The following is a 113,473-nucleotide window of genomic DNA, read 5'->3' as shown; positions in this document are numbered from 1 at the left end:
AGAATGATAATGGGGTAAAAATAGATAGTAGGTCAATGGAACCAAAAAAAGTTCCTGAAATAGATCCACATTTGTACAGTCAATTGATTTTTTGACGAAGGCAGTGAGGTAACTCAGTATAGAAAGGAAGTTATTATGACTGAGGGTACTTGAACAAGTGGCTATTTATAAGGAGAAAAATGAACTTCAGTATATACCTCAATATATAATCACACCATAGATTATGGGGCGCCTGGGTGGCTTGGTTAAGCATCCGACTTCAGCTCAGGTCATGATCTCAGGGTCCATGAGTTCGAGCCCCGCGTCGGGCTCTGTGCTGACAGCTCAGAGCCTGGAGACTGTTTCAGATTCTCTCTCCCTCTCCCTCTCTCAGATTCTCTCTCCCTCTCTCTCTGACCCTCCCCCGTTCATGCTCTGTCTCTTTCTGTCTCAAAAATAAATAAACGTTAAAAAAAGTCACACCATAGATTAAAATTAATTACAGGTGGATTATATTCCTAAAAGTAAAATTAACAACGCAAAGCTTCAAGAAGAAAATGTGGAAGAATATCTTTGTGAACTTGGTGTGGATCACACCCTTGATAAACTCAAGGAAGATCCCTTGATAAACTCAAGGAAGCACTACTAATAAAAGAAAGACAAAGGAAATGCATTTCATAAAAATTAAATATTCCTAAAAGACAGCATTTCTAAGTTCAATATGAAGCCACAAACTGAAAGAAAATATTTATAATATGTATATATGACAGAAAACTTTCATCTGAAATAAAAGATTTCTATATTTTGTAAAAAATAAGAGATAATCTCCTCTCCCCACCCATAATCCACCACCAAATGGGTAAAAAAATTGAAAAGGCACTTCACAAAAGATTATAAATAAGTGGCCAATAAACAAATAAAAATAAGCTCAACATCATTAGTCATCAGGGGAATAAAAAATAAAACCATAGCAAAATGTAATTAAATGCCCATTAGAATGATTAAAATTTAGAAAACTGATAAACCAAATGTTGGCAAAGATGTAAAACACCTGAATTTCATACATTGCTGCAGGGGATTGATAATGTGTCTGTCAGTTTTTCATTAATAAAATATATTCCTAATCTCATGATCTAACAATTTTTTCTCTTGGTACTTTTCCTGAGAGAAATGAAAGCATATTTATACAAGAATACATGTAGGTAAGTATTCATAGGAGCATTATTAATAATATTAAAAATTAGAGACACCTCAAATGTCCTAAAGTAGATGGATAGCACATTGTGATGCATTAAACGCCATTATAGAATGAACCATTACTAAAATTTATGCCAATATGGCTGAATACTAAAAGCGTATTGCTGGGCAAAAGAAGCCCAACAAAAGAGAGTGCATACTGTATGGTTGCATTTATGTGAGTTCAAAGACAAGAAAAACCAATTTATGTTGAAAGAAGTTAGAACATTGTTTGCCTGGGGGGGCTAGGGTTATCAGACTATTTTTTATCTTCATTGGCATGTGAGTTACGTGGATATGGGCATTTGTCGAAACTCATCAACATATATACTTAAGAACAGTTCATTTTGCTATGTGTAAATTATACCTGATTTAAAACTAAATTTAAAAATTTAAAAAGTAGAGGTAATTGGCAAAAATGATATATAAATCTCCTTGAAATCTCATGGATACAATCAAATAATCTCACAGATTAAAATCTGAGGAGTAAACCATATTTTTTGTTGTTGCTTTGTTTTAGTTTTTGCTTTCTGAGTATATTTTAGTAGTTTTTTTTTTTTTTTTTTAATGGGGGATTTACCTTCTTATATAACAGAAAGTCTAGAAGTAGAAAAGTTCCGGAATTTCTTAATTCAGTAGTTTAATGTTATCATCAAGCACAATTTCTTCTATCTTCCTTCTTTATACCCCTCAGCATTTCTCTTCAAGATCATTTCCCATTAATGGCTATTATGAGTGTTTTGATTCCAGGCATTTGTGCGTACACAGCAATGTCTAGCAAAAGAATGAAGGACCACTAGTTCCTTGTGTCACTTGAATTTTTTCCTATTATAAAATATTTGACATATCAAATGGTATTTCATATATGTAAGGTTTAAAAAAATAATAGTGAAATAAGGACACTTCGGTGGCTCAGTCAGTTAACTGTCCAACTTTGGCTCAGGTCATGATCTCCCGGTTGGTGAGTTTGAGCCCTGCATCAGGCTTTCTGCTGCGAGTGCAGAGCATGCTTCAGATCTTCTGTCCCTGTCTCTCTCTGCCCCTCCCCTACTCTCACTTTCTCTCCCTCTCTCTCAAAAATAAACATAAAAAAATTTTATAAAAATATAATAAGTAAAAAAATAATGATGAAACAAACATGTGTGACTCTACCACGTAGCTTGAAGAAGTAGACACAGATTCTTGTTGTTACTCACATTAATAGCAGTAGCTAGAATGTCAACATTCATGCCCGTTCCTCAGCCCTCAATCACGCAGGGTGACTCAAAGGTCGGGTGACTACTGCATATAGAGTGGGTTACATTTTGGAAGAGGAACTCCAAAGGAATGTATTTATACTGGCAAAGGAAGCCATGTATTTATAATGGCAGTAAGCATGGCTTGTCCCAGAGGGACACCTTATCTTTATTATACTGGAGAGTAATCAAACCTGCCCTTTGTTCCAGAGGGAGATACTATCTCTCTCTTCCAAGACTGTTTGCTTTGTAATTATCGTTGAGAAGATAGTCTGGAATAAAAACAGCCAGTGCTTCTGTTTGCAAGATATGGAGAAGTGTGAAAGATCTGATAGAGTATTGTCTTTCAACAGGGGTGTGCTTCTACCCCACCTACATCCCCCATATTTATGATGCATGACCTATTGTCTCAGCATGTTTTAATGCATAGTTTCTTCTTTCCCCAAATATTTGCGATGCAAACTTTAACATAATTAGGTTTCCATGTATGTATGTGTCTGTTTTTGGCTCTTTATTAATTTATAGGTCTAGTTCTGCATCAATCCCACATACATTTACTAACTACAACTGTGGACCCTCCTAACCTCCACAAACACCCATTTTCCTCTTCTTCAGGAATGTTTTATATGTTCTTGCCCTTTCATTCTTTCTTAAATTTAAAAAATCTACCAAGTTCCCACGTAAAATATTTTTTCTTACAATTCAGACCTTCCTTCTGGGATTGTTTTGCTAGTTCTAAAGTTTGTTTAAAAGTTCTCTGTTAAGCTCCGTGCAGGTGTCTTCAATGTGACTTCCCACCATAGATAGATTCTAAGCTTTGTTTCTTGGACTCTGCATGCTACTATGTAAAAATGAAAGTTCTCATCTTCAGACATCAGCAGATGACCTAGGGACAAGAGGCAACTTCAGCTCTTTCACTTCTCTGCATGAATTCTTTCACATTGTTTTCAGCCTCAGAATTAATTTCTTTTTTTTCTTTTTTCTTTTCTTTTTTCTTTTCTTTTTTCTTTCCTTTCCTTCCCTTTCCTTTCCTTCCCTTTCCTTTTCGTTTCTTTCTTTCTTTCTTTCTTTTCCTTCTGGCACTTCAGTTATGCATTAAAAATATAATTTGTACATTTCATTTAATTTTTTAGGAGTTTTACACCGAGTGGTTTTTAGGATATCAAATCATTCATTTTTCCAGAAACAGAAGTCTTGTGTCAGTCGTGGTTTTAAAATTGTTTAACTCACAGAATTGTGTCTTGCACACAATATATTCAGTAAAGTGAGCTTAACTGAACTGAAAAAGATTTCAGTTGGATTTCTCTGATGCTGCTTCATCATACTCAATAAGACAGTGCTTAATTTGGCATTACCACCATTACATGATTTTATCCTGTCCTTAATACTTTGCAAAATTATAAAATATTTTAAATATATGGAAAATAATGTAATTGAAATCTTTGTACTTAAACCAAGATTAAATTGATGTTAATATAGTGCCCATTTTTTTTCTTGGTTTTGGTTTTATGATTATATAACAAAGTAATGTGTATGATTTTGTATATTTTAAAATTTTATATTAATAATATAATGATCTTCATACCCTTTTGAAACTTGCCTTTTCCCCCCACTCAACATCATGTTTGAAAAATTTATCTACGCTGATACCTTAAGCTTGAATTCAGTTATTTCAAGTCCTATATATAATTCTATTATCAATTAGTGTTTATTTAAAAGTCCCTTTATTCTGCAATAAGCATGCTTATATATATGCTCTTGAGCATATGTTTGAGATTTTTAAAGTTAGTTGCCTAGAACTGAAAGTACTGTATAATAAATTGTTCTAAACTTTAACTTATTAAGTATATCCAATTCTTTTTATCTAATCTTTATGATTGTGATGGTGTTGATCATTATAAAAATAAAACATCTTACCTTACTTTATTATTTAGTGTTTATGATTTATGAAAAGTACCTAGTACTAGTCGGGATAAGGATTATGCTGAATATATGTTATGCATGACACCTTGTGTTTAATTCAAATTATATTAAAGTTTATGCTATTAAATAATGAAAAATTAGGTGATTTAGAAATTCATGCCCCCCCCCCTTTTTCTATAGGTATTTATGAGCCTCCATTTATTGTACTACTGCAGTGAACCAACCTTGGATGTGAAAATTGCCTTTTGTCAGGTGTGTGTTCCTTACAGGTAAAACAAGGTACAGTATATTCCCTTGTATTTCCATTTTGCCATTTCAGCTTGCCTATGTTCTACACCAAGTTAGTATTGATATAGATTTAAAATGACTTGGGAATTAGAGGTGGGTAGTTAGATGTTTTTTCTTTCCCAGTTTTCTTAAGTTAGAATAGAAATGAAGATAATTCTTTTTAATGATTACAAATAATAGTGTTTAATCACTGTGTAATGTGATTTCTTTTTAGATTTTATTTATACTTAATGTCAGTAATATGTCTTTCCTAATCCTTGAATGTGGCTTCAATCATCAAAATAGCTGAAGTCTGTGTTATCATTTCTCATCCTAAGGACTAATGAGCTCTATGTAGCAGTTCTCTGATACCCACATATAGTAACATGCAGGGGGTGCTCCGTTTGTTTTTTGATGCCCAGTGCTAACTGGTAGTTGGTAAAAGGGTAAACAATAATAATAGCAAATAAAGGTATATTTAACCTACAACGAACAATAATAAGAAGGTAGTGTAAACGGACCAGATAAAAGACTGCTTTTCTCTATTCACACACACTATTCTTAGGAAAGAAGCTACCTGGGAGTGCCTGGGTGGCTCAGTAGGTTAAGCATCCAACTTCAGCTCAGGTCATGATCTCATGGTTCGTGAGTTCGAGCACTGTGTCGGGCTCTGTGCTGACAGCTCACAGCCTGGAGCCTGCTTCGGATTCTGTGTCTCCCTCTCTCTCTGCTCCTCCCCTGCTCACGGTCTGTCTCTCTCTCTCAAAAATAAATAAATGTTAAAAAAAATAAATAAAAAAAAAAGAAGCTACCTGGGGTGCTTTTTACTACTATAGGTATGTTTAGGGTAATCCTAAATTCAGCCTATTGTTATGGTATAATTAATAGTGCTCCTTTTTACTCTCAGGACTGTTCTTTTGATAATAAATTATATAGTAACTTTATTCATGCCCCAAGCAAAAAGCAATTCAGTTTTTCTGTAATGATTTTCATTGTATCTTCTCACTGAGCTGTACTATAAACAGGCAGTGACATGCATCTATTGAAACAAGGTTTAAAAAATAACCACACCTTCTATTATTTTAGTACAGTTTTTTCTGATTCTAGAAGTAATATGTGCTTATTACAGAAAATGTAAAAACGTATACAGGGAAACAAATATTCTCTCTGAGTATAAGTAGAATTTCTATTGGAGAATAAAACGTGTTTGTTACATGCTACAAATAGGATTTACTGATCTGCCTCATCTCTCTGACCTCTGAATGTTGTAATGCTGGAGGCCTCAGGCCTTTAGATAACTTCCAGTCTCTAACAAGAACTCTGGATCTAGACAGCCTTGGTTAGAAACTCCAAATCTACCACTTATTAGCCATTTACTTGTGACCTTGGGCAAGTTACTTAATCTCTCGGTGCTGTAGTTTCTAAATTTGCAAAAAGAGGACAATCATAGTACCTACCTTCCAGGGTCATGAGAATTAAGTGAGTTAGTACTTGCTAGAACATGTGTTTGTTAAATGGCTAACTAAACTTCAAATAAATTTTCATTCATTCTTCTGGTGCTCCAATTGAGTCCCAGTGTTTTAAGTATTATCAGTATCTTGACTATGTCCACAATTATGTGGCCAACCCAAACCTCTCTCCAAAATCAGACTCAGGCCCAAGTGCCTGTCCTACATCTTCACTTACAGGCCTATCAAACTCTGCAGACACTGAACCAAATTCCTGAACTTTCCTCCAAAATTGCTCTACTCTAATTCAGTAAATGCTAGATTCACCTTTCTCAGGGCCTTAGAACAAAATCTTTGGAATCATCTTTTGGGTAGCACTTCACATTCAGTTTGTTAGCAAATACTGTTGGCTCTATATTTAAAATATATCTGAAATCTCACCACTTCCCAACATTCTGTCCACAACCATTTTGACCCAACTGTTATTTAAATTCTAGTTAGCTGACAGATAGTGTAATTAGTTTCAGGAGTAGAATTCAGTGATTCAACCTACTATGGCCTCTTGCCTGGATGATCACCAGAGCTTCCTCCTTTGCTCACCCCCACATAGTGAACTCTCAAAACATCAGCAAAAGTCGTATTTGAAAAGTATAAGTGAGACCATGCCTCTCCTTGGCTAAAACCAAAACAAAACAGAAAAACCTTTCAATGTCTTTCCATCTCACTTATGGTAAAAACCAAAATTCTTAAAATAAATACCCAAGCCTTTACCATGTAGTCACCTAGAGACCCCCTCCCAGAAATGCTCTTCCTTTAATGTCCACTTGGCTCACTCCTCCACCACCATCAGGACTTTGCTCAAATGTCATTTTTTAAGGGAACCTTTCCTGGTTCTCCTATTTAAAATTGCCCCTTCTTACCTAGTTTGCCTACCTGACTTCTCAGCCTTCCTCTTCCCCTATAACACTTTTTGGTAGCTGGTATACCATATGTGTGACTAGTACGTTGTGTCTCTCTCTCCACTAAAATGCATTTTTCACAAGGGCAGGAATTTTTTCACTGGTGTGGTGGAGCAAGCTCACACAGGCTCACAAGAGTTGATTGAGCACCTCTCTCCCCAACTCAAAGTTCAATGGTGTGAGGTCAGTAGATTGAAGTTTGTTACTATCGGAGTATGTACATTATGTAAATAAGCAATTACTACAAACAAGAGTCCTCCCTCCCTGTGGTTGTTGAATATTTACCCAGCATGCTGTTGAAATTTTGTCTCATTCGCACACTGATGTGCCAGAGTGCTAAGCACAACATGTGGCGTGGCGTGGGCTGTCACTGAATATTTGCGTAATGAATCAATGAATGATGTATATTTGGTTTAGGTAAGCAGTTGCAACTGTGACTGTGCATTGTTTGAAATGAGCAGGCCTGAACTTCTGGGTAGAATGTCTGAGCCCTACCACTGGCAGGCTATTTGTGTGCTGTTTCCTTAGAGTCCGAGAGCCTATTCATTAACGATGGCCATTAACACTTATAAAGTGAACCGCAAACAAACAAAAAACTAATTCATGTTTTATGTTAAGGTTAAGTCTCAAGGTTAAGTCTGAACTTCAAAGATGATCAATAAAAAAGACCTTAAAACTTAAGCTGTAGTTTTCAATCCAGAGTCTTTTTGTAGGTTAACTCTATTTTTCCAATCAGCTCCCGATCTTTGGGCACAGATGCAGAATGTCTGTTTCTAGTGAGAGTTCTTTTAAAGCAAAGGAATAAAGAGAAGTAAAGCATGAGCTTTATTAATGACTGATTTTTTTTTTCTTTTGGTATTTTGCTTTTTTTTTTTTTTTAGCTTTTGGTATCTAGATACGTGCATATTGTATAGATTTTAAAACATCTAAAAATATTATAGTAAGCAGAATGTTGCTGGTTGTGACTCTGAACATTTTGTTTACTTTCCATGTAGAATTTTTATTTGATAATGTCTGTTTATTTATTTTTCTTTTCTGTAGCCCTGTGCCTGACTTACTACTCTAGCAATTTAGAGAAAAGAGTGTTTTCAGTTTTAGAGACAGTTATGCACAGGGATTTACTTTCAAACTATGTTTTTGGAAGCTTCTTGTTTCCTGAGGCATTTCACAGGTTCCTGGTATGCTGTTGTGTTTAACCTGATCACCAGCAGGGTTAGGTTGTTTCCAACTTCTTGTCAGACAGACAATACACAAAGACCTTAAGTAATTTGTCAACAACTGGTCAAGTGTATTCAGAATCCAGCCAGGTCTCTTGAATCTTAATCTGTGGCTTTTTATACTATGTAATATTTCCAATTTTTTCATTTGTTATCAATAAGCAGTTACAGAAAATATAGAAAGTTAAATTGCTTAAGATTCTCTCTCTCTCTCTCTCTTCCCCTCTCCCCTGCTTGAGCTCTCTTTCTCTCTTTCTCAAAAACAAAGACAAAAACAGAAACAAAAACTTACTGTTGTAGCAACATTGTTGATCACTTCTGATTTATTATTTTTTAGTGCATCATGCTCCTCTTTTAATCTTTAGAAATTTGAGGATGTTAGCAAATATTTTATGAGCTATGTTCACTTCTTAGAACTTTTTATAAACCTGGAAATAAGTAAACCAGGGAACTTAAAAAGATGGGTATTCTAGAATGCCCATGGAATGGTTTAGTTTTAAGTGATATGTTCAGATTACAGTACCTAGGACATTAAAAAAAATATCATTAAACCTGATGCCGGGGTTATAGAGTTCTAAAAAAATAGTTTTTTGCTTTAAAGCATATTGAATTTGAAGTATCTTGATTTGCTCAAGTTTATTTCATTTGATGGGTTATTGTGTTTCTGTTTCAAAGATGATGGAACTATGTGGTTAAAACTTTTACACTTCATTGGATGGCCATCTTAGATGGAAAGAAGTCTTTTATACCAACATAGAGGAGTGGAGCAGCAAAGGAAAAGACATTTTGATAGGGCAAGGCAAAGGAAAACCTGTATAATCTTACAGGGAAACTGAAAACCATTTTTGATGGTCTATGAAATAAATGGCATTGTTTGTATATTTTAGATTTTCGGGGAGATTGTCTGCCACCTTAAAACACCAAATTAGACACTGACTTCCTATAAATATGGTTTAAGGGAATCAGTAGATTGAGCATGGATATATTTGAAGTTCTTTGTATTTTGTAAATGAATGGCTATAATTTTGAGATATAAACTGATAAACCTTTCCTTTATTATTTTAGTTTTTCATGTAACAGGGAAAGAAAAAAATTATCTTAGTTTTTCCTTTCAAGGGATTTCTTGTGCTGTGTATTATTTGAGGAAGCCCAGCTCTGACTTTCTTCTATATCTGCTTTTATACATTGCGTTTAATTTTGCATTCATTGTCTAAAATCCCAATACAATAAAACCTTGGTTTGTGAGAATAATTCGTTCTGGAAACATGCTTATCATCCAAAGCACTTATATATCAAAGTGAATTTCCCCATAAGAAATAAAGGAAACTCAGATGATTCATCCACAACCCAAAAATATTCATATAAAAATGATTACAATACTGTAATATAGCACAAAATAATAAAGAAAATTCAAAACATAAAGAAAAACAAGCAAATCAACCTGCACTTACCTTTGAAAACCTTCATGACTGGTGTGAGGGAGACAAGAAAGAGGAGAAGTGGGTTATTGTGTAGGATGACTTTCACTATCACTAATGGAATCACTGCTAGCTATTGGCTCAATGGAATCTTTTTCTGCATGGGGCTATTGTATACGCTTGGATGTTGACTACATTTACAGTATTAATAAGCTCTTGTCATATACTCTAATGTAACTCACAATAAGACAGCAGAGGAAAGGGTCTATATCTGCAGGCAGTCTGACCTAGAATGAAGCAACGCATTCCTAAGCTTACTCTTGTATGGAAAAACAAAACACTGTCCATTGGTACTTTGAAGGGACAAAAAATACACTAGTGCTGGTTGTGGGCACCTTTCAATGTTCTGAAAAATCACTGATTTCTGCCAAATACCATGGCTAACATCCGAGCATGGGAGATGGTCACCCACAATACTGCAACGAGTGAGAGAGAGATAGAGAAGAGCCATTGGCTCAGTTGTGATCATGTGACATTTGGTGTCACATACTACTCATATTGCAAGACATTGCTTGTTTATCAAGTTAAAATTTATTATAAATGTTTCTCATCTTGCAGAACACTCGCAGAACAAGTTACTCATAATCCAAGGTTTTACTGTATGTATATGCTTTCATGCATGGCTGTCCATGGGTAAATTACTAAAGACATAGCAAACATTCTTGTGAAAACATGGTATATCTTGAATCATGAAATAAATCACTGAGATATATATACTATCAGGATAATAGCTAGCATAGCTATTTTTATGAATGAATGTTTCATCATGTTTGAAAGTACTTTTTTTCCATATGTTCACATGGGACAATGGCTGCAGAAAATTTCAAAAGAGAAAATTTAATGTTATATTTATGTCTTATACCTTGGGAAGGTTTTTTTTTCCTAATGACTTATTAAATAATTATTTGAGTTAATGAATAGATTTAGTTATGCTACAAAGATTAACAAAAAAGTGTAAAGTTCTTAAGATCTGTTTCTATACTGGTGAACTTTCTGTATTGGTTGATTGCGGGTATGTGTTTGGTTTGCTTGAAGCACGAAAAGGTCAAACTTGACTTCTTGTTGAATGATCTTAAACATGAATATAAATATAGCTTTGTACTATAAGTTTAATTATGGTTAAGGTATTAATCAGATTAAATGAAGTTATTGCCTACATCTTTAAAAATAGCTGTGCTATAAAATATCCCAGAATTACCTGTGGTTTTCAGTGTATGGTAAATCATGCTCTGTAAGGAAAGCATCAATATGTGCATTCTATTTTGATCTGCATAGTGTTCTTTAGTAATCAATGCATTCATTATGCACTATTTTAATTCCACGTGAGACTTTGGAAAATACATTAAGTGATAATTTTGCTTTTCTGTACAGGTATTATTTGAAGTTGGGGTGCATGATATACAAAAGCTGAATTTTTCAGTAGGTTAAGAAGAATAATGTTAATTTAGATCATGAGTTCCAAAACCAGTTCCAATCTGGAATGTGTCATTCAACTCTTCTTTTGTTCATCTTCTCTAAAGGTGAATATTTATTTGGTTATATACTCTATACATCTCTAACTGATTCCTAAAAATGTTAAGGCAGTTACAAAAGTGCATATCCAAAAGATGAAAACCCAGACTTCGGAGAACATGGAACTACTAAACTTAAGTACTAATTAGATCTTTTTATAATTGTGCAATGAAAGAATCTTAATAATATAATGATTTGGATTTAAGAATAATGTTCTTTATTGTGTAAATGAAAACAGGGTTCCAGTGTCCATATTTTTAAATGTAGCATTTGATAAACTCTAATTTCCCCTTCTAAAAAACATATGAGACAACTCTGTAAACATTTTGATTCCTAAATGACATTTTACTTTCCTTTTAAGGAAACATAACCTCTTACTCCTACCCTAAGAAAGAGTTTCTTTAAAAATTAACTATTATTTAATAAGGTGGAAAATTTTTCCTGTCTTGACTATATAATACCACTTATTACTGGCTATTTTATACTTCTTTTTTTATTGTAGACAAATTGAGAACGTGTAAATAAAAAAATGTAGAACTCAGTGTGATTGGTTTAGGCTAAATCATTGTGGTAATGAAGCCAGCATTCCAAGTTTGATCCTGTAAGGGAGAATTTATTAAGCTCTTTGAGGGCAGGAACTTTATATTCTCTGTGCCTAGAACATTGCTTGACAATTGTAAGACCAAAGTAAGTATTTGTTGAATGAAAAACATACTGCAGTAATAGATAGACCTCAAGTCTCAGTGACTTATCAGAGCAAAAGTTTATTTCTTCTTATACAAAGTCTAGTACAGGTTAACAAGGGTTCTTCTCTATCTGGTGACTAAAGAATTTAGGTTCTTACTATCTTGTGATGTGCCAGCTGAGACACCATAGTATGGAAAGAGATGGATTGTGGTGGCACATCCCCTAAATGCCCCTGAATTTAGCTAACACCTGCCATGTCTACTTGTAATCCATTGGCCAGAAATCATCACATGGCCCCAACAGTACTGCAGGGGAAGGCTGGGGAATGTAGTAGAGGATGTGAATATTCATGGAACACTGTTTTTGCCACAGATGAAAACACAGAAAAATATTTTATTACCTAACCATTCTGAACCCTGTTGGTTATGTATTGACTATATAGCAATATTATAGTGTCTTGGGATGGTACTACAGTTCAAGCCAACTTTTTGTTAAAAACATTATAAAATTGCTATTTAGCTACGTGCTTTTAAATGTTATCTTCTCAATAATAATAATTGTACTAGTATAATTATTATTATCAATAATAATAATTATACTAGTAGTAGTAAACTTTGTTGATGGCTTTTTAAGTAAGCTTATACCATACTAAGAGCTTTACATAGATGATCTTATTTAACCTTCTCACTAATGAAAAGAGTAGCATATCGCTGTTATTCCATAAATAAGTATACTGAGTATAAGATTGTAAAAAGCTTGACTGAGAACTGACAGTCATGATTCTTAGAGAAAAGCTGGATTTTTACCCTTTGCTAAAGTTCTCAGTCTAGGATTTCTCAACTGCAAAATCAGAATATTAAGTCTTACATGAAATGATTTATTACACACCTAGCACAATGTCTTGTCCTAATACTAGCTTGGTGATTAGCAGGCGTTCAAGCAGTATTACTTTTCTGCCCTCATATATAAATGACAAGGGACAGAAGCCATTCCCACTTTATTATTGATTACTGCAATGTGCTTTTTCACGTCATTGAAAATAATGGTTAAACATAATTTAAGTCTTAAAGTTTTACTGCATTATTGATTTGTTATAAGCCATTGATTCCACAGAGTATCCATCTCTGGGCAACCAATATAAAAGTCATATACCTTTCAGGCTGTAATCCTCCTCAGAGAGTAATACTTTAAGAAACAGAGTGGAGAAAATATGCTCTTGACAAAACAGAATCTAATCCTAAATATCATTAAGCATTGTTGTCTCAAATCTCCCTTTTTAAAACTCATATGTAAATTATTTGATTCAGATTTAAAATGGATTGAACCCATATTATGGTATTCTGCATAATATTCATGGTCATTCTGCATGAAATAACTCATTCTGCATGGAATAACTGCATGAAATAACTGGTCATTATATGAGAATGAATAGCTCAACATCATTTATGCCAAAAGCACAATCACCACTTTTGGCAGATACTTTTCTGTATCCAAATGACAATACTAAAATAATATCTAACAGATTAACCAGTTAATTTTCTGTAGGTTCATTTTGTAGCTAATTTATCTTGGCTATCCATAGCATGGATATGGTATATCCATAGCATCTTCAATAGTGCCTGGCATACAGTAAGTGATCAATATATATTTAACAAGCAAATAGAATCAGACCCTTTAAATTTCTAGGCAGTTCTGAAAATCCACCTTTCCCTCATCAACACTGTCTACTTCAATCTTGAATTATGTAATGTTCATCTAAGTTCAAACTCCAGGCTAAGACAATAGATAAATACAAAAGAAGGGCATGTTATTCATTCATTTCTCTTGATCTTCTAAGCTCTATTCCTATAGCTCACCTTATCATAAGAAAACCATATCCTTGTTCTAAATTATTCTAGCTGAACTAGTGAATGGTTTAGCAAAAAAACCAAAAACCAAAAACCAAAAAACAAACAAACAAAAAAAACACATGTTTTAGAGTTGAATAAACTTCAATTTATATTAATTGACATGACTAATTAATGGTTCTAAGACCATTAATTCAACCAATGTTGAACCAATTAACAGCTCTGTACGCCACTTTCCTCGCCTGTAGTTAGTGTTACAGTATTTAACAGAATACAGAGTTCACCTTTAGCAAGTAAGCAATTAATACTGCTTTACCTTTCTTTCTCCCCTTGAATTATTGAGAGCTGATGTCATGTAAATCATATGAAAAATATTTTTATGCTTTTGATTAAAAATATATCTACTATTTGATGTTTGATTCCGGGTTATTACATAAAGAACTATTGAATATTCTTCCTGAGTTAAGTACTAGAGAGATTTTATCTTTCCTATGAAGTGGTCTGGTATGATATATTCTGTGAGATTAATGAATCAAAACTTGCCACTTAATTGTGTTTTGTTGTTGGTTGTCATTATGTTTTTCTTTTGGCTTAGTGGAAGAATGACACTAAGTTTTGTGCTCAAAGAAATAGATAGTCATAACTTAAGCCTTCTGGTAAAACTGTCATCTCCCAGCCTGCTTTATTTGAGGTCTGTTCCTAAAACTGGATTTAATGATTTTATTGTTCCCATATCCTTTATGGTGTTCTACACAAATCCTTTTTGGAACCACACAGAATATAAATAATAAATGAATGAAAGAATAAAATGACTTGCTCAAGTTTTCACAGGTGTTAAGTGCAGAACTAATCCAGGCTTGGTGTTATTTTCAGCTGTACCATTCAAGAGAAACTAAGGAAGCTCGACCTCTACATATTTTTAAACCTTAATGTCTCCTGCTCAGGAAATGACTAGCAGTAACATAGGACAGTCATACGCAAATGAAAATGAGGAGGGAATACTTGTATGCATACAGGTTATTAAATTTGAGAAGAATGAAGTCAAAGCTTTGGATACCTGCAGGATAAGATCAGTAATGTAGGACATTTTTCTTTGCAAAACTCCATAGCTATAGGCTAGCAACTAACTGATAATGCGGACTCATTCCACAAAGCCCTTTCTTACAGGTCTGCATAAAGTGCAGTCTTTTCACAGAACAGATTATATTCAGATTTCCTCTCTGCCTACCAGACTGCCAGTGGCAATAATATCTTCTTTTAATTTAGCTTTAAAATTTTTTCACAGATGGGGGATAGGGAGGAAATGGGTTTGCTTTGAATTTTTGCAGAAAAAATTTCTCCTATATCCACATAGAAACATTGATTCATTTAAACATGAGGGGCACGGGGTGCCTGGGTGGCTCAGTCAGTTAAGCGGCCAACTTCAGCTCAGGTCATGATCTCGCAGTCCGTGAGTTTGAGCCCCGCGTCAGGCTCTGTGCTGACAGCTCAGAGCCTGGAGCCTGTTTCAGATTCTGTGTCTCCCTCTCTCTGACCCTCCCCTGTTCATGCTGTGTCTCTCCCTGTCTCAAAAATAAATAAAACGTTAAAAAAAAATTAAAAAAAAAATAAACATGAGGGGCACCTGGGTGGCTTAGTTGGTTGAGCGTCCGACTTCGGCTCAGGTCATGATCTGGCAGTCTGTGAGTTCAAGCCCCACGTTGGGCTCTGTGCTGACAGCTCAGAGCCTGGAGCCTGCTTTGGATTCTGTCTCCCTCTCTCTCTGCCCCTCCCCCGCTCATGCTCTGTCTCTCTCTCTCTGTCAAAAATAAATAAACATTAAAAGAAATTTAAACATGATATTAATATTCAGTGGAGGAATGAGTTATTTAAAAAAATAATGTGAATCAATAATAGAATAGACTGTTCTAAACCTATAATTATTTTGAACTGTATTGATTTTCATAAGTTAGCACTGTGGTGATTTATAATTTTTAAATACAATATTACTTATTTATAATTAACTAATTTCTTCTCTGGAAAGACTTTCCATTTTGATGAGCATTTATGAATACCTTTGTGTTTTAGTATAAATTCAATATAAACAGATTTTGGAATGTTTATTTTTATGAGCTAATTGAGAGAGCATCAGTTGGATACTATATTATACCTATGAAACACATCCCTGGGAATATGATGTCTGGGCCTGCTAATGAGGTGATGATTCCAAGGAGAGTCACCATGACATTTTTAATTCCATGTCTTTTGTTTACTTGGTTTGACATGCATTGCTTCCCGTTTTTACTTCTCCAACTAGCCCTCTTTAAATGGTGACCTCTTACGTCTCTTATATTTATTATTCTCTAAAATACTGATTCTTCACACAATCCTAAAATTTGTATGGAACCACAAAAAACCCTGAATAGCCAAAGTAATATTGAAGAAGAAAACCAAAGCATCACAATCCCAGACTTTAGCTTCTACTACAAAGCTGTAATCAAGACAGTATGGTATTGGAACAAAAACAGACACATAGACCAATGGAATAGAATAGAGTACCCAGAATTAGACTGATAAATGTATGGCCAACTAATCTTGGACAAAGCAGGAAAGAACATCCAGTGGAAAAAAAACAGTCTCTTTAGCAAATGGTGCTGGGAGAACTGGACAGCAACATGCAGAAGAATGAAACTAGACCACTTTCTTACACCATTCACAAAAATAAACTCAAAATGGATAAAGGACCTGAATGTGAGACAGGTAACCATCAAAACCCTAGAGGAGAAAGCAGGCAACAACCTCTTTGACCTCAGCCGCAGCAATTTCTTACTCAATGCATCTCTGAAGGCAAGGAAATTAAAAGCAGAAATGAACTATTGAGACCTCATGAAGATAAAACTGCACTGCAAAGGAAATAATCAACAAAACCAAAAGGCAACTGACAGAATGGGAAAAGATATTTGCAAATGACATATTGGATAAAGGGCTAGTATCCAAAATCTATAAAGAACTTACAAAGTCAACACCCAAAAATCAAATAATCCAGTGAAGAAATGGGCAGAAGACATGAATAGACACTTTTCCGAAGAAGACATCCAGATGGCCAACAGACACATGAAATGATGCTCAGTGTCACTCATCATCAGGGAAATACAAATCCAAGCCACACTGAGAGACCACCTCACACCAGAGTGGCTAAAATAAAAAAATCAGGAAACTACAAATGCTGTTGAGGATGTGAAGAAATGGGAACCCTCTTGAACTGTTGGTGGGAATGCAAACTGGTGCAGCCACTCTGGAGCACAGTGGGGAGGTTCCTCAAAAAATTAAAAATAGATCTACCCTATGATCCAGCAATAGCACTACTAGGAATTTCGCTACAGGAATACAGGAGTGTTAATGCATAGGGGCACATGTATCCCAATGTTTATAGCAGTGCTTTTATCAATAGCTAAATTATGGAAACATCCTAAGTATCCATCAACTGATGAATGGATAAAGAATATGTGGTTTATATATACAATGGAATACAACTTGGCAATGAGAAGAATGAAATCCTTCCATTTGCAGCAACATGGATGGAACTGGAAGGTATTATGCTGAGTGAAATAAGTCAGTCAGAAAAGGACAGATATTCTATGTTTTCACTTCATATGTGGATCTTGAGAAACTTAAACAGAAGACCATGGGGGAAGGGAAGAGGAAAAAATAGTTACAAACTGAGAGGGAGGGAGGCAAACCATAAGAGACTCTTAAATACAGAGAATAAGCTGAGGGTGGATGGGGATGGGTGGGGGGAGGGGAACATGGGTGATAGGCATTGAGGAGGGCACTTGTTGGGATGAGCACTGGGTGTTATATGTAAGCCAATTTGACAATAAATTGTATTAAAGAAAATAAAATAAAATAGTGGTTCTTTAAGTGAGGAATTTGTTAAAAATACAGACTGTTAGCCTTGCCCCAGTTCTACTGAATCAGAAACTTTCAGTGAGGCTCAGTAATCCATCTCTTACAAGTGCTTTAAGTAGTTCTGATCCATTTTGAAACTTCAGAATCTTTATTGGTTGGTCATGCCCTCCCAGTGTGAAATTTTGGTTCTTCCCTTCCTGGATTCAGCTCATCAGCTCCCAGTGACCTGAACTGGGAAAATTTTTTTTAGCATTGATAATTTTTTATAGTACACTTAATGGCATACTTTCATAGGAACATTTTAAAGAGAAAGTTTATATTTGAACTTTATAATCATGAAAAAACTGCATGGAAATTGAGGATAAAATATACTGTATTAAATATGTTCTGAGCTTTTTGAGTTTCAATTTGGATTTGTAAACTTGGGGCACAGATGAAATCTGGCAGAAGCTTTTCAACACAACATATTTGCCATCAAAATTTTGGTTACAACATCAATCCAAGAAAATTTCCAGTACCATTATCTCTCTGTCTTACTGTTTAATAATTAAAATAGCCTTTCCCAATTATTTGAGGTACTTTCAAGGATGTGTTTTCTAACTTTTAGATTTTATATGAAGTTTAATTCAAAGTTAGGTATAAAGAGAATACTTGAAAGTAAATTGTGTGTGTGTGTGTGTGTGTGAATTCACAAACTTTGTAATGATAATTTTCGAAGATGGCAGTGTAGGACACTGGGCTCACCTTGTCCTGATGATCGCTTAGATTCCACCCACATCTACCTAAATAACTCAGAAAACCACCAGAAGACTAGCAGAATGGACTCTCTCCAGAGCCAAGTGTAGACCCATAGAAGGCCCATAGAAGAGGCCCATAGAAGAGGCTGACGGTAGACAAGAGGGCGGAGAAGCAGTGTGTACTACATGGACTGGTGGGAGGGAGCCGGGGTGGTGGAGGGGCAGCCTGCTGGGAAAGGCAGGGCCCCTGAAGTCTGGCTTGCAAAAGCAGAGGGGCCAGACTCCGTGAGTTCTGACAGACAGCAGGACTTAACATCTGGAATGTTAAAAGTCAACAGCTCTGCTCTCAGAGAGCAGGGTGGGAGAGAGGACGCCAGGAGGGAGAGTTGTTGAGCCCTGGAAGGACAAAACTCGGTGGGGGAACAAAGGCACTGGCAAGCACCATTTCCCTCTCCCATCCACCAGCCAAAATTCCAAGAGGAACCAGTTCCTGTCACCGAACTTGCTTGTACCTTGCAAACGCCCAATTCTGTGCTTCTGTGGATCCATCCCTCCAACAGACCTGCCTCCCTCCTGGTGCTGCAGGGCCCCTCCCACAGGGGACCACCAATGGTAAATCGAGCTAAGCCTGCCTCTCCCGCCCCTGTGCACCTTGGGGATCCACCCCTTCTAATATGCCCTTGGCCAGATCCCATGGAAGGAGCACCACAATCCTGGAAGTGTCCAAGCTTCCCAGACAGGGGCCACACCACTCCACAGTGAGTCCAGCCCCTGGGAGAGGGGAAGATAAGGTAAACACCAGTCTGACTGTGGCCCCAGCGGTGGGCTGGGGGCAGACATCGAGTCTGACTGCGGCCCTGCCCACCAACACAAGTTTCTCCGGACAGCACAGGGGAAGTTCCCTGCAGTTTAGCTACCACAGGGACTACCCAAAATGATGAAATGGAAGAATTCTCCTCAAAAGAAACTCCAGGAAGTAGAGACAGTTAATTAATTGATCAAAACCGATTTAAGCAATGTAACAGAATAAGAATTTAGAATAATTGTCATAAAATTAATTGCTGGGCCTGAAAAAAGCATAGAGGACAGCAGAGAATCTATTGCTACAGAGATCAAGGGACTAGAAAAATGGTCGTGAGGAACTAAAAAATGCTATAAATGAGGTGTAAAACAAAATGGAGGTGGCCATAGCACAGATTGAAGAGGCAGAGGAGACAATAGGTGAATTAGAAGATAAAATTATGGAACAAGAAGAAGCTGAGAAGAAGAGAGATAAAAAAAATCCAGGAGTATAAGGGGAGAATTAGAGAACTAAGTGATGCAATCAAATGGAACAATATACATATCATAGGAATTCCAGAAGAAGTAGAAGAGAGAGAAAGGGGCTGAAGGCTGAAGGTGTACTTGAACAAATCATAGCTGAGAACTTCCCTGATCTGGGGAAGGAAAAAGGCATTGAAACCCAAGAGGCACAGAGAACTCCCTTCAGACGTAACTTGAATCCATCTTCAGCACATCATATAATAGTGAAACTGGCAAAATACAAGGATAAAGAGAATATTCTGAAAGCAGGTAGGGATAAACACGCTCTAACATATAAAGGGAGACCGATAAGACTATCTACCAAAGACAGATCTATCTACCAAAACTTGGAAGGCCAGAAAGGAATGGCAGGAAATCTTCAATGTGATGAACAGAAAAAATATGCAGCCGAGAATCCTTTATACAGCAAGTCTGTCGTTCAGAATAGAAGGAAAGATAAAGGTTTTCCCAAACAAACAAAAACTGAAATAATTCATCACCACTACACCAGACCTACAAGAGATCCTAATGGGGATTCTGTGAGTGAAATGTTGCAAGGACCACAAGGTACCAGAGACATCCCTACAGGCATGAAACCTACAGACATCACAATGACTCTAAACCCAGATCTTTCAATAATGACACTGAATGTAAATGGACTAAATGCTCCAACCAAAAGACATAGGGTATCAGAATGGATAAAAAAACAAGACCTATCTATTTGCTGTCTACAAGAGACTCATTTTAGACCTGAGGACACCTTCAAATTGAATGTGAGGGGATGGAGAACTATCTATCATGCTACTGGAAGTCAAAAGAAAGCTGGAGTAGCCATAGTTATATCAGACAAACTAGACTTTAAATTAAAGGCTGTAACAAGAGGTGAAGAAGGCCATTATATAATAATTACAGGGTCTATCCATCAGGAAGAGCTAACAATTATAAATGTCTATGAGCCGAATGTAGGAGCCCCCAAATATATAAAACAATTAATCACAAACATAAGCTACCTTATTTATAAGAATGTGGTAATTGCAAGGGACTTTAATACTCCACTTACAAAAATGGATAGATCATCTAGACACAGAATCAATAAAGAAACAAGGGCCCTGAATGATACATTGGATCATATAGACTTGACAGATATATTTAGAACTCTGCATCCCAAAGTCACAGAATATACTTTCTTCTCGAGTGCACATGGAACATTCTCCAAGATAGATTACATACTGGGTCACAAAACAGCCCTTCATAAGTATAAAAGAATTGAGATCATAGCATGCACACTTTCAGACCACAATGCTATGAAACTTGAAATCAACCACAGGAAAAAGTCTGGAAAACCTCCAAAAGCATGGAGGTCAAAGAACACCCTACTAAAGAATGACCAGGCAATTAGAGAAGAAATTAAAAAATTTATGGAAACAAATGAAAATGAAAATACAACAATCCAAACCCTTTGGGATGCAGCGAAGGCAGTCCTGAGAAGAAAATGCATTGCAATTCAGTCCTATCTCAAGAAACAAGAAGAATCCCCAATACAAAATCTAACAGCACACCTAAAGGAAATAGAAGCAGAACAGCAAAGACACCCCAAACCCAGCAGAAGAAGAGAAATAATAAAGGTCAGAGCAGAAATAAACAATATAGAATCTAAAAAAACTGTAGAGCAGATCAATGAAACCAAGAGTTGGTTTTTTGAAAAAAAGAAACAAAATTGATAAACCTCTAGCCAGGCTTCTCAAAAAGAAAAGGGAGATGACCCAAATAGATAAAATCATGAATGAAAATGTAATTATGACAACCAATCCCTCAGAAATACAAGCAATTATCAGGGAATACTATGAAAAATTATATGCCAACAAACTGGACAACCTGGAAGAAATGAACAAATTCCTAAGCACCCACACACTTCCAAAACTCAAACAGGAAGAAATAGAAAACTGGAACAGACCCATAACCAGCGAAGAAATGGAATCAGTTATCAAAAATCTCCCAACAAATAAGAGTCCAGGACCAGATGGCTTCCCAGGGGAATTCTACCAAACATTTAAAGCAGGGATAATACCTATCTTCTCAAGCTGTTCCAAAAAATGTAAAGGCAAGGTAAAACTTCCAGACTCATTCTATAAAGCCTGCATTACTTTGATTCCCAAACCAGACAGAGACCCAGCAAAAAAAGAGAACTAAAAAAAAAGAGGCGAATATCCATGATGAATATGGATGCAAAAATTCTCAATAAGGCTAGCAAATTGAATTCAACAGCATATAAAAAGAATTATTCACCATGATCAAGTGGGATTCATTGCTGGGCTGCAGGGCTGGCTCAATATTCACAAATCAATCAATGTGATACATCACATTAATAAAAGAAAAGATAAGAACCATATAATCCTGTCAATCGATGCAGAAAAAGCACTTGACAAAATTCATCAGCCTTTCTTAATAAAAACCCTCGAGAAAGTAGGGATAGAAGGAACATACTTAAACATCATAAAAGCCATTTATGAAAAGCCCACAGCTGATATCATCCTCAATGGGGAAGAACTGAGAGCTTTCCCCCTGAGATCAGGAACACGACAGGGATGTCCACTCTCACCGCTGTTGTTTAACATAGTGTTGGAAGTTCTAGCATCAGCAATCAGACAACAAAAGGAAATCAAAGGCATCAAAACTGGCAGATGAAGTCAAGTTTTCACTTTTTGCAGATGACATGATATTATACATGGAATACCCAATAGACTCCACCAAAAGTCTGCTAGAACTGATTGATGAATTCAGCAATGTCGCAGGATACAAAATTAATGTACAGAAATCAGTTACATTCTTATACACTAATAATGAAGCAACAGAAAGACAAATAAAGAAACTGATCCCATTCACAATTGCACCAAGAATCATAAAATACCTAGGAATAAACCTAACCAAAGATGTAAAAGATCTGTATGCTGAAAACTATAGAAAGCTTATGAAGGTAATTGAAGAAGATACAAAGAAATGGAAAAACATTCTGTGCTCATGGATTGGAAGAATAAATATTGTTAAAATGTCAATATTACCCAAAGCTATCTACACATTCAATGCAATCCCAATCAAAATTGCACCAGCATTCTTCTCGAAGCTAGAACAAGCAATCCTAAAATTTGTATGGAACCACAAAAGACCCCGAATAGCCAAAGTAATTTTGAAGAAGAAGACCAAAGCAGGAGGCATCACAATCCCAGACTTTAGCCTCTACTACAAAGCTATAATCAACAAGACAGCATGGTATTGGCACACAAACAGACACATAGACCAATGGAATAGAATAGAGTACCCAGAATTAGACTGACAAATGTATGGCCAACTAATCTTGGACAAAGCAGGAAAGAACATCCAATGGATTAAAGACATTCTCTTTAGCAAATGGTGCTGGGAGAACTGGACAGCAACATGCAGAAGAATGAAACTAGACCAGTATCTTACACCATTCACAAAAATAAACTCAAAATGGATAAAGGACCTGAATGTGAGACAGGGAACCATCAAAACCCTAGAGGAGAAAGCAGGAAAAAACCTCTTTGACCTCAGCTGCAGTAATTTCTTACTTGATACATCTCCAAAGGCAAGGGAATTAAAAGCAGAAATGAACTATTGGGACCTCATGAAGATAAAACGCTTCTGCACTGCAAAGGAAACAGTTAACAAAACTAAAAGGCAACTGATGGAATGGGAACAGATATTTGCAAATGACATATCAGACAAAAGGCTAGTATCCAAAATCTATAAAGAACTCACCAAACTCCACACCCAATAAACAAATAATTCAGTGAAGAAATGGGGAGAAAACATGAATAGACACTTCTCTAAAGAAGACATCCAGATGGCCAACAGGCACATGAAATGATGCTCAACGTCATTCCTCATCAGGGAAATACAAATCAAAACCACACTGAGATATCACCTCACGCCAGAGTGGCTAAAATGAACAAATCAGGAGACTATAGATGCTGGAGAGGATGTGGAGAAACAGGAACCCTCTTGCACTGTTGGTGGGAATGCAAATTGGTGCAGCCACTCTGGAAACAGTGTGGAGGTTCCTCAAAAAATTAAAAATAGATCTACCCTATGACCCAGCAATAGCACTGCTAGGAATTTACCCAAGGGTTACAGGAGTGCTGATGCATAGGGCACTTGTACCCCAATGTTTATAGCAGCACTCTCAACAATAGCCAAATTATGGAAAGAGCCTAAATGTCCATCAACTGATGAATGGATAAAGAAATTGTGGTTTATACACACAATAGAATACCACTTGGCAATGAAAAAGAATGAAATATGGCCTTTTGTAGCAATGTGGATGGAACTGGAGAGTGTTATGCTAAGTGAAATAAGTCATACAGAGAAAGACAGATACCATATGTTTTCACTCTTATGTGGATTCTGAGAAACTTAACAGAAGACCATGGGGAGGGTAAGGGAAAAACAATTTAGAGAGGGAGGGAGGCAAACCATAAGAGACTCTTAAAAACTGAGAACAAACTGAGGGTTGATGGGGGAGTGGGATGGAGGGGAAAGTGGGTAATGGGCATTGAGGAGGACACCTGTTGGGATGAGCACTGGGTGTTGTATGGAAACCAATTTGACAATAAATTTCATATTAAAAATTAATTAATTAATTAGTTAAAAATGATGATTTTCAATGTAATTGTGAGAAATTATATGCTTAAAATGGAGAAAAAAGGTCATGAAGTAATTTTTATTTTAGAAAATGTGTCAAGGCACTAGATAGCTTTTATTTGTCACTTTTTGACTGGGAATTCATACTCTTCTTACTGAAATCTTGCTGCTGGTATACACTCTGTGATTGTTTTAACCATTTTTATCAAACTGCCAAGACTATATGTAGCTTCCCCATCCTGTAAAAAGTTCTGTTACAGACATGCACTGGGAAAAATGACAGGGTGCTTCTCAGGACTGTGAATTATTGCTGAGATGAAATGATATAGTCCATTATAGCACTTGGCCAACTGTTGACCTTTCTTAATACTGAGGCTTTGAGTCTGGGTCAGTGAGGTTCTCTCAAATATTTCAACATGAGATGAGGGGTAATCCTTGTCATAATTAGGACTCTGGTTTCCCATTTGTGTGCCAGGAGCAATGTAATTTGGCAATACATAAATACGCAAAATGTGTTCCCTGACGCAGATGCAGAAATCTCATTTTACTTTTCAAATATGTCAGGCAGAGGTATAAGTTCGGATTCAAAGTCTTCGGGTGATCCTTCCACTATAGTGTATGGTTCTCAACATGCGTCAGAATACTTCGAGGGCTTAATGAGACAGATTGTTGGGCCTTGACCACAGAGTTTCTGATTCAATAGGTGTGAGGCAGGAGTGAGCATTTGCATTTCTAACAGGTTTCCAGGTGATGCTGATATTGATGCTCCAGGAAGCATATCTTGAGAATGACTGCTGTAATGCTGTCTTTCTCAAAGTCAGATTCTCAAATCTCAAGTTCCTCAAGTCAGAATCTAATCCTCAGATTATCAGGATTTATGTGGTGGTCTACATCCAAATCTCCAATGTGGTATGACAGTGATTTGCCTTTGGTCAAGCTCCTCAGGTGCCCATTCACATTTGAAAACCAGTTAGAAGGGAGGTCCAGGGAAAACACTGATCATGTTTCCTCTCAAGCATTACCAATTTATACCTGTGGGTTGGCATCTAGCAGTTGTTTTTATTATACATAGTAAATGAATGAATTAATGAAAATGAATGAATGCAAGCAATTAGTTGCTACTCCTTGTTTGCTTCCAGCACCTTTTCTTTATTCTACTATAGAATATATCATCCATATTTTAACTACTTGCTTACTTGACTGCCTCCATCTAGACAGAGACCTTCTCTTTTTGTTGTTTTTCCAGGGCCAACCCCAGCATTTGGCACATAATATGTACATCATCAGTATTTGTTAGATTAAATGATTGTAAATGTTGAGTAGAATATCTCTTAGGATTAGTCTGAAAACTGAGCTAGAAAAGCCATAGGCAAGTCTGAAGGAGTGGGGTGGTACCAAGATACAGCATTAAGTCAAGTGTCTGGAACATAAAATATTACTTAAGATTAGTATATATATGCAGTGTAGTTGGAACAAGTGACATTTCAGAAGTGAAGAGAGTAAGTGGGGGCTATAGAAATGGATAATGTAGGTTTGATGAAGCTAGTTTGTGCTGAGAATTTTGTGGGTGGTCAGAAATGAGAACATTAAAGGATGTAAAAAAGGGCCAGAACACACAAATGGAGTTAAGGCACTTCCTTCATCCCAAATTAACCTTGACAAATGAATTCATTTGTTAGTCTAGCAGCAGTTACTTTTTTTACCTTTCAACGCCAGGTGGGGAGGGGGGAAGATCTTAATAGTGGTTAGTCTGCTGAGATACCCAAAAAGCCTAGAGTAGAAATGGACTGTAGTATGGAGAGAAGTTCCTGATACTGTGGTTAACATCAAGGATTGCTTAAATATTAATGTTCTGGTTTTTGCTGTTGTTCACACTCATTGTTTAAATTCTAAATCCCATTTTTGCCTCCTTGAATAAATTTACAACGCCCTGATTTTTAATAGCCTTGTTTAATTTCCTGTTCCATGCTTCCTGGACTGTCTCCTGAATTTCAGACCTCTCCTTATTGTATTCATAAATTACCTGAATTTTCAATTTTCAGTTTAAACCTGGATTCCTCATCTATAGTCCACTCTGTTCTTTGAGGTCTGTGTGCATTTCTACTGGATTGCTGCCACCATATGTCTTCTAGTCATAGGCGGGTGCCTGTGACTTGCATTCTGCTTTGAGTCTGGGCTTGTAAGATGCTAGCATAAGATTGCTCTAGATTCGTAGGTTTTGCCACTCATGTCCATGCAGTCCACACTGTCGTCTCCTCATTTACATTACTTGTAGTGTCTGGCTCCCTTTCCAAGAACATGCAGGGGCAAATTAGTTTGTACTTATATTTCAATTTTTTTAGATTTAGAAATGAAATTTTTATTTTAAAATCTCTAAGGACAGTGGTATTATGACCAACCAGAGGTTCAGAGACAAAGGAGGTCTAAATCTTCCTTCAAATTATGTGAGAATCAGGTTTTCAGAAGTCAATGTGTGTTAAAACCATACAAAGATCCTTTAGTTTAGATTCTAGGCTCAGAACATTAAAGGCAGGGTTTTGGTTTTGTTTGTTTAGTAATTAAACCTTTGGCATAACTCAAAAGTCTAAGGTATGTAAGAAACTATTCATTGTATAAGAAATTATTCCTGAATGTCCCACTCATTGCAGGACAACTAGCATTATTCAATAAGCCAACCAAGTACAAGGCACATTTTCTGTCATATGGTATATGAAAACATGCCCACAAATCACCCAAATACCACAAGGGTCGATGTCACCTCTAAAGAGAATTATTCAGTTTTCAATTCTGGGTATGGGGAGGAGGCTACAGAATATGAGAGTGCTCAAAACCTGAACAAAATCAAGCAAGAAGGAGAGGGGATGACTATTGGGTAGGCATCCACCAGTGTGTGTCACAAGAAATAGTCTAGACAATATTTTGTAAGGCCCTTTCCAGCTACAGAGTTGAAATTATTTAATGTCACAAAATGCAGTATAAATTTATTTATAGTAAAAAAATATTTATGGGTAAACAATAATCATGGATAATGGATATTTATATTATATTCACAAATTATAATTCAAATTACAAGGAAAGATTCTTCCATTGCTAAACGTAATAAATAGTAGGACTTGTCTTAAAGATAAACAAAACATACAACAATCAACATATTTAAATCTAAGCTTGTAAAGAATAAAAAGATGTCATGTGTCATTTTAGAATACTGTTAATTTGGACTAAAATTGTTCAGTGTTTAATGAAGGATAATAACATTTTGGGCATTATTGAGAACAAATGAAGTCAACACCATTTAATTCAAGTTTACCTAATTAAAAAATTAAAACTACACATTATTCTGTATCTCACTTCTTTTTGAAAAGGGATATAGATACAATCTTCTATCCTTTCTCGTCTCTTATAATGGATGATCAGGAATCACCTCTGAAGTTTCTAGCATAGTATATGGGCCCAATATATGTTTGGTAGATGTTTGCTTCACAGATAATTAAATGTTTTTTTTTAATTTTTTAATGCTTTTTTTATTTTTGATGGAGAGAGAGAAAGAGTGTGAGTGGGGGAGAGGCAGAGAGAGAGAGAGGGAGACACAGAATCTAAAGGAGGTTCTAGGCTCTGAACTGTCAGCACAGTGCCCAATGCGGGACTTGAACTCAGGAACAGTGAGATCATGACCTGAGCGGAAGTTCCAAGCTTAACTGACTGAGCTACCCAGGTGGCCCAATAATTAAATGGTTTTAATGAAACATTTCAAAAAAGATTATGTAGACCTAATCTAAGATTATTTTATTATTATTAGTTTTAATACCAAAAACAAATATTTTTAATGTATTTTTTCTAAGTTCTTTTACTCCAGGTTATTTTACATAGACTAATACATATTTTGCATATGAAATGCAGGTTTATATAATGATGATAGATGACTGAATTAGTAATCATTAAAAGAACAGGCTTTTCTACAGCTCATGATCATTCTGGTTGCTCGCTTGTCTCACATTTTTATTGTTCTTCTTTTCATAGGGATTCGATAAACAAGTGGATGTGTCATATATTGCCAAACATTACAACATGAGCAAAAGCAAAGTTGACAACCAATTCTACAGTGTGGAAGTGGGAGACTCAACCTTCACAGTTCTCAAGCGCTACCAGAATTTAAAGCCTATTGGCTCTGGGGCTCAGGGAATAGTTTGGTAAGTGGAATGGATTTAACATTTATTTATTTATTTGTTTGTTATTGATTGATTGAAGTATAATTGACATACAGTGTTATATTAGTTTCATGTGTGCAACATATTCAACAATTCTATACATTACTCAGTGCTCACCATGAAAAGTGTAGTCACCATCCATCACCAAGCAACATTACTACAATCTTATTGACTGTATTCCCTATGCTATACTTTTCATCTCTGTGACTTCTTTATTTTATAACTGGAGGTTTGTACTTCTTAATCCCCTTTATCTATTTCACTTATCCCCTCATCCATCACCCTTCTGGCAATCACTAGTTTGTTCTCTGTATTTAAGATTCTGTTTTTTGGCACAGAGGAAGGCAAACCATAAGAGACTCTTAAATACAGAGAACAAACTGAGAGTTGCTGGAGGGGAGGTGGGTGGGAGAATGCGCTAAGTGGGTGATGGGCATTAAGGAGGGCTCTTGTTAGGATGAGCACTGGGTATTTTATGTAAGTGATGAATCACTGGGTTCTACTCCTAAAACCAATACTACACAGTAACTAACTTGAATTTAAATAAATAAATTTTAAAAAGAGTATGTTTTTTTGTTTGTTTGTCTCTTTGTTTTGTTTTTTGGATTCCATATATAAGTGGAATCAAGCTATTTATCTTTCTCTGTCTGACTTATTTCACTTGTATTTTTAAAGGGAACAATGCTGTATATGTCAACTAATCATAAACATGCATACAAATAAACATAAATAAATATAGCATGATTTGAGAATGGAAGAATACTTTCTATCAAATACAAGTAAAATTATGAGCATTATTGTAACTCATTGCCCGTGTGCTAAAAACATTTACGATTTTGCTCGTAACTAGTTTTTCTACTCACAAAAAAATGTCCATTATACAACAACCATGGAGAAACCAAGAAAACTGGAGGTTTTCTAGCTGTTGCTAATGCATTTGAAAATTTTCTTTGGATGTTTTAGCAGCAAGAAATATGTGTTAAGATAACCAGCAAATAAAATTCCCTGCATTCTAAATAAGTATAAATTATATGTCAAATGTTCCTGTGACTTTTAAAGTTCTATGTTTAAAATTCAGTTACCTATTAGAAAAAGTGGTATTTTTAAAATGTTTGTTGAATGTTTCCAAAATGGAAAGATTCTGGGCATCCTTAATAACCATTCTTTTATGACATTTTTTAGTGGCAAATTGAAATGGTGACAAATCAAAATCTTATTAACTCTTCGGTAAAATTTTTGCAAAAGTGATGATATCAGATTGATAAGCATTTATTCTATGTAGTTTTGACTTGTAATGTAGCCACCAAATGTATTTAGTATGAACTTATTAGTATAATAATTTTCAATTTGATAACTCATAACTAAAAATTTAGGATATGTACTATAAATATGTATGTATGTATGTATGTACTTATTTATTTATTTATTTATTTATTGAGGATATTTACTTAGATCAATATACTTATTTGTTATATAAATTACTGCTACATTAGTAATGTCCATTTAGAAGCATACTTTTAAAAGATGAGATAAAGATGAAATCAATTTTATTTAAAAACAGATTTTACTTTACAACTTTTCTTCACTCATTTGATATAATGTAATTATGATGACAACAATGTGGTAGTGTTCATTACACCTTCATTTTATATTTCATAAAACAATTTCAAAATCTGATTCACTTCATTTTTTATTTTTAATACTTTTTTAAGAGCAAAACATCTTAGAGAAAAATTGAAAAGAAGGTACAGAGATTTTCCATGTTCCTCCTACCCCCACACATGCATAGCCTCCTCCATTATCGACATCCCCAGCAAAAGTGGTATATTTATTACAGATGATGACCCTACATTGATGCATCATAATCACCAAAACCCATAGCTTACATTAGGATTTATTCTTGGTGTTGTACATTCTGTGGATTTAAACAAATGTAAAATGTTATGTATCCATTATTATGGTATCATGTAGAGTATTTCCACCGCTCTAAAAATCCTATATACTCCACCTGTTCATCTGTCTCTTACTCCCAACTCCTGGCAACCATTGATCTTTTTACTCTTTCCATAGATTTGTCTTTTCCAGAATGTCATATAGTCGGAATCAAACAGAATATAGCCTTTTTAAATTGGCTTCTTTCACTTAGTAATATGCACTTAAAATTCCTTCACGTCTTTTCATAGATTGATAGCTCATTTCTTTTTATCACTGAATAATTCCTTGTCTAGGTATGCCACAGGTTATTCTTTCACCTACTTTAGGACATCTTGGTTGCTTTCAGGTTTTGGCAATTATAAATAAAACTGCTTTAAACATCCATGTACAGGTTTTCTGTGGACATAAGTTTTAAACATTTACTTCATTTTGATAACTGGTTTTAAGTTCATTCTCAATTCTTAGTCAATGTAAATGGCAGCTGTGCATGGTTGGTGCACTCACTAAATCATTTACTAGCATTTAAACCCCATTTATCAAATATATCAAAGCCTTTATTGAAATTTACTTAGTAATTACCTAATGTCAATCAGTAATTGTTTCTGCAATTTGAAAAATGGAACAGTTAAATATTTTTAACGATGGACCAAACCTTTCATTTCAAACGTTTAAACAGCTAAAGGAATTCTTATTTTCAGTTTTTATTATTTATTAATTATGCTGCAGGTATGAGTTGAATCTCTTTGTGGCACAAAGTAATTTCATGGCATGATAGGCACAATAATGGTCCCCCAAAGATGCCCAGACTCTAATCCTCAGAAACAATGAATATGTTATCTGACATGGCAAGAGGGACTCTGCAGATGTGATTAAGGTTAAGTCCTTAAAATGGGGGGATTATCCTGAAATATTCAGAGAGATCAATTTAATCACATGAGTTCTTAAAAAGTGGAAAAGAAAGGCAGAAGAGTGGGTCAGAGAGATGCAATGGGAAAATAGAGATAAGAGATTTAAGACATGTGAGAGGCTTGCTTATTGTTGCTGGCTTTAAAGCTAGAGGAAGAAGGTCATGAGCCAAGAAATTGTCTGGCTTTTAGAAGCTGGGAATTGCTATCAGCTGCCAATCAGTAAGAAAAATAGAGGGCTGCATTAGAGTCATGCAACCACAGGGAATTGGAGTCTCACAACAAACCCAATTGAGCAAGGAAACAAATTCTCCTCTAGCACCTCCAGAAAAGAACCAGTCTGCTAACATCTTGACTAGCCTGGTGAGGCCCATGTAAGGACTTCTGATCTGCAGAACTGTCAGGTAATAAATTTGTGTTGTTTAAACAATTAAGTTTGTGGTGATTTGTTGTGGCAGCAACACTAATACCATTGGTATAGTAAAGATAAATCTCCTAGAGCAGGCACACCGAACTATAATGTTTTCAGAGGAAGGAATTTAGGGTGCCTCTGTCAATCCCCCTCAAACCATGAAATTTCCATTTTCCTTTTAAAATTTTTTTACCCTAGGTAATATGTAACCAGCTGCTAGGGGACAGGGGACAAATTGTGTTTGGGAGAGACCAGTATTAATTTGTTTATTAAATATTAGTAATTTTAATTTCCTTTCTACATTACAATGTATGTTTATATTTTCTGCATTCTACTAGATGTCTTGTATACTACCTGGGGAGTGGGAATCCCATTTGGGATATCACTGCATTTATGAACAACTTTCAAAATGAAATAGGAAATAAGACAAAAAGAAAAAAAATCTTATGAAGGAAGAGAGGAGATGGAGAAAGCAGAGGAATTTCTGGCTACCTTTCTTAAAAGGAAAATTATAGAACATGAGAAAGTTTTCCTACATTTCTCAGTTCAGATGCTGAAATTACTCATTGGGATTGTTTTATTTTCCATTAAATAAAACAGCCACAGAAAGTAAGGGCACTAATGAAAGGAAACTGATAGACCTTAATGATTTAAAAATAGATCCAAAACACCATTTTTCTCAAGAAGTTAGCAGACTGTACCAGAAAGATTTGAAAATACACGAAAAATTTCTTTGGGCATTTTGAGCCTCTATTTCTCCTTGTACAGGACAGAAATCATCTTAGTTCTTAGGTATACTAACTGAAATAGATTTCAATAAATCATGTGTCCTTGAGTAAAAATTTTAATCCAGTTTTACAATAAATTTATCAGCAAATTTGTCAGAAAAGATACCTGAATTCCAAAATGTTAGCCTTGGAGCTTCCTGGGATTATTATTAGTTTTTGGGTTACAGCTGAGGGAAATAAAGCTAGCAAAGACCAAGATGAAGGGACAGAAATAGGATGGCATCCTCTTCTTCCTCATCTTCCAATTCACTACTCTACCATCTGTACAGGACACCACAATTCCGGCACATTCCTTTCTAGACATGAATGTAGTTGTCCCTTCCTTGTCCCTCTTCCTCAACCTAGCTTTGAGATATCTTTATTTATCATAACTCATGTCTATAATGTTTTATTTCTCTTGAGTATCTATTGTTGTATTAATGTGCCCTCTCCACAGCCTTTTAATTTCCTTCTTATTGCCTTTTGTCACTGGTGAGTTTATCCACCTATCCCTTATATCAAACACACATCCATTTTCAGACATGTCTCTAAAATCCACAGACCTTTTCTCTGTCCACGAAAACTCAAATTTGTGTGTTTTGAATGTCCCATACAATTCTGAGTGTAGTGACTGGGAGATATTGGAAACTGGGCATATCTGGGGATCCTGGGATGTGGGGCAGACAATCTGAAACAGATGATTCATTTATTTTGCTTTATTTTATTTATAACCAGGAATAAAACATGGAGGATCAATTTTTGTTTGCATGTGTCACTATAAAATTTTGTGTGTTTGTGTAAGAAGGATTTTACTTTTCAAGTGTAAATGTTGGCATATTGGTACTTATGTTTGAAATGGATTCTCATTTCTACTGTTTCAATTACTTTAAATTATTATTGGGTTCCTATACTTTCTTTCCTCTCTTTGGATTGCTTCATTGCTTATTTACTATCAGGGGAACACAGGCAATAGCAAAATATCTTCAAAAGGAATTAATCACTACTATGCTATCATTCACCATGGATGATGGACCAACAGTGTCATTACTGAGAATCATTAAATAAAATCTAATATGAAATATTTGGGAATAAATGAAAATTTCCTTTCTACCTCTGAGAAAAAAAGATAATCTATTGTAACAGAAAGAAACAATGATTGAGCAGGGTCCAATATGGCAGTGTAGCAATGTCCTGAACTGACCTCCTCCCATAGACTCCCAAGTCTACACCTACATATGGATCATTTCATATGGAAAAGATCTGAAAACTAGATGAACTCTTCTCCACAACAAAGGGTGAAAGGACCACATTGAGAATGGTAGGAGAGGCAGAGAAACAATCTTGTAAAAATCCCACCCCCAGTGCAGCAACATATCTGGTGAGGGATCTCACCAGATAGGCACATATCCCAAAGGAGAAAAGGGCTGGTGTCCCACATTGGGCACCCTAGCCCTTGAGATGTGCACCAGAATGATGAGTCCTCAGAATGTCTGGTTTGGAGCACCAATGGGGCTGATGTCTGGGGATCTCAGAGTGCCATAGGAAACTGATGTTCCCCTCCTGGAAGGCTCATGTGTGGTTTTGCTCTTCCCAAGACCAAGTGAATAAACAGCAGTTTGGAAAATACCTAGATTATATGTGAAGGAGAATCATTTGCTGATTTGAGGTCATTGGCTGGAGGAGTGAAGGACAGTTGAGATCCTCCTTGGAGACAGAAGCATTAACAGATGCCATCATTATACTCTTCACACAGCCTGCTAGCACAAGCAGGTGAGCTTGGAAATGGCATCATGGCATTGCTGGGACAGTTTGGGGTAAGCAGTTATAGCACTTGCTGAAACTGGAGAGCACAGGTAGTTGTAACTCTTCCCTGTTCCCTGGCTGGCGTGGACAAGTACAAGCAGTTATGACATCTTTCCGCTCTCAGCCTAACACTAGTGCCTGCACTGACAGGGTTCTCTCTTGCTGCATCATTGAAGCCTGCAGGCATGCATAAACAAGACATTTTCTTGCTGCCTTTCTGAAGCTAGCAGGCATACCCTGCCTAGTACACTCTTCAGCTGCCTTGTTAAAGCCAGAAGCCATGTGTAATCTACACAGGGGGCATCCCTTGATCACCTGACCCTGGTGCCAAGAGGACTGGCATTCCAGAACTCCATGGAACTGTAACAATCAGAAAGACACCTCTTGACAGGCCACCACCCCCAGGGAGGTACACAGCTGACTGAAACACAAGTCCAATCTTCCTATGAAAAAGACCTATTTACTTAGCCTGGAGCTTCAGCCTGATGGACAGGCTTCCAGTTTCCCACACATCTAGAGGTCTAGGAGGTGCTCCTAGGGAACATAAGCAAGGATACATCATCCTTGTGTACTCCCTTGACTATAGATAGCTCAGTTTGATGATACTTCCCAGAAAGGAGCTTGTAAGTTTTTCTGGAGTCCCAATTGCAACTCACCCAGGGACACCTCCAGATCTCCTGGGCTAAAGGCCAACAGGTATTATAAATGCAGTCCCACAGGACTGTATATATTTGCAGACTTTAAAAGCTGCTGCCTGAGGGTCTGGCTCCCATCAGCCTGAAACCAGGTGCTAAATGAGATTCTTCTCCTTGGATCACTGAAAAGTCTTGGCACACCCTCAACTAGGGGCTATATCAAGAATAAATCAGGCAGTTTAGACAATTACAAAGGTTCAAGAAACCCAAAAGCTAGGGAAAGTTTGAATAAGAAGGATAAAGACTGAAAGAAGTAGCTGTTTTGTCAGATACATAGAAACACAGAGAGCCAAACAAAATAGGTAAACAGAAATATGTTCTAAATGAAACAAAACAAAACTTCAGAAAAAGACCTCAATGATACAGAGATAAGTAATACACCTCATAAAGAATTGAAAGTAATGGTTATTAAAGATGCTCACTGAACTCGGGAGAAGAATGGATGAACATAATAAAAACTTTAACAAAGAGGTAGAAAATATAAGAAAGTACCAAACAGAAGTCACAGAGCTGAAGAATACAATGCCTGAATTGAAAAATATGCTGGGGGCAGTGGAGGGGGGTCAACAGCAGACTGGATAAAGTAGAAGAATGGATCAGCATAGACTCATCCAGAATGAGAGGCAAAAAGAAAAACAATAAATGAAGATAATTTAAGGGACCTCTGGGCAACATCAGGCAGAATCGCATTCCCATTATAGAGGTCCCAGAAGAAGAGAGAGAGAAAGTGGCAGAAAGCTTATTTAAAGAAATATTGTCTGAAAACTTCTTCACCTGGGGAGGGAAACAGACATCCAGGACCAGGAAGCCAAGATAATTATAATTCCAAGTCATATTATAATTAAACTGTCAAAACTTAAAGAGAGAATCTTAAAAGCATCAAGAGAAAAACTCTTTCATACAACGAAATTCTATAAGGCTGTTAGCAGATTTCTCAACAGAAGCTTTTCAGGTCAGAAGGGAGTGGCACAATATATTCAAAGTGCTGAAAGCAAAAAAAAACTTTCAACCAAAAATACGCTACCTGGAAAGATTATTATTCAGATTTGAAGAAGAGATAAGGAGTTTTTTAGAGAAGCAAAAGCTAAAGGAATTAGCTACTACCAAACTAGCCTTAGAAATATTAAAGGGACTTCTTTAAGCTGAAAAACAAGGCAAAAATTAATAACAAGAAAACATATCAAAGTGAAAATTTCACTGGAAAAGGTAAATATATAGAAAAGGTAGTAAGTTAATCACTTATAAATCTACTTAAAGAGGTCAGAAGACAAAAGTAGTAAAATTAACTAAAACTACATACAATAAAAGATGACACATCCAATAAAAGATTTAAAATGTGACATCAAAAATATAAATTGTCAAGGGAGTAAAAGTGTAGAGTTTTGGAATGTGTACAAATTTAAGTTGCTATTGACTTAAAAATAGACTGTTATATCAATAGGCTGTTATATGTGAGCACAAAGCAAAAACTTATAGTAAATATAAAAAAGAAAATAAGAAAGGAATCTAAATAAAACATTAAAGAAAGTCATCCAGCCAGCAGGGAAAAAAGAGAGAACTACAAAAGCAGCCAGAAAACAACAAACAAAACGTCAATAAGCACATACCTATCAGTAATGATTTCAAATGTAAATGGACTAAATTCTCCAATTAAAAGACATAGAGGGGGTGAATGGATTTTTAAAAAAGACACATTTATATACTGCCTATAAGAGACTCCAGATGTAAGGACACACAGACTGACAGTGAAAGGATAGAAAATGATGTTTCATTCAAATGGAAACAAAATGAAAGTTGGGGTAGCTATACTTATATTAGACAAAATAGACTTTAAAACAGACTATAATAAAAGAGGCAGAAGAAGAGCATTACCTAATGATAAAGGGGTCACTCCAATAAGAAGATAAAACAGGTGTAAATACATATGCAACTGACATTGGAGCACCTAAATATGTAAAGCAAATACTACCAGACCTAAAGGCAGAAACTGAAAGCAATACAATATGTACGGTATTTTAACAATCAACTTCTATCAATGGATGGATCATCCAGATAGAAAATCAATAAGGAAACATAGGCCTTAAATGATATATTAGACCAGATGGACTTAACATATTTATAAATCATTCCATCCAAAAGCAACAGGATACATATTCTTCTCAAGTGCATGTGGAACATTCCCCAGAATAGATCACATATTAGGTCACAAAACAAGTCTCAATAAATTCAAGAAGATTGAATCATATCAAGCATCTTTTCTGACCACAATGATATGAAACTAAAAATCAATTATAAGAAGAATACTGTAAAAACGACAGATATAAAGAGATAGAACAACATGATAAAAAGAAACCTAGAGACAAAAGAAAACATACCAAAATCTAGAAGATGCAGCAAAAACAGTTCCGAGAGAAAAGTTCATAGCATTTACCTAAAGACACAAGAGGGAGAGCCTGGGTGGCTCAGTAGATTAAGTGTCTGGCTCTTGATTTCAGCTCGGCTATGAGCTCAAGGTTTGTGAGATGGAGCCTGGCATTGGGGCTATGTGCTGACAGTGAAGAACCTGCTTGGGATTCTCTTCCTTTCTCTCTGCTTCTCACTCACTTGTGCATACTCCCTCTTTCTCTCTCTCTCTCCCTCTCTCTCTCTCTCTCTCTCAAAAATAAATAAACATTAAAAAAAAGACACAAGAGAAATCTCAAATAAACAATTTAACTTTGCACCTAAAGGAACTAGAATAAGGAAAACACATGAAGCCCAAAGTTAGTGGAAGAACAGAAATAATAAAGATCAGAGTGGAAATAAATGAAATAGAGACTAAAATAATAATAGAAAAGATCAATGAAACTAAGAACTGGTTCTTTGAAAAGATGAACAAAATTGACAAACCTTTAGCCAGATTGATCAAGATAAAAAGAGGGATCAAGTAAATAAAATCAGAAATGAAGGAGAAGTTACAACTGATACCACAAAGGGTCAAAAGAGACTATTATGAACAAATTAAATGCCAACAACCTAGAAGTAGTGGATAGATTCCTAGAAATTTATAAACTTTTAAGACTAAGATATCTGAAGAGGCTGATTACTAGTAAAAGCGATTGAATCAGCAAAAACCTCCTAACAAACAGAAGTCCAGCACAAGACAGCTTCACTAGTGAATTCTACTTAACAAAGATTTAATACCTATCCTTGCCATACTCTTCCAAAAAACTGAAGATGAGGGAAATCTTCCAAATTCATTTTATGAAGACAGCATCATTCTGATACCAAAACCACACTAGGACACCACAAAAAAAGAAAATTACAGGCCAGTATTCTTGATGAACATAGATGCAAAAATCCTCAAACCAAATATTAGCAAACTGAGTTCAAAGACAGATACTTCATGATTTTTGCACTTCATGTGGAATCTAATAAACAAAACAAACAAAACAAAACCTGGATTCACTGATACAGAGAACAGATTGGTGGTTGCTAGAAGAAAGGAGGGTTGAGGGATGGGCAAAATGTGAGAGGGGGATTAAGAAGCACAGACTTCCAGTTATAAAGTAAGTAAGTCATGGGGATGTAATGTACAGCATGGGGAATATAGTCAATAACATTGTATTAGCTTTGTAACGTGACAGATGGTTAACTGGGCTTATAGTGTGACTATTTTTCAACATACACAAATGTAGAATCACTATGTTGTATACCTTAAAACTCATAATATTGTATGTCAACTATACCTCAATGAATTTTATTAAAAAAATTTTAATGTTTATTTATTTTTGAGAGGGAGAGAAAAAGAGAGAGAAAGAGAGAGAGAGAGAGAGAGAGAGAGAGAGAGAGAGAGAGAGAAAGATGGAGCATGAGTGGGGGAGGGGCAGAGAGAGGGAGACAGAATCTGAAGCAGGCTCCAGGCTCTGAGCTGTCAGCACAGAGCCTGGGGCTCGAACTCACGAACCCAACCATGAGATCATGACCTCAGCCAAAGTCGGATGCTTAACTGACTGAGCCATCCAGGTGCCCCACCTCAATAAATTTAAAATAAAAAGAAGAAAGAAACAATGATTCTGCTGCTCGATGTGAACAAATAAGTCCTCTGTAGCTTTCTAGGTGGGGAATTGTAATCTATAAGATGCTTTTTTAACAACAGTGGTCAGGAGCTAGATGAGAAAATCCTTTCAGAATATTTTTCCAATCAGAAGAGTTTCTACAGATTTTTTGTTTCTACTACCCGCTCCAGAACAAAAAAAGTACATAGGAACAAATCAACAGCAGAGAGCTCACTATCTTCTCTCGCTTCCATCCTGCTGTTGCTTGCCCAGCCAAAAAACATTTCTGTTTTCTATATTTCTTTCTGCAAAGATGATTCAAACTGACAAAGTGGTGGCAAAAGTCAGCAACCAAACTTAAGCAGAGAAGACTTGCCAAGGCTGGTCTGCTCTTTAACTGGAAAGAGCTGATTGTACAGTTTAAATGCCAGGAAGGAAAACCATATTCTTTTCCTTCTTGGGCTTGTTCTCTTTGTCATCTGCATATAACAACTTGTAAGCAATCCCAATCCAATTTTGCAAGGTGATCTTTTATAAGATATTTATATCAAAGATGTCAGCTTAATACTGACAAAAGCATAGACTTTGGGCGGCTTTTTGTAAAAAACTTGTGTGTAGAAAATTAAATATTTAGAAATAAGATGACACATTTTATGTTAACTAAATTTTTATGAAATTCCAATTAGAGTTAAATTAAAGTTAAAATAATTGTAGTTATAAGATGCCCTGGAAATAATCCAGTGTATTAATCTGTGTTAACTTGGATATATATCCATATATTTATACACATAATGAATATATAACTAATATATAATTTATATTATAATATAAAATATATATATAATACACACATATTAATCCAATGGATTAATTTATCTTAATTGAATATGATATAATATTATAATGTAATAATATATAATAATTATGCTATAAATATTACCAATTATATATATACTTTAATATTATTACCAATTATATATATAAAATGTCAAGTCAACCCATATTAGTAGAGCAATCACTGTCCATGGAAACTTCTTCAAATAATAATAGCCTTTAAGTACTTAAAAAATGGTTTACTGTAAGTCCTCTTTTTAATGTGCTCATTTTTATTAAAGAAAAAGACACTATTGAGTCACTGATGCTTTTAACAGCTTTTCTCATCTTAGTGATGAATTGGAGTTATTCCATGCACATGCTGATTTAATCACCCTTGAACTAATAGCACATTCCCCCCCCCCCCCCCCGCCCCAAATGGCTGGGAAAGGTTATGGAATATTTGTAAATGTACCAGAACAAAAGAGATGGAAACATGGCAATGTTCAGCAACATGATGGAAAGATATTGAATATCTGTTTATTGATAATTATTATTAGGAAGGAATTTAAGTGAGTAAATTCTTTGAATTCTGTAAAATATTTGCACATTTAAATATTATCGATTCAATTGCAGATGCTTTAAGATACCTTATATTATCATGTTCAGTCACTATAGTTACAAATGTACTTATGCCTTAAGGTAATTGGATTTACCATTGTGTTTAATCAATGACTGTATTTAATTTTCAGTCTCTATAACTTTGGTTTACACATCTATAAAACGGGGACTTATTAGTATCTCACAGGACTCACAAAGTTTAAAACAAGTGAGATACAAGAAATTGCCTTAAGTCTGATATTTTCATGACTTTAACATGGAAGGTAGACTTAATGTTACTCTTTTCTACCTGTGGAAAATTGCAAAAGGTCAACTTACATAACCCAGGAAGATGGCTGATTGTAACAACTGTGTTATTAGCAGATTGTGCATATTATATTCACATTACAGTTACAAACATAGGATTTAAAAAACGACTTTACTACTCTTCCATAGCTGAGTCTAGCAAAGAAATATCGGAACATTTTGGTCATAGCCTTCATTCTGAGATTCAGTTAACCAAGATTATTCACAATATTTATACAAGTGTTAAATATTAGTTTTTAAATTTGTAACGTGGCTACACAGACCCAGCTAACCATCTTTAAGCACAGACTAGATAGAAGAGTTTTGTGGTCATGAGGCTGATGGTGTGAAGGAAAATGGGTAAAATCATCCAGAGGATTGATTTTAAGTATCCATCATTTTAAGTGAAATCATCCAGGGTATTGATGAAAAATAACAGACTTCCTGAATAACACAAAGGACACTGGATCTGTGGGTCTCAAATGATGATTTTACTTGGTTTCTGGAAACATCACTCACTGTCCTAAGGCACATTTCTTAGAGCTCCTAAACAACTGTTGTGCTAAATGATGCAGCTTTAATCACACATTTTCAGTTAGCCCCTGACCAGTGGAGATGATTATCCTGATCCACATATGGAATACCAGCACATTTTATATCCCTGTTATTTCCCATTAATTTTACAATTTAGACCTTTAACTGCAACCTTGTTGATATAAGGAACATTGAGCTTCAAATATTGCTTTTATGTTGATAAGAGGTGTGAGGTGGCAGTGGTCCAGTGCAATAGGACAGAAACTGTATCTTTTTCCTACATTTTGCCCTTTGGCCCTTTTGTATAACACAATCCCCAAATACATATTTGCTGTATTTCTCCATTGACAACTAAGATTTTTAAATATCATATTTTTTCCTTCACAGAGAAAATGTGGTACTTTGAGAAACTATGTAGAAGTTTAATGGCAGTATGCTTACATAATATACATATATATAATTCCTATTTCTATGTATTAATCAATAAGTATGCATGTGTTCATATTTGTAAATATATAATTGTCACTGTGATAATTGAAACTGACGGGCTGGTAGTATATAATCTTAAAAATTATATTTGATTTTAGAGTGTATTATGGACATTTATTCTGAATCTGTCATCCTTCAGTAAATTTGTAATTAATTTGTGTCCCTTTAGTAAAAACTGATAGCAGGAACTTGTAGTCCAGTAGCATTTTCCTTAGCAGAGGGGAAAAATAGTCACTTAAATTTCCAGAGGTAATTATGTACTTACAGATGGTTGAGTCTTATAAATCAGATATTGGTAGAAATGCTAAGGTCCCTTATCAGGAGAATTAATTAGTAAACCTTATCTATCTATCTATCTATCTATCTATCATTTATGAATGTATTCATGTATGTATGTATGTATGTATGTATTTTCAGTCTCTACTTTAATCCCAAAGATTAAATGACTAAGTGAGACTGATTCTTATTTCTTTAAGGACCTATCTTCCAAGGCTTCAATAGATTTCACTGCAAAAATAAAAATGGCTTATGGTCCATGTACTGTTTTTCCAGATACATAAATCCTGATTAATTGTTAGGATTAAAGTACATCCAGGGGAGCCTGGGTGGCTCAGTGGGTTAAGTGTCCGACCTTGGCTCAGGTCATGATCTCGTGATTTGTGAGTATGAGCCCCACACTGGGCTCCGTGTTGACAGCTCAGAGCCTGGAGCCTGCTTCGGATTCTGTGTCTCCCTCTCTCTCTGCCCTTCCCTGCTCACACTCTATCTCTCTCTCAAAAATAAACATTAAACATTTTTTTTCCTTGAACAAATGTATTTATTATGCATTTCAAAGGTATACCATGATTTTGGATGGGAAGTTCCGTCATTAAAGCAGTGTCCGTGTTCCTTAAATTACTTTATAAGTACAATGTTATCACAATAAAAGTACCAACAGCTTCTTAATCAGACAAGCTAATTTAAAAATTAGTAGTACGAAAAAAGAATAAAAACAAGCAAAAATATCCAAGAGATCTCTGGAAGAGAGGAGTAATGAGGGGAGAAGAGCTCTATCAGATATCAGACCATATTATAAAGTCTCAACAGTTAAAACACTATGGTACTGGTATATAGCAACAGACAGATTAAATGAACAAAACCCGAAATAGATCCAAATCTGCTTAGGAATTTAGTGTGTGACAAAGTCAATGTGGGAGGTTGTATTTTCTAAAAACAGCCACAACGATGATTCTGGTCCCACATACTCTTGCCCCTCTCTTGAACCAGGGCAGGCCTTTGTGACTGCCTTAATTGATGAGGTACAGTAGAAGTGATGCTATTTAACCCCAGAGACTTTGTCATAAAGGCAATGCAAACTCTGCCTGGCTTTCTCCCTGTATGTGGAGATGCTTGCCTTTGGATGCCAGCCTCCCGGTTGTGAGGAAACCCTGGGCACATGGAGAGGCCTGGGTGGAGAAGAATCAAGGTCCCCAAATCTTTAATCCCAGCTGAACTCTTAGCCAACAGCCAGCACCAACTTGCCAGCCATGTTTGTGAGTCATCTTGAAAGTGGATCCTCCAGTCCTTGGTGGACTAAACATTTTTTTGATTAAAAGTAAATAAGTGAATTGCATCCATGGTTATACTTTTACAAATAAACTAATTTAAATATAAATACCTAAAGGCTAATCCTGCACTAGCCAATGCATCTTGGAAGAGCCAACATTCCTTATATAAAGGGAGCAAAGTCTTCAGTTAGATTATGCTAAATAACAGATGGCAATTGCTTTTCCTCAGATTCCAGAAATCATTCTCATTTCCTACTCTGAAATCACTCTCATTTACTACTCTATCTGTAGGTAAAATGGCTGAGAACAAAAACAAAAAACAAAAGAAGAGCAGGTAGGTGTTATAAATATTATAACTAAAAATACTAAGGCTTAGAGGAGCTTTTTATAAAGCTCAGAAGGAAGGTACTTGGCCCCTCTCTCTCCAAAGTCATGCTTCTGGCCCATTACAGCATCACATTCTGTTTATAGAGTCTGAGTTGTCTTTCTGATGACGGATTTGAATGTGGGAGCTGAGGACGAAGGAAGACATCTTTCAGTTTGAAAGTTTGAGTGACAGCCCTATCATTTCCTTGTTCCGCTCTCTACTCCCGGATTTATTAAGTTTATTTAAAATATTTGACCTTGTCAAGTGAGTTTCATTTTACATGTCCAAAGTTATGAATCCAGCGTTGAACCATTGCATTTTAAGCTTCTCTGTAGGAGGGGGGAGTCTAAATTACAATCAGAGAGGGAATGTAGCCACTTCATTTGATACGGGGTTTCTTTTTTTTAAAGACATGTATTTTCAAGTTCTCTTAGTGATGCTCTTCCTCACCTATACTTATATTTGTTTTTTATCACTGAAAATATTTTCCACAGAAGATTTTAATATGTCCATTCATAAAAATCAAGATTTTACTTCCAAACCAGAGAGATGCAATGCCAAATATATTTAAAAGTTGTTTTCTTTGGTTCCACCTGGGATTGGAAAATATGGTTGGGGAATATGTTGCCCTGCACAAGGGCACATGGATGGAGGAGCATGTGGGCGTGCCCTCACCATCCTGCAATGTGCCCTGAGGTGTCCCCTTTACCCAGAGGAGCTGCCTTTTCCTAGTTACATACCCACTGCAGGGCTAGCAGCTGATACAGAATGAATGAATTTTAATTTTTTTTTTTTTAACATTTATTCATCTTTGAGAGACAGAGAGAGAGCATGAGTGGGGGAGGAGCAGAGAGAGAGGGAGACACAGAATCCGAAGCAGGCCCCAGGCTCTGAGCTGTCAGCACAGAGCCCGATGCGGGACCAAACTCACTGGCTGTGAGATCATGACCTGAGCCGGAGTCGGACGCTTAACCGACTGAGCCACCCAGGTGCCCCAAGAATGAATGAATTTTAGATTGCCAGGCAATCAATGAGAGAAACTCAGTTTAAACTAGCAAAAGTGTAAGTTGCAGAATAACTAGTATAGCAAAAATCTAGCAGACTTAGAATGTTAAATAATTCACTGGCATGGAGGTTTAAGGTGCCCAAGATAATTTAAAGAATCAGGAAGCAGAGGAACATTATAAGGCAAATTGTTGGCACATGAACCATGTTCCTTCTTTCACCTCCTTTTGCATCTCCTTATGGACGCGAGTCTTTCAAGGCCCTCTGTTCTCTGAGTCTGTCATTCTCCTGCTGGATTACCTTTTTCCTCTTTAGCCTGGAACTGTGGAAATGATTTTCAAAGACAGTCTCTGATGCTCTCCATGTTCTTACCTCTTTGTCCTCTGCAGCTCCCTGTTTTCTAAACCCCCTTTCAGATCAGCCCAACCAGCTGTTTTCTGTACTGCTGGAAGGCAGCGCTCAGCTTGTGAAATCACATAATCATGCTGATTTCCTCCATTATAAGTTTTGAGCTTCATCCTCAGCTGGGCCCTTGTTGCTTCAATCCTTTTACTTACGTGTCTCATCAGCTCCATATCTCTTTTCCCATGGTGGCTGTGACAGTCCTTTTTACAACTGGCATTGCCAGCTCCCAGGTCTACTTCTCCTGCCCCATTTTTTATAGAAGGCTTTACCTCCCACTTCCTGGAAAAAACAGATGTCCCCAGGCGTGTGAGCTCCCAGTTTCCCCTTCCACCTCCAAACTCTGTCATCTACAGTCTTCTCTGCCTGGAGGCTGGCCACCCACCTGTATTTTCACTTCCATCCCTTCCCTCCCCCACCACCGGGACCTAGGGGTTTGCTCTCTCTCTATCTTGCATCACCTGCTATCTGTTCTCCAGGACCTTCTTCTCCCTTGTTTCTAGAAGACCTCCCACCAAATTCTCATGTTAAAAAAAAGTTATTTAGGATGTGCCTGCCCCTCAAACTACCTCTTTGACTCTCCCTCATCATCAAGCTTCTGAATACAGTAGTCTGAATGTAGTGCCTCTACATACATAAAGTCTCATTTCACGGACAGTGCCAATTCTATCACCATGAGTCCTCTGGTGGAGTAGGATGTTCTGGAGAAGGCTACCATGACTCCCTAAATGATTAATCCACTGGCTTCTTTCTCAGCTCCTACTTTTTACTTCTCTGTAATGTTTGGAAATGTTAAATATTCATCAAATTCTTCTTGAATGTCTGTCTTCCCTTGATTTTCAAGCTGGGAAATTTCAAAACCTGCCCTTTGTTTGGAATTGGATGAACTGGCCAGCACATAATGAGCAGCGTAACATAGTGGGTAAGAATACAGACTGGAACCAGAGTGCCCTGGCTGGGATCCTGACTAGGTCTTACCTATGTGTGACCTCAGTTATTTCACTGGAAGGTGGGGCTGATAGAAATATGTATGTACAGAGTTGTTAAAGCGGTCTAAATTAGTTAATACAATGCCTGGCTGTCGTCAATAGTCAATACATGTTAATATTTATTAGTGTTACCTGACCTGGGTCATGGGCAGTTTCTAAGGGATTGGTTACATGGAGAACTGTTTTTTATAGTTTAATGAACACAAAGACAGTAAAAGACTCTAATCCAAAGCTCCTGAAGGCAAGATTGGAATTAAGAGCCAGAGCAAAAGGAGATAGAGAAGCAGAAACTAATTCCTAATCCTGTTGGGAGGGAGATTCTACGTGAGGGAGGAAGGCAAGTTTCAAGAACCAGTAGGGAACTGTATCAAAGTGGGAGAAATTGGGAACAATGCAATGAATCTAGGACATTGTTTACAGAGTAAAGTTGCTTACAAATTAAAATTCGTGTATTTAAAAATGACATATTAGTCATTGTTCCCAAATGTGCTGGCCACTTTTTTTGCTTCTGTTTATATATATATGAAGCTATTTCCCCTCACCTGAGATGGTCTTGGCCTGTCTATCATATTACCTGGGAAACTGCTAGTCATTTCAGTTTTCAGCTGTAAGTTTACTATATTTGTCAAACTTTAACTCACTTTTCCTATTGCTTAGCAAAAGAGGTACTCTCTTACCTGTATTGGTATAACATGCTACATTTACATCTCTTTTGGTGCTGTTCATATTTTTATTGCTCTTTAAGTCTGTGTCTGTTGTCAGATGATGAATCTCCTTGGGAAAAAGATCTGGCTAATTCATCCTTATAGTCTCAAGACTTCAAAAGTGTGGGGAACATAATGAGAACACCTTAAATGTTGAATTGTTGCATATTAAATCCATCAATACTATAATGTGTATGTCTGTCTATCTATCTATATATCTATCTACCTACCTACTGTGTATTAAGTAAATAGTATGTCTCCCTAATTTCAGAAGTAATACATAAATAATCAAAATACTCAGGGGCTCCTGGGTGGCTTCAATCGGTTAAGCATCTGACTTTGGCTCAGGTCATGATCTCATGGTTTGTGAGTTCAAGCTGGCATTGGGCTCTGCACTGACAGCTCAGAGCCTGGAGCCTACTTTGGATTCTGTATCTCCCTCTGTCTCTGCCCCTTCCCTGCGTGTGCTCTGTCTCTGTCTCTCTCTCTGTCTCTCAAAAATAAATAAACATAAAAAAATTTAAAAATACTGACTCTTTAACAAATGGTGCTGGGAGAACTGGATAGCAAATGTCCATCAACTGATGAATGGATAAAGAAGATGTGGTTTATATATACAATGGAATACTACTTGGCAATGAGAAAGAATGAAATCTGGCCATTTGTAGCAACGTGGATGGAACTGGAGGGTATTATGCTAAGTGAAATAAGTCAGGCAGAGAAAGACAGTTACCGTATGTTTTCACTCATATGTAGATCCTAAGAAAACTTAACAGAACCATGGGGGAGGGGGAAAAGTTACAGACAGGGAGGTTAAGAGACTTAAGATACTCTTAAGATACTTAAGATACTCTTATTAAGAGACTTAAATACTGAGAACAAACTGAGGGTTGATGGGGGGTGGGGGAGATGGGAAAGGGGATGATGGGCATTGAGGAGGGCACCTGTTGGGATGAGCACTGGGTGTTGTATAGAAACCAATCTGACAATAAATTATATTTAATATAAAAAAATTTAAAAATACTGAAAATAGAGACTAGCATTGAAATAGATACCAATGCAACTATAACAACACAATCGATTTTTAAAATTATTTATTAAATGCTATACCAATTTGCATTTGATCTGATAATATTGAAAACCATGGACAAGTGGCAAGTTCTAAAAGAATCATTAAAAAATGCAATCCAAGGACTTGATGAAGAGTCACTAAAAATACTCTTCAATACTTTTGTGTCTAAATGTGAAAGAGATAACATAGTCACTGTAAATTTATATTCATGGCATCCATACAGAATGCACTAGGCTTGAAAAATCAGACATGAATGCCATTAATACAGCTAAAGTCAATATTGGGATATATTTAATAGCGCTGTACATATGAGGAGCATTACTGGATTAAGGGGAGAATGACTAGGCTTAATAAAATGAAGAAAATGTAAATTATGATAGTTGTTTAGATTCATTAGATTCATATAAATCTGAAATAAAGATAAAACACAGATTTTAAAAATGTAATCTTATCCCTGAGGTAACTTACTAATTAATTTTCATTCAATGAATGTTTACTGAGTGACTGATTCATATTAGACACTGTGCTAAGTCATAGGGATATAAAATTGAATAGACAGGGTCAAAGATCCTGCCATCTATTCAGTCAGGAGATAGACACATAAACATGTAAATTATAAATGGCATTGCTTTTCTTGGGCTAATTCCTTCACCTCCTCCAATTCGTATACATTAGAATAATTCTGGCTGCTATAATAAATTGACCAAAAAGCCCAACAGAGGTTTAAACACAATAGGAGTTTATTTCTTTTCTGTTTACCTTTCCCCTGGGAGATAAAGAACTGGATAAGGGGAAGGTGTCTGCTCTGTTCAGGGGTGTGAGGAGCCAGGCTGATGAAGACCCTGCCATATTCACCTGTGGCATCCAAGATCACCAAATAACAGACGGGTATAAAAGCACAGAGTGACCTTTATTGGGAAGGCCCGGAAGTGGTGTATTTCCCTTCTGCTCACATTCTGCCAGCTAGAACTTAGTTATATGGCCACCTCTAACTGTATAGGAGGCTGGAAATGTCATCTGGCTGTGTGCCCAAGAAGAAGAGGAGAACTAGGATTTGTAGTCTTTGCCCTATTTAAATGTTCATCGTTCCCCCGAATCCAGGGTCAGTGCCCATCTGACATGCTTCCACATCTCCCTGAATTTTCCTTTGTCAAATCATCATCACACTAGTTTTACATTGTCTCATTTTCTACTAGCTATATACTCCTTATAGGCAGAGACTGTCAGACTTGCTCCCAATTGTACTTCTAAAGCTTAGCGCAGCTCCTGGCACAGAGTAGGCACTTAATAAATATTTACTGCTGTAAATTGTTCATCTCTTATTCACTCTCAACTCACTGGAATCCACCTCTGTGTACGCCACTGCTGGAATGGCCCTCGTTGTTACCAGTAACCAAATGCCAAAGATGTCAAGGAATCTTTGGTCTCCGTCTTATTTTATTTGGCACTTGCTTCTTCATTTTGATACTCTTTTATTTAAAGTTTATCTCTGAGTTTTTCTTTTTTTTAAACTTTTATTATTTTTTAAATGTTTTTATTATTTTTTGAGAGACAGAGAGACGGCGAGGGTGGCAGAGGCAGAGAGGTGGGGGACAGAGGATCTGAAGCAGGCTCTGTGCTGATAGTAGAGAGCCCGATGTGGGGCTTGAACTCACGAACTGTGAGATCATGACTTGAGCTGAAGTCGACGCTTAACTGTCTGAGCCGCCCAGGCGCCCCTACCTCTGAATTTTTCAATTTTACTTTTTCAGTTCTTACGTGGACCCCTTTTCTGTGAGGTTGGCTTTCAAAGGAGAGCTCTTGGGTGTTAACTGCCTGCAGTCTCATGGGGAAAGAAGGAATATATTTTCAAAAGATAAGAATGCCTGTGTACTCCATCAGAGAGGAAATGTGGATGCTGGAGGTGTGTGTGTGGAGAGGAGAAAGGGATAAGGCCCGAGACTCCTAGAGACAGTAAGAGAGGACCGAAATACAGAAACAGAGAGAAAGAGCAAGAAATAGATGACAGATACACAAAAAGAAGAGGAAGAGAGGAGTTGGAGACACACAAGAACATAAAGCAGGCAGGTGACAGACACCCAGAGAAAAATAGAGAGTGACGGAGACTGAAGATACCAGAAAGGGAAAGCATATTTGTCAGAGAACAATTTCAGAGAAAGCAAGGAGATCCTAATGAGATTAACTTTGAAAAGAGACAGTAATTCTCCATGAGAGAGCAAAATCGAAATAACCCTTTTTCTTTTGTTTACAATGAACCGTGTTTGATATATTGTGTAACATTTCTTTACTAATGTTGCTTTCCTCTCAAATCGAGGTGGAAATTTGAATGCACAAAGAAGTCTTTTGACTATGCAGCTACATGTGAAAAGGCAATTGAAAGGAAAAGTAGGGCAAATGTTAGAGAAGAGCATTAGTCACAGAGCCATTCTTGCAAAATTGCTGCTTCTGTGTCTTTGTACTTTGAGGGGGATGAAACTCATTGGTCAAAGTTTCTTATCATTGACACCTTTTCTTTCCGTTAATATGGTAACAAGTAGGGAATAGAAATGTAGACTCAACTACCACATCCATAGTGTACAACTTGTCTAACAGTGTTCATAGACCTTTGTTTCTTTTATAACCCATTGTTAGTATTTAATATCAATTAATTAATTATTGTTATTATTTATATATATTATTAATTATTGATATTAAGTAATTAATATCAATTTTCATTAATTTTGTCCTGAAAGCAAACATGAAGTTTCTAGATCAGAGACAGACTATTGATACTCGCAGCAGTAACTGCATCAGTTACCTATGACCCTTCTCCCCTTTTAGGGCTGTGTTATCAAGGCCAAATGTTATATGTACATGCAAGGGCATTTTTGCACTACCAAGAAGAAATTATGAATCTGGGAATTTGTATAGGAACTGTTACACAGCTGCCAGCTTCTCCTTCTGAGAGATGATAGGTAGATAGACAGATAGATAGATAGATAGATATCAAATATCCCCAGTATAAACAGATCTTCTCTGGGAAGAGAAAGGAAAGATCCCTCTTTTATAATCCTTTGAAAGGTAAACAGGTGGTTCTGGGTTTCACCTGCTTTGAAATAAACACATTTCTCTCCAGAAGTCTCTATTTATTGACTCTTTAATTCCACTATTTGTTCTTTAGCCAGGTTCCAGTTTTCTTTGCTTAGAAAGCCCTTATGATGCAGAAACATTAAAACTCCTCTATGAGTTATGTACCATTAATTGCGTGAATAATATAAAATTCCAGCCTTATAAAGTAATAGCATTTCTTGGATCAACCTTATAAAATGGCTATTTAAAAATAACTTTAAAATAATGGTTGTTTCATAAAAACATTTTTGTTTTTAACAACTCTCATTTAACTAGAATACAAGATCTTTTAATATTTTAATTAAATTATAAGTACATGTGGTGTGGCTATATATACATGATGGTTCTATGTGCATAAATCAAAATAGCCCTTTAAAACACACTAAAGGAAAAGGACCAGTAATTTGGTACCTGTTCATATAAACCTTGCTAACTCCTGTTGTATGCACTAAAAAATATTTATTACTAACTTAGTTTGGAACACAATAATAGCAAAATTATAGTTGAGATTCAATGCTATTTACATCCTATTCTCTAGCAAGCTTAGCACCCGATAACTATTTTCCTTGGTTTCTAAAATGCTTATAAGAGGGACTTAAACTTTGCCAATATATAAATTTAAAAAATATGAATATCTGTCTTCTCATAGTGAAATGATTTGCCTTGAAATCAGGACCCACACCTATTTTATTTCATTCCATTGAATTTACTTATTTATTTAGCACCTAATATGTTCTAGGCAGCATGCTAGATGCTGAAACTATGTCACGAGCAAAAGTGGATATGTTTCTCACTCTCTTTCTAAATTATTTTGTCTAGTAGATAGGATCTAGCTATAGATATCTGCTTTAAATAAGATATATCCTTAAATATTCTAACAAAGATACAGAGTACAGTGGCTTAAATACTTCTCTCTCCAATAAAACTCTAAGCTGCATGGTTCCAGGGGATAGGGCAATTTTGCTCTACAACGTGATTCAGAAATACAGGCATCTTGACAATGTTGTTCTTGCCTCATGCTAAAGTCACAAATGTCACATTCTAGCTTGCAGGAAGAGATAAATAGTAAGTGGGAAAGAAGCAATCTATCCATAAGGTTATGACCCAGAAGTTGAATATTTCATTTCTGCTTTCATCCATCATCCAGAACTGAATCACAGAGTTACATCTGGCTGAAAGGGAAGCTGGGAAATATATTTGCTGCCAAATGCCATATGCCTATCTAAACTAGGGAGGTTCTTATAACTATGAGGAGGAAGAGGATGGATTTTGGGAAACCATAAGTCTCTGAAACAGTACTTTTTCAGTTTCTGGATCTGATAACTGATACCCAGTCCCTTTTCTTGTCCATCTGACTTTGACTTGTGGGCCCTGCTTTAAATCAGTGTAGGTTTTAGTTCTTGATCCCTCTAAATTGTGTCCCAGCCAGCTGCATTATATGGATTAGGGCCAATTGATTCTCAAGAAATGCCGCAAGGTAGCGTAAGTTATATGATAAATAAATGGATTTGTGTTCTGCTAGCCTGATGCAATCATCCTGTCTGTCTCCTTCAGCCTTTCACACTGTCTGGAACACAAGAGCTACTAAAAAAAAAAAATCTTCATTGAATGAATAATAAACAAATGAATGACATTGAATGACATGTTATAGTAGTGGCTATGACTTACATTCTTTTTTCCACCCTTGTTTTACTTTCAGGAAAAAAAATAATGTTTATTTATTTTTGAGAGAGAGAGAGATAGAGAGAGTGCAAGCAGCAGAGAGAGGGAGACACAGAATCTGAAACAGGCTCCAGGCTCCTAGCTGTCAGCACAGAGCCTGACATGGGACTTGAACCCGTGGACCGTGAGATCATGACCTGAGCTGAAGTTGGACACTTAGTTGACTGAGCCACCCAGGCATCTCCAGCCTTGTTTTTCTTCGACTCTGCAAATCGTTCTATTGGGGACAGAAAGGGAACTAGGCATAGAGTTTATAACCTGGCTCTGAATGTTTTCAGGATGAGAGTTATTGTTTGTATTTCTCTCATCTTCTGTTTATAATTATCCAAGATATTTGAGGATAATCATATACTTTTAAGCTATAGAAGAGAATAAAGATATCATCTAATTGCCAATTTTACAGGTAAAAAACTGGGGTTCAACTTGAGAATGTTTGCCTGTTATATAAGTTACTCATATTAGAGGCTTTGACTTTTAATTCATTGTTCTTTTCAATGTTGCATTGATTCTGAATTTTTAGGTGCCCTATAACAGATAGATCTGAGGTTCATACTCAGATCAGCTGCCTCTAAATTAAGTACATATTCTTCTTCGTTAGTAGTTCTCAAAGCATGATTCCTTAGCTGCAGCAATAGCATCAGACTTTACTGGGAACTTGTTTGAAATGTAAATTCTTGCCTCCCATCCCAGACCCAGAAACTCAGCAACTCGGGTCCAAGCTCAGCAATGTGGGTTTTAGCAAGCCCTCCCAGTGACTCAGATGCTTACTCAGGTTTCAGAGCCACTATCCCGCATTGACAGAACAGCACACAGCATATATTAAGACATTATCTTATATGATGTAGACATCCATAACCAAAGCTACCAATTATGGAGTGCCTGTGAAGTGCCACTCTCTGTGCTAGATGCTATATGTATCCAGTCTCATGTAATCATTCAATAGTCTGGAAAAATTGTTATTACTGTGTGTATTTTATAAATGAGAGAACTAAGGCTTAGAGAGGCCATACTGTGAACCACCCCCACACCCACCAAGATTACATAATTTGATATTGGCAAGGATGAAATTTTAAAACTCCTATTGTCCGACTCCAATGACCATGAGTTTTTGAAAGCACTGCTTTAAAAAAAATACAATGTATTATAACTTACTCATTGAGATGTATGGAAAATAATATTTGATATCGGGAACATAAAGTTTTCAGGACCATGAACTACTCTCAAATTTCTTCTAGTAATAATGTGTTCATTAAAATGCTGCTTTGAATTTGAACAGCCTTTTAGTATTGCTGGTAGATGCAAAACAGTATTCTGCCAGGAAAAAAAATTGCCAGCTTTTTAAAAAGTAATTTCTGTTTTTACTGCTTGTAGAACTTGGTAGTGGTCTGGTAGAGATAGATGTGTAAACTTCAGGGTTGATGTTTCTCCTCTAAAGCCATGCTTGAGAATTGCGACATGGCCCTGAGAGATAGGCTTCATCCTGAGTATATCTGAGAGTCTACAAGGCCAGATATATCTCAGTCTCCCCAAATGCAGGGAGACTGGACTCCCAAAGTTTATCATTTTCAGGTCTCTGGGGGACCAGTTGACCTATCTTTCCTCAAACAGTTACTGATGCAAGAGGATACTTGGGTATACAGAGTGTAGATGGTTGAAACCATAGCGCACATTCTTACTTGACTTTGTATTGATTTTCACCTGTGGAGACACTGAGTCCTGAGTAGACATTGCCCGTTAATAATTGGCTTGCAGTGGGTAGCTCTAGTTATTGCCAGAAGGAAATTCTGGAGACTGTTGTCAGATCTTCAGATTATTTTAGAGAGGCAGTATATATATATATATATATATATATATATACACACACACACACACACACACACACACACACATATATCTGCTACACACTGTGTGTGTATGTGTTGTGTGTGTATGAAATCTAATATTTAAGTTTTTGTTACAATGTGTGAAATCTATTAAAATTTTATTTTAACATTATGTAGGCAAAAATGTACATTTGTGAGCTGGTTATATTCATTACATTATATTCATTGCTTTCTGGGTTTTTTTTTGTAGACTTTTTGTGATTAACTTAAAAATTGCTCCCTTCACATATTTCTTTAGCATCGTGATTTGAGTTAGTTTTATCATCCACCTGAAGTTCCCTTCTTTTTGAGTCACAGCTTATATATTAAAAACCAAACAATAAAGAAACCTTGAATGAAAATCTGACTGGGTGAGTACAGTGCCATCACCATATGAACTAGCTGAGTGACCTTAGATGGGTTACTTATAATCTCTGAGCCTTGTTTTCAATGTCAATGCAGGAGCATAAAAAGTGCCAAGCAATATCTTTGGGTGTATAGTAGATAATTCCTATACTTTATCCTCTTTAATTCTGACCAAAAAAATTATGAAACAAATGGATTTTCCTCTCAAATCTAAAGGAAGTAGAAATATTTTTTTCTTTTTTTACTTTCCCTCTTCTCCCAAGAAAGTAAATGTCCTATGAACAATGTTAAGGAAACAATGCTATTCAGTGAAATAACTGTAAAAATAATAACAAATATGTCCTTTATTGTATTTGTTTATTTTGGGGGGTTGGAATATCCTACATTTTTGTTAACTAAAATGGAAGGAGAAAACAAGCTCTCAGTAACACTACTTTAGAATTGACCTACTCTGTACTCCAAAAGTGCAGGAATGGATATTGACTCTCCAGAAGCAGCTGAATTACCAATTCTGGGCAAATTGCATTGAAATTTTGGTATATCTCTTGATGCATCAAGATAGTGACTTAATTTGGAATCCCAAAACAAAAGAGCAAAGCAGGTAATTTAGTTGGATTATTTGGATCATCAAAAGAATGAAATTTGTATTACTTTCTTTGTGGTTTATTGTAATTCTTTCATAATTGAGTTTTGTTTTTTTCCTATGGAACCATTACAATCCAGATGGATAGCCTCCCTTTGTTCTATTTCCACATTAGAAAGTATAAATGATTTAGGATGAAGTGAAAGGTCATTGATGAACAAGGAAATCTGGATGACTAAATTCACTAAAACCTTTTGCCTTGAGGTTTGTCTTGATCAGCTCAGGCTGCTATAACAAAATACCATAAACTGGGTAGTTTATAGACAACAGAAATTTATTTCTCATAGATCTGGAAGCTGGAAGTCCAAGATCAGGTTGCTTGCATTGTCAGGTTCTGTGTCTGGTGAGTGCCTGCCTCCTAGTTCATAGATGGCCATCTTCTCACTGTATCACATGGTTGAAAGAGGAAGCAAGATCTCTAGGGACTCTTATAAGGACACTAATCCTATTCATGAGGGCTCCACCCCCATGATCTAATATAATCCTAATTACCTACCACAGACACCACCTCCTAGTACCTTCACATTAGGGAGTAGTGTTTCAACCTGAATTTTGGGGGGATACATTCAGCCCACAACAAGGTCTGTGGTGAACATGGCCTTAGGTAGTCCCCAGTGAGTCAAACTCTTCTATAAGCCCTTCCTTTAGGGTTCAGATGGAACAGATAACATTCTAGACAACAAAATATGGCAGAGGTGATGGGATAATCACTTCCTTGATTAGGTGATGTTGTAAGACTCTCTTATGAGAGTGAGTGGGAGATTCTTCTGCTGGCTTTGAAAAGAAAGCCATTATATTGTAAGTGGACCATGAGCCTATGTAAAGTGAGCCCATGAGCCTACGTAGGAGCTCACAGGAGCCCCTGGCTGACAGCTAGCAAGGAAAAGGACCTCTATCCTACAACCACAAGACACTAAATTCTTCCAACAGCTATGTGAACTTGGAAGAGAGCCTGGAGCTCCAAAAAGTTTCTTCAGCCTGCCAGAACCTTGCTTATAGACTTGTGAGACCCTGAATAAAGGATCCAGCTAGGCTATGCATGGGCTCCGAACTCACAAAAACTCTAAGAAATGTTTGCTATATTAAGTCATTGAAGTTGGGGTAATTTATTATGCAGCCTGGAAAACTAATACACGATTATCTCATTTGCCTTTCTCAGGCTTCCTCAGTCATTTTTTCTTATAAGTTTATTTATTTATTTTGAGATAAAGACAGAGAGAGTTGGAGGGACAGAGAGAGAGGGAGAGGGAGAGAAAAAGAATCCCAAGCAGGTTCCACACTGTCAGCACAGAGCCCTGCGTAGGGCTCTAACTCACAAACCGTGAGATCATGACCTGAGCAGAAACCAAGAGTCAGACGCTTAACCAATTGAGTCACTAGGGGTCCCCACAGTTATTTCTTATAAAGGGGAGGAGATTTTGGAAATGTGTCAAATATACCTATATTCCCATGTCTGGAGGATTTTACACAAATTTATGTCTAATGGCTACTGAGTCATTAACATGTTAGGACTAGAAGTGTACTTAGCATTGTTAAACTTTCCTGCAATCAGGGAATTCACCACTTACTTATTTTACTTAAATGGGGTTGGAGTGGGGAGTCACTTCTTTTTTTGTTTTTAATGTTTTATTTATTTTTGAGAGAGAGAGAGTGTGAGCAGGGGAAGGGCAGATAGAGAGGGAGGGAGACAGAGGATTAGAAGCGGGCTCTGTGCTGACAGCAGATAGCCAGATGGGGGGCTGAACTCATGAACCTCAAGATCATGACCTGAGCTGAAGTTAGACACTCAACCAACTGAGCCACCCAGGAGCTCCAGGGAGTCACTTTTTAATACAGAGCATACTGAGACAGAAATAAGCCTTGTTCAGACAGTGTTTTTCCAAAAACGCTATATACCTGTTTTTGTCCTTCCTCTGACAATTAGAGGGTTCTGCTCAGTGAAGGTATTTAGATGTGATAAGATCTGGATGATTTGATGGTTGGATGACCTGAGACATATGCTGTATCTCTTAGTATTTTGCTCAAGGGACAAATATCTCATGTTCACCATGGGACTGTAGTGTTTATAATTTTTTCTAAGATACTAGTATTATTTCTTATAAAGACTATCCTTATGGTATGATGGTTTCATGATCCCTTCATGGTGATTATCTTGGTGATTAACATGGTAATCTTGGTGATTAACAATGCTGATATTGACTTGTGTATTTCAACATTTCTTTAGAACATGGGACAAAATCTTATAGAATCTGGGTCACAAATATGCCATGTGATTTTGGATAAGTTGTTTTTCTTAGGCCTAATTTCCTTATGTCTAAATAAAATGAGGGTATTGGTTCAATGACTAAAAATCTTGCTAGCTAGTTTCTAGCTAAAAATTCAGTAGACCATTTGCTATTTACAGAAATGCACAATATGCTTTTTCTTCCCTTTTGAAAATTGCTGCTGACAAGCACAGTGCTTTTAGTGCTTTGCAAAGTATTTATTTGTGCATCTGGTATAAAGCAGAGTTTGGGTGCCTAGGAAGTAATTACCAAGTTTCACATCTCCAGCAGGCAGTAGTGTGTGTGTGTGTGTGTGTGTGTGTGTGTGTGCACTATGGCAATGGAATAGAGAAAATGGGGTGGAGACTAACATCATTTTGTAAGCTTTGATAATTAATTGCTATTAACTGAAGTTTGAGTTAGACATTTTCAACTTAAAATTTAAAATTGGTTTGACAAAGGACTTTTTACATTCAGTGGCATGGATATTTGACTCTGGCTAAATAGATTAGTGGTCTATGAATTCATAATTACATTTGATAATATACATAGTAAAGGAATGGTTATTGAATTAGAGCTAGGGATGTTTAGTTTGGAAAAAGGTTGACTTTTCAGGGAGTTGGAAGAGATCTTCAAATATTTGAAGACACCTGTGAGTAAACTTACTTGGTTTGGCTCCAGAGAACATCCTAGGATTAATAGAAGTTAGATTTTGGTTCAATTTAAGAAAGAACGTTATCAGAGTCAGGGCCAATCATCAGTGGTTGTCTTCCTTGTGAAGGTGTAAGTAATTGGTTACTGATAAGGGTTTTTTTCAGTTTATTTATTTTGAAAGAGATAGAGCAGGGGAGGGACAGAGAGAGAGAGAGAGAGAGAGAGAGAGAAGAGAGTCCCAAGCAGGCTTTGTGCTCTCAGCTCAGGGCTTGATCTCAGAATCATGAGATCATGACCTGAGCTGAAATCAAGAGTCAGACCCTTAACTGACTGAGCCACCCAGGTGTCCTGCCCTGGTTACTGATAAGTTTTAAGCAAAAGCTGGCTGGATGAGTACCTCTTAGAGATGTTGCATTTTACATGGAATTTCTTCATTTGGTGAAATGTTAAATGAAATGAAATTTTAAGTTTTATTGCTATTCTAAGTTCATGTAGATTTTTGTTACCTTGGAGACATTATTTATAAATTATCAATGCTTTGCGGCACCTGGGTGGCTCAGTCAGTTGAACATCTGACTTTGGCTCTGGTCATGATCTCACCGCTCATGGGTTCAAGCCCTGTGCTGACAGCTCGGAGCCTGGAGCCTGCTTCCAATTCTGTGTCTCCCCCTCTCTCTCTGCCCTCCCCCTGCCATCTCTCTGTCTCAAAAATAAATATTAAACAATTTTTTAAAACAGTTATCAATGCTTTTAAGCAGAGAATCTGCTGCTAGAAGGTGGCCTAGGTAATCTTATTCTTAGATTTGGAATGGGATATCTCCTCAACTTATTCAGCACATTGTCAGTAAGGACTGAATCTCAGATGGAGTCACCGTGAACATGTCTGGCTCTAGACTCCATGTCTAAACCAAAAATTCTGGCTAGGTATGCTGGATTCATACATGTTAACACCTACAAAATGAGTTTCTTAAAGTTCATACTCTTCTTTAAACACAAAACTATAGACACATGTCTTAGTCTGTTCAGGCTGCTGTAACAAACTACCAAAGATTTGGTGGCTTATAAGGAACAAATTTATTTCTCACAGTTCTAGAGGCTGGGAAGTCTAAGATCAAGGCACCAGCGGATTCGGTGTCTGGTGAGGTCTGCTTTCTGGTTCAAAGTCTGTGCCGTCTAGCATAACGTCACTTGGCAGAAAGGTAGAGGGATCTCTCTAGGACCTCTTTTATAAGGGTATTAATCCAATTTGTGAGGATTCTGCCTTCATGATCTAATCATTTCCCAAAGTCTCCACCTCCACATATTGTCACTTTGGGCATGAGGATTTCAACATATGAGTTTGGGGGTTGTTATAGACATTCAGGCCACAGCAGCACATTTCTTTGAGAAATGTCAAATAGTTTGTTCTAGCTATTTGTTGACCCTATAGACTGTTTCAACTATGGGCATGCGAAATATTATATTATGGATTGGACACACAGGTTTGCTGGGCTGTAAGCTTATAATATTTGGGGAGACCTTCTTTAAGAAAAATCATAAATATAAAATTAATAATGAAAGCAAATTATTTATTTAGAATAAAAATAAATTACATGAGGGGGTAAGGATAAATAGGTAGAGCACAAAGGATTTTTAGGGCAGTGAAAATACTTCGTGTGATACCACAATGATGGATAACCTGTCCAAACCCATAGGATGTACAACACCAAGAATAAACTGTAATATAAACTATGGATTTGGGGAGATAATGATGTATCAGTGTAGGTTCATCAACTGTAACAAATATATATTATCAAATATAAATTACCTCTTGTGGAGGATATTGATAATGGGGGAGGCTATGCATGTGTGGGGGCAGGGAGGATAAGGGACATCTTGGTACCTTCCCCTTAATTTTGCTGCAAACCTAAAACTGCCCTAAAAAAGAAAAGTCTTAATAAGAAACAAATAAATAAGTCAATTCTTTGAAAAAAATTACAGCAAATCTCAAATTGAAAAAAAGCTGACACCGCAGAATCATAAAATCCAGAAAAATAATATGTTTATTAATTACCTAATATAATACTCCTTTTACTATATTTTTGGCTGCATACTCTTTGGGCATGTCTTTATATGACAATGATTTCATGATATTGTTACCAGTAGAGAAAATATAAAGAAAAGTTAGTTTCCTATCCTGTTTGGTTGAAACTTATCTTTTATTATTGATAGTTTAGAAAGTATTTTTCGTCCTCACAATTCATTACTGATATTGCCATATACATACTTAAAATTGTTGTCAAATTTGGGAAAAACTCTTTCTAATTCTTTTAAGTATGGACTGTAATAGTAGGAAACACTGTTCCCAGACTACCTTCTGGCTTCAGTTATTTCAAACCTTGTTTCTCCACCACTACCTGCATAGTTACATGCTTCCAGCATCAGGCAATATTCACACAGTGGTATAACTACTGGCCCTCCACTGTCTGCCACAAGATTGGGCACCAGGTGAGTGGGCCCAGTGGTAGCAATATTCTTGAAAATCATACCTATGCCTGGAAAAGTTGCAATGATTTAAATACATAAGTGATTGCAAAATATATAATAACCCACTGAACCACAATAAATGTATTCCTAAGTTAATTTCCCCTTAGTCGTATCCCAAAAGTGTTTGTAACAACTCCAGTTCTACCTGATTAAAGGGGAAGTTGGTGAAAGGAAAGCAGGAGTGTAAGGAGACCATGGTCTTAACCCTAGAAAATCTAAATGTGAACAGCATAAGATTTGCTTTCTTGAACTTTATATAATTGGAGTTGAGCCTAAGATCAGAGATAGTAGGGGCAAATTTTTGTTGAACTATATGACACAATTAATCAGTTTGGCTTCATAGTCTTGAAAATGCATTTTTAAAAATATAATTTATTGTCAAATTGGCTAACATACAGTGTGTAAAGTGTGCTCTTGGTTTTGGGGGTAGATTCCCGTGGTTCATTGCTTACACACAACACCCAGTGCTTATCCCAACAAGTGCCCTCCTGAATGTCCATCACTCATTTTCCCCTCTCTCCCACTCCCCCACTCCCCCTTCAACCCTCAGTTTGTTCTCTGTATTTAAGAGTCTCTTATGTTTTGCCTCCCTCCCTCTCTGTAACTCACTTTTTCCCCTTCCCTTCCCCCATGGTCTTCTCAAGATTCACATATGAGTGAAAACATATGATATCTGTCTTTCTCTGACTGACTTACTTCACTTAGCATAATACCCTCCAGTTCCATCCATGTTGCTGAAAATGCATTTATGATCACTACCACAGTCTATCTATATAGTTTCAAAATTCATATTAGCTGTGAATCTTCAACAAGATAAATGTATTTGGTTAGATGTATTTTCTAATACAAGAAAATACATTCTATTTGAGTTTTCAACAAAGGGCAATATAAAACGTTTACAAGAATAACTGTTATACTATTCAATATTTTAACTTAATATGCATCAGCAAGAAAATTATGGAAGAATTATCTTTAAATTTTATCTGAGTATGAAGGATTATATAAATTGCTTATTACCTCATTATGTGAGACATGTATGGATTAGAGTACTATCTTATCTTCTCACTAGAGGTAGAACAAAAGTGAGGTGAACATTGGAGTTGGGTTTAGGTTGGTATTCCATTGAGTTCATATTTGATAATCCCTTCTTATCTGGTACATTTCAATTCATTTCATTGCTCTTATCAAATATTGTTGGCTGTGTTTTCCAAGTTAGTATTTCAAAGTCTTATTTCATAATTTAAATGTGGTATTTTGAGAGTCTATGTCAGCATTCATGTAAAATGGGATTTACATTGTCTCATAAATAACAGGATTTAAAAATATTTAGTGGCAAGTAGAACACTTTTTAACATTAACATTTTATATTTGTTACTGACCTATAGATAGGATTTATGCTGAAACAACTGACTAATTGCATTTTTGGCACAACAGGCTGCCAGTAATTCGACCATAAACTCGTGAAGCCTCTTTTTTTTCCCCTCCTCATTTTCTACCTTGAAACTGCAATAAAGGTATAATTTATGATGTAGACTGGGGAAAAATTATAGTTCCCATTTTAAAAATATAGCAACTAGTACAGATGCCAAGATAAAATCCTAGCTAAGTAGGTATTTCCCTACCTGTGCCTTTTAAAACTGATATATTAGCCTTGACATGCAGTTTGGTTTTTTAAATCCTCAAATTCAATACCACATTCTGCAGTGATAATTCTTTATGTTTATTATTTTCTCTATTTCTTCTTGACTCAAACTTCTTGTATGCCTGTTCACTAGATAATCAAAACAACCAGATCTTGTTTGTATGTGTTTTCAATTATTAAATGAAGCTAAACTATCTCACCTAAAATTTTTGTTTCTAGAAGGAGCAATGCATTTGATTTGATATTAGTGCCTTATTTTCAATAATTCTTTAATCCCACAAAAACCTACAATTAGCAAAATGCCATTGTTTCTCTGTTCCTGATCACACTCATGTACTCATTTTCCTTTTTACGCAGTTTAGATGTTGTGCCTCATATTACACTGTATCCCCTGTATAAACTATCAATTCTCTTCTCTCTTCCTTTCTGGCAAATTTCAAATGCTGGTTCAATCTAACTCCTCAACCCTAAGATAGATGAATATGGTTGGAGAAATGCACTCAGTTGTGTTGACTATTCATACCTAATTTCAAGACTAGCAAGATTGAGTGAGTTTTGTTACTGTTTAGGATTTCTAGTCCATTTATGTTTCTATTTTAGGTGACAATATTATCACTTCACTCTTTCCTTAAAACTCTAAATATTTTCCCCACCCCATCCTGTCACTGAGCTGATGATCTTGCTTCCTATTTCACTGAAAAACTAAAAGCCAACAAAATGAACTTTCACAAGGTGCCCCTACCACCATAGCTACTATATACTGTCATCTGGACTCAGTTAACCGACTTTCCCTGCTGATGCTACGCACAGTATTTAATCCTATATAAAGTAACCCATGCTTGTAATTAGATACCTCTCCATTTTATCACCTCCAGCAATTATCCTCTTTGCCATCCTCCATATTTCCTTAAAATTAGATCCATTAGCTTCTAGTATTTCCTATCTTTTTTTTGACCCAATATATTTAGTTTGTATTTTATTCCCCTATTTAGTATTCCCCAATATGTTACAGTTCTTTGAGTACTGTACAAGAAGCTTAACTTGTAACTTTTTTTTGTCTATCACAATAAATATTAGCAAGTTTTTGCTTAATTTTGTAAAATGTGACATGATTTATTAACATTTAAATTCAACCGTCTTCTGTGTTGTCTTTTAACTTACCCCAATAAAAATATCCAATAAGTAAAAATAGAGACATGGTAAAATATCAGTAAATTTTTATTGAGCAAGTAAACCACACAACAGTTTTAAATGAAATTCAGTTTCAAAAATGAGTATTCAAATTAAAAAGAAACACACAGTAGAATTCCATTTCCCTATAGTGCCTAGTGAAAAGACAAAGAGAAGTATTATTTTTACAATCCCAGGACACAGAATTTAAGTGTTCAAGTGATCTCACATAATAATTCTGGTGTCCCAGAATAAGATGATTAATAAAAATACATATGTGCACGTGCACGTGCATATGTATACACACAAGCACATGTAAACATACAAATACAATGCTTTCATTTTTACCAATGACACAGGAAGAAACTTTGTGACAAGAGAATTTTATTTTTAAATGAATCTTGTACATTCTGACCTTTCCCTAAACTTGGGCTGCATCACAAAACAGTACATAAATAACTATCTTTTCCATTTTGGTTCTTATGAATGTTGGGGGCCTCCTGTCCCTAACTGTGCACACATAAAAGCACAAAAGCAGGATGTAGTGGGAGGGCTGTTAAAACCAGCTGGTCAGGAAATCCATTTGGGGTCAGTAAACAGGTTGTTAATGACACCAACCAACAGGAAGAAGGTGGAGAGTACAAGAAGTGGGCATGAATCAATACTCGTATTTGATTGGTGTGGTACTTTTTGATAGCTGGGCAAAGGAATCCCATTGCGTAGTCTCAAATTGCTTGTTTCCTATCAGTGTGTCAAATTCTCAGGGATATAGGCTATATGAGAAGAATGCTGTGTAGACCAAAACTTGTCTGAACAATCTTCATGTTTGTTTAAAACAAAGAACAACTAATACTGACAGAATTTACTGGCCATTTATCTGGTTTTACCACATGTTTATCATAGAAACTCGTTTTATAAAAACCAGTTTTGTGATTTTCCTATGCTTTTAGTTTTTAGTATTTCTCGGAAGCTAAATTTTTTTTCTTTTATAAACACAAAGGGTAAAACTTCAATAGGAGGGAACTGTGCCCCCAAATCTCTCATGTGCTATTTTTTTTTGTGAGCAAGTCATTTAACCATTCTGTACCTCAGTTTTCTTAGCTCTACTAGTTCACCAAATTTCTATAAAAATACAGCAAAGCAATGTTAATATCTGCCCAGAAAATAAATGCCAATTGTAGTTATGAAGTGACTTCTCTATTATCAACTCTCTCAGTTATCAAAATAAATAGTATTTAACTATTTATTGATCAAATGTATGAATGAATGAACGATAAATTAGAATCAGAAAGTCTGTAATCTTAAGGAAATATTTTGCAAATATGTGCAATTTTTATTGATAATAGAGATAAGAAAGGAAATATAGAAAATTCTAATAATTTACAGAAAAACTGAAGGAAAATCAAGAGATCTCACATTGTCACAGTCATATAATATCCGTTACATTTTAATTTTTCAAATGTGTGTTTTTCTATTTATTTATAATAAAAATCTTTAACCTTTTATTTTGAAATAATTTCAAAATAGTGGAAATGTTGCAAGAATAGTAAATATAGCTATAATAATATAATAACACTTATATGTGTTACTGAGGCTCAAAAGAGTTCACATATGTAGAGTGTTAGGAGCTTTAGAAGCAAATGAGTGGGAGATAAGGTTCTTAGAACTAATAAATGTTGGTTGTTATTATTAAGCTTTAGTTTTGTCACCTGAACACTGGGGATAATAAGTACCTATCTTACAATATTATTGCATACATAAAATTTAGATGCCCAAAGTTTTTCCAGCCTAAGTTAATGACATCTTTTGCTACATAAATAATAAAACTTCTTACTGGAAGAAACCCAATCCCAAATTCTAGGATTACTTCAATAACACTACAATAAAATCAAAATGGACTTTGCATAGTGGGTTTTCTTTCTGTTTGTTTGTTTGTTTGTTTTTGTGACCCAGAGTCAATAATTACATCAAGTCTTTCCATTTGGGGTTTCCCTAGATTTCATTTCAATAGCTACCAATGTGAGCATGATTCTAGTTGATCTTTGCTGAAGCAAATCTGGCAAAATATTTGATTTTCCAAAAACATTTACTGGTAGGAAAAGGTACAGTAAAAATATTGTTTATACAAAGTGCAATAAAATTTTGGTAAAAAGACAACAGCTCATTTGTTAATCTCCCATTTTTCACACCGGGGGTTTTGTGCTTCGGGGTGGGGGCTAGCCAGGGAGGGGTGTGGGTACAATAGTCAGGAATACTCAGAGCTCCATGATAAACAAGGCAGGTCATCCTGGAACTGAAATTTCATGTGAAGACTGATGTGTTGATGGGGAAATGAAATTTTACATTAAAATAAACATGGATATATATGGGATTAAAATATACATTTTACATGAATTTTAAAGATGATGTATATGACTTCAAAAATATTTAATAGCTATTCAACTCATGTTTGTAGAAATTTGAGACCTATAAATTCACTCTGCTCTACCACTGGGAGTACTTCAATCGTCAGTTTACTTGTTTAACAAATACTTATTTAGTGTTAAATATATGCAAGACACCATACCATACTCTTAGTGCAAAGGTGAAAAACACTCTTATTACAGCATTATTTACAATCACCAAGACATAGAAATAACCTAAGTGTCTGTTTACAGATGAATGAATAAATAAAATGTGGATATATATACAAATGTGGAATATTATTCAACAATAAAAAAGTTCTGCCATTTGTGACAACATGGATAGACCTTGAGGACATTATACTAAGTGAAATAAATCAGAAAGAGAAAGATAAATAATATATGATCACACTTATATATGAAATCTAAAGAGAAGAAACATGGATATAGAAACATATTGGGGTTTGCCAGAGATGGGGTGAGGACGGGGGTGGGTAAAGGTGGTTAAAAGATATAGATTTCCAGTTCTAAGAGACATAAATTTGGGGGACGCAACACACAGCATGGTGACTTTGGCCAACAATACTGTATTGTGTATTTGAATGTTCTTAAGAGAAAAGATCTTAAAAGCTCTCGTCACAAGAAAAAAAAGTTGTAACTATATGAGGTGATGGGTGTTAACTAAGATTGTGGTAATCATTTTGCAATATATATATTTATCAAATAATTGTATTGTTCATTTTAAACTAATATCATGTTGTATGTCAATTATATCTCAATAAAACTGGGAGAAAATGGTGACGAAGATTCATGTGCTCCTGCCCTCATGCTTGAAATCAAGCAGTGGGACAGGTTTGCTGTTGTTAAGCTAACATAATTTTCATAACAACGTATGAGATTCTTTTATTTTATTAAGGCTGTGCTACTCAAAATATTTTCTTGATAAGTGCTAAAAATAAGCAGGATTCTCAGACATAAAATAATGTGGGCAGGGATAGCCCAATTTAAATATATTAAGACTGTGAGAATGGTCAGGTATAGGTTTAGAGAAGCAAGAATCAGTGCAAGGAGATCACTTAAGAGTCAGTCTCTATAGTACAATGTGACACATGGTAATGGAAATGGAGTTTGAGTTAAGTGGATCAGTTTGAAAATCTACATTGGAGGTAAATACAAAGACTTATTCATGAACTGGATATGGGGAAGAGATGAGAAGAGAAAAATTCAGATGACTTGTACATTTGAACAAATGGGTGTTTAAGGGAAAGATTGGAGGGGGACAATTTAAGGTTAAGAGAGAAAACAAAAGCTTGTTCAGTTTTGGGCGTACTAATTTTCAGATATTTCTGAGACATCCAATTAGAGGTGTTCAGTAGACAGTTATATGTGTGAATCAGGAGCCTTCATAAAGACATCGTAGCTGGAGATAATATTTTGGCATTCTGTGTAACAGAGCCACTTAAAAAATATGGTGCTTAGTTTATTTAAAATTTTGCCCTTTAGCATATATAATGTCCTTTTATTAACATATTTAAAGCTTTGGAAATAAACATTTAAAGTAGCAAATATAATTTCATACATAAAGCATATAGGGAATACAGAGCTAAATCCTTCAGGATTTTGGCCATTAAGGAGCGCAACTCTGAGGATAGAAAATGATGCAATAAAAGGCGATGTGTAATAAGTCTCCTATAATGATGCTACAAACAAACTGCTGTAGAGCTAGAACTCCGTTTCATAAATATCAGCCCAAATATCAGAGTAGGAGAAGTGAATAAAGAGAAGATAAATGTATAAAGAAGTCCAGGGGCATAAACAATAGCCAATATAAATTCTACATGGATGTGTTGGTAGGTGTTGGGGGCCATTCATAGTGAGCAGTGCTACTCCAGTTGTCAGGCTAGTGGAGAGCAGTCATGATTGTAACCAGAAATACTGTGCTGGGTAGGCTTGGAAGAAGAGAGAGTGGGCCCATAGGTTGGGCAATGTTTATTTCTATCATATGTCCTATGTGCAGGAACCATTTATGATTCCTGTGAGTCCCCTAACGGGTCTGATCAATTTTTCAGGTGGCAATCGATAGTCCCAACTTCTGAGCCAAAGGAACATCTTACTGTCTCTAGTTTGTTAATTTTAAACATAGCACATTCTTATCACAGGCCAATTTGAGAGTCAACTGTTCCAGAGTTTGAGTTGCTTGCACAAAAAAAGATGATGCATTCAATTAGCTTCCACTCCTTGGCTAAGTCTGACATCATCCAAGTTTTGAAACTTAACCTAGGTTACTATGCAGATTTTTAAGGCAAATCTTGTTATAATAAAACTACCAGATATAAACCATACTTCAAATTTTATTGCCAGGAAATGACTAAAAATGGGAATGTAGCAGTAATTCTGGAAGAGCAGTTCCTTGCTTCTGCCTCTTGCATCTTGTAGGGAGTGACATACAAAAGCCTCTTCAACCAGGACCCCAGTGGTCATGAGCGACAGGGACCTTATCATTTATGTCTAAGTTGGGAAAATTTTGATAGTGAAAGGACACATTCAAATACATTGATGGATGTAAAAATAGTGCCCTTAAAATTTGTTTTAAATTAACTAATTCTTGGGGCGCCTGGGTGGCGCAGTCGGTTAAGCGTCCGACTTCAGCCAGGTCACGATCTCGCGGTCCGTGAGTTCGAGCCCCGCGTCAGGCTCTGGGCTGATGGCTCGGAGCCTGGAGCCTGTTTCCGATTCTGTGTCTCCCTCTCTCTCTGCCCCTCCCCCGTTCATGCTCTGTCTCTCTCTGTCCCAAAAATAAATAAAAAAAACGTTGAAAAAAAATTAAAAAAAAAAATTAACTAATTCTTAAGAAATAAACTAAAAATACAAATAAGATTTAAAAATTGATTTATATTGGTTACCTACATATCAAAAATATAACATGAGAAGAATAATTATTCTGGATATACACTGATGTATTTTAATCAACCAAAACTTCCTAGCCCTGTCTATAGTACAGTTTCGTTGATATTTTCTGAAGAAGACATTTTTCTTAATGTGATTGTATTATTTTTAACCTTTTGTTAAATTTCTGGAAATCTTCAAAATTGTATGTTGTGGTTGCTAAATTTGAAATCTTGGCACCTTCAATATAGATCACAATATTTTTATCTGTAAAATACTCCCAGAAGGTCTTAGGTACCTGGTAAGAACAAATTCTACTAAGTTGAAAATATTATCAATTCTATTTTATTTTTGTATTTTAATATAGGAGTGTTTCAGCCCAAGTTTTTTCATGAAAGTTCTGTTTCCCCCTTTCGTTTAGAGTTCCTTTGCTAACAAATAATTGTGTAAGATGGAACTTGTCAAATAGGTTGCCCCTACTTAGGGTCTTTTTAATGGTTTGTCACATTTAGATGCTGAAAAATTATAGGCACTTATAATCAGAATATCCCCAAATTAGGAACACCTTCAAATCCTATGTATCATATGAATGCTTCCTAAAATTATGAACTCTATCAAAAGATTATTATTATTTTTTTTACAAACTAAGATATTCTAAATCATATTTGTGGATTTTCAAAATTAAATGTTGTCCTCTCTTTGAGAACTCATTTTCTGGATTTGATTTCTTAGTTCCCTTCTTGTTTCAGTTCCTTCCAGTGCATTTCAGTGTGCTTTTATTTGCAATTTTTGTTTAGAGCTATTCTGCTATCCCCTAAGAATTTCAAAAGCTGAAATATTGGGATGCCCCATTTACTAAATACCACGATTAAAGATTTCCAAATGTTTTGAGGGCAAAAAAAAAAAAAAAAAGGATCCAAAATTTAAGACTTATTTACATAGTTGTTCATCAACCAGAATGATGAAGGCTTCCAGGAAAATGCTGATTGACTTGCTGAAACAACTTGATTTTTTTTATTCAACATCAGTTTTGTCTCCAAAATTTTGTAATAAAGTGATTCTCACCAAGTATGTATAAAAATATTTACAAATTTTGGTGCCTATATATTCTGTTTTTTATTAATATGTAATTGACATATAAGTGTAAGGTATATGTAAGTTATATTTTGATTTGTAGAATATTGCAAATTATTTGGACCCAATATTCATTACATTTGTATCACAACCAATTCAAATCCATTTCTACTCCATAGATTTTTTTAATTTGGTCAGAACATTGTTTTTAGTATGACAATATTCTCCAAAATAATTTGTATTTGTGTTATTGAAAAAAATAACTGATAGGTCTTCAATGTCATTTTTAACTAAAATTATAAGTTTTCATCCTATTGTCAGGGTTTCATTTTGAATTTCTAAGCTTTGAGTCATTGGATAGAAAATCAAACTATTATTAAATATACTTATTTTATATTTGAAGCATTTGGTAACATGATATAAAAGTTTAAATGCTTACAAAATTATTTTTTTGCCAATAGAACACATTAACAGCTTTGCATAACTTTTTGTACATATCACCCCCACCCCCCCGCCCCGCAAATCAAACCAAACCAAGCACCTTGGAACTGAAAATGAAAGGATTAATTTAGAAAAGGAACCATTTGACCTAAGTGAAAAGTCATGTTTCAAGAGTAATCTGTAAAAGCATCTTTTGCAGGTGCATGTGTTAAATCACTGTGTTTGGGCACAGTCTTCTTGAAATAGTTACTGACTTTGAAATAGATACTGATGTTCCTTTAGGAGGATTATTTTCTGGTTTTCATTTGGTTGTACCTGAGAAAACACAAGAAGTCTAATTCAGTATATAGTATTTTAATTAAATATGTGGTCTCATTTTTTTTATTTTTGTCAAAAGTGTTTATTGAAAAGTTAAGGTTTACTAAATACTAAATACGTAAATATAGCTTTATGCTACACAAATGGCAAAGTCAGCATACCAAGGATATTCTGACGACTCTCTATGTGCTCTCCCTATGCTTTATAGCAGGTTGACCAGCCTCTGGACCATCACATATTTCATATCAAGCCAAACTCTAAATTTCCAAGTTTCCAGCTTACCCTATCAAATGGCAGGCTGGCAGCTTTGTGGATTTTGTAGGTTCAAACATGGGTTTGAACATACATGGGTGGTTCATTCACTCAATGGTCATGAAGGGCATCAGGGTGGGCATGAGAAAACTTATCAGAAAGATAAAATGAGAAAAAGAGAGGCAGTGCCTGCCTGTGCCTTATAACCCCATCTCTCTGAGATGAAGCAGTTCTTCTCTGGGGGCCTTCAGTTTCTTCTCCAATGCCATCATCCCATCTCGATTTCCAAGAAATGGAAATCAGGCAGCCATCTAGGACAGCCATCTTCTTTAGGTTCATCTAATTTTTGGTGGTGGTGAGTTTGTTTAGTTGGTCCCATATTCTTCATCAAGGTAGTCGGTCTTTGTGAAATGTCCCTTGTCACTAGTTCACCGAAGGGCTGCTAAGCACTGTTTCAGTTTATAGTGTTTAGACTAGTGGCTACTTTTGATGCTGTCTTTGAGGCAGGGGCTTCTGAGCCCCTTGCTGGTCCCTACTTGCTGCAATGCATTCTCAGTGGAAGCCTCAGCTGACCCTACTGGGAGTTCTGAAGATGGAGTGAGCCTTACCAGCTGTCCTGAACTGGGATGAGGTGGCCAGGCTTTTATAATCCCAGGTTCATCAGTTATTGAGTGAAGGCTGCCCATGAAGAAAGCATAGACTTTGGTGAAGCAGATCTTTTTGGCTGAAATTCTACCCAAAGGGGGTTAAGAGCTGAGGGACCATCTGTGAGCAGCACTTCCAGCAGCTAGGATAATAAAAGGGGAATCTTAGCAATGCAGCACAACACCTATCCTTCCCTTTGATGCACTAATGAAGTTCTATCCTTGGCTTCCCCCCACCCCCACCTGATGTGCTGAGAACCAATTTGCAGAAAATCAAAAGTCAAAAGTGTCTAGGGCCCCAAAGAGTTGTAATTTATCCCTGAAAGCTGCATATGCCTAATTCTGGATTTTCCATTATGTAATATCATTAACATTTTCATTACTTAAGTCACTGTTAGTTAAAATTCTATTGCTTGCAATCAAAAGCTTCCCTGACAAAATATAAGGAAACTGCTACAGCCAAGCAATTCAAATGACAAAATCAGGTAATCAAAAAAATCAACTGTTGACTCTTGATGGGATGATTAGGGAAGGCTTGTACTGAGGAGATAATATTTGGGCTGAAACCTGAATCACAAGATGGAATTGGGTAAGTGAGGATGTGAGAAGAGCATTCCTGGCAGGAGGAGGAATGATTGTGAAAGCCTGAGGCAGGGTTTGGCAGCTTCCCCAACGTGGTTCTCCAGGGTGGAATCAGTGTCTCAATAGCATCTCTACGGACTGGAATTTGGGGTACCAAAGTGGGATATTTGGGGGCACTGGAAAGAAAGTTTTTAGTAGCTTTCAACTAAAGTCCAGGCCTTTGGAAAGGTCAGATGAGAATGTGGGAAAGTGAGAAAAGAGTGATGAAGGGGACAATTTCTCCCAGGATGGAATTTGGGCTGCTGGGCTATAGCTTAAGATGTTTAAGATGCGGCCATGATAAGGTTTTTAAAGCTGTGTTGTTGTTGTTGCTGTTGTTGTTGCTTTTAAGACATAATATTCTCATAAGGCCTAGAGATGTTTTTTTACCCATAAACATTTATATGATCAAGAACATTTTAAATGTGAAAGGGAAAGGGAATAAGAAAGATTATTGAATCAATGGTTATTATTTAGGAAAAAGAATATATGTGCAAGAGGTTTCCAGAAGAAAAAAAAACCTATGATAAATACATAGAGAATAATGGTTGCCTACAGAGAGGTGTGTGTGCACATGTGTATGTCTTTGTGTGTATGGTTATATAAATACATTCAAGGAAGTAAACTTAACTTTATAGCATCATAAAACTGGATTAAATGACAGGAGTATAACAAAAGGCTACGTCTTTCTTTTATAAACAAACCTGGTTTAAGTGGAGGTGAGTTAGTACCTTGTGTCAAGAAATTCTGGTAAGTTTTTAGCAAAATTGTTGGAAAGTTGCTGGAAGTTGCTGGAAAATCTTCACAAAGATTTATCCCTTATCTGCATGAAGATAAAAGAAAGAAAATACTGAAAGAGAAAAAGTAAGGTGCTGTAGACCAAGACTCTTTAAAAAAAAAAAAAAGATGACTAAACAGTAATGGAAAACTTTCAGACATTAAGTTGTGATTATACAGCACCAGTGATGCCAATTTTGCAGATGTATTTGCTAAACAGCTGCCAGTAATCACTGAGGAATTATAGAAGATGGGAAAGACTTGAGTGTCATCTGGGCTTCATGGCAGGAGACAGAAACATTTAAAGTAGGCAAAGATTTAATACGGTAAATTGGGTGCTTGCAAAATCATTGGAAGGCCTGGAGAAGTGAGCTCTAGTCTGGGTTTCTTGGAATGACTCCCAGACACCGGAGAGCTGAATCACAAGGGGAGCTCTTACCTCTGAGAGTGTCCTAGAACCACTGAGCTTCCAGAATACATGGTTGTAACTGAGATTTAGGAATCAGAGAGCTGAAACTGTGTACTTAATACTGCTGTTGTCGCTACCCCATGATGCTGGTGACAGGGGCCTGCAACCTGGAGGCCACTGTTGCCTTTGCTTCAACCCCTTCTCTCACCCAGAAATCTGGGGAATGAGTCACTGCTACAGAAGAAAATTTCATATCTCCATGAGGCCTTGCTTGCCAACCCAGAAATGTTAGAGGATGACCACCCTCCCTTTCGCCTCACAAATCTCTCCTAGCTGTATCTGTGTGGCAGGACCTTACTGGAGTCCAGACCACTAACTGCAGAGTATCTGGGAATTGTACATTTAACTTCCAAGTCCCTTCTGTACAAGAAGACATGATGCAAGGTGGCGAATGGAAATTCAGTGAGCCCAAAGCACAGTATTCAATATAACTGTAAACAGGCAAGCACTCCAATTTCTTTAATGGAAAGAAAGAGATTATGAGACATCTGCTGAGCTTGACATTAGTCTTAGTATTGGTTACAAAAGACACCCTGTGAGCTATTAAGAAAGGATGTAGCAATCCCTGGGAATAAAGGGTCCGTTCAAAGCAAATCATACTGAATAACCTATTAAAATGGAAAGTAATAGAACTACATGGCTATAATGTATCTCGATTTTAAGAAGGCTTTTGCCCTTAACTTTTATATCACCAGACAAACTTATGAAATGTGGCCAAGATAGTGGTATAGGTGAATGGATGTGTAATTAGTAGAAAGATTAAAAACTGATGATTAGTAGATACATGTCAGGTTGTAGCACATGCCATAGGAATTAATATTTTATCCTGCCCTGACTTACACAATGACTCCAACAAGAACTATTTTAAAAATAGTAATAGTCATTATTTATTTAGTGCTTACTCTAGGTGAGGCACTATAGCTGCATTATTATCTCACTTACTCCTTACAATTATCTTGTCAGGTTGTTATCTCCATTTCAAATGTGAGGAAACTAATGCTGGAAAGTGTAAGTGACTTGCCCATAGCTCCACATCTAGTAAACAACAGTGCTGAGATTCATCCCTAAAATAACTTTAAGGAAGAGGTACCACAGGGAGGGAGAGAACCACAACATTTCTGGCAGAAACTGGCCAGAACCTGCCAAGAGCCCCAGAGGATGGCATTTTCTCAGCCATTCCCCGTGAAGTTGGAGGCTGGCCCACTGTCCTGCAGGATCTGGTCAGTATCTCAGGGACTCAGACTCACAGTGACCAGCCTTCACTAAAGGCTTATATAAAAAACCAGAGGCCGATGTACTAAACTATGAGAAATGCAATAGTAAAACTGCATTGGCCAGTCAAGCTGACCAGATATAGGCAATATTCTGTATGCAAAGATCCAAAGGGGAGCATGATGAGCAGAATGTTGACCGCAAGAAGATAGAATCAGTATAAAGTGATGTTGATCTGAATGCTAACTGCCCATAGTCTCTGACAATCAATACAGTTGTAAACGTCTGCCTGGCTGATTGGATGCCTGGAACTACCTGGAAAGACACTTTCCTATTTGACCAGACAATGCCAGAATTTGCCTCCTGATTTTTCTTTCTAGGAATGCATGACTGATTGCTGTTCTTTTTTAAGATAATTTAATGACTTCAGCTAAGTTGTTTTGGACTAAAATGTATTCTTTCTCTTTAAGGTGATTGTTTTGATCAGTTTCCTGCTGATACAATTTCTTAACTTCAGAAAACAAGTTTTCTTCCTCTGAATTCACTTTTGTTCTTTGGTACTGCTTAGAAGATGTAGGCCCATTTGACTCTTTCCTTTACCTGTGCTGCTCTCGGTAGGCTAATGAGAACAAACACAAGAACAGAAGTATCAGTGCTAACATGAAGAGGTGAAAAGCAGCACAGGTTTTTAAAAAGACAACATTTTTAATTAACATGCTCACTGTGAGTCAATAGTGTGTGACATAGTTATCAAAGAAGCCAAGGGAGACTTAGTTATATTAACTGTGTCAACAGAATGAATGAGCTAGTAAATGAATGAAGGAATTGATAGCCCTACCGTAATCTTCGCTGACACTCCATGCCTGGATTAGCAATGTTTATTTAGTTCAGGATCCACATTTTCAGATATCAACACACTGGAGTATATTCAGAGGAAACTGGCCAGATGGTGATAGGACCTGAAATGACATTCTGACAAATGGTGGTAGGACACTGGTGATAGTTAACTTGAGAAAGAAAAAAACTTAGGGGAAAAATAAGAAAAACTTATAGCTATAGGTCAAAGATCATGCCCAGGCCTTTAATGGATTTCAAATATTATGGACCTACCATAATAGAAAAGAGAATACTGTATTTTATTTTGAGAGTTACCCCAGCATTCAGAGCTGAGAGTGGTCAATATGAACCACAGAGATAAAACTATGCTTATTAGAATGGTGACATTTCCAACTCTCAAAGCTGCCTTGATATTAAAGGGGTCCATGTTTCTGGAGATGCTCAAGCAGAGATTGCTCAAACTTAAAAAAAAAATATTTTTAATGTTTATTTTTGAGAGAGAGTGTGAGCAGGGGAGGGGCAGAGAGAGAGAGGGGAGACACAGAATCCGAAGCAGGACCCAGGCTCTGAGCTGTCAGCACAGAGCCTGATGCGGGGCACAAACCCATGCACTGTGAGATCATGACCTGAGCTGAAGTCAGATGCTTAATCAACTTAACCACCCAGGTGCCCTGAGACTGGTCAAACTTTTGATGGAGATATTTTGGAGAAGAATAGTATTAAATGGAATAATTAAATGGAGTCAGGGACCAGATGACTTCTAAGATCTTGTCGAACCTTATCCCACTAATCTATCATTATCTTACAATACAGTAACCCCTTTCTTTATCTTTTTTTGGGACGGTCAGAGAGAGAGAGGGGGACAGAGGATCTGAAGCGGCCTCTGTGCTGACGGCAGAGAGCCCAGTGCAGGACTTGAACCCACAAACTGTGAAATCATGACCTGAGCGAAAGTCAGATGCTTAACCAGCTGAGACACCCAGGCACCCCACCCCCTTTCTTTATCTTTTAGTTTAGTGGCATGAATACTGAATGGTTAATACCACTTCCAATTCAACAGATCAATGGTAGGGGACACTGATTGCTGCATTCCTTTCTGGCAACTAAGACAAAATCCAGCACAATCTGAAGCTGCAGGGATGGGGGTAAAACAAAAATGAACAAACAAACAAAAAACGATTTTGTGTGTGAGTCATTAGGTAAATACCAAGAAGATATTCACTTCCTTATTTGATCTCCAGATCCGTATATTCTTTACTATGAGAGAAAAAGCACTAAAAATTGATTGCCTTCAAAGCATAGTAGATTTTCATTCTCAAATAGTTTGAAAGCTTCAAATGCTAGTAGCATCCATTTCTGTCTTCATATTGAAATGCAGTTATTTATGCTCTAAAAACCCTCCTACTGGATTCCTTATTTTCAGCTTTGTTATTGTTAATGGGTACACTTGAGCACCAACCAACCTGTGCATTCATGGCAATGAATGTCATACCTTAAAAACTGGAAAGAATAATGTTCTCTTAAAATAACCAAATAACAGTGGAGTTTTATAGCTAGAGAAAACCTAAATATCACATGTTATTAAATGAGAAATTCAAGCCAAGAGAGATGAAATGACTTGCCACATTCACATGGCTGGTGGGAGAGTGGAGCACTTTTGTTTTGTCTCCCAATCAAGGAGGCAATTTTATGCTGGGTTTCTTTCTGGGGTGAGTGGGCAAGATACTGTCCTTTTTTACTTTTCTTAGTAAGTAGAATGGTTTGATACTAGTCACTTCTAGATCTTTACTTTTTTTTATTAAAAAATTTTTTTATGTTTATTTATATTTTTGAGGGAGAGAGAGACAGAGCGTGAGCGGGGAAGGGACAAAAAGAGAGGGAGACACAAAATCAAAGCAGGCTCTGGGCTGTCGGCACAGAGCCCGACGGTGGGCTCAAACTCCTGAACCTCAAGATCATGACCTGATCCGAAGTCGGACACTCAACCAACTGAGCCACCCAAGCACCCCACTCCTAGGTCTTTATTTACAGCCTGATTGGCATGTGACCTGAAGAGAAGATATCTGAGTAGGATTCCAGGATAGTATTTTCTTTATCCATATCCTTTACCCATATCCGTAGACAGGAATTTTATGGGCTTCTTTGTTCCTAATTCTGGATTGCTCTTGGGTTTCTGCAGTGCTGCGTATGATGCCGTTCTTGACAGAAATGTGGCCATTAAGAAGCTCAGCAGACCCTTTCAGAACCAAACGCATGCCAAGAGAGCTTACCGGGAGCTAGTCCTCATGAAGTGTGTGAACCATAAAAACGTGAGTTATTTTTAAACCTCTGGCAGTGGGAGATTGTGAGATGGGAGAAAGAAAATCTGTGTGCCAACTTGAGCAGGAAAGGCTTTCTTTACTTTGTAATGTCTGCCTGTTAAGATTGTTTATCCAGTCCATATGCTACATTTTATTTCATTGTCCTCATGATAACTTTCTGCTTAAAAACCATCTAAAAACCATATGGTGTGAGAGGATGAATTTGATAGATATTTTCCTGCTATGAAATTAACCATATTTGGGTATCTTGCTCCAAATTAACCAGAGAGCTCCATACTTTTCCGAAAACAATAAAAAACAAACAAATACAAAACCCTAAAATATCCTATAGAACAATATACTATATTTCTTTATTATTAACAGGTGAAGATTTTTATCTCCTTTTTTTTTTTGACTATAGTCTGTCAGTGGCCTTCAAATGTTTACTGTACCCACTGTGCTTCAGCATCTTGTTTTTTTGTAGAGTTGGGCAAATGCACAGGAACGTATCTGCAAAGCACTTCAGAACAGGATTATCAAGAGCATTTCTCATGGGAACTCAGTAGGGTGTATACCATTATATCACATTCTTCACTTCAGAGTATATAAGCTTCTACATTTGCAGATAAAGGCCTCTAGAATTCTTTCTATGCTCCCATTACTTTTAGTAAGGATACAGGGGAGATAATTCATTATTTTAATAATGACTATTATTAATAAATAATTTATAAGTACAGTGCATATAATTTATTACATATAAATGTATAATGAAAATAATTGCAAATTATTATAATAAAACTATAAAAATAGCTATAAGTCTGCATAGTTTTTCTTAAGTATGAAAATCACACAGAATATATAAAATTATCAGTGCAGTTTTATAAGCAAGTGGATTTGTCATAAGGCCAACCATCTATCACTGGCACTAAGAAGAAGCAAATGTATAAGAGTTTAGTTGCAAGATGTTTGAAATACAAATATGTGGATTGTTTCTCTGATGACAGTGTTTCTCTTTTCTTCTATTACTCTACTCCAATGACTTGTAGTTCAGTCATTTGACATGTTTGTTAAATAAAATGTGCCCCATGTATAAACCTAGATGCTAAGATTACATCAGTAGAGATAACAGAAATGAATCCCTGACCATGTGGAGCTCATGTTGTACTGATGAGAGAAAAAGATGGTCTAAAAAATAGGTAAATGTATAGAATGTCAGATGGTGATAAGCACTAGTAAGTAAAACAAAGCAAAAGGAAAATTATTCTGGTCAGTGCTGGTGGGTGGGCTTACTTTTTAAAATAGATTGAGCAGGAAAGATCTCACTAAAAAGGCAAATTTATGAAGTACGTACCCATCTCTAATTTTGCCATGCAAGAAACACAAGACTTCTAGAAGGTAACTATAAATGATGGAAAGGATGATTCATAAGAAAAGTCATTCTACTAAACCAATTTGTTCTTTCAGTATGTTAAATGAAGGCAGGAACAAGACTAACAACATGGCCAATGCAATCTATTTTTATCATAGCAGAGAGGATGAGAAATACCATGGGCAATGGAAAATGGATAGATATAATCAGTGAAGCAGCAGTATGGGAGATTTTGATAGTGTTTTCATATACTTATATTTCCCTCATCTTCCTTTCAGCTCCTATAATGCAATAAACACATTGTGGAGAAATTTCCACTTACTTGGTGCATTTGAGGAAATCATCCTCCCTGTTCTTGACTGAAATGTAGAAGTTCATGTTTATGATACCTAAAAAGAAGTTCCCAATTGAAAGGATTATCTGTAAATGGTTTTCTTCCTGCTATCCCCCTTTTATGTGTGTATTTCCATGTGCATGTGTATATGTCTATGGAAATAAATATCTGGAACTTGTTCACTTATGAAAGGAAGTTCACTTATGACCAAATGTAAATTCCACATTAGTACTTTTTTTTAAATGTTTATTTTATAGAGAGTGAGAGAGGGCATGAGCAGGGAAGGGGCAGAAAGAGGAAGACAGAGAATCCCAAGCAGGCTTTGCACTGACAGTGCGGAGCCTAACATCGGGCTCAAACTCATGAACCATGAGATCATGACCTGCACCGAAACCAAGAGTTGGACACTTAACTGGCTGAGCCACCCAGGCGCCCCTCCACACGAGTGCTTGTAATATTAAGTAAAAGCAGTCAGAATGCAGAACTCTGTAAATGCTGTGGAAAGTAAAGTAAAACAGTGAAGAATCCCAACTAAATCTTTAATAATAGAGAAGAGAATCCATTTAGAGAATGAATACCTAATTCTAGGAAATGATGGCTAATGTGATTGTGGAGCCATAACAAACATTAATTCGTATCTGCATTTTAATATGTCGGAATAAAGGAACTGAATCAGATTCCTGCGTGAAACTGTTGAACTAAAATGAAAATACCTGTGATAATATGTTTCTAAAGGGACAATTTTTAATTGGTTATTGTTAAGAATTAGAATTTACAAGGGAGCAAAGAAAAAACAGAGAGAAATCAAAGAAAATGAAGGTGATGAAGCAAGGGCATAGTAAAAGGGAAAATAAGAATTTTTCAAAAAAGTTTTTATATATTTATTTTGGGAGAAAGAAGGAGAGAGAGCGAGCACCAGTTGGGGAGGAGCTGAGAGAGGAGAGACAGAGAATCCCAATAGGCTCTGCACTGTCAGCACAGAGCCCAACACAGAGCTCCATTTCATGAACTGCAAGGTCATGACCTGAGCTGAAACCAACAGTCAGATGTTTAACCGACTGAGTGACCCAGGTGCCCCAGTGAAAATAAGAATTCATAGTGAGGAATTAACCTTTTAAAATAATCTTGATTTACTCAAAATTGTAATGCTATTTTCTAAATTAATTTTCAAATACCTAGATTATTTACCAGGTGTTATGGGTTAGCATTTTTCCATATTTAAGGGTTGTTTGTGTGTGTTGTGTGTGTGTGTGCCCTGTGCACAATCTCTGATGTTTTTGTTTGACCAAATATCAAGATGAATTACTTTGCAATATTGATAAAATACTAGAAAAACAAACCCACTGTATATGTTTGATGTACATACAATGACAGATATATCACACATTGTTTCAGCACACACTATCAGTATACAGAATAAGACACTTTCATCACAAGTTTCAAAGATATTTTGAAATAATTTTATTTCTATATGCATATTCCATAACCTAAAGAACCTAAGGTTCCTTTAGAAGAGATGATCATAGTTTTCTTAATATGTAATAACCATTGCCATATATACATTTTGTGTGTGTGTGTGTGTATGAAAATATGCATTGTACTATGAATTTTTTCTCAATAATTCCTCAACAAATGAAAACTACATGTGACCCAAAGCATTCTGTGGACTTGATCACATTTCTCAGATGTTTATAATCAGTTTGTTTTGTTTTCATTATTTCATATGTTTCTATACCACTTACAAAATTTACCAAAATTTATTAATTTTTAGTTTAAAGATGTTTAAATCTTAATCTTGTACTTATCCAGTTTTGTGAAATGGTTGCATCTATCCTGTGAGAAGATCGTTATCCCTATTTTTTATTTTTATGTCCCACTGACGTTAGTAGAGAATATTTACTTATGCTAGAAGGTAAACTTCTTTGCTACCTAATATATAAAATAACCAAAGCAGGCAACAAAAAATTTAAGAGACAGAATTGCAGTAACTTTTAAAATACATTTTCCACTAAATTCATTATTGATATCATCCAGGATATTATACATTTCCCCAAACATATCAGTATAGCATTAGTTTAAATAGTATTTGTGTGTGAAATAGAAGCAAAAGAAACTAAAGTAGTAACACACAAAAAAATCTTAAATTAGAGCACCGTCTTGTTCATTTGGAGGAAAACCATGACCTTGCTACATCTTGTTGGGTGTTTTGCTGCTGCCCATCTTTTTCTTACATGGCTTCCTTCCATTTTTGCTTAGTTGCATTACAACTCTATATTCTACCAAGGAGAATCACACTCTAAAGCATTTACACAATTATATATTTTCTCTGATTCTTCCTTCTGCCTAAGAATTTGAGCGTTTTTAATTGTATTTAACCCAAAGGCAGATATCATATATATGACCTTTCTGAGTACATTTTTCTATGTTCTGTGAAACAGTTCTAGAAGTTTTTTCCCAACTTTTCTATTGCTACCATAGCACTAGTGTGTGACTTTGAGTTGGATTAAATACTTGTTTCAGTATGCTTTTTGAATAATTCAATCTCTCCCTTTTTCTTTCTCTCTTTCCTCTGTCCCTTCTACTATTTCTTTTCCAGATTATTAGTTTATTAAATGTCTTCACACCCCAGAAAACACTGGAGGAGTTCCAGGATGTGTAAGTAACAAAACTCATGAAGGAAGGAAGAGCATAGCACTTATATAACTCAAGGGAAATTGATATACATCAGTGGATGAAATCTCTTGTAGAGATTAAAGGGAACTAAGAGCTGACAGCAAATGAAAGGGATCCAGTGATAGAACAGAAGGTTCTGTTTCTGGTGTTCCTTCCTGGAAAGATACTTCTGCTTCTTTTTGGCCTTCTGGCACTTGTGCTTTGTTGTTCTATGTTCTTGGTTCAATCAGAGAAGATTTATTATTTATTATGTATTTTTTATTATTAATTGATTCTGTGAGCTTTCTGGAATGAGTCTATTCACTTTGAGAAATATCAAGAAAAGGGATATGATAAAAATAATTTTTAAATCTTTATTTCTATTTTTTGTGGTGCCTTTGATTTTGTACAAAAATAACCTATCTAGAAGTATAGTGACAATAGCAGAGGAGAGGAAGTAAATCTTAACACATTGTCTTGTTTGGCACAGATACATTGCATTTAATAGGAGATGCTATTTTTTTTTTTTTTGAGGGAGTGAGAGTGTTTGTACACATGCATGCATGAACAGGGGAGGGACAGAGGAAGAGGGAGAGGGAGAATCCTACGCCAGCTCCCTGCCCAGTGCAGAGCCCAATGCAGGGCTCTATCTCACAAACCGTGAGATCATGACCTGAGCTGAAATCAAGATTTGGATACTTAACCAACTAAGCCACCCAGATGACCCCTGACTTTTTTTCTTTAATTTCTAATCATAATACTCAAGAAACAGTTCAGTGAATTCAGGGAAACGTGAGGACAAGATGAAGGTAGAAAATATATGGGTAGGAACCACACACTAATAAATGCTGCTTCTGCTGGTGACCTCGTGGTAGAGTTACCATGGCTAACATATATGTAATACTTGGAAAGTTTTCATGTTCTCAATTCAATCAAAGGTAGAACTGAGAAGTTTGGAAGACTTACAGATTTGGGAGAGGATTCTGACCTATTTGAAGGACTTCATGGATCTTGTGATTTGGGACTAACCTTGTGGATTTACTTCCCAGTTACTTAGTAATGGAACTGATGGATGCCAACTTGTGTCAGGTGATTCAGATGGAATTAGACCATGAGCGAATGTCTTACCTGCTATACCAAATGTTGTGTGGCATCAAGCACCTCCACTCTGCTGGAATTATTCACAGGGTAAGAATACATACTCCAGAATTATAATTAAAGTGCCTTTGGAGAAGAGAGAGAGCAACTGTAGATTGTTTTCTTTATGTAGCGGGGGGTAGGTTGAATATAATGTACTTCCTCATTTCTTTGACTATAGAACTAGCACAAAGTCCACTAACATACAGAAGAAAATTGTAGCTATACTTCAGTTGATTTCGTTTAGCATTTTGTTTCGGCTCATTGAGAGTTGGCTTCTGAGAAGCCTCATGTTTTCTAGGCCCTTGATTGGCAGAGGTCATATGTGCAGCTGAAATAAGACCATTCATTTCCACAGTTTGTTGCTGGCAGTACAAAGACAGCTGCCTTGATTCACTCTTCTGTCAGGCCAAGAAATGAAAAATAAGCTGAAAGGTTTATGTTGCCATAAGGAAAAATCTAACAGATGACAATAAATGATATGTTATTTATTCTAAGAGCTCTTCCCAAGATGAGCCTAAACTGTAAAATTGATAGTACACTTCTCTTCTGGGTTTAATAAGTTTTTGAAGATACTTAAAAATATATATAAAAAGCTAATCATTTGCTTTATATTGTGCTCTGTAGGCAAGGGGAGCCCTATCAATACTACTGCAAGACTGCCATATTAATTGAGTAGATAGAGATCATATGTTCCGTTTGCTTCTGGCTTTTAATTTCTTCTCTTTTTCCTATTGTCAGGATTTAAAACCAAGTAACATTGTAGTCAAGTCTGATTGTACATTGAAAATCCTCGACTTTGGACTCGCCAGGACGGCAGGCACAAGTTTCATGATGACTCCTTATGTGGTTACCCGTTATTATAGAGCCCCTGAGGTTATTCTGGGAATGGGCTACAAGGAGAACGGTAAGGAGGCTTCTGCATAGCAGTCACAGAAACCATGAAGAAAATGTGCATATGTTTTAGATGGCCAAGGGCAGTGTTCTTTTTCATGCATATGAATGTATATTTTTAATAGGGTTGCCAGCTTTCATATTAAGAGGTGTTTAAAAACACTACTATGAAGAATCATTCATTAAAAATGTGAAGGATGTTTCTGAAAAGTAAGCTTTGCTGCAAGAACACTAAAATGTTATGGCTAAAAAGAATTGTGGATGGCATCTGAAAACAGATATGGATTAGCACACATGCTGTAGATATTGAGAAAAAATGCTGTTTGGGTTGCAGCTCAACTCAGAGTTTTGAGTATGAAAACAGGAAGAAATCTGTCTGTTACAGTTAGCCATTTGGCTTTATGGCTTATCTTAGATTGATGGCTCTACTCCTAGGAGAAGACAAAAAGATATCACAGAGCCTTGGAGCAAGAATCTTTACAAATGCTCATTGGATAATCAATTTAGAATAATCCAAATTGTTCAAGTTAGGTAAGAGTCTCTTCAATGCTTTAAACTGCTCTGTAAGTAATATTTAGGATAGCAATTACCTAGTAATTCCAAATTCTGAATCATAGAGAAAATATTAAATTTTATGTTACTTCTAGTATTCATGAACACTTCAAAAGAAAAAGTAGAATCCTCAAAATGTATTGCAATTTGATTTTATTAAAGGATTTATAAAATACCTATTAGAATGCATTGAAGTACATTATTTTGAAAAGAATATCTCTAATAAGTAATGTAGCATATTAAAAATATATATCCAATATATTTAGGAATTAAAATTCTTTTAAATTAAGATTTTATATATATACATATATATATATATGTATATATATATGTATATATATATATCCTAAATGTACATTTCATGCTTATTTTATGTTTTATTCTATTTAATTCCTAGCAGTCTATTTTTTGTAAGTTTTACAAAAATAATTATCTATATATTTTTATGTGCAGGTGCTACAGGGTACCTTTATGAAAATTCCCTGGTCACCAGTTTAAACAAATTTCTTTGTGTACTTTCACATTAGAAGAGAGCCAATACTTTTGTGCACTTGTGCAGAAGAAAGTGAAAAGTCAGCTCTTAGGAAGGTCAGGTTCACTTTGGTGAGCAATGGCAGAATTGTTACTTTTTGACTTGGAAGAGGCAAATCTAGTCCTCTTCCCAAGGAATAATCTAACCACATCTAACTTCTTCGGAAAAGAAGACATTTGTAGACCTTTTTCACAGGTTACTTGTAAAACGTCAAAGGGGAATTAATTAAAAAATTCAAGAAATCAAGGATCTACAGAGGTCTGGCGTTAGGGGCTGCATTTGCCTATTGATGGTGTTCCAGATCTTTGCAGAACAAATGGCATGTAATTTCATCCATTTTCCTTCTCTCACTAGAAAAGGTTGCAAGTCACGTCCTTAGCTTTTTCATTTCTCTAGATTTGTGAAGATGTAGCTAACACCCTTGTGCTGCCCTCTTGCATATGAGAGGAAGGTTATCATGCAGAAACACCCGCTTGTTCCTACATCAGGCATGCCTGGCTATCCTGTGCACCTAACCCTGCCTTCCTTCCCCAAGGAGCATTTCAGCCTAATGTCTTTGCCCCAAAGTTCCTTTGATCCTTACTAAAAAGCAAGTTGGAAGAGGGTAAAGATTGGTAAGAGAAGGTGAAGCATGTTTTGTTAACAACTGGGACAACTGAGAAATAAAGAAAACAAACAAATAAATAAAACAATTTTTAAACACCTTTAATACTTTTTTTCACTTTACTTCCAGATGACTCCTTTATATATGTGCTAATTGATCGTATCTTTATTTTTGAAATACTTCAAATAGAAACTAAAACTGATGTTTATTACAAGGATAACCTCTGAAGGAAAAACTAAGTCCTGAATACCAGGGATTCCAATACTTCTGCCTGTAAACCACGGTTCCTGCCATTTCGTAGTTTCTTGGATGTGCTTGCATGTACCTTATTCTGAACCAACCAACCAATCAAACAAACAAACAAACAAACAAAACAAAGGGAACAAAAAAGCAGTTTTTGGTTGCCCTATTCCATGTAACTGAGTGTAATAGAAAATGGAAACAGCCACTCCTGTAGGTTGCTTAAGATTATTTTCTCTATATCCTGCAAATAATAAAAAACCTCTTGGTGGCTTTTAGCCGCCACCCACCATGGAGACACGTTTGGTTTATCTGCTGTTTTTCCATATCACCCTTTTATGGCACTACAGAGGCAATCTAAGGTACCCATAAAGTAATTTTTAAAAATTAATTTGAGTTCTCATGCTAAACATTGTTAATGTAATATTACAGTGCTGGTTTTAATTTTGGGGCAACTTTTGGGGGGAGACAAAAATTGTACCTTCTAATGAAACTGTTCTTTTTCCTCCTCCTTCAGAGATCAATGATCTTAGTTAACTTTACTTTCCTCCCTTTTCTTCACTTCCCTCTCTCCTGTTCTAGTGGATATATGGTCTGTGGGATGCATTATGGGAGAAATGGTTCGCCACAAAATCCTCTTTCCAGGAAGGGACTGTATCCTTGTACCTTTTGCTGCAGCTTTACCTGTTTTGTTCTCTCTCCCTTTAAACACATAATGATTTTACCAGGAGAGTAAAGATAGAAGCAAAAAGTTGGGTAAGTGGTGTATTTGTGATTTAAAAAAAAGTGATGATTTATATAATCTGACCAGTACTGAAGATTACCTACTGCAATGATTTGTTTTAATTAAATTTCAATGGGCTTTTTTTCCTTTAAATTATTTTCTTGTTTGTAACTCAAAATAGCAATGCTATTTTTTCATAAATAATAGAGGTCACCAAATCCCAAATTATTAAAATATCTTTGTAACTAGCAAAAGAAGTCACTCTTTGCAAGTATTTTCCATCTTTTTCCTAAAATCATTGTATGCTTCTTCAACATTTAGGCATAATAATTTCTCTCCTTGTTGATATCCTAAGCTTCTGTCTATAGTTTCATTGAATTGAATTACTCTTGACACTATATCCAGTCTTAAATAGGTCAATATAGCATATCCCCCTTCAACCATGAACTTCCACGTTTAAAAACCATAATTGTTATTCAAATTGCCAGAGATCAGCTGGGTTTAATATAAGCTTCTCTTACTTGACTTGGAGACAGTCGAGTCAAGTTGACTGAGACACAGATAATCGCTTTTCCAATGAAATTTAGAATTTTAAAAAGCAGTGTTTATTCAAGTTCTACCCTTGAGTTCTGGGCTAGATTACAATAGAAATTTCTTGGAGAAATATGTATGATTTAGAATTATTAAATGAGCTGATATATGTCTAAAATGATCCAAAGTTTACTCTCTAACAAAGTCACATATTAGTGTTTGTAATATATACGTAATAAAGTTTACATATTAATAGAGAATATATTTTTATGCATATAGAAATACCCTGCTAACACACAATAGTGCAAATCTAAATACAACAACAATTTCCAGTTTTAACAGTGATAATGCAATATTGAGTTCAGTATATTATTATATATGAAATTGTTTTAGAAATTGGCAATAAACATGTGGTCTATAACTATTAAATATTATATTTGGTTAACAAGAAAGCTGTATTAAGGAACTCTTTTATTATGTAAGATTATGACTGTTATTTAGTTGACTCAGTGAGAAGTTTATACCACTATGAGCACTCATTATGTAGATATTTATTTATTCTGCTGGATATTAGTAAGATATTCTCTAAATTCCAATAATAAGGCAAGAGTAATGACATCTTCTAGGACTATACTGTCCAATAGGCAGCCACATGTGGCTATTCAGTATTTAAATTATGATGAGTCTGATTTGAGATATATTTTATACACAAAATGTATACTAGATTTTGAGGATATAAAAAGAAAGCATGTAAAACATCTCAATAATTTTTATATTGATTAAAATGATAATTCATTTTACTTTCATTTTATTTTAAATTATTTATATTTTGAGGATAAATTATATATCCAATGTAGTTGATGAGAACAATATTATAATTCGCATTCATATTTAAATGTACTGGTTTCATATAAAAGTAGGATTGTGTGTATGTGTATGTGTTTTCGTCTTTGGAGTACATTTCAGACAAAAAAAGGGAACTTCACAACACTTAAAGTGAAGTTGCACAGCTACATCTTTATAATGCCCTAGTTAGTGGAAGATAAGTCACAAAATATCTCATTTCCACATGACATTGTTGTTATAGGTCACTTGATTTCCATGTGGCTTGGTGCTCTGAGATCTAATATAGCTCTTCAGGCATTTATCAGGATTGCTTTTCTCCTCTTTTACCAGTATTAAATTTAAAAGCCAATACAATTAGAAAAAGTCAAGACATTTCTAACCCAAGATATCCTTCAGAAAAAGAAGCAAACAAAGATAATAGCACCATATTGATAATTCTGTATTCTTCCAATAATTATTTTCTTGGAGATCTTTTTTTCCCTTTATTATAGTTTGTTTCAGGAAAATATTTGGAACTGACAGTAAATTGTGCTAAAATCAATACATAAAATATATATCCTTGATAAAAGTGATCCTAGAAATTGAATAAATTCCAACATAAAAATTTACATTATAAGGATTTGCATTCTGTATTCCTTTGTCTCAGTGATGATCATATAAAATAATGGTCTTTGATAGCCTACTGCCCTATGTGATAATGAGCCTGCATACAGACCTAAAAGTCAATGGAAAAGTTACATGAAGACATTTATAGTGGAAAACATCTTGCTAAGTTAAATTTTACTTAAATATGAGTAAATAATTTACAGATAAAACGTGTTAGAAGAACTGCCATCTTTCTAGGAATGTTTCCATTTGTATTTAAATCCTTAGTTCATTTTACCTATAATTAAAATAATTTAATGTCTGAAGTCATGAAGACATTTAAAAATTAAACTAAACTGTAGTATCTCTATTAAACAGTGGATTACATGTACTCTGTATTTTTGAGTGGAATTGTTTCATTAATCTTTACATGCAGTTATTATAATTTTATGATTAGAGTTTCCCAGCAACAATTGAGAGATCAGAGCATTGAATTAACTTCACTAACCATGGTGATTAGATACACATTTGGGGGTTGATGGAGTAATTATGGAGAGAAGAATCTTACCAATATTTTAGCATATTGAAAGATTCCAGCACTTACTGGAAGTAATATCAAAGCTTAGTATAGGCTAATTGACTACTTCTAAGATTTTTCAGAGACTTAAAAACAAAGCAATCATAAGTTCTTTGACTTTCCCTTATAATTATTCAGAGTAATTTTTATTAAATTTCTCTGAGGCTGAAAAATTATATGGTAATATTCTATAATCATAATCATTATTCCCCTCTCTCCACAGAACTTTTTAACGTTCCTTTTCTTTATCTGAACCTATGACAAAAATAGTAAAACACTTTGACAAACTGGGAAATCTTATGAAATTATCATTGATGACTGAAGTTTTAGCTATATGCCTAAATTAAAACTGTATTTGCATTTTGAGAACACGTGTACATTTCTTGGCTATTGATATGATCCAGGTTATATCACAGGGTAGTTTCTTAATTATTTAAGTATTGGCAAAACAAATACATTATATACATACATACATATTTTCTTTTCTGTTAATTTGCTATTTTTTAATATCCAAAGGACCATTTATAAAATATTTGTTTTTAATGTATTAATAGTTTATACAAACATATACTATTATATACTCAATTTTTATTACAGTGTTATGATTAAAACCTATTTCATAGCATATTTATTGACATAATGTATAGTATTACTAAAAATTCTTAGGCCCATGATAAATTTTGAGTTAGCAGTAAATATATGAGGTCCATTATTTTCTTTAAGAGTCCAACAATCACAAAAGAGGTTGTCAATGACTTTACATTTCATTCAGATTTTGTCTCTTTTAACAATAGTAGATAGTAAGGTTGATTTTTCTCATAATTTTTTTAAGGGATATTTAGTCACTGATTCCCTCACCCACCCCAAACCCCAACCAGGGCATGCAGTATTTTTGATTACTGAAGTCTCATAATACTGGTAGAATTTTCATATACTACAAATTCTTTCCTTAAGCCTACTTCTCTTAGATATATTCTTTTTACCTTTTTTCTTCCATTCTTCTTCAAATGGCCACACCTTCTTTGAGCAAGGCCTGTGAAGTCCTTCATCTAGAGTTCTTGGCCAGAGTTTCCTGGACCTACATGATATTAAAGATAGGCACACTGTATTCATTTGAAATTGCTAGACCTCAAGTATATTCTCTCCAAATGATGCCAGATCTGATTGCTAAAATAGACCCCTTTGCTTTTCCCTCTGAAGACATGAGAAATTCCAATTAGAATGAAAAGGATGTACATACAGACTTGCCAAGGAGCCAAGTTATTAAGGAACAGATAAATGATTTGCCAAAAGTGTATTTGAATAAATAAAGAAAACATCCTCAAACTTAATGAATGTCATATCTTTTCTAAATGTGAACATGAAAATTAGGAATAATCAAAGTAAAGTGAATAAAAATTAGAGGTTGTGGATGATACTCATCTAATGCAGATAGAGATTCTTAATCCTTCTTACCTCTTTGAAATAACCATGCTTACTTTCTAATAAACTTTTGCAACTAATACATTACTATAATCTTTTACCTAATATTGAGATGGTACAGTATTATCTCAAACAAGATATGGCTTATGATTTAAGTAAAGTTGCAATGTAAGACTTCAGCCATTTTTTCATACCCATAAGCGAATGGCAGATAATCATGAACATGAGAAAAAATAAGACGTTTCACCTTTATTTCTCTGTACGTACTTGTTTGAAAGAATCTATTCTCACCATTAGTTTTACTACTATTTGATTATTATTATACAACTATTTTATTGTTATTACTTTGAGAAAAATCTGAGTAAGACAGGAATCACTAGAGTCAGAGCTGGTGCTTGAGGTGGTCTGTAAAGATGGAAGGAGGACATAGTTACAGGGGGAAAATCTCTCACCCAGGAAGTTGAGACTAGGCCAGAGTCCACTAGAGGGCAGGATAAGTCATGAAGGTCATAAAAGGAGTTCAGAGAGATATATTGCAAGGGGGCAGCAAGTGAGGACAGACTTCCAGGGTGGAACAGAAGGCAAGAAATTGAGGAGCTGGGCCTCTACTCCTTGATGTCTTGGAGAGGGGCTGCTGAGAGCCAGCATTCATAAAGCTCCACTAGGAGCTGAGACTAGGACTGCTCAGTCCCCCAGAAGCTCCCTGTCTCCCGGAAATGCATACAGACAGGTTTAAAAGCATGTTATTTTCCCCCTACCCCCCTACAGAGTTCTGTACATAGAGTTCTGTGAAATATTGAAGGGGAAGAACTACACAAATAATAAAACACATTCCTTAGTCATTACTGTGAAATTCTATTCAAATTGCCCTGGGCCCTGTTGATCCTCAGGACAGAGTCCATGAGCAGTGTGTGGGACATTCTTTCTGCCTTCTGCAGTCAAATGAATGTCAAGTACGTACTGGAATAGGGCTCCAAGAACTGGCATCTAGTTCTGTTCACTTTGGTCATGTGACACCCCCTAAACTTTAATTTACTTTGTAAAATACTTCCTTTCCCTGTCTTACAGGATTGCTGTGGTGATAAAAACATTAGATGTTTACAAACAGACACATACTTCTAAATACCTTCAAAGATAAGAAACACAATTTTTAAAAATATTTTTATTTTTGAGAGAGAGAGAGAGAGAGGGAGAGAGAGCTCCAGCACAAGTGGAGGAGGGGCAGAGGAGAGGGGATGGAGGATCTGAAGCTGGCTCAGCGCTGACAGCACAGAGCCTGATGCAGGGCCCAAACTCATGAACCATGAGATTGTGACCTGAGCTGAAGTCAGACACTTAAGCAACTGAGCCACCCAGGGGCTCCAAGAAGTACAGTTTTTATGTTATGAAGTTAATTAGTTTGGAGACACTCCAGCCCAAATAACCTTCAAATTGAATTAGATAAACTATTAAAAATGAAAATAACTAAGAGGCTACCCAGAATAAAATTTCTCTCAAATGATGAGAAACCAAAATTATCTGTGAAATTTTGACAACAATGAAAAGAAAGAAAAAGTTTGCTACTTACTAAAATACTTTTGTAACTTGATGTACAGAATGAAGTGAGGATACTTACATTGGTGAGCATGTGAGACATTTGGAGCCAGCATTTACTATTTGTTGATTAGAACATGAAAAACCTAAAGAAAAAGACATTTTTTTTCAAAATTAGGATATCTTTGAATTACTTATTTATATACATACACTACAGAAGTGCATGGATTTTGAAAGATGACATTTAAAATATTTTGGTACAGTAAAAAAATTATTCAGTCTTTTTATGGGAAATATCTTATAAGTCTTTTAGCCTATAGCTTGGTTTATGATTTAATATAAAGCTAAAGTCTTCTCCTTTATTATAAGTTTCAATGGCTTTTTTTCTGTTTTGTAAAAAAAGCCAACCAGGAATACAAAATGTTTTAAATAATGGTTAAAAATTAATTATATTATGACATAGAAGTTATAAAACAAGAAAAGCAAGTTGAATGGGTAGACTCAGAAAAATCTTGTTTTTATTTCTGAATATTTAGCATTCTATAAATGTTATTTTTCTTATTCAGATTCACATGTGCAAAATATGTATGTTTCTTTAGTTTTTATAATTCCATCTTTTCACTGAAGTTTAAAACAATGTGCACTTGTTATATATATAAATTTATAACTTTTGAAACAAATTTTTCAAAGAAATGGTGCTGTGATATTAGAAAATTATGTTAAATCTTCTTGCTATTATATTTTGAGGTATGCTTTACAAGAAAATTTATCAAAGCACATTTTCTGAATCCTATGCTAAGTGAAGAAATAGGTTAGGGAGAAAAGCAATGTGGTCTCACAATTGTGTTACCAGAGCCACAAAATCTCCTAGGTGGAAGACATTTACCAGGTTTCTGGATAGAAATTCACATAGTTCAAAAAATATTTCATTGTAGATTACAACCCAAGCCATTGGACAGAATGTGGAAATAGCAATATAATGCTTTCTTTATTTACATTTAAGCTGCCAGGGCTTATGTTATATCATTTTTGTCTCTTGGCTAGAATAGAAAAGAGATAATTTAGCATAATCTAATGCCTGACAAATGATACAATGACACTTGAGATTTTCTCACTTAGATTTTCTCACCATAATTTAGTAAAACCAAAACTTACTTAACATCCCTTCTAGGGAAAGTGACTCAGTTTCTGAATGTCACAATTGCAAATGAATCTGCTTTCTGCCTATGGGAATACTGATGATGGGAGAGGAAATGTAATAAATCAGATTCATGAAAGCGCTGAGAATTCTAACTGGACAGCATTAGTGTATAAAACTCTTATGGAGACCCAAATACAGGCTGTCTCAGACAGCATCAAAATCCTACAGTAACTGAATTTGCTAATTTCTTCTCAGGTCTATGTACAATCAGTATTCAATGGAATATCTTGAAAATATCATAAAATAATATAGTCTCCTTGATAAGTAGTTATGTATATTAGCTGAGGGAAGGCTTACCACCAACCCCCACTTCTCTGTTCCAACAAGATTTAGTATCAAATTCTTTTATTACCTATTTCCTGTTTTAGTTGTGATGAATAATTCACAAAATCTGATGCAAGGACTTTATCTTAAGAAATAATCGTATCTTCAGTGTATAAAAATCCATATAAATTCATGTGCATATATAATACTTTTGTAATTCATAGTAATAAAGCTTATCATTTCTAGACACAAAGCTTAGCACTTAGGTGGCATAAACATGGATAATCTGTAAGAATAATGAATAGCGAGTAAAGTTAAATGGGAATGGAAATTGGAAAAATTTCTACGGTATTGTTACTCAGAAAAGATACTTTAAAATAGAGAAAATAGAATTCATTATATTAATCGATAGTTCATATCTAAAGTTTGTATCTCTGCATTATTTTTATGACAAGCTTTATGGTCTATTAACTGTATTTTGGATTCTGACATAAAGATAAATTTCCAAAGATGGTCTTCTTTTCCTTTGAAATATCTAGATATAGCAAAACCACACAAAGAAGAACTGGGAGATATACCAGTTATTGATACCAGTTATTAAACCAACAACTGTCTAGAACCACTTGAAACTGAAGCAACACAAGGACTTAAGATTCCATTTCGATCACCTGTTGTTACGGTTATTGCTGTTGTTTAAAGGCATATATGAGGGGATGAAAAATCAAGGGATTTTAGTCTGAAAGATAAAAATTTGCCAGTTTTAGGAGAACAGTGGTCAAGGATCATAGGCTATATTAACATAATTTAAGATGGTTATTTAGATGAGGAAGCAGGGTAATTGCTATTTCAATAATGGAAAGAAGTTCCATAGAATCAGCTGTGATTGAATATGTGGAATGCCTTTCCAAGTGGTTTTAAGAGTGAAAGGATCACCCAGTGAATGGTGGGTGATCCTTGGAAAGATTTCTTTATTACATCTAAATATAATATTAAATAAATATTAAATAAATAAACCTTTCCAGAATATATTTAATTACAGTATATAAATCATACTTACCATGTACCAGGCAACGTAGAAGGATCTTTACCAGGCACAATCCTTTCAAGTCTTTTAAAAAATTCTACATGATAAATACTATTTACCATCTGCACTTTAGAGGATGAAATTTATATTTAGAGACTGAAGTAACTTGACCAAAGTTATAGAGTTAAAAAAGCAATGGAATTGGTTCTGCAGAAGAAAAAAAATGAGATAATATAGAAGAGATTTTTTTTGCATTAAATAAAAAATAAAAATAGATGTTTTCTAACTCCCAGATAGATACTCTCAGATTCTGTTTGTGGCAGAAGCCACTTTTTCCAAGTGTTTAAATGGATGCAGGCAAGAGAAAATCCTGCTTATTGAGTTTATTAGCTCTCTCTATTTTTTTGTCTGTGTCTTCCACAATATCTATAAAAATAGATATAATGTAAATAGCAACTTAGACTGGTCACTTTGGACAGTATGATAAGAATACTTGCAATTCCAAAACAAATTCATTTTCAGACACTTTTTCTTTTTTTTCTTTAATCAAAGATTCTCACAATACCAACCTCTTGTGAGATGGATAATTATCCATAATTACAAATGCATTAATGATAAAGGGATGCACAACTGTTTGCTCTATCTTTCCCTGATATTTTTGCATGTCACTTGCTTTCCTAAAATGGAAGCAAAACAAATTTGCTTCTCTTGGTATGCTTATCACCTTCAAATCTGTAACCATTTCTTTGCAGTGATCACTCCGTTTAGGTGTTAAGTCAAACAATGGAAACTTTGAGTTTAACCTGAGTGAGATTTTCACATTGGAAAGAATCTCATGAGGAATTCTTTTAGGTCACTGCCAAATTACAAAATGTAATTTGAAGAGTAAGTGGAGCAAAATTATAGTGTACTGCTATTTTAATGCCCTTCCCTATTTGCTCCCCCTCATCATCCCTTATTCCTCTAGGTTATTTTCCCCCTTAAGAATGACCTATCTCTCCTTCTGACTTTTCAGTAGGAACACGTGAGTAATCAAGTATGGTTAAAGAGAGAGATTTTACTTTCTTGCTTCGCCTTTTCCCATTTTGCCCCTCCCTGTGTACCCTCTGTCCTGGCTTATGGGTTTTAAGTTCTGGATGATAACTGGCAATAGGAGAGAAACCATCATAATTTCACCTTGAATTCCAGGTTTCTTTGGATTCATAGTCTCAGCAGTGTCAGCACTTAAATCATGTTGTTGATTTCATGTAGAACCATCCTGTTTTGAAAGCCAGTGTTTCTTACCATTATAAAGCAACCATGTGTATAAGACTAAGACAAGACTTCCTGTTTAGAAACATGCTCCTTTGATGGGAGTCAATGAAACCGAGCCAGCATATTTAGAAATATTCATTCTTGAACTGGCATTTTGCTTCCGGATATTTATTCATATTTATAAATAAGAGTAAATGTGTTTTGTAAAAGAAACCCTTTCTTTTGAAGTTGCTGGCAGCTCAGCTTTTTTTTTTTTTCAAATATGGTATATGAAAGAATAAAAAAGAAACCAGTTTGCATGTTTCCCATATTAACACAATCTAGAATAATTTACAATACGAATAAGTAGGATTCTAGGAGATGAATGCAAATTAGACCTTTTAAATCAGAAACTAAATTAATCATTGAATTATAATTGCAAAGTAATATTATCATACATTAAGTAGTATTGAGTTAATTCAGTTGCATAGCAGAGAGGGCCCTGACTTGTGTTCTTCCCACTTCAATGTTTTAAAACACTAATGATCTTAAGACTGGCCTCCTAGCCAGTCAGTAAAAGGTCAGACCATTGCTCAATCGCATGAGTAACCAAGTGTTTTCATTTATTTGCTGTTCTATTCCTATCTTCTTGTTTATCTTCATTTCATTTTTGTTTTCAGTTGACATGTGGTCAGTAGGGTGCATCATGGGAGAAATGATAAAAGGTGCAGTGCTCTTTCCTGGCACTGATCGTATCCTTCTTAGCAGCCAGTGGTCTCTATGGGTATCTTTCTCAATCAGTTCCCTTTGGCCTCAGACACAACACTGCTGATGGTATATATTCACTGCCTTTGGTTCTAAGAGACTCCAATGTCAAATATTTACCAGCTGGCATCATGGTAGAGTAACCTTGCCTCCTAGCTAGATCTTATGGGGATAATACAGTATCAAATATGAAACATTCAGCATGCTTTCAAAAGGTCTGCCTTAAAATTCAGTCCTATGAAACTTGTAACAGTGATATGCTCTTCTCTATTGTTTTTTTGTTGTAGATGTTTTAAAATTAAGTTATATTCATAGCTAGATAATAAATGACAAAATATTTCAGCTTTAAGACTGGAGATTTATTCTTTTAAGAAATATTCACTTGACATGGAAATCTTTTTTTTTTTAATTTTTATGTTTATTTATTTTTGACAGACAGAGAGAGACAGAGCACAAATGGGGGAAGGGCAGAGAGAGAGGGAGATACAGAATCCAAAACAGGCTCCAGGCTCTGAGCTTTGACATGGAAATCTTTAATCAGATTTATTTTCACCCTCAAATACGATAGGTTTATTTTAACATATATTCATGCATGCATATGAGTTTCGTTTTAAGATTAACCTCTTTCAAAATTTTTTCTGTCATTTACTTCATTTCTAGGAATAATAGATCCAATTCCTTGTTCTTATTTTATCTACATTATTAACAAGTGCAAAAATTAAAACCTCATTAATTAATAATGATTATATAAAATATCTGAAGAAACAAATTTCTATCAATTGAATAAGTAAATCTTCTGTTAAGATACCAGAGGCTCTGCACATTAAATAGATACAGACAATGTGTTATTAGCATATGGGTGTATAATAATCTATTTCCTTAATTTAAATATTTTCTTACACTCAAGTCACTTATAAAGATATTATGTCCTCATCAAACTGAGGATAAAACCTCTGCTTATATGACCATGATTCAAAAATCAAATCAAATCTATAATAATGGGGTTTTAATATATAATTAATAGAAACTTAGTTACTAACACAGTGTATCCTAACGATATTATGATTAACTATTAGCTTTGGGGATTAATATATTACTTATATGGATATATGTAGTTTCATATATATATTCTCTGTATGTATTAAAATACCAGTTTGGGAAATGACTGTGTTAGGCACTCAATTAATTTTTTTCAGTGAAAGAACTAGCCTAAAATGTTTTATTCAGTAAGAAATAAAGCTACACTGTTTTTCTCCTATTCTTTTTTCTAGTCTTAAATATGACACACATTATTTTTAAAGTTTTTCTATCTATATTGCAGTTTCGTCTTCTACATATACATTTTATTAGATAACATCTATAAATTTGCCATATTCTTGTTTATGTAATTGCTGTTTAAAAGTAAGTTGGCCTGATAAAAACTAAATTCCTTCAGATTTCTAAAAAAAAAAAAAAAAACAGGGTTTCTTTAATTCCAAAGGATTTTAAACTTTACTTTGGTCTTCGGACATGAACATGAAACAGTTCTTAAGTTTTGGCTAATTTTAGGCATTTAATTAAAATGAACTCAATCTGTTGACTTTGTATTCTGCTTTTTCAGAAGTTCATTGTGGTAGAATAATCAATGACTGAAACAAATATTTCCCACCTCTAAATTAAAATGATTGATTTTCATTACTTTCCTTACATTTTCTATTTAAAGATCAAATCAGATTTCCACAACTGAGTTATTAAGTACAGATTAACAGTTCTTAGAATCCATTTCTTGGGAGAAGTTGCTTGGATATCATTTCCAACTTGGGTATTAAGATCCCTTATAAGTTTTTCATTCTTTCTCATTGCCAAGTAGTATTCCATTGTGTATATAAACCAATTTTACAATAAATTTTATAATAAAAATATCCCTTATAAGTAAAGCTTTAGGCTGCTACTGATGTTAAAGTCTCATATGGGATGCCCTTTCAATGCCTGAGCTTGGTATTTTTATATTGAGTTATTTCTGGATTTCTTCTTATAGCGTTAACATTCCTGAAGGATAAATGCTAATTATTTTCTAAAGTGGCCCCTCTGAGTGTAAGAGGTGGTCTTTTAATGATTTCAAACATGTTGGTTTAAGTTTAAATCAGTCTTTTTCAAGCAAACAAATTATGAACTGAATATCATAAACTCTTAAAATGCAAGACAAATTATTTTTTAAATTCTCTATTATTAGAAATAAGTTATCTAAAGAATAATAAAATTATGTCTAAGTTCATTAGCTAAATAGAACCTTTAAAATGGAGTTAGTAGTATACAATATGTATATTATACATCTATACAATCCATCATTAGAAGTCGTATTATTTTAATCAACATATCCTCACTTATGTGAAGACATTCTCAAAATAAATGCTAAAAGTCCTTGTGATATGAGTCATACAAATCTTCTTCTTTTATAAATCAATTCAACAGCAAAACTTAAGATATTAATAAGGCCTTATACCCTTTACCTTTTATTTCTAAAAGAGTTCAACACATTATTTTTAGCATTGAGAAATTTAGATAGCTAAAAGCAGTTCTTTTTTTTTAATGTTTACTTTTGAGAGAGAGAGAGGCATGTGCGCTCACATGCAAGCGGGGGAGGGACAGAGAGAGGGGGACAGAGGATCTGAAGCAGGCTTTCTACTGACAGCACAGAGCCCCATATGGGGCTGGAACTCACTAACGGTGAGGTCATGACCTGATTTGAAGTAGGACACTTCACCGACTGAGTCACCCAGGCACCCCTAAAAGCAGTTCTTAAAATGTTGTATATTTACATGCCACTTAATTGTTAAATGTATTTTAATATATATTAATTGAATTTTATTCAAATCAAATGTTTTTAACTGTAGAAGAATCAGAACTCAACTACTGAGATGCCTCTGGGAAATTTAAAGAATTTCATCACAGCAGAAATATTTACTGTAAAAATTATAAAATATTTTATATTAAATGAGTGAATTAATATTAAATATATAGCTTTTGGATAAGATTAATAAAATGAACACATATATACTACCACTCAGATTAAAAAATAGAACTTTGAATGTCTTTGTGTGCTTCTCCCCTGTCATTTCCTCCTTTCTCCCTGGAGGTCATCACATCCTAAATATATGTTTTTACAGTCTTCTTGACTTTCCTTATATTTTTTACCACAGGTAAATTTATCCCTAAACAACATATGGTTTAGCTTCATGTGTTTTACATATGGCACAAGTCACATTATTTTTGCTACTTGTTTTTTTTTTTGAAGTTAACATTGTAGTTTTGAGATTTTTTCATGTTAATTCATCAGTTCATTTTCATTGCTGTAAAGTAGTCCAGTCTCTGAATATATTCATAGCTTCATTGTTTATAAAAGTAAAAGCAAAAACAAAAAATGGATAATCCAAAGCCTATTTGTAGGAGAGTAAATTCACTGGACTACTTTTATTTTTATAGTTCATGCATTTTTAGGTCTTAAGAATCCTTTGATGCCTTTATATTCTCTTGTAACTTTACTATGAATGTTTTAAAGTTTAATCTTTTACATTTAAGCCTTTAGTTCACTTGGAATTTATTTTTGTGTATGATGTTAAAGAGAGATCTAATTTATTTTATTTCAGTTCCACTTACTGACTAGCTTATTCTTTCTTTACTTGTCTATAATGCTGTCTCTCTCAAATTTCCACATATTGAGGGATGGGGTATTCTGGGATGCTGGGCTCTATATTCTGTTCACTGGACTGTTTGTCTATTTTGTATCACTATTACCCTTTCTTAATACAAATGTTTATTGTGTACTTATATCAGGTAAGGTAAACCTCACCTTTATTGTTTTCTTCAGAAGTATCTTAGCTATTAATGAATCATTGATTTTCCATAAACATTTTAGAATTGGCTTGCTAAGATTTCTATTGGTATTTATACTGAAACTGTGTTAAGTCTATAGATCAATATGTGGAGAATTGGATATTTAAATTTTTTTTAAATGTTTATTTTTGAGGCGGAGACAGAGCACGAGTGGGGGAAGGTCAGAGAGAGAGGGAGACACAGAATTTGAAACAGGCTCCAGGCTCTGAGTTGTCAGCACAGAGCCCAACGCGGGGCTCGAACCCACCAACTGTGAGATCATGACCTGAGCCGAAGTTGCACGCTTAACCGACTGAGCCACCCAGGCGCCCCGGGAATTGGCTATTTTAATTTAGATAATTTTTTTTCTTTCTCCTGAACACTCAAGGATCTTAGCACAAATTAATTTAGATCATTACTGTACCAACTTATATATACCCAGTGTTTACTTCTTTTTCTTTAGCCTCATACATTGACAATATTATAATATTATTGCACACAGTTAGAATTTGTTTAGATTCACCTTGATATGAAAGAATTCTATAATTTTCTTGGCTTATCACTACTTCTTGCAATTTGGCCCTTTATTTTAAGATTATTTTCCTTTTTTCAACATTAAAAATCAGCTTTGTTCTTCCACATCGACAACAATTTACATGAAAATCAAAATATGAATATAATGACTGTTACAGTAATATAAATCAAATAAAATACACCTCTGGTTTCCAGTTCCACATTTAAGAAGCTTGGAAGTAGTCACTTCATCCTAACAAGATGTAAAAAGGCTAAATAGATTGAAAATCATCAACACTCTTTGATCTGTAAGGGAGGGGAAGACATAGAGAAAACTACTGCTCCCAACCGTTAGAGAAACAGGCTAATATAGGGTTTCATGTCAAGGGTAGAAAAATCTGAACTATAATTGACAAGCTTCTAGAAACTCAGCGTGGACAACTCTCAGATTTAAAAACTCCAGGGAGAGTCAGTCGCATGGAACCACAACATTGTTAGATTTACCTCCAGGAACTTGATCAGGTTCCTACAGAAAATATGAGAGAAAGATCACCTCATTTTTCCTATAGTGGGGAGGGAAAAAGAATCAATTTTAAATACACCAGGACAATCTGTTTTTCTAATTTTTTTCTTTTTTTTTAAACCTTTATTGAGTTTTTAAATTTTAATTCCAGTAGAATCAACAGTGTTCTATTAGTTTCAGTGTATAATATAGTGATTCAAAAATTCTATACATTACACAGTGCTCTTCATGATTTGTGTACTCTTTAATCCCCATCACCTATTTCACCCATCCCCTCACCCACCTCCCCTCTGATAACCATGAGTGTGTTCTCTATAGTTAAGGATTCGTTTCTTGGTTTGTCTCCCTCTCTTTTTTCCCTTTGCTCATTTGTTTTTCTAAATTCCACATATGAATGAAATCATATTTGACTCTCTGACTGACTTATTTCGCTTAGCATTATCCTCTCTAGCTCTATCCATGTCATTGCAAATGGGAAGATTTCATTCTTTTTAATAGCTGAATAATATTACATTGTATACACCACTTACTTATCCATTCATCTATGAATTAATATTTGGGCTGCTACCATAATTTGGCCATTGTAAATCATGCTATAATAAACATAGGGGTGCATGTATCTGTTTGAATTATTATTTTTATTTTTTTGGTAAATACCTAGTAGTGCAATTACTGGATCATAAAATAGTTCTATTTTTAACTTTTTGAGGAAACTCATTACTGTTTTTCACAGAGGCTGTACCATTTTGCATTCTCACCAACAGTGCATGAGAATTCCCATTTCTGTACATCCTCACCAACACTTGTTTCTTGTGTTGTTGATTTTAGCCATTCTGACAGGTATGAGGTGATATCTCATTGTAGTTATGATTTGCATTTCCCTGATGATTAGTGATGTTGAGCATCTTTTCATGTGTCTGTTGGTCATCTATGTATCTTCTTTGGAAAAATGTCTGTTCATTTCTTCTTCCTGTTTTTAAGTTGGATTATTTGTTTTTGAGTGTTGAATTATATCAGTTCTTTATGTATTTGGGGTACAAACCCTTCATCAGATGTGTCATTTGCAAATATCTTCTTCCATTCAGTAGTTGCCTTTTAGTTTTGTTGATTGTTTCCTTTGCTGTGAGAAGACTTTCATTTTGATGTAGTTTTAATAATTTATTTTTGCTTTTATTTCCCTTGATTTGGGAGACATATCTAGAAAAATGTTGCTATGGTTGATATCACAGACATTACTGCCTGTGCTCTCCTCTAGGATTTTTATGATTTCAGGTCTCACATTTAGCTCTTCGGTCCATCTTGAATTTATTTTTGTGTACTGTGTAAGAAAGTGATCTAGTTTCACTCTTTTGCATGTGGCTGTCCAGTTTTCCCAATACCATTTGTTGAAGAAACTGTCTTTTCCTCATTGCATATTCTTTCCTCTTTTTTCAAATTGACCATATGATTGTGGATTTATTTCTGGATTTTACTTTTTTAATATTTATGTATTTATTTTTGAGAGAGAGAGAACAGGAGAGCAGTGAAGGGGCAGAGAGAAAGACAAGGGAGAGAGAATCCCAAGCCGACCTTGTGCTGTCAGTGCAGAGCCCCATGCAGGGCTCAAACTCACAACCATGAGAATCGTGACCTGGAAATCAAGAGTCAGATGCCCAATCAACTGAGACACCAGATGCCCTATTTCTAGTTTTCTATTATGTTCTGTTGATCTATGTGTCTATTTTTGTGCTGGTACCATACTGCTGTGATTACTACAGCTTTGTAGTATAACTTGAAGTCTGGAATTATGATACCTTCAGTTTTGTTTTTTTCTTCTTCAGGATTGCTTTGGCTATTTGGGGTCTTTTGTGGTTCCATACAGATTTTAGGATTATTTGTTCCAGTTCTGTGAAAAATACTCTTGGTATTTTGATAGGAATTACATTAAATCTGTAGATTGCTTTAGGTAGTATAAACATTTTAACAATATTTGTTCTTCCAGTCCATGAGCATGAAATGTCTTTTTATTTCTTTGCATTATCTTCATTTTCTTTCATTAGTGTTTTATAGTTTTCAGAGTATAGGTCTTTCACCTCTTTAGTTAGGTTTGTTCCTAGGTAGTTTATTATTTTTGGTGCAGTTGTAAATGGGATTATATTCTTAATTTTTCTTTCTGCTGCTCATTTTTAGTGATTTCTGCTCACTGTACAGATTTCTGTACATTGATTTTCTATCCTGTGACTTTACTACTGAATCCATTTGTCAGTTCTAGTAGTTTTTTTGGTGGAGTCTTTCAGGTTTTCTATTTATAGTGTCCTGTTATCTGCAAATAGTGAAAGTCTTACTTCTTCTTTACTAATCTGGATGCCTTTTATTTCTTTTTGTTTGATTACTGCAGCTAGGACTTCCAGAACTATGTTGAATAAAGGTGATGAGAGTGGACATTCTTGTCTTGTTTCTGACCTTAGGGGAAAAGCTCTCACTTTTTCCCCATTGAGGATATATTAGCTGTGAGTCTTTCATATATGGCCTTTATTATGTTGAGGTGTGTTCCCTCTAAATCTATTTTGTTGAGGGTTTTTGTCATGAATGGATATTGTACTTTGTCAAATGCTTTTCTGTGCCTATTGATATGATCATATAGTTTTTATCCTTTCTCTTATTGATGTGATATATTTTGAGATCATTTTCTCACTCCTAAAGAACACCCTTTGAAAGTCCTTTAGTAAAAGTCTTTGATGATGAAACTTTTTTTTTTTTTTTTTGAGTTTCCCTTACTTAAAAGATAGTTTTTTTGGATACAGAATTACAGATTAGTAAGTTGTTTTCTTTTGGCATTTTAAAGATAGTCTTCTCCTGGCTTTTTGTTTCCAATATTGCTGGTGAATAATTAGCTGTCCATTTGATAGTCATATTTGAATATAGTCTGTCCTTTCTCTCTGCCTTCATTTAGGATTTTTTCCTTGGTCTTTCGTTATTTGCTGTTTTTCTACCATGTAATTAAGTATAAATTTATTTTCTTTCCTTTATTTTTTTCTTTTCTTTTCTTGGAATTTCTGTTTTCATTTTTTAAAATATTTTCAGTGTCCTATTCTTTACATTATCTCCATTATAAAACTCTGGTTGAACTTCAAGTAGACATTCACTTATTCAACAAATATTGCTAAATATGTGCTGGGCACTTTTTGTCTCCAGAGATATATCAGTAAACAAACTGACTGAAATCCTTGTTGTCATGAGATTTCTGATAAAAGGCACTGTATTGAAGGGATTATAAATAGGAATAAGAGGGTCAAAGTACTAGGATGGGGGCAGAGATAGTCTCCTTTTGTTTTTTAACTTTAAACATAAAATGTTTTGTCAAGTGTGCTTTAAGTGGCATTGTTTTCTTGATCTCATATAAACCTGATTGTCCCTTCTTCATCTCCCTTTTGTTATATGTAGTGTTATACCCAGAAATGGATTTAATCAAAGGGTCTCAAATAAGAGACTACAGTTTTCCAAAACTCTCCTTAAATAGAATTTTATATTTCTGTTTAGTGTTAGGAGTTGTTTTATTACCACCTTTGTCTGAAGACACCTGGGTAGCTCTGTCAGTTAAGGGTCCAACTTCAACTCACTCAGATCATGATCTCACAATTCGTTAGTTCAAGCCCCACATCAGGCTCTGTGCTGACAGCTCAGAGCCTGGAGCCTGCTTTGGATTCTGTGTTTCCCTCTCTCTCTGCCCCTCCCCTACTCATGCTCACTCTCTGTCTCTCTCTCAACAATAAACATTAAAAAAATTTAAAGCCATTATATTTAACATTTTTAAAAGTTCTTTTTTCAGCTCTATTTTTCAGCTATAAAGTATAGAAGCCAAATTATCTCCAAGATCTCTTACCAGTTTCAAACTGTAGATAGTGTCAGATCCAGTCTTTATGAGGCCAGGATATTGTAGCTTGAGGAAGGTGTTTTGTAAAAACAATAATTTATTTATATTACAAATATCAAATTAGGTACAGAGTCTTATAAGGGATATGTGCAAATGAGAGTCCCCAAAGATAAACCTTCAATAGCTTAATAAATATTCAACTGTTGTGACAACGTATTAATATAGATTGGATTTGCTTATATGTGAAATGTCTCTTCATTTTTTGCTTTGTAAGGGAAATACAGATTACAGTAATAAATACACTTATAAGACAAAATGGACTATGCTGAAATCCATATACATCATGCTTCAGATATCAGCCTTTGGATGTTCTGTGTCCTATGGTATTCCATTCACGGCCTGCTGCCAGGGAACAAATAGCCTTTACTCAAATGGTTAGCTTTGAGGTTTTTAATGCATTTTGGCTCATAATATTTCTTCTTCCTGTACCCATTTATAATGAAAACAAATGTTAGTTACTATTGTGCATTAAGTCACTTATTCATATTTCGTGTTACTAGAGTTGGAGGGGGACTTTTGAGAGAAAAAGAACATTTTCAAATAAAAAAAAGCGTGAAAAGAATTTTAAGTAATAAAACAGCTCAAGACATAACCATGAAAATCTGGATCCAGAACTACGTCATATGTGTTTATATATATTTCTATTCTCGTCTTTAAAATTGTCCTAAGTAGTAAGAGTTCTTTTGAGGGCAAATTTTATGGTAGAGAAATAGAGTAATTATTGAATTAAATAGTCTATATTTTGAATCTTATATTGAATAGCTTTTGTACTCTTTATGAACAGCACCCCATGGGTGATAGCAACATATTGTTTTCATCCTTCCTTAGATGATGATGGGCAGAACCCCTCTCCCTCTGCTGGGAGACTGTGTATACCACTTGCTGTAATTTCCTATCATCTTTTCAAGACAGTGACATGAGGAAGAGGGATAAATGTCAGCATTTTTCTTTCACTGAAGTATTTCCAGGTGAATAACCCCTACATTTTCCATAGCAAATAGGTCTGGATTCATCTTTTGGTGAAATCGACCTTGTTCTAATTTGTGCATTAAAGTGAAATATGTTAGTACTGTATTCTTAAGTCTGGACTTAGTAATTTGTAAGAGACTTTTAGTACATTCTACACTAGTATTTCTCAAAATATAGTCCAAGGGCCATCTGGATTGCAATTACTATTGATATTTTTAAATAGCATGCTAGATCTGTGGACTCAGAATCTTGTAGATCAACATGGAAAGGGAAGGGATCTATATTTTATAAGTTCCCTATATTATAAAAATTCAAAGTTGGGAGCCACAGTTTTATATCATGACACCTAACAAATGACATGTATGTCTCCACTTCCTTATTGCACATTCATTGCAGACATTACTGATTGATTGCAGTATTCTTTCCTAAGGGGTAATATAAAGCCACACAATTGTCAACACAGTACCAAAGCTTGCAAGCTGGTTGGCTTGCAAGACAGAATAGCTTCTCCTGGAGCTTTTCTAAACAGACTGGTCTCTTGGGAAAAATTATCTTTAAAAATACAGTTACGAATTTGGAGACAAACACTGATATCCTTCAAATTTCAAAGAGATGTTAGAAATTTTTTTTTTTTCCACAAAATATTGACTATGAGGCAGAATAGACAGCAAGTCTAAATTCATGGAGGTGTCAACTCCGGAAACCATATTCATAATACCAGAAGGTAACCAAAGATGGGAAAAAACATAAAAAGAAGATACAGCTGTTTAAAAGGCATAGTAGAAATGAGGTCATTAAACAACTCTTTATGATTCCACTTAGTAGCTTCTGAAAGCTAAAATGTGCATAGAATAAATTATGTTCACAATTACGATCCAAAATACCCAGAGAAGGATAAAGCATTTTTTTGTACATTACGTTCAAGGCAGTTTGTGATAATGTTTTAGAAGCTTCCCAAACCAAGGAAGGTAAAGGAAAAGGAGACCTGAAATGTTAATTCTTAGCTAATTGATAAAATTTACTGGAATAATTTTCAATTTTGGGATTTCAGATACTTATCTTTACAATCCGTACTTACTTTGTTTTATTCATCCCTGTAGTATTATTTGTTGAAGGCATTAGTAATAGTCACTATTTGCACATTATCTTGTTATTGTACTCTATAAAATCAAACTTTTGGTAATATGACTATTTTTCATATAGTGAATTTAGAATTAGATAAGGAAATTGTCAAATAGTTCCTCATAGATGACATTTTTTTCACTTGTATTAAATGACTTTGATAATTATGTTAAGCATGATAATTTCTAAAATAGTAGATCAAAAATATAAAATATGTGTATTTATTGCTTTTTTGATAACTGCACAGGCAGGAATCTATAAATATTCAGATCCTAACTCAGTGTAAAAATGATGACTTTTGAGTGTTGTAAAATAAATAAATCCTTTCACAAAAATAATTTTGGCCTTCTTTAAAAAATATTTATGATGTTTTTAACACATAATCATAAACATCTAGTTAATATTTGATGTACTTTTAGAAATATGATCATTGTGGAAATCTGATAATTTTAAAATTCCTTTAAAATTCGTCACCTTGTTTTCTATTTAAAATATTAATAAAATTAATTATTTTATGTGTGAATATGTTGACCTGATAGACGAGGGATACCTTTTCAGAGATATTTTTTTGAGCCTGTGACAAGCATACTATCAATTTTATGGTGAAATTAAAGCAATTTCTACCACATCAATTCCAAACTTGCTCCTTTCCTTACTTGAATTCTTGGAACAAGTACTGGACTTGGAGCCAGGAGATATGACTTCTAATCTTGGCTTTTATTTAGCTGATTATGATTATAAAGAAAAATCAGGTGGTTAACTAAGAGTAGTTGGACACAGTTGTTCATCTTGTGATCCTGTGAACATCGGGAAAGCAAGAACTTACTACTTAAATATAACTATTAGTGTTTATAAGAAGAACGAACTTGAAATGGAATGGTTAAAATAAAGGCACACACTTTTAAAGATGACTATACCACACATTTGCAGTTAGAATGTTCAACAGCACATTGTCAATAATATTCTTGTTTCCCTTCTTTTTGTAAACCATTACATCTAAGACCATAGCAAGTGTTTCATCTAAAAAGCAATCCAAGGTAGGAAGCACACTGAATGCTTCCATAGACTTTAATTATGATTTGTAAAAAGAAATATTTTGACAGTTCTTATTTAATAGCTTCCAGAATATTTGACTATCCTTAACATTTATTGTAAAAATACCATGGAATTTTATTGGGAATGCTACTTTACAAGCAATTAATTATTTTTTACTCTAGCCAAATGTAACTACAATATAATAATGTGTTGGGAGTATTTTTCCAACTTTGTTAAATGAGTCATTTATGGAAAATCTGACTGCTTCTTTGCCCTTATTTTTATTTCACATCAAGTCTTCAGAATTCTAAGGAGGTGTGACCAATGATTAAATGATGGCTTTGTAGGCCCATGATAACCTAACTGTATTAAAGAGTAGACGTCTTTTAATAACTTACAGTGTAAACGTGGAGATTTATTTAATTTTAATTATTGGCGTTTTCTATTTAAATATGTCTAAGTAGTTATAGCTTACCTATGTCCATAGTACTAACATAAGTTTTTGTCTAAGAGTAACTTTTTACTCTAACCTTTTGTAATCTTTTAGTTCCTTTATTTCTAATGAGTCTGACTTACTACTATATTCTCATGCACATAGTAACTGAGATGAACTTTTATTGAAACATGTTCTTATTTAATTGCTCTACTGTTTTATAAAGGAATATTCTTCAGTTTTTCCCAACCACATTTCACTTTTTTAATACTACGTAATCATTTATTTTTTTATTTCAGTAATTGAGAGGATATGTAATAATTTAAATTTTATTCCTTAAGATTATATGAGAGATAGAAGGGGATTAGCAAATTAGCTTGATATTATCTTTGTTTAATCTTTTATCTACTTTGCATTAAGTATTTGTTTTTGTTTAATGTAGTTAATTTTGTCTTTTGTTAGGAGTGCTGATCTTTTTCAGTCTAACTCTCCTGAAGAGCGAGGGGCAAAGTTTTTACAAATCTCAACAGAGTAATACTATAGTTAGATCCCTGAGTTGTCACAAATTACATTTGCAGAAAATAATTAATTAACACTAAAGGACAGAGTTGTAGAAAAATAAACAATGTAAGAGAGAGCACTTCCTGTGTTATTGTATTTAAGAATAATTTCTAAGGCTTCTATCATTCATTGACACATGGCAAGGACATTTGTTTGAAATCAACTTCCAGTTGGTTCTTCAGAGTTTTCATGGGTGGTTAAGGCTCTGACATATCAAAGCTCTGACATGTCTTAAGGCTCTGATATATCAAATATTAATGACAGATGAAAAAGAAAATCTCAGTCAGTGAGTGTGTCTGTCAAAGATCCTTAATTTGGGGAGTATTAGTTTTCATAGAGGGATAATATTTTCCTGAAAAAATCCCCATGCTTAATGTACTTTTGAAACACTTATACTTGGATGGAAATTTGTTAAGTTGAACATCCTGTATTTATGCTCATATCTCACTGAAAGCAATATTCAGGAATGCAGGGCACTACTATCAGAAGTAACAAAAATAGGTATGAAACTGCAACTACTTTGCTAAGTAGAATTTTTTTAACTCTTTGTTGAAGAATAATGAGTTCTTTTATGATAAAAAATTATACTGATCCCATATTTAATGCATTAGTAACATTAACAGATGATGAGATTTCCTCTTTTCTAGAGAAAAGAGGAAAAAAATCTTAAAAGGAATTTAAAACAATGTAAATGCATCTTATAAAGTATTTATGTATTTCTCATTTTTAGGAAATAAGTTATTGAGGTATTTTCACATCAAAAATATTTTTGTCGCGTTTTTCTCATTTAAATCACGTGGTTATATAGAAGTTTATCTCAATATAAGAAATTCTTCTGTTTTTTAAATACCTTTTAATATTTACAACTCAAAGACTGTTTCATGATATCCTATTTTGTTAAGTAGTGCTAATTCCCCAAAAGTGTATATATGCCACAAGTGAATTTAAAATTCCAAGAGGGTTCATTGTCTGACAATTCTGATTTGAGATTTTTGTCCTTTTTTGCTTATTAAAACTCCAGTCATGTTGATGATTACTCAGGAGTTTGAGAAGCAGTTAGTCTCCCAACTAGTGAAAAGCAAGACCTAGTAGGTCTGCTTCTTTTTGCCCTTAACTGTTCAATTCTCAGATATTGACCAGTGGAACAAGGTGATTGAGCAATTAGGAACGCCATGCCCAGAATTCATGAAGAAATTGCAACCCACAGTAAGAAACTATGTGGAGAATCGGCCCAAGTATGCAGGACTCACCTTCCCCAAGCTCTTTCCAGATTCCCTCTTCCCAGCGGACTCCGAGCACAATAAACTCAAAGGTATGTCCACCAGGGACAATTTCAGAACCACCGTGTGGGTGATGGTCTAAAGAAGCAAATGATAGAGACGCCTCTCTTTAACTACCTCAATTTAAGGAATATTTATTTAAGCTTGTTTATTTATTTTGAGAGAGTGCGTGCGTGCGCGTGAGAGAAAACAAGTGGGGGAGGGGCAGAGAGAGAGAGAGAGAGAGAGAGAGAGTCTCAAGCAGGCTCTGTGTGGTCAGCATGGAGACTGACATAGGGCTGGTACTCATGAATGGTGAGATCATGACCTAAGCAGAAATCAAGAGTCTGTTGCTTAACCAACTGAGCCAGGTGCCCCATAAATTTAAAGAGTATTTTTAGAAGACCTTTTTTAAAAAAAATTAATTAAAAGAAAAAAAATATTATTAAGGGCATGTGGCCAAGGATTTTAGAATTGTGTAGATATTCAGAGGGTAAGATAGTTATAAAGGATGTGACAGTGGTATGGGTTAATTATGTCATGAGGCTTATTTAAAATCTTAAAATTCTTTTGCAGTGTAACTCTAAAAGACCAAAGTGATATACATTGAAATCATTGTTCTAATTCTTTTTATTACCTGGAGAACACTTTCAACACAAGTTTTTAGTTATAAAATCTTGGAGATGCAGGTGTTTGCATTTTCTTTTATTTATATTTTATGGAATATTTAACCACCATTTTTTCCATTTTAGAGTGACAAATGAGATTTTACCTATTCATTTTATATTCAATATAAATGCTTTCATTAATAAGTAATTCTTTCTACTACAATGTCTACAGTTATGAACTTCAATAGCAAATCTTAGTTTCTTCACCCACAAAACTTGAATAATGATGCCTTAGTCATAGGATTAGAGATAAGGGATAAATTTGCCAATGTGTAAAATAGATTATAAATAATATTCTACTTCTTGTTTTAATTTAGAACATTTTAGAGAACCTCATTTTTGAAACAAATTTTATGTTTTTCCTGTCTGAGCTCAAATGCTGCCCCTGAATATCTGTGTGAACCTGGACAAGTTATCTAATCTATCTATACCTCCTTTAACAAATGAAAGTAGAAGGTATCTACCTTAGGATCATTGGGAGGATTAACTGACTAAATATTTTGTCAAGCACTTAGCACAATGCCTGGCTCACAGTAAATACTCAATTGTCAGACATAAAAAAAATGTAATAATTATTTTTTAAAATGTAACTGTATTTATCAAAAAACAAAAAGAATCCCTGCTTTTGAAATTTTAACCCCAAATGTTGGGTGGGTAATTAATTAACTACAGACTTAACTTACAGACATAGTTTATAGCTAATACAGACTTGAATGAGACAGAGAAACTAAAATGTGATGCTACTATTTTCCAGAATCTTATCATCCCCAGACTTTCATCTCCTGGGTTTTAAGTGTGCAGCATTGCTCCTGTGTTTGTGACAGTTTTATTGCACAGTCGGGTTTCTTCCTTTAGTTGACTCTACAGTCTCTGAATGACAACAGACTAAATTCTTGCTAAATGTGCTGCTTTTAAGATCAGCACCTGCCTATACACAGAATGAAAAAGAGCTAATACTCCAAATAGAGATTTGAAGAATTTATGTGTTTATGATGCTAATTGACCTGTCAGGCAAAAGTAATCCCTTTATATGAAGACATTTGTGTGTAAAAATGTGGAGATGATAAAAACCCTGATGAAATTATTTGAGATAATGACAGCACTTGTAGGAAAACAATTAAATAAAATGTTATGCTTCATAATGTAATTCCAACTTTCTTGAGTTTATGTTTTGCCTTTTTTTTTTTTTTAATGTTTATGTATTCTTAACAGAGAGAAAGACAGAGCATGAACAGGGGAGGGGCAGAGAGAGAGAGAGAGGGAGCCACAGAATTTGAAGCAGGCTCCAGGCTCTGAGCTGTCAGCACAGAGCCCAACGCAGGGCTCTAACTCCCAAGCTGTGAGATCATGACCTGAGACAAAGTCGGACGCTCAACCAACTGAGCCACCCAGGCACCCCTACGTTTTGGCTTTTTTTTTTAAATTTTTTTTTTAACATTTATTTATTTTTGAGAC

The 113,473-nt window shown here is 35.2% G+C and overlaps 1 protein-coding gene across 1 annotated transcript; it reads left to right on the top strand.

The window, feature by feature from the left end:
- The first annotated feature begins 28,397 nt into the window (after positions 1-28,397).
- On the top strand, positions 28,398-112,103 carry LOC125916877 (mitogen-activated protein kinase 10-like). The gene is made up of 7 exons (XM_049623139.1): positions 28,398-28,561; positions 78,031-78,160; positions 82,451-82,509; positions 83,556-83,694; positions 84,385-84,550; positions 87,048-87,119; positions 111,221-112,103. Exons 1-7 carry the CDS (start codon positions 28,440-28,442, stop codon positions 111,451-111,453), a joined length of 921 nt encoding a protein of 306 aa, XP_049479096.1. The 5' UTR covers positions 28,398-28,439; the 3' UTR covers positions 111,454-112,103.
- Positions 112,104-113,473: the final 1,370 nt, after the last annotated feature.

Source organism: Panthera uncia, unplaced genomic scaffold (assembly GCF_023721935.1).
Source record: "Panthera uncia isolate 11264 unplaced genomic scaffold, Puncia_PCG_1.0 HiC_scaffold_1285, whole genome shotgun sequence".
NCBI classification, from domain to species: Eukaryota; Metazoa; Chordata; class Mammalia; order Carnivora; family Felidae; genus Panthera; species Panthera uncia.
This window is presented reverse-complemented; position numbering and strand designations above follow the sequence as displayed.

What these genes read in the sequence shown, in the direction of transcription:
- LOC125916877 (XM_049623139.1), top strand. Translation starts at nt 28,440, where the DNA reads ATGAGCAAAAGCAAAGTTGACAACCAATTCTACAGTGTGGAAGTGGGA. An exon ending in GGGGCTCAGGGAATAGTTTG is followed by an intron (nt 28,562 to 78,030) that starts GTAAGTGGAATG and finishes GGGTTTCTGCAG; the next exon opens with TGCTGCGTATGATGCCGTTC. An exon ending in CCTCTTTCCAGGAAGGGACT is followed by an intron (nt 87,120 to 111,220) that starts GTATCCTTGTAC and finishes TTCAATTCTCAG; the next exon opens with ATATTGACCAGTGGAACAAG.